Here is a 144,179-nt window from a genome sequence, read left to right on the forward strand (position 1 = left end):
TTTTAAAATGTGTGATAGCAGCCTAACAGTAAAAAGGAAATGTGACTCCTATTTTCCTCAAATGAGTTCTTTAATATGTGAAGCTCCAGGAAATGTTAACAAAATTTATTCCTAATTAATTAGAAAAAAAGAGAGAATGAATAATGGAAATTCATTTTCTTTTAAGTGTATCACTTGAATATTAGTTGTCAATCTAAGAATTGTTTTGAACATATGATAAATCTGAAAGAACTGGGACAAAATGTGTTAACTAATGTCAAATGATTCAGAATCAAATAGAGGCTATACACTATTTTTCTTCTGGGAGAAAAAGATGTGTAACTTTTTGTGGTAAAATTATGATATAAATAAACTTCATCTGACCTCTAATTGGTATTTTTAAAATCTGTTCCCCTTTTCTTTTTAGCCCCAATCCCAATGCCTCAAGCTATAGAAAAGCCAATTAAACAATTTAAGAAGGTAGTTATGTTTGGATATTTGTCTTTAAAAAGTATTCTAGTGGGGGCCCACCTGGTGGCTGAGTGGTTAAAGTTCCATGCACTCTGCTTCAGCAGCTCTGGTTTGCAACTTTGGATCCTGGGCTCAGACCTATGCCACTCATCAGCCATGCTGTGGAGGCATCTCATGTATAAAATAGAGGAAGATTGGCACAGATGTTAGCTAGGGACTAGCTTCCCCAAAGAAAAAAAGAAAAAGATTGGCAGTGGATGTTAGCTCAGGGCGAATCTTCCTCACACACAAACAGTATTCTGGGGGGGCCAGTGGCATAGAGGTTAAGTTCACACACTCCACTTTGGTGGCCCAGGGTTTGCAGATCCCAGGCGTGGACCTACACCCTGCTCCTCGAGCCATGCTGTGGTGGTGTCCCATGTGCAAGGTAGAGGAAGATTGGCAACAGATGTTAGCTCAGTGTTAATCTTCCTCACCAAAAAAGAAAGTATTCTAGGAACTACCCAAATGATGCCTTTAATGCAAGATTTTAGTAGATAGGTGAACTCCTTTTATTCTAAAGGCTTTATGCCTAAAATCCTTTTAACTTTATTTAGCTCTTAAAATAACTAGAAAAAATTTGAACATCTGATAATCTTCACGTGTTGGCCTTCCAATTTGAGGTCATCTGGCACAGGCTAACTCTAAATAGGTTAGCTATTTATCGATCTAAATAGGTTTATCTGTTACCTGTAGATTGCAACATCTCTACGGTACTGGTACCAGACTTCTGAGCTTCTACTGTGACTTAGGTCTGACCTTTATCAGGCAATTAGTTAAAATAATCAACAGAGATGCCTGAAGAATTGACAACTGGGAAGAGTGGTCTGTAAACTTCTTCAATCTGGAGCTGGGGAAGCTGAGAACTCCTTGATGACCAGCGGTTCTTCAGTTCCAGATGATTTCTTCCTCTACCTTTGGAGCCTTCACCACCCCATCAACAGCTTCCTGGGCTCTCCATCCTCTTTATATCTTCATATCTAAAACTTAGCCTGTGGTGTTTCTACCATTTGGAATCTGCCCTCCACCTTCCCTTTGACCTCCCTATGTCACGTTCTGACATTATCTCTCGTTTTTCAAAGACTGCATTTTTCAGCCTAATCGAAGTAAGCCTTTCCAAGTTTGAATGCTGAAAGTAGTCTCATCGACTTCAACTCTTCCCAGTTTCTGCTAAATGCTCATCCATTTGTGGCAAACTGTGAAGGGGAGCAGAATTTGCCACCCCAAAATATACCTCTTTGGCATATTGATTATCTGGGGCTGGTAAATTTTAAGAAATGGCAGACACAGGAGAAGATCTGAAAACCCGAGGAGAAGTCACCCTTTTGTAAGAGACATTTACATTAATAAGGGAAATCTTCCTCTCTAAGAGTGTCTCTTTCTCTACCTGGAAGAAAAGGATGACTAACTCTTTAGAAACTCTTGTCAGTGGAGGAGGAAAGGACTTAAATCTCTATAACAACCATATTCTTCTTTATTATGCTTTTCCTGGTACCCTCCTATAACTGGCCTCCCCCTACCAACATCTTCTTTTGTCTTCAGCTGGAGATGGTATCTAAGCTGGTGCCTTGGGCCATTTCAGGGAGTTAACTCCATTTTCCTGGTTATCTCCTATGCATATAACAGGAGGTATACATGTTATTAAACTTCTTTTTTTTTTCTCTTCAAAGCCCCCCAGTACATAGTTGTTTATCCTAGCTGTAGGCTCTTCTAGTTCTTCTATGTGGGACGCCTCCTCAGCATGGCTTCACAAGCAGTTGCTAGGTCTGCACCTGGGATCTGAACCAATGAACCCCTGGCTGCTGAAGCAGAGCGTGCAAACTTAACCACTTGGCCACAGGGCCGGGCCCTATTATTAAACTTCTGTTTGTTTTTCTCTGGTTAATCTGTCTTTTATTACAGGGGCAGGGGAAGGGTGGAGAAGGGAGGGGTCACAACCAAGAACATTGAATTGTAGAGGGAAAATTAATTTTCCTCAGCTACAACCGTAAACTTCTAGAAGAAAAGGACTCTTACTCATCGTTGTATATCCTCTTCTTCCAACTCTTACAATCCATAAATGTTCAATACATATTTATGCAATGGAATTGCAATATTAAGTATTTTAAATTTCTGATGTTTTTCCATGTTCCCATTTGTAACATTTTTCAGCCACATCTCTACTTTAATTTAAATTATTTAAAACTCACTTATTATCACTGATCTTAATATTTGATGTGAAGCTTTAATGACTTCAGTTTTCTCAGCCTTTTCTCTAGTTGTTCTTTTCCTCCCTGACTGGGAAAATCAACTTTAAAAAGTTATTTAAGAAGAGCGCCCTGGGATCATGTGCATTCATCAGCTGAGTGCTTAGGATAATTGTGGGTTTATTCCATTCCTGTAAATGAGTCGCTGGTTTGGAACTGTAACTCTGATTCATCTGAACAAACAATGATGTCAATCTCTTTATAATCTCAATTGATTTTTCTGTTCAATTAAAGTCCATTTTCTAGACATACAGATAGTTATGTGCATGCACACACCCATATGCTGTCTTATACCCAAAATGCATATAACCCAGACCTTGATGACTTAGGTAAATGTAATCCAAACGTCCAATTTCCCAATCTACATGTAACCATGCTTTGACAATAGCCTCTGTAAATTCCCAGCTCATTTCCCTTTGGCTCTTACTGTCTCTGCTCTTACATCTTTGTAAGTAATTGACTTGGAAAAATTGATGATGGATTTCTGTAGTCAAAGCATATTTTGCAGCTTAAACTCCAATTGTAGCACAAACTGACATGCCTGGGCTCTCACAAGCCTGGGATTCACATGTTAGTAAGTTGCCATATTCAACTAAGCATGCTCCACATTGTAGTTACTGCTGAGCTCCCTTATAATCTTTCTTCTCAAATCTAAGAAAGTATTGAGATGTCTGCAAAATCACTACCTACTATGTGCAATGCTCAGGTAATTGACCTTATAAGCCTACTTTTTAAGTCCAAAATGAAGCATTACAAAAAAAAAGTTCCTAACAATTTTCTCTTACTTTTCTTAGTTTTACAAATTTATATGATTATCTAGAGTGAAAAAATGAGATGAATTTTCATCGAAAGAAAAGTGTCCCCTCTTTTTTTTTAATGTTACCAAATTTAAGAAAATTTCTGTAGCACCTGTAATACCCAGAAAAGAGCAGATGCTGTTGAGTTCTCCTTTACCAGGAGCTGATTCAGTGAAACACTTTTTATTCCTTTATCTTAAGAAGATATTAGATGTTGAATTTGAAACATAATGGTTCATATTATTAGTACTCCTCAGTCTTATTATTTTTTCAATTTAGATTCTTTCTCTAGTGATCCTGATACGTCTCATGGCTTTGAATCATATCTGTTCCTAATAACCTCCCAATTCACATCTCTCACTAACCAAGTTGTACATCCAATTGCATCCTCAGCAGCTCTACTTGGAAGGGTCATTAAGCAAACTTACTGTCCAAAATAAAACTTTTGATTCCCCCAAACATCTTCCCAGGAATATCCTCCTCCTCAAGTGTTCTCCATTTCAGTTATTGGAACCATCATTCACTGAGTTGCACGGATCGAAAAACTAGAAGTCGTTTACAATTTGTTTTCTACCCCCTCACCACTTTCAAGTAGTCAAAACCTCCTGGGGTGCAGGCCTGCCACCAAAATATATTCCGAAGTACTTTTCCTTACTCCATTATCACCATCCAAGTCCAAGCCATCATCGCTCCCCTGAGCTGCAGCAAGAGCCACTTGAATAGTGTCCCAACCAACAGTCTTGGTTCGTTTCAATGAAGTCAGCACACAGTAGCCAGAGAAGTTTTTTCAAAAATGTAAATTCATGAGCTGGCCTTGCGGCTGAGTGGGTAAGGTCACGTGCTCTGCTTCGGTGGCCCAGGTTTTCACCAGTTCAGATCCTGGGCACAGACCTAGCACTGCTCATCAAGCCATGCTGAGGCAGCGTTCCACATGACACAACTAGAAAGACCTACAACTAGAATATACAACTATGTACTGGGGCGGAGAGGACCTTTGGGAAAAAGAAGAAAAGAAAATTGGCAATAGATGTTAGCTCAGGGCCAATCGTAAAATAAATAAATAAAGATGTAACTTTATTCTTGTTACTATCTGCTTAAAATCCTCTAAAAGTTTCCTATTATGCTTAGAACAAATTCCTGACCTTGGCCTATATTATCCTGAATGGGCCTCTGCCTCCCTCTCTACTGCCATATCCTACCATTCTCCCCTCTGTCTGTGTATTTCATGCACACAGGCCTTCTGGCTTTCCCTCAAACAGGCCAGCCTTTCTCCTCAGAGATCTTCAATGAACACTGCAGTTAGGTTACTGTTCAGCAGCTGCTCATTCTCTGCTTCATCCCAGAGTGGGCAGGATATTTCCCCACTCTTTGACCATGACTTTGGCCATGAGGCTTGCTTTAGCCAGTGGGAAGTTACCAGACAGAAGGAAACAGGACTTGATATGTGTTTTGCAGCATGGGGCCTGCCCTCACGCTCTTCTGCCACTTCCAGAATAAGGATTTTTTCTGGATGGTTCCAAAATGAGGAGAAACATGAATCCAAGCTGAGCTAGTTGTCTTGCAAGCCTGAAGCTTGAAGCAGAGCTTTCTGAGCTTAAAGCAGGATCAGCCTGGCGAACTCATAGACATGAACAGGCCTGTGTGATTTGTTTTAAGTAACTGAGTTTCAGGGCCGTCTGTTACACAGCATTTTGGTGGTAATAGTTGACTGATACAGCTATCTATTTAAAACCCATCCCACTGTTACCCCATTCAATCTCTATGGTCTTTATTTGCCCATTTATTTTTTGTCTTTTGTAAGTAAAAGCAGGAATCTCTCTCCTTTTTTTTGGTTTTGTTTCTTATATTCTCAGAACACAAAATAATGCTTCTCCATAGTAGGCACTCAGTGAATATTGTTAATTGGATAAGTTAATGAGGTGTCTGAGCACCCCTCCCTGATGGTTTTAGGGTAGCTATCTATCTCTCCCTCACTTCTTACAGGGACTTTTTCATTCTCTAAGTTGTGAACAATAAAACCCAGGAGGCAAACGCTTTTGGAGAGAGTCCTTGCCAAATGGTATGAGAGAATGCTTCCCTTCAAGGGAGTTGTGAATATTCTTTTTTATTATTTTATTCACTTATGTTTTGGTGAGGAATATTGTCCTTGAGCTAACATCTGCTACCAATCTTCCTCTTTTTGCTTGAGGATGATGAGCCCTGCTAACATCTGTGCCAGTCTTCTTCCGCTTTGCATGTGGGAGACCACCACAGCATGGCTTGATGAGTGGTGCATAGGTCCACATCCCTGGGATCTGAACCCTCAAACCCAGAGCCCCCCAAACAGAGCATGCAAACTTAACCACTATGTCACCTGGCTGGCCCCATGAATATTATTTTCAATTGCAATTGACATTCTGTAAGTTAACATTAAGGAAAAGTGGGAGTATGATGATCCTAAAGCCATGTGTTGGTGTTTCTAATTTGGTGAGCCAGTTTATGCAGAAAGAATAGGTACAGGCAAGTCTTCAGAGGCAGAGGATTGAGTGACAATATTGCATTCAGAGTCTAGAAATAGCTGCTGTAACCAATACCACAGGCCTCAGAGTAATCGAAAGATTAAACCTGAAATTCATTTATTGGAAACCTACTCTACGACAGGCACTGTGCAGGTTAATTTGATTTCATATAACATAGCATACGGTGAAGCAGGGTTCACAGGATGATATTATTCCCATTGTGTAGATTAAAAAAAATAAATAAAAAGAGCTGTAGAGAGTTTAAATAAGGATAAGGGGACTTATGAAGTAGAGCTTGGATAGGACTGAACAATGCTTTCCTTTCTCAAGCAACAACTAATCTTTGTCATACTATACTGGATCCGAGTACCAGGCAAAGAAAATCTTGTATTAACTTGTTGAAGAAAATGTTATGCTAACTAAAGGCAGGCTAATACTTTTAACCTAAAAGGACAATTAGTAAAAAGTCAGATTGAATTCTATTTTCAAATTGATTCTAATTCATCAGTTTAACCTTGTTTTTCTCCCTTTCCAGGCTTAGGTGTGTTACACATATTAAACAAAGACACTGTTTATCTCAGAATCCTCCTTCTTATTGTAAGGACTGTGTAGAACCCGAATGGGCTCTGCATGTGTTGAATTGCTTTAACTGGGTGGAAGATTAGAAAGTATGAAAGAAGAATCAGGGAGAAAGTGACGTTACAGCCTGAGGTGAGTGGAAATGAGTGGCCTGGGAAGGAAAACATTTCCCACTTTGTACTCTAGGTGGAGGCACTAGTATGTATAGAAAGACAAAACCAGACAAGCGCCCTTGGGGTACTAGGCCATATTTTAATATCATCCTAATTCACTAAGCCAATGAATGTTAGAAGTGTGTGGGCTGTATGGAACAACTAGCCTGATACTTGAATTTTATGGAGAGGGAAACACAGTAAGTGTTTGTAAGTGGGTTGCAAATTTCCTCCACCTTCCAACTCTCGATCACATTGGTTCCAGCTGCTCAGTCTAACCCCACTCCTCAACCCAGAGGAAGGTTGTTTGCCAACATCAGTCCGGTTATTTTGGAAATTAATGTATCTTCTGTGAGGTTCTCTATTATCAGTACAGCATCTGCACGACAAGTTAGAAAACATCTAAAGAATATTAGTCATGATAAAATGGAATTTCCTTTTGAACAGGCCTCTCATTTTGTCTTTTTCTGTTACATAATATCTTGCTTTTGGCATTGTCAGTTTCCTTTGCTATCTTTCAGTAAACACAAACCCTTTAGCTCCTAAAGCAGAAATTCTCTACTCCTATGATCTCTTGTCCCTCCTTCGCAGTATAATATCATCACCTTTTTTCTACATCCTCTCTGGCTCTGAAGTCAGGTGAACATGGTCATAAATTAGGGATCCATATTGAAATGCCTACAAGGGCCAGGCAGGTAACGTGTCCTGTTTAAGCCCTATTTAATGGGACCTTTGGCTTGCTACTGAGCTTTAGATGATTTTCCTTCATGTGGAAACATAGACCCAAGATGGCAGATCTTTCCATTTTTCAGCATTTTCCAGAAATTCAGATTTTTATGAAAATGTCATAATCTTTAAATGCAAATATTTAGTTCAATCTTCTTTTTTACAACACTCAGCAGACAATTTAAATGTCTATGTACTGAAGTCAGCCTCAACATCCATCATTTTGCTAGTCCCTGGTTTAAATCTTACTCCTATAAATTTCTACCTTTGTGGCTTTAGATTTTAGCTCTCTGGGCCTCTTTCATCATCTGTAAAATAAAAATAATAATTACTGTCTAAAATATGGTCATGCGGATTGTATTTGTTTTTACCCGGTACACATATATCACAGTGTGAATGTAACAGGCACTCAATAAATGTTAGCTTGCGCATCCAATCGTAAGCTACACACATTCCTTCCTTTTATTCTTATTTTCCCTGTCTTCTTTCTTTCTACTTCACATTTATATGCCTTAATCTTTTTAAATCATTCCAGTATTTATTCACAAAATCTTAAATTAGACTCCATCTCAGAGATTCTATGTGAAACTTATCCTTCTTTCTCTCCAAAGTTGAACATTCTTTTGCCTCTCTGCTTTCCAATTTTGAAGTGTTTTAGTGATGGTCAGTATATAACTCTTGTCCCTCTGTGGCTTGTTTTTTAATTGGGGTATAATTTACATATGGTGAAAGGCATAGATCTTAGGCATACAGATTGATGAGTTTTGACAAATACTTGACTTTTCACAGTTCAAAACCTGATAAAGACGAAGATCATTTCCTTCCCGCCTGGAAATTTTCTCATGCACATTCCCAGTGAATTCCTCTGACATCACAGGCAAACACTTAATTTTGCCTATCCTTGATTTTCATATGAATGGAACCAAACACTGTACTTTTTGTAAGTGTCTGGAATCAAACACTGTACTTTTTATGAGTGTCTATTATTGCTCAAGATTTTTTTTTTGTTTTGTATTTTTATGGGGGTTTTTTTTGGTGAGGAATGTTGGCCCTGAGCTAAGATCTGTTGCCAATCTTCCTCTTTTTGCTTGAGGAAGATTGGCCTTGAGCTAACGTCTGTGGCAATCTTCCTTTACTTTGTACATGGGATGCTGCCACAGCATAGCTTCATGAGCAGTGTGTAGGTCCATGCCCAGGATCCAAACACGCGAACCCAGGGCCACCAAAGCAGAGTGCCTGAACTTAACCACTACACCACTGGGCTGGTCCCAATATAATGTTTTTGAGATTGATTGATGCTATTGCACATATCAGCAGTTTGTACCTCTTTACTACTGTGGATTATTCTACTGTAGAAATATACTAGAATTTGTTTATACATTCTCTTGTGAGATGGACATTGTTTTTTTCCAGTTTAGAACTATTTTGAATATAATTCTTATCAACATTCACACATATGTGTTTTCCTAGACATATATTTTCATTGCTCCTTTATAAATACCAGGAACGGAAGCGCTGGGTTATAGAGTAGGTGCATGTTTCACTTAAAAAGAAATTGTTAGTTTTTTACGTGGTTGTACCATTTTAAAATCCCAGCAGCAAAGTCCTTGCTAACATATGATGTTGCCATTCTTTTGAATTTTAGCCATTATATTGGGTGTAAAGTGGTATCTGATTTTAATTTGCTTTTCTTTGATGACTCATGATGCTGAACTCTTTCATGTGCAGTCGACATTCTTATATTTTTCTTTGGGCAGTGTTTGTTCAGGCCTTTACTCATTGTTTAATTAGGTTGTTTGTCTTTTTATTACTGCATTATAATGTTTTTTTTAGCAGATATATGTATTGCAAATGTTTTCTTCCAGTTTGCAACTTGCCTATTTTTGTAAGAATGTCTTTCAATGAGCACAAGTTCTACAGGTTTGATGAAATCTAATTTATTCCCTTTGTCCTTTCTAGTTAGTGTTCTTAATATCCTGAGAAATCTTTGCTTACGCCAATGTCCTGAAAATGTTCCTCCATGTTTGCCTTTAGAAGCTTTAGAATCTTGGGTTTTAAAGTTAGATCTATAAAACATCTCTGATTACTTTTCGTAAATGCTGTAAAGATCAAGATTCAAATTTTTCTTTTGCTCTTCGGTTGCTCCAGCATCATTTGTTGACTAGACTTTTGTTTCCCCGTTGAAATTCTTGGGGACTTCCTTTGAAAAACCATCGATCATGTATGTATTAGATCTATTCTCTTTCATTGATCTAGTTCTCTGTCCTTATGTAAATGTCACACTGTCTTGGTTACTGTGGCCTTACAGTAGTTTTGAAATCAAGTGCATATTTCTCAACTTTATCTTCTTCCGAACCATTTTTGCAGCTTTGCATTTCGTATAAGTTTTTAAATTGTGTTCTTTGTTTATATTTTTAAAAAGTCTTATTTTGGTTGGGATTGCATTAAATCTAGAGACCAAACTGAGAATAATTTATATCTTCAGAATATTGAGCTTTCAATGTTGCATATTGTCTATTTGTTTAGATCCTTTTAAATTTAACTTTTCTCAGTAATATTTTGTAGTTTTCAGGCTAGGGGGTCTATTTCATTAAATTTTATGTTCTAATTATTTATTCTTAGCATATAGACACCAGATAGACTTTTGGATATTATGATTGTATCCTGAAAACTTGCTAAATTCACTTATTAGATCTACTAGCTTTTTTGTATATTCCTTTCGTTTTTCTACCTAAACAATCATTCTATCTGCCAGTAAAGACACTTTTTGTGTTCCTTCTAAACTTTATGTCCTTTGCTTCTTTCTGTCGTTGTTGTTTTTCCTAACTGAATTTGCTAGGACCTCCAGTACAATGTTGAAACAAAGCGGCAAGAGCAGAAATCCTTACCCTATTCCTGATTTTAAGGAGGAGGACTTCAGTATTTCACAATTAAGTTTTATGCTAACTGTAGGTTTTCCCAGCTTTGCCTAGTTTGCTGAGAGTTTTTGTCATTATTGCGCATTTAATTTTTTCAAATACTTTTCCCGCATCTATTAAGATATCATATGAAAATATGTCCAGCACTAATTATCAGGGAAATGCAAATCAAAACTACAATGGGATATCACCTCATCCTGGTCAGAATGGCTATAATTAACAAGACATGAATTAACAAGTGTTAGAGAGGATATGAAGAAAAGGGAACTCTCACACACTGCTGATGGGAGTGCAAACTGGTGCAGCCACTATGGAAAGCCATTTGGATATTCCTCAAAAAAATAAGAATAGAACTACCATATGATCCAGTTATTCCACTGCTGGGTATTTATCCAAAGAACTTGAAAACACAAACGTGTGAAGATACATGCACCCTTATGTTCATTGCAGCATTATCCACAATAGCCAAGACTTGGAAGCAACCTAGGTCCCCATCAAAGGACGAATGGATAAAGAAGACGTGGTATATAGACACAATGGAATACTACTCAGCCATAAAAAATGATGACATCTTGCCATTTGCAACAACATGGATGGAACTCGAGGGTTTTAAAGCTAAGCAAAATAAGTCAGAGGGATAAAGGCAAATACTGTATGATCTCACTCATAAATAGAAGATAAAAATAACAACAAACAAACACATAGAGACAGAGACTGGATTGGTAATTACCAGAGGGAAAGTGGGGAGAGAGGAGAGTGAAAGGGGTGATTAGGCACATGTTTGTGCTGATGGACTGTAATTGGTCTTTGGGTGGTGAACATGATATAGTCTGCACAGAAACTGAAATACGAAGAGGTATGCCCAACGTTTATATGATGTTATAAACCGATGTTACCACAATAAAATATATATATATATAAAGATATCATATAAATTTTATCCTTTCTATTAATGTGATGAATTATTTGTACTGATCTTTTAAAATAATAAATCATTTTGTCACTGAGATGAACCTCACTATATCTTGTCTTATTATCCTTTATATACATTGTTGGATGTACTTTGCTCCTACTTTGTTAAGGACATTTTCATGTCTTTTCATGAGAGATAGTGGTCTGTAGTATTCTCTTCTTGGAATATATTTAATTAATTTTGGTATCAGGATTATTCTGGCCTCATAAAATGAGGTGGGAAGTGATCTTTCCTCTTGTATATTCTGCAAAGTTTGTAAGATTGGTGTTATTGTTTTAACTTTGGTTAGAATCTACCAGTGAAACACCTCAGCTTGAGGGGAAAGTTTAAATTTATGAACTTTTTAAAATAAATCTGATCTTATTTATATGTTCTATTTCTTTTATCTAATCTATTGTTTATCTAAATATAATCACGGAGGATGACAGAAAGGTCATCCTGTGCTTTTTTGTAAGTCCTTTCACGTAGGTCTACAAGATGCTGATGGGGGTACCACAAACTATTTAAGACATGGATAATCAACAGTTTAAATAAATATAAATGTTAAGGTTAACACATCCCAATAATTGTCTTTCATGGTGATCCTGCTAAGAAACTGTCTGTTATGTTCTGACAATATGATCACAATACCAGTTTGAGATGTTGCCTCAGTAAGTGTCCCACTGTTTTTATCCTAGGTTATCTGGATTATTCTTGTTTTAGTGATTAATTTCTTTCAATGAATTTTGCTATATTATCTAAGTTATCAAATTTTTTTATATACATTTGGTCATAATATTTATCTCTTTTTTTTTCTTAAGATTGGCACCTGAGTTAACAACTATTGCCAATCTTTTTTTTTTTTCCTGTTTTTTCTCCCAAAATCCCCCCAGTACATAGTTGCATATTTTTCAGTTGTGGGTCCTTCTAGTCGTGGCATGTGGGATGCTGCCTCAACGTGGCCTGATAAGTGGTGCCATGTCTGCACCCAGGATCCGAACCAGCAAAACCCAGGGCCACTGAAGCAGAGCGCATGAACTTAACCACTTGGCCACTGGGCAGGCACCAATATTTATCTCTTTATTGTCTGAGGGATCTATAGCAACATTCTATTCTTCCATTGTTAATATTGTCTGTGTTTTTGTTTTTTTCTTGATTAATTTTGCTAGAGATTTTTCAGTTTTATTTGTCTTTTCCAAAAACCAATTTTTGGCTTTGTTGATTTTTTCCCATCATTTGTTGGTTATTTTATTGATTTTCAATCTTATCATTATTATTTCCTTTTTGGTTTAAATTATTCTTCCTTCTCTATTATCTTTAGGTTAGGCTTAGAACATGGATTTCAAACGTTGTCTCTTCTCTAATACAAACATTTAAATCTATACATTTCCATGAAATCATGGTTTTAGCTGTTTTACACTCACTTTGATAAGTTGTATTTTCATCACTATTCATTTAAAAATATGTCCTAATTTCCCTGTGAACTTTAATTTGATCTACAGAGTGCTGGATCCCACCCCCAGAGTTTCTGATTCACTAGAGCGGGTTGCGGTCAGAGAATTGCCATTTCCACCAAGTTCCCCCATGATGCTAACACTGCTGTTCTGAGGACCAGAGTCAAGGGACCACTGCTCTCAGGCATGATTCTTACTCTTCAGGTGTGGCCTTTCTGAGGTTTCTTCACTCTAGCAGTTTGGAAATCCAATTTCTTCCAACACCTGCCTACTTCCAGAATCTCTGTTCTGTTCTCACCTTCGTAACAATTACTCTGTGCTAGGCCTGTGGAGTCAAGCCTTGCACTGCTCTGTTTTGTGTTTAGCAAAACATCTGAAGGGACCACTATGCAGATTTCTGAGGCTCCTTCTGTGCGACTCCCTCCTCTCTGCTACCCTGTGCCACAGAATACAGCAGCCTCAGAAGTTCTAAAATAGGATCATTATTTTCTTGCCCAGCAAGTCTGCCGCCTTCTTTTTTGGGTTCTTCTTCCCTATGCAGCAGTCTGAGAAAAGGCCAGGCAGAACACCAGAGTAAATGTGGGACTCAGCTCACGAGTTATCCTTCTTTCAGGAATTATAGATATAGGCTGTGTTTTTCCCAAAGCCTGGAAAGAGTTATTTTATATATTTCATGCTATTTTGTTGATTTTTATGGCAGGAAGATAAAGCTCATCTCCATAACTCTGCAGTAAATCATTATTGCAACTCCTTACCCTCAAATGAATGAATGTTGTTCTTGCACATAGCTAGTCGCTTTTCCTTTCTTTCAATTCTCATTTTCCACTCTCTATTTCCTGCTCCAATTGTGAAAGACATAGCAAAATATTTCATATTTAGAAGTCAATTAAATGGGACTATCAATGGACCAGAAAAAACTCAATGTAACACTGATTGAAATGAGGTAAATGACAACAAACAACCTGATATCAGGGAACCTGTTTTTCAAGCATTCATTGACTTTTAATTAATTCACTCAATTTATATTTATTGACCACTTACTTTTTGTCAAGCACTGAGCTGAAGATTGGGGAGGAAACAATGAACAAGAGACACCTAAGTCTTTTTTTATGGTTTGGAGAGAGAAAGTCTGAAAGAAAAATCTCATGGTGAAAGAAAGAACATTCCAACTGCATAGATGCCAACAGTTCTCTTGGGTTGGCATCTATCTTGGTGAATTTACCACAGCTTAGGGTTCAGAAAACTGATCATGTCTTAGATATAATCAAGTCCTAGGCAACTAATTCATGATAACTGAACTTACCAGAGAGCAAAGTACTTTAATCAGAATAGCAATTTCTTAATTTATCCTAAGATCTTTAACTTCCACAGGGTCTGCTCTCACACTTTCAGACCGAGACATTCTTTCATTGTACACAAGTCTATTACAATCAGGAATCGTTTTGTGAAAATGAAATCAGCACAAAACTGTTAAATGATAAGAATGGTTTCTGGCACCTTGCTCTGGTAATCTGATATTTTATCTCCACTGTAATACTAGCTAATATTTATTAAGCCATTACTTTCTCACAGCATTTCCATGTGGCACATATAACTATAATTCCTGTTTTACCAATAGAGACACTGAGGCACAGAGAGTGTGAGTAACTAGTAGAGCTGGGATTCAAACACATGGAGTCTAGCTCAAGAGCCCAAGTTCTCAACTGCTCATCTATAAGGCTATGCACAGCCCAATAGATCAAGATCCGACACCGTGATTCTGGGCATGGTCAGCACTTGCACTGAGATTCCTGGAACACATCACTTCTTTCTACTTTTCTGTTTCAGTGCTTGGTGAAAATCCCTTTGACTAAGACATTATTTCTTTAGATATGATGAAGAATTCAATCATGTTTCAGTGAAATTTTTCAGGTGGCTTTGTATAACTCTCCTTAACCTATTATTCTTAATTTATAGAGAGAGCTCAACCTCGATCACTGTGGATAGTATCTGCATTCAGAAATATTATATTTGACTTCAGCATTTTAAAAATTCAATTTGTTGCCATGTGTTAAATATGGCAAGATTTCACATTTTACAAAATTCAGATTTTCATAGGTTATCTTTAAAAAATCAGAAAATTTAGAAATAATAGACCCATGTTCCACATAGCGGCAATCTGCTAGAGCTATCCAGGCTTCTATCTGTATTCATTAGCATCACTTGCTTAATATCTTCAGACTTTTTCATTAGCAACTCTTGATATGTAGTTTCACTTGAAGGAAAATACTTACTGAAATCATTTCATCAAATTGTATATGGATCTAACTTACTACTTTTAATATTCATAGAGTTGTCTATAATTGGAGTTCACTATTTAAATATTCTCCTGTCAAAATACATTCAAAGTATCTCTTTTTATGAGAGGCAGCATATTGTAATTGTTAATATCATGGCTTTGAATCTCTGTTCTGCTGCTTAGGAGCTTCGTGACCTCAAGGAAGTTGTTTACTTCTCTATATTCTGGTTTCATTCTATATAAAATGGTGACTAAAAAATGAGGTTATCTCATAGACTTTTATAAGATTAAGGAAAGTGCCTGACATAAAACAAGTAGTTGTTAGGCAGTTTTTCACTATTGCATACAATGATACAAAAGTACACCTTTTGGGACATTTACAAATACTCCTTTAGGTTAGATTTTTAGAAGTAGAACCACTGAGTCAAAGATATGTGTGCATTAAATTTATATATAGAGAGAGATAGATATGTGTGTATATATATATATATATATATATATATATATATATATATATGTTTGGTGAGAAAGATTGGCCCTGAGTTAACATCTATTGCCAATCTTCCTCTTCTTGCTAGAGGCAGATTGTCACTGAGCTAACATCTGTGGTAGTCTTCCTCTGTTTTGTATGTGGGACTCTCACAGCGTGACTTGATAAGCGGTATGTAGGTCCGTGCATAGGATTTGAAACTGCCTACCCTGGGCCACCAAAGGCCACTTATACCAAAGACCACTTAACCACTACACCACCAGGCTGGCCCCCTAGAATGTTTCAATTAAATATACATCAATAGTGTGTGCCCTATTAAATACTGAGAATTATTGTTTTAAAAATTCGGCCAATCTAACATTCAAGAAGTGACTTGACTATTTTTATTTTCATATCTAGTGAGACTCATTGTAACAGTTATTCAACTCTGTGTGATATTGTGATTTATAATAAGAAACATATGTATTTGGTCTTTGCCCCCATTTCTGGCACAAAGGTCTAAAACTCTTCGAATTTCCTAAATGAGAGAGTGATAAAGGTGTCTTTTGTTATACTAATGAGGTGGCTCTTGACCCTCACCTAAGGATGGGGCTGGTTACCAGGAGAATCAACTATGTGATTAGAGGATTGGAACTTTCAGTCCCCGGGCTCCCACCACCTCCAGGGAGGGGAGACGGGCTGGATATTGAGTTCAATCGCCAATGGCTAAGGATTGAATCAATCAATCCTATGTAATGAAGCCTCCATAGAACCCCAAAAGGAAGACTTCACAGAGCTGGGTTGGTGAGCACGTGGAAACATGGGGAGTGTAGCATGTTCTTAGAGAGTAGGGAAGCTCTCCACCCTTTCCTCATACCCTGCCCTAAGCATCTCTTTCATCTGGCTATTCCTAAGTTATGTTCTTTCACAATAAATGAATGATCTAGTAAGTAAAACATTTATCTGAGTTCTGTGAGCCATACTCGCAAATTAATTGAACCCAAGGAAGAGGTTGTGGGAACCTCTGATTTATATAGCCTGCTAGTCAGAAGCACAGGTGACAACCTCGGCTTACCACTGGAGGCTGAAGTTGGAGGGGGGCAGTCTTGTAGGACTGAACCCTTAACCTGTGGAATCTGACTTTAGGTAGACAAGTGTCAGAATTGAGTCAAATTGTTAGGACATCCAGCTGGTGTCTAAAGCATTGCGTGTGGTGTGGAGGAAAACCCTCCTCCTCTACATGCTGGAATTATGATCAGGATATAAATACTTTGTGTAACAATTTACCCCAAAACTTAGCAACTAAAAACATTGATTAATTCAGGCTGTTTATAAGAGGAAAGAATCTGGGAGCAACTTTGCTAGGGGGCTCTGTCTCAAGGTCTCACATGAGGTTTTGATATTGGGTCAACACAAGGTTGACACAAGGGAAGCCATATTATAGAAAAGAAGCCATACTGTAACTTTGAATGACCTGATTGACTAACCCAGCTGGCTGTGCACCCTCCAGGAAATATACATGCTCTGTAGATTTTATGGCCCCTTCCAGTTGTGATAAGTTGATAACTTTGTTCTTTTGAGTTCCTTAGAGATGTGATCACCTCCGGGCAGAGAGTCTATACTGATAGCCGTCACCAATGACAATGAAAGATCTGGGAATAAGGCATTGCTCCCATCTCTGATGCATATCCAGTAAAACAAAACATTATCAGGAACTAGGGTCGGATGTCTGCCACCACCCAGAGATCAGATGGATGCCCGCACCGGGGACCAGCTGCCTCTCCTACCTGAAGACCAGCCCCCTATATAACTGACCTGTGGTCCTTGTTCTGTAAGATGGTACTTTTGGACATCAGTCAGTCATCTTCCCCTTGCTAGCAAGCTGTAATAAGACTCTTTCTCTCCTAACACCTTGCCTCTTGACTAGTGGCATGTCTTGAAGAGGGCAAATAATCTCAGTCTTGGGTGGTAACAGTTTCTGTCAAGCTGTCAGCCAGGGCTGAAATCTCTGAAGGGGCTGGGGGGTCTGCTTCTAAGCTCCTTCATGTGGCCATTGACAGGAAGCTTGAGTTCCTCACCATTTGGGACTCTCCATAGGGCTGCTGACAACATGACTTCTCCCAGAGCAAGGTAGAAGCTACAGTCTTCTATACCCTAATATGGAAAATTATGCACCATCACTTCCACAATTATTTGTTAGAAGCATGTCACTAAGTCTAACCTAATACTGTTTGTTAGAAATCTGTCACTAAGACCTGTCTACACTCAAGAAGAGGGGAATTAACTTCCATCTATTGAAGGGAGGAGCATTAAAGAATCTGTGGACAGTTTTTAACACCTCAACACTGAGCTTCTTTAATCCTTCTGTGATTTGCCTGTTCACAAGCATGAACATTTTTTAAATTGTAGTTTTTAGGGCTCTGCTATATATGAAAACCTACAAGATCTAAGACACTAAATCGGAGTAGTAATATAGTTACATGTTTTTATATTTCTCCCATCAATCACTTGAGTAATGCCTATATTTATCAAGAAACCTAATATCACCACTCCTCTGTCCTTTGCTTCCCTCCTTCTTACATATAGAAACAAAGTAGTCCTGTTAACAGAGAGCACCAGGAAGGAAACTTTGAAAATGTGAATGGCTTACCTGCAGTTCTAGCTTTTTAGCTGCCCTTGTTTCTATTGCTGTCACAAGATTTCAATCTCAAAAACTGGATCTGCAGGGTCAGATCTGTGCCCACTGCCCTAACAAGCTCAGATCGCAGCAAGTGCAGAAAAGGCAACTTTGAAGGCCCCACATCTCTTCCTAACCTACACTAACAAACTTAGCTAGAATTTGAAAATCTATGGTGGCCATGTCTTGCAAGTTTTCCAGAAGGAGTCCTCTCTCACAGGCTACAAATTTTTCTGTAGAACCTTAGTGAGAAAGATGCAACCTGCGAACTTCCTCAAAGTTGGATTGGAATCACCCTTAACATCCCTGGTATCCTTTCAGCCCAGAATGGCACTTTTATTCATTGGGAAACATGGCACTCAAAGGGAAGGTGTTGACCGAGACCCCTGAACTTCCCAGGAGGCTCCCAGATCCAAGTGCAAACTCATCTACCTCTTCTCCCAGAACACAAAGGAATATTAAAGGAGGTAGCTTCTTTTCAACAGGCAAAAGGGACTGTGGTGTTCTTCCCCAAGGAAAATTACTCCAGGTTCATCTGCTTCCTATTATTGGTGTATTTGTCTGCTCAGGCTGTCATAACAGAATACCACAGACTGGGTGGTTTAAGCAACAGAAATCCATTTTCTCAGCATTCCGGATGCTGGAAGTCCATAACAAAGGTGCTGGCAGATTTGCTTTCTGGTGAGGACTCTCATCCTGGCTTGTAAATGCAGCCTTCTCCTCTGTGTCCACATGACCTGTCCTCTGTGCCTGCAGAGAGAGCTCTGGCGTCTTTGTGTCTTCTTATGAGAATACCAGCCCTATGGGATTAGGGCCCCACCTTTATGACGTCATTTAACCTCATTTAGATAACTTCCTAAACGCACTATGTCCCAATGCAATCACACTGGGGATTAGAGCTTTAACATATTAATTTTAGGGAGACACAATTCAGTCCATAAAAATTGGCATTAGTGCTGTGATATATATGAGGTTAATATGTTCTCCATATTGTAAGGAAAGATGGCTGGCAGTGTGGTGAATTAAAATCACATTCATAAAATCTTTAACAAGTTTACACAAGGAAATAGTCCCAAATCTACTTAATAAAATATCTACTAAATATCAATTAAGCAAAAATTTCCAAAGGCCAGGTAGGTGATTGTATTATAATTCTAAACCATTATTGTTGTTAACATCTATGAAATGGAAATAATAGCATCTACTTCTCAGAGTGATGATTTTCCTCAACTCTCCTTAATAGATTTAATCACTTCCCTCTGTATCACCACTGTACTTTACACACAGTTTAATTCAAGAAATGACACTATATTGTAATTATTTTTTCCATTCAACTCAAGCTCTTTGAAAGCCAGAACTGTACCTTGTCATCTTCTAATAGTAGGTTTTAATTCAACATTTTGCATTCTCTAGATGTCCAACAAACATTTATTGTATCAAAGAACTAATTAGCTTCAAGTCAATGTGTTTGTTAAATGTGAACCAAACATAAATAATAAGGAATATTGATTAGCAAATTTATTAAGATGATGTTTCCATCTTTTTAACAACACTGATAATAAAACTGTTTTCATTCTTTGTAAAAAATCATTTGTTATTACATAATATTCTCATCAAACTACCACAGATTAATTTGAATCACTCTTATAATGCATTTCAAAGGAGAAAACCAGATTTAAGTCTTTTATTTTGGGTGTCAATATTTGAGACAAACCCCAGGGTCTTAAATCAATAAATGACTGTCCTTTGTAACATTTTTTAAATACCTTGAATTGAAGAATATTCTAATTATTTCCCTCTGTACAAATGATGATTCCTTTTTAATATTTCCTGATAAAATCTATAACCTAGTTAGACCTAGTTGAAGACCAGTCACCAACTCTAATTCCTTACAAGTAGTAATTCTAGTAATCTCATGTGTGAGTAGTTGAGGAGATGGGGAGAGAAGTGATTGTCCTAATTCTGTCTAGGAAAATCCATTCCAGCATGATCATTTTAGCCTGAATCATACATACCCCAAGTGGCAGGGACTGCAGGCAGATGGAGCTAACATTTATTGACTACGTATTCGGTACTTGGAATATCATATATGTTACCTATTGTAATTTTCACAACAATCATATTAGGTATGGATTCTATCCATTTGAGGTTACTTAGGAAATCAAGGTTCAGAGAGATTAAATAATTCAATGTCCCAATGTCACACAAATAGTAAATAACAGAGGCCAAATTCAAATTCACACATGTCTGATTCCAGAACTCACGCTCGAGGTCAACAAGAATAATATTATTTGGCAGTAGTTCTGTTAGAGCATTGGTTCCTTTTCTAAGAGAAGGGAATGTTGACTGATACATTGTTTTATTTACATCTGTCATAAGATAGGAATATAGCCAACAGCTTCGCTTTTACTCAATCTCTCTCCTTTGGAAATATGTACCGTGTTCCTGAATTCTGTTTTTCCCCCACTTAGTTCATACACAGAAAGCACCTTGTCTCTGTAATCTTCCACGTAGCTATACATTAGAAAACTATTTACCAAATGTCAAATTGTGTATGATTTAATTGTCCTCAACTCCACATCCTTCTATATTTCCCCCTGTGCCTACAGGGTTAGAAGCCTGTCAACTACATTTCTGAGATTTCAAGCTAGTGGCTTAAGTGCAAACTTTCTCTTACGTTCTAACACTGGGAAATATGGGCAGAAGTTTGGAAAGTGGGAAGAGCCGAGAGATTGGCAAATATTGGCTCAGCACTGTTGGAGTGCGCAGTTCAGGGTTTTTGCCAGGAGCAGCCTTGCAGTTCTAAGAGGCGTAGAAGGTCGAGAAAGCTTCTCCAGCAGCTGAGAAGTCATTTCTGGCTCAAGGGTTCCAGCACAAGTACGGTAGCAGCTTTCTTTTATTCAGCTGTTTCTCCATTCTTTCCAACACCTTTGTAACCAATTTTCTGCATCAAAACTCACTTGGCTTGAACTACCGAAGGTGATGTTTAATATCTTGGCTGGAAACATATGGTATAACCTTTGCTTTCCCTATCCATTCCATATTTGTCAAAGGAGAGTTCTGAATTGTAAAATTATTAGTCTTTGACACCTTAAAACTGGAAGGGTAAATTTCTAGTAATAAGCACATCACATATCTCTATCAGACTTTATTCAAGAAAAATTCTGTTAATGCTTCATGAGTTCCTGAAAATTCCTGTCCCTGGATTAAAACTATTTTCTTTTTTTAAAACTTATTTTCTTTTTTATAAACTATGAAACAGAGGTGGTCATTTAAGCCTGTGAGATTTGAACCCAAGTCATTTAAATGCTTGCAAATAGATTGAGCACATGCAGTTATATAATTTAAAAAGAATACTGAATTGGGAGAATCGTGTTTCAAGCCAAATACTGTGTGAAGTTGGCAATTAACTTATTCTCTTCTGTACTCAGAGACTTTAGCAGTAAAATGAGTCTTTGCATGAATGAATTCTAAGTTCTGTTTTAGTCCCTAGATTTTTATCTTCTTCTATTTTCTGTTTTGAAAGCTTTATCTGAGTTGTTAACATAGTTGACAAGATACATTCTTGGTTCTACTCCATGCTAACACATGGCCTTGAGCATGTGCATTTATCTCGGAGTCTCATCTTCTCCATTTATATGATGAGAGATTTGAAAGGATATCTATGTTTCTTACCTACTCTAAAACCATCTTGATTCCAGTCTGTGCTTTGTTTTGAGTAATAGTTAAATCATTACATAACTCTAAACCTCGGTTTTCTTATTTATAGAATTAAAATAATATTTTCTTTGCTACTGACCATATTGGAATTAAATGAGATATGAGGCATAAAAATACTTTATATAAAGCACTACAACATAATACTATGATTTTATTATTTAGTATAGCAGGGGACTGTATATTTGAGTGTGTTTATATATTCGTATTATACATTTAATTTTATTAAAGTGTCTGTGTTTCACAACACTGTCTTTAAAGTTGGGCAATTTCTAGTAGTAGCCATCCTTATATAGATTTGTCACTTTATCTCATTAGAGTTAGTAAAAGCCATGGCTACTAAGTGAAGAAATTTGGCCTTTTATCTAGGACACAGGTACCTGACCAACACCCACTCAGCCAGCTATTCAAATACTGTTTAGTTAATTAAAAGCTTGAAGCCACCTATTGAAGCTGGATGACTAATTAGACATGTGATTATATGAGTCCTAGAAAAGCTTAGGAGTGCATTCTAAACTTTTTTTTGGAGAATCAAAAGAACATTACCACTATAGAATCCTAGAGCTGAAATGGAATCGCTGCTTCTGGCTTTCCAACCATTCAAGATAGTTATTCCTTCGAGGTTCAAAACCTCTTGGAGAGATTATTTCACAGTGCATGACACCTACATCCATTATTTAAAGGATTCTGTCAGAAAAGTCACATGAATTCCAATTTTTAGACATGGTTTCTATTACCGTGAGCAAACAAGGCAGGAAAGGACTTCAGAAGATAGATACTCATTGGAGTAATAATAATAATTGCTTTGGAATTCAGTTTAACCACGTATGTCTACTAACTTTTTTTTTTTAAAGCTTTTATTTTTTTTCCTTTTTCTCCCCAAAGCCCCCCGGTACATAGTTGTATATTCTTCATTGTGGGTCCTTCTAGTTGTGGCATGTGGGACGCCGCCTCAGCGTGATTTGATGAGCAGTGCCATGTCCACACCCAGGATTCAAACCAACAAAACACTGGGCCGCCTGCAGCGGAGCACGCGAACTTAACCACTCGGCCACGGGCCGGCCCCTCTACTAACTTTTTTGAGGTTTTCCACCTTGTACTATAAACAGCCCTGTTCTGCATGGTCCTCCTTTGCTGCATCTTGATTGTCCAAAGATTCTCGACCAAGTTCTGACCCCACGTTCTGGCCAGTTTTAATTATTTCTGAGTTCTTCTCTGTCGTCGAAATAGGTTCTGCATCTTACTATTTTTCCTTTAACTGAAAATGAGGTTTTGAGTAAATCAGATAAACTGATTGATTACAACAAGCCATGTAGCATGATTTTTCTTCACAGATTGCCATATACACAGTGACAAACTGGCTCAGAGTCAAGGACCTGTGTGTAATCCAAGACCCGGAACCTCAGTGCTGCCGTTCTTTTCATGTAGGCCCTGCAGAAAACTGGCTCGTACCAGTCCAGATGTGCACCAGTAGGCTAATTTAAATTAAAAGTAATTTAATTTAAAAGTAAATTTCCGGTAATAAGATTACAACACGTTTGTAGAAGACCATTTTTTTGGTAAAGAATAAATCCTTTTATATTTATATTTAATGGGAAATGAGAATACATGATTGTTATTTTCTTCATTTTGCAGATTAGAAAACTGAGTCTCAGACAGGTTAAGTAATTTATCCAAGATCTAGGAAGTGGCTGAGCTGTGGCATGGATCTCTGAGTATGAGCTTCAAAACTCTGCTCTTAATCCCATGCTTTATCTGCCACCCTTAGAGAAGTCACACGTGCTAAAGCTAAAAGTCAGAAAAGTTCATATAATAAAAAGCCTTGAGCGTGGTTACCAGAGACAAGGGGCAGGGAATTGGAGAAAGGAGGTCAAAGGTACAAACTTCCAGTTACAGGATAAATAAGTACTAGGGATGTAATGTACAGCATGGCGACTATGGTTAGCACTGCTACATGATACATATGAAAGTTAAGAGAGTAAACCCCTAAGAGTTCCTACCACAAGAAAAGATGATTTTTTCTTTGTTTGCTTTCTCTTTTTACTGTGTCTGTCTGACATGACGGGGGCTAACTAAATTTCTTGTGGTAATCATTTCACAATATATCTAAGTCAAACCATGAAGCTGGACGCCTTCAACTTGTGCAATGATGCATGTCAATTATATCTCAATAAACCTGGGAAAAATTCAACAGAAAGAAAAAAAAAGACTTCCTAATATGAAGAGGGGCTGGGGCTGTGAATGAACCAGACCAAGAATTGATACATTTATTTGCTTGGTTATCCCTCCTTCAAAAACAGGGTTTCCTATCAGACTACATGTTTTAACTCTATTTAGATTTTGATATTGGCTTCCCTGTAGTTAAATAATCTTTATTCTCTTGAGGAGAATATTCATTCATTCTTTCATTATCATCTTCCATGTTGATTTTTCATGTTAATCTAAATATGTAAGGGAATCCACCTTCTCTATCCATTTTGGCAGAGCTTCATACTCAGAGATGAATGTAAGAACATTCTGATTTTCTACCATAAAAACATTTTACACATTTTATCTTTTCAGGAAGGCAGGGATTGTATAGATAAGTAACCATCTTTCTTCTATAAAGATTTCCTGTTGGTTCAGAAAAGGACTGAAGCATGCCCAGAATTTTTCAAAGTATAATTTTCAAAAACCTGAAATGTTTGAATCTCATACAAATACATGGTGGGCAAGTGTCGAAGATTGCCCTAAATTAATGAGAGATCCAGCAGAACTGTAAAGCTGGTCCAAAAGAGAATAGGAAAGACTGTTATATATTGAGAGAATTCAAAAAAGGTTGAAATGAAATGAAGTTAGGTATAAAATTGGTTGACGTTCTACAGGCCAATAAAACTAGAACCTTTTGAGTTATCTTCCTACTAGATAAAAATCATTTTTATCACTTCTGAACAAAAATCATTTCCAACTTACCTATTTTGATTTTTTTTTTTTACAATTTGACATCTAATTTCAGAGACTGGGCCTAATCAGTTGAAAAAAAAAAAGCATTCTTTCGGAGAATTTGATAATCTTTGGGAGGAACTGTTAGACAATGCTCCATTAATTATATCATTGAAAGGACATGTAGTCATCAGTTTGCCTTATTTTCAAGTTAAGTTAATTTTTGATACTACTCTCTACCCTGTAAAAAAAAATAGTACTTTCTCTAATATTATGTGTCAGCACTTGGTTTGCAAAATTTCATTTAGTTCTCATATGAGTATCAATAGGCATAAGCCTTTTTATGAACCTTGATTATTTCCTTGGGAAAATCCTTATGAGTATAAACTTGAATAAAAGAGTTTGAAAGATTTTGAAAGTTGTTGATGTGCATAGCCGAATTCATTTTCGCAAGAAACGTGCCAATCTGGACTACTCATGTGCAGTAGTATACTCTGACCATCACACTGACTGAGTTGAGCATCATTATTTTAAAAATCAGGCAATTTGGTAGATGCAAAAGAAAGTCTCATTTACCTACGCAAAATCTGGTTACTAATGAAATTGATTTTTTAAAATATGATTTTGTTATTTTCTTTCAAAATTGCTACTTGCTTATTTTTCTATTTGGATATTAGTGCCTACGTTTTTGATTGCTTTCAGCTTTTAACATCTGAGGGACATCACCCTTTGTGTTTATTCTTATACATCAAAGAGCTTGCCATGATATTTTATGTGAGGAATAATAACAACCTAAATGAGACTCATTTGTGCCAACTCGAAACTCGACATAAGGTTATGCTAATAAAGATGTAATGTCGTTTCCTCTTGTCCCATTGAAACTCTTTTATTGGAAAACGTTTTATATGAAAACTGCATATACAAATAATGTTAAAAAGGGTGTTGGACTGAAACTACAGGAAACACAGGGATATTGGTAAATGCAAAATTCTTTGCAAATTGACTGCAGCCATTATATTAATAAGTAAATAGTATAGCTTTAGGGGGTTATATTTTGAACAATATTTAAAATAACTGGGCAATCTTCCATAATAGTTTCAATCACTTTTTGTGGTGTGCTTGTGAAATAAAATTAAGAACTGAAACTGAAGTATACCCAAGATTATGTTGCATGGAAAGTATGTATGTTGCGTATATATCATATAAAACATAAAACAAAATATGTTATTATCACTTTTGATGTCTTAAAGGTTTTCTCTGGTACCACAGACATAGATTCATTTAAAAGATGGGTATATTTTAAAATTATCTTATCTTGCAGGAATAGAAAAAGGGTAACTGCTAAAGCTCTGGCTGTTGTTTTCCAATTTGTAACAATTTGGGATACATATATATATATGACTTATAGATAATATTTAATTTGAGCTCTCTAGAATCCTGAATAAATCATAATGCATAAATCAGCTCATATAAAAATTATAGAACCCTTTGAGATCACTTTTTTGTTTGCTGTTGTTGAGGGTGGGGGCTGGCCACCCAAAGTGTGAGCCCTTCAGGATCTTTGCCAAGGTCCAGAGATCCACTAGCCTCAAGTGAGATTCAGAGAGAACCTACAGTCCTGTGATGTCTTTTTCCTCTCTCCCTCCCTCCCTCTGCTGCCAAAGCGAACGATTAGAAGCCCGGCAGGGAGTAGGGGGGCAGGGAAGGGGTGCGCAAGCGAGACGGGAGTGGGGTGGGGGCGGGGCGAAACCGTAGAAAAAGTCCTGGGAAAATTCTAAGGGCCCTCGCCTTTGGACAGTACTTTTCCTTGGCGTCGCGGACTCAGGGGAGCTGAGACCGCCAGGCACCCGGGCACCCGGGCACCCGCCCCCGCGCCCCCTCGCCAGCTCCATCCTGGCGGCCCAGGTCGCAGGTTCGAGCTCCCGGGGGATGCCACCGCACGGCTTCGGGCTCCACCAAGTCCTCTAGGCGTGTCCTCTCTTTCGTTACTAATTGAGGGGCAGGAGCAAACAGTTGGCTCTTCCTTCAAACTCCCAGGGCCCCAAAGGCCCAGTAAACGCCAAAGATGGGGCAGGGGTCGTTGTCAAGGCCGTGCGAGTTAGACCCCAAACCCGGGCTGGTTCCTATGCCAATGCTGTGATCTGTCAGCCCTGGAGCCTTTGGTCCTTCAGATCCCTCAGCATTGGGAAGATGAACTTGAAGAGGGTGGAGGAGTGGAGTTGGGGAAGCTCTTAGCATCATGAACTTTGGGGCTCAGATTCCCAAGTGGTCTGCCAGTCCACCTCCATCCGCTCTCCAGCTTCACTCTTCAACGTATGTGCAGCACTGAGCCCTGGGGCAGAAAGGTTTGCGTCGAATCTGTAGACAGAGATCTTGGCCCTCATTCCGGCTTGCCAAGATCAAGTTACTTTTCACAGGCTGGAGCTGGCTGGGAGGTGGGGGTATTTAGTTTCTATCCTTTCGTGTGTGTTCACCTTGTGGGGTTGGGTGTGGAAAGCGGGGGACGGGGGGGTTTCCAGATCTCGTGAAATTTCCATTCCACGGGTATTACCATGCCTGTGGGGTTGGCAGTTCTTAAAGTTTATCAAGTCTGCAAATAACTACAGAACACAATAGAGTCCCCCTCCCTTCCTCTGTCCCTTTTTTTTTCTTTTCCTGCTTCCAAAAGCCTTCTTCGAGGCTACAGCTGGGCAGGTCTCCAAAGGTGTAGCAGCCACAACAATCCCGCAGTTCAAAGTTAAGCAGCAGTTGCACAACTCGGAGCAACACTCTTAGCCGGCTGCTAATGAGTTGAAAGCCAGGCACGTCTGAGGAGGTGATGAGGAAGCTTCCAGTCGTCCCCACTTCACTGTAGAAATCCAGATATCCCCACCCCCCACGCCCAGATAACTTTGAGATACAGTGTTTGCTGTTCGCTTGCCTGGCAGACCATGGCTCCCTTTGGAAGAAATTTGCTAAAGACTCGGCATAAAAACAGGTAAGGTCCTGCGTGTGTGTACTTGGAAGCTTATGTGTGAAAGTGTGTTTTCTTGCAGTTAGATTCTAAGGAGAATTGTTCTTGGAGTACAAAGCCCCAGGGAGTTAGGTCTGGTGTTTATACTCAACGGCTAGACTGTTGTTTCAGAAGAGATGATTGCAGGGACCGGGGCAAGGGTCCCTGAAAATAAAGAATGATGATCTTGACCCCTTTTTTCCTTCGGTCAGTCCTGGTTCCTCAACTAACATCACAAGCATCTCCCTTTGGGTTGCCTTGCATATTTGAGAGTAGTGGGATAGCAAGTTTCATTTTGCTTCAGACAGAATTTTAGTATACTATAGGGAGAGTGGAAATTTTGATGAAGGTATAGCTAGAGTTTATTAACCACTAATTAGAACGAAAAACACAGTGGCTGATACAATCCGGAAACAATGCTTTGGCTCCCCTTAGAGAGGGGCATTCCTGAAACCTGGAAAGTTCCCAAAGTGAAAGCATTCTGTAGAGAAGCTTTTTATGCGCTGAACCTTTCAAAAATCTTTAAGAACTTTAGGTGGTTTTAGGCACTGAAAGAGAATTCAAGCAGCTGTCTTCCTTAATCCTTGTTATTGCTATTTTACTTTGATTTGATTTGTTTTGCTCTTTCAAGCCTGCAGTGCCCAAGTTGTAAGTAAAATGTCTTTGTCACACACACACGTACACACACATATTTTTCTTGAGCCAGTGTGTGTGTTTCAGTTCTATTAAATATTTTAACACCTCAAATGTTAACTTTTATGCCAAAAAATGAGAGGATAATTTTAAACACGGGCTTACTTTTTAAAATATATTTATTTTGGCATAGAGGCTTTTCCACAACTCTTCTTTCAATCATGCCTGTTTGTACTTGTCGTAATTTACTTGGTGTAATTTTAAAAGCATACAATTACATGGTAGGAAATGATACAATTGCAGTAGTGTCTGCACGACAATATAGAGTAATACAGTTTTCAGGTAAATCCCCACACATTTTGTGCATGAATGTTGTCTTGAAATTTCTATTTTTAACTCATTCCAAAGGTTTTAATGATTTAGTTGACTAAGTTTGCTTGAAAAACTAAAACAGTAATCATCAATACTATAAAACATTCTAAACCAGTTTTACCTGCTAATAAGTCGATGATATATCACAATTATGGTATTTCTGATAATTAATGAAACTATATGTTAAAATAAAGAAATATGTCTAGGTATTCTTTAAAAGTATGTTAGTAAAGATTATCTGAAATAGGTTTGTATTTTAGTGGTGTCAGTACGTTAAAAAATATTCCAGAAGACTCCCCTTGCCAAAAGAAAATCCTTACTACTTTTTAAATGACTATTCAGTAGCATTATTTTTGAAGTATTTTTGCTTAAGTGCTGGTCAAAATGTATAAAAAGTTTCTTTGGGAAAGTTCATGGTTTTATAAAACAAATTATATTTCTGGCATACTGATCTTTCTGAGTGCTACCCCAGTTTAGGGTTGTTGGGTGTGCGTATGTTTGCTTTTTGTTTTTTATAATTGTTAACTCGGGAATTCTGTCATTGTATGCCAAATAGCAGAGCAATAAAACTTTGCACGCGCCCCTTGCGTTTCCCTCTGGGAAGCACATGTTCACTTTCCTTCCCTGAGTTTTGCCACTGCACCATCTACTCTACCCAGACAACTCTTTTTCCTTCAAGGAGGTGAGTATATGAACATTTTGTAATATGGCATTTTCCATGCAAAGTTATGAAAAAGTGGAAAGAAAGAACAACGAGAAATGGGGAGTTTAATAGTATTACATTTCTCTGGGAAAATGGAATGGTGTTCCCAAAGGTGATGCTTTCTTATGAGCGTGTTTGAAGGTGGTCACAGTGAGGATGTGTGTAAGTTGCTCTAAAAACTGAGTGCTTCCCTTTACATATTTGTATTTTTCCAGTGCTTAAAATTTTAAGCCACATTGGTGGGCAGGGATGTTGAAATATGGACATTTCACACTAAGCAGTAAATAAGCTCCGTGGTGTATTGACATAGAATTAATGTATATTTATTTCCTTCAGTGTTTAGTATTGCTGTAGATGAGGTATTTTTGCTTTGTTCTGTTTTGTTTTTTTCACCTTCTCAAAGGTGAAACTGCAGGTGAAACTTAGTTACATGATTAAGTTTATCCATTTCGTTTACCAGGTTCCATAGTGATCTAAACTACCCTGCTTGGATGTGTAGAAACCAGATGTTTCCTTAAATGACAAGTGATTCATCCTGTGATAGAAGACGTGATTGGCGATAAGACAGTTATCTGATAACAGCCAATGCATTCCTCAAATATATAGTATAAAATTCCCTGTAGATTGTAAAGAAGAATTTGAGCAATATGTTTGTATACCTTGTGATAGATAATTTATGCGCTAAAAGAACTACTCGAACGTAATTTTGTCTTGGTCAGTAGGAAAAAATGTGGACGGCTGGAAGGAATATTAGGAATTTGAGATCATAAATTTTGAGAAAGTTTGTGTATTGAACTTTTCTGCATCCTATTTGCTTTCTGTCTTTTCATTTTTGTTCACGCTTCGAGTGATATTTCATCAGCCAGGATTGAACCTCCTGAGATCTGTAAATATCCTCATAATACATGGATATTTCAAAATTTTAGAGATAAAGAGGGCACAAATGAACTTCAAACTATGAGATGCAAAGACAGAAAACACAACTGTAGGGGCCGGCACGGTGGCGCAGTGGTTAAGGACGCACCTTCTGCTTTGGCGGCCTGGGGTTCACCGGTTCCGATCCCGGGTGCGGGACATGGCACCGCTTGGCACGCCATGGTGTGGTAGGTGTCCCACATATAACGTGGAGGAAGATGGGCACGGATATTAGCTCAGGGCCAGTCTTCCTCAGAAAAAAGAGGAGGATTGGCAGCAGTTAGCTCAGGGCTAATCTTCCTCAAAAAAAAAAAAAAAGAGAAAACACAGCTGTAAAGCTTGGAAAGGGCAGGGCCATGTCTGTCTAGTTATCATTGTGTTCTCATGCCTAGGATGGTACCTGGCATCTGATGGACCTGAAATATAGTTGTTAATATAATTTTAAGTTTGTAAACCAAAATTGTAATTTGCACTCAAACTAAAATCATGGTAATTATTTTATTCTTTATTCATCATCTGATGTCAGTTTGTATTATATAAAAGTGGAAACTTTATAAAGGATTGGTTAACATTTGATATAATCCAAAACCCAAGGAGATAGACAAATAATTGTACGGTTTTGGACACCAAGCTAATCCTACTCTACCAGATCATCTTTTTCTAAATTTTAAGAAATAATTAATTTAAAAATTTTGGAAACAATCTTCAGGAAATTTGAGAATAACATGTGATCACAAAATGATGGTATTTGTAGTCACAAACATTTTATGCTTTTCAATTCTAACTTTCGTATAAATAAAAGAGATAGAGCCAATCTAAAATCTTTGTGCTTACAATCAGAATGATCTTTTAAATTTTCTAATTGTAGTAACATTCAATAGGAAAAGTACAGTTTTCAGAAGACATTTTGGTCTCAGGAGATGGATTGTTTACTTTGGTTCCAGAATAATAGTGTTCTGTGACTGATTCTCAAAGACTGATGAATATCTTCTTACGCAGCTTTTTGTTCAACATGAAGAATGAAAATGTTAGAGAATCTAGGTATTTTCGTTTCAATAAACAATTCAAGTCGCTGAAAACGGTTTCTAAAAGTCACTAGGTAGCTACTGTTTCTCATATAATGGGCAAAGAAGCACACAGTGAGGCATGAATTCACTTGATGCTCACATGGACATTCAATGATTGAATTTAGGTTATTAACATATTCAAATACATACCCATATAGGTTCCATGTGAATGTGGTCATCTTTATGTTGGATTGTATTTTCAAGATAATGATTGTTTTCAAAGCTAATGCTTCTGAATAGCAATCAGCAACATTTAAAAGCCAGAAAAGGGGAATGTCACTATAAATTATAGCTTTTTGGGATACTTGGTTGTGAGTTATGACTCCTTGATGTTTTAATTAATGAAATTTGGGGCAGAGAATTGGTTGGACCTTTTACCAATCCTTGCCAGAAGCAGAAAATTGCTATAGTAATGCAGTAGCCCATGTATTTGTTGGAAATATAAACTTAGTTCATTTAGGTGATTTGTAAGAGAAAAGATAATTAACAATGAATATGAAAGGATCTAATCTCGTTAATAAGGCCTGTATTATTATTGTTAAGTACTATTCAGCCAGAGCTTGGCTTTCCCTATACTTACAGATACATGTCTATCCATCACACATTGTGACAACGTTGTCATAATATCAACTTGAAATTAAAAGCCTTCAAAGTATAATTTTGTAATAAATATATAAGTAAATAATACAGCTCTGTTGTTTATAATTGATGTATAAAATTTACATTAAAATTTGCTTTTGAATTAATTAGAACATATCTTGCCGTGTTTATTAAAACCAGGTGCTTTTTATTGCTCCCATAAGTACGTCATGCCATGAATGCTTCATCTGAAGGAAGAATTGTTTTGTGGTTAGCGTAAAAGTTGCTGGCAAGATGGATGTTTTCTCTTTGTAATTAGAAGTATGATGATTTATGAATTCTGCAGAATAGGAAATTATCATGTAGTATTTTGTCTAACTTCCAATAAATATTTAAAATGTTCCTGAAATTGGATTGAAAAATGCCAGATATTTGAGTATGTACATTTTCTTAGTTCCCAGGGGCTCCTGAGATTTCCCCTGATGATACCTGGGAACTTAAGTAGTTATTAGTTGGCAGCAGACAGCCCATTAGGAACAATGACTGGAATGTTCTCTTCCTGGCAAGAGTATCTCAAGACCAGTGACAGCAGTGAAATTGAGCTCTAGTTTAAATCTTGAATTGTTACTCAAACAATTATTAGCTAACTTCAAACCCACTCCATAAGATCTTTTATTATGTACTGCACTAATTCATGAAACTTGTCAAGATGAAAAGTTCTTAAATAGATTTTTTTTTTTAAGTTTTTAAGGGTTTGTAGCTGGTTAACTATTTACATGACATCTTTATTAGCTGGACTGCATAACCTAGAAACTTTTGATGTTATTTGATTGGTATGTAGTTCCAAGAGATCTGATAATAGCACTAAGTAATTTACAAAAGTGTGACTCTCTTCTTTTGATTTTAGTTCTGAAAATGGAAGAAAGTTGAAATAGGGGCATGAGTTTACCTCTTTCAGGTGTATGTGGGTACCAGCCTTGACAAGGAATCTCTTTGTCTCTAGCATATTGGCTTTCTAAAGCAAGGCAACATGTTCTCTGTGTCGTGTATATGCGAAGAGAAAAAGTTTAGCCTACTTCCGTGTTCTAATGTTCTTTAATGGATATCTGCTTAAGAGTTTTTAAAGACATCCTTTTGACAAAACACACAGCACATACAATATTGATTTCTTAAGAGTCAATTATTTACTTTTTTTAAATAGATTGTGATGCCATTCTTGTGGAGCCTCTTGTAATACTACACCTTCTAGAGAAAGTTTGCAAATTTGTTGACTATAATTGAAAGCAATTACTAATGTAAATGGTCACCCAAGGGCAAAGTGATTGCTTTATGTGAATGGAATAGAGCCTTGGGAAGATATTCAACACCACCAGTGATAAGCAAGATATTTCAAGAATAAGAATGATTGATGGGGATTAAATATGCTGACAAACAAGGAAAATTATCCTCAAAGGTTTCTATCTGCAGGCTAGAATGCCCTCTGACTTAAGATATCTATAAAAAATTCTCAGTGGGGGGCTGGCCCCGTGGCCGAGTGGTTAAGTTCGCGCGCTCCGCTGCAGGCAGCCCAGTGTTTCGTTAGTTCGAATCCTGGGCGCGGACATGGCACTGCTCGTCAGACCACGCTGAGGCAGCGTCCCACATGCCACAACTAGAAGAACCCACAACGAAGAATATACAACTATGTACCGGGGGGCTTTGGGGAGAAAAAGGAAATAATAAAAATCTTTAAAAAAAAAAATTAAAAAAAAAATTTCTCATTGGGTATAGGCTCAGTGAGAGTAGGGACCTTACCTATCTGGTTCCTTTCTAGATAACCAGTGAGTAGGTGTTCAATAAATATTTGTTGATTTAATAAACGAATTCAATATATGCTCTCCAAATACAGATGGTCCCCATACAGCACTTGAATCAGAGTAATGGATCAGTACATTTGTGATGAATGGATGCATGGGTAACTTAAAGAATGAATCCATAAATTCACTGTTGACCTCTCGTCATCTCTGCACCTAGGCTCAACTCCTCCTTGCTTTCAAATGGTGAAGGGCCGTATTTGTCAAATAGATCCTTTAGGAGACCTTTCTGGGCTTGTGTAGAAAACAAACCAAGGAGGAGGGTAGCTCCTTCTTCTCTAGGGATGCTCTTCACTCCCTTCACTCTCCTTGAACACAACAAGCTATGTATATGAGTGAGGTTTGTCAGATGATGGTGGATGGCTGCTCTAGACCTCACTGCTGAAGGTGGAACATTTCCTCCTTCTTTTGAGATGAGGGAAATATGATTGGGAAATGTTTGCTTTCTCACATGAAAGGAGGATTTATGTCCTTTGTATAAGATAATTACTGTTTATGAGACAAAGGGAAAATGCCAGAAATAGGCAGAAAAAATATCTTTGTTAAGAAATTCCAGCTCTGTAGTCACACAGACTTGAGGTCATATCTCAGATATGCCATTGCTAGTTGTGTGCTGTAGGACAAACACTTAATCTTCCTAGTACAACAACTATATTAATAGCATGCAAGAGCAAATCCAAGTATAATAATTGAAGGGAGATGCTCTTTATACAAGAATACAAATAAAAATATTACTAAGGTCATTCTGGGACCTTGGAAGGTAACTGTGCAAATGAAGCAGCTCTTATGGTCAAGCTTCATTAGCTTCAGGGTAAATCCACCTCTGCTGAGACTTCTTAGAACACTTATGATGTGCCAAGCACTGTTCTAAGTGATTTATATAATGCTTAAAATAATGCTTTGGGGAAGGTACCATTGTTTTCCCTATTTTATGTATGGGGTCATTAAGACACAGTGCAGTGCAACAGTTCATAAGTGGCAGAGACAGGATTCGAATCAAGGCTCTTAACCATTACTCTGTAGGGCCTATTTAGGATTTAGGGTTCATCTCATCTCTAAAATAGAGTTAATCCTAAACCATTTGGATTGAGTCTGATCGTACGTCAAAGACTTAGCGTAGTGCTGGGTCATCATAAAAGCTCGATAACTATTCACTCCCTGTTCAGGCCTGTTGGATTAAAAATGCTATGAAGTGTATCTAAGTTTTTAATACTTAAACGTGCTGGGATATTTGGGGCTTCAGAATCTCAACCTCGACTCTCTAGAGCTTCTCTATCTCCTCTGATCATTTTTCCTCCTTAGACACAAAGAGGTAGATTACAAACTACTGCTATCATTGGAAATGAGTCCATAAATGTTATACAAAACTATCTTGGGATCTCGATGAAATGTGAATTTTGACAGCTTTCAGGTTCAATCTTCACTCTTCTTTTGAGCCAAATTAAGAGACCATTACGTTAATTTGCAACGTATAACACAGCATGGTTTAAGGGATATTTCCTTATTTGTCTTTGGGGAGTTTTGGTAAGATGAAAACATACATAATTTAAATATTTTAGTCTTATGTTTGTCTAATAAAATGAGAGGTTGAATTAGATACTTAAGGCCTCTTTCATGTCTAAATTTCTATGATTCCTGCTTGTTTCCTTTAAGGATAACTTTAAGAAATGGAATTACAAGAGAGATTATTTTAAAAGTTTTATTTTACCTAAAACATGATGCATTGGTTGCCATATAACCTCCACCGTGAAAAGTAGCATTAGGGTAAAAGTCAAATGTGTTTATTTCCACTTATAAAAAGATGTGATTAGTTTATAAATTATAATGTCTAAGAATTGTCGCATGTTACTATTTGCTAAGCACAATTTTAAGTTTAGTACTACAATGTATGAATGGTATGAGTAGCTATCTTTTTCTTTTATTTCTTTAGGACTGGTAAAAACTGTATTTGGTACTATACCAGGCATGCAAAGACACAACCTCATTCCTGAGAGATTAAACTCCTAATTGAGAAAATAGCACTATGGTTAAATATCTCACAACATGGACTTATTTTTAATCACTCCACCATGGAAAACTATCTTTGACAGGGTAGGTAAAATCATAATCTTTATAATACAATTAAGAAAATAAGAATATATTTCTTGGAGTTGAGGAAGGCTGTTTCTCTGTAGAGTAGGTGCTCAACAAATGTTTTTGACTGACTTTAAGTACAAGTATATAAGAGAGGAGTAAATGCAGGTAATAGGAGGAAGGGCCTGGCCACCCACTTCCAAAAAATTGACCATGAAAACCCCATGAATAACAGCAGAGCATTGTCTAGTATCGCACAGGAAGGTGAGAGGATAGCACGAGAAGATCTGACAGGGTTCTACTCTGCTGTACACAGGGTCGCTAGGAGTCAGGATCCACTTGACAACACTAACAACAACAAATGGAGGTAAAGGAAAATAAAAGGAGCATCATGATAATTAGATAGCATTTATTAAACTCCCACAGGTAGGTGACAGGCTTGGACAAGAGAAGGGAACACAATAAGATGTACAAAAAGATGTAGGAGGGGGCTGAATCACACGAAGCTGAGACTGACTCAGGTAGGATAATCAAAAGAGAAGAATCCGGGAAGCAGGCAGAAATATGGTCAGTTGGCGAGAATCCATAATCTTGATTGGGTTGCTAGAAAATGGTATTTTACAGTTGAGGAAGTGTACAGAAAAATTTTAAGGATATGTTTATATAACAGTATTAGACTTACAGTCAACTGTAGTTGACCGCTATTTCTTCTAACAATCATACTAAATTGGTCGCTTTATCAGTTCATAGAATTTAGTTATTCTATTATTTTTGTTATTATTTATTCTATTATTATTTTATTATCTGTTATCTATTATTTTGTGGATCCTTTTCATTGTAATTCCATTAATACTAATAGCAGTCCAACTTTAGCAAATTTTCACGCTTACTAATAATGGCATATAATTGATTGGAGTTTTGTGTCTGGGGCTTACTGGTCTATGGCACAGTGTATGCTTGTTCTCAAACAATGGCTAGGACATTTTATAGCCACTTCCAATACCTTTAATTGCTCTAATGTTCCTCATTTACTCAGGCCTTTTCAATCCTCTGGAATTCCTGCAGTTACGGTTAACTGAGGAAACGTAAGATCCAGTAGCAGGGCATTCGTTGGGGAAACCACAGTCTTACATAGTAGAGCCTGAGGATGCCTATTTTTAGCTCTGCACATAAGACATTACATTTGCCTGGAAGCTATGAGAAACGCTGTTGAAAAACCACAGATGTTTCCATAGGGTAGACATATAATAACTACAATCCCATATGAAGAAGAGAGCTGTGCACAATTAGAAAAAGCACTTAGGAAGCTATAGTGGACCTTTGAGATTTCATCTTTTCTTAATAGTGCAGGAAGCTAGGCACTTTACAGCAGTGGACCACAAAGTATTAGCTTTGGTTTCTTGACTGCCTGTTATTCTACTCTAGTAGTGAAAGTCAAAGAGTTTCTTCCTGGAACGTTTAGTAATAGGCATGAAACGTAGACTAAGTTAATTTTTTAAAAAAAATGTTGATCATTTTTGTGGTTGTACTTTTAGTTAGGAGAACTTACTGTAATCACAGTTTAGAGGGTTAAGTAAAATGCAGCTTGTGCTATATAATATTTTATGTAGTCTGAGCATACTATCATATCGCTTTTTTATCTACCTTAGCATCTAAAACAAAATATTCCTGAACTATTGCACACTGTCAGATTTGGCATCTACTCGTATATATTTGCCTTGTTGTGACTACAGATGATGGCTATTTGATGATTTTTAAAAATCCAGAAATATTAAATGAACCCTGAACTTTGGGGGACATTATGAAAGATCAAAGGTGGATTTTGCTTTTAAGGAACTTGCTGATTAGTAGACACATAGACATACATAAATACAAGGCAAGCTTTTTGTGTGTGTGTGTGTGTGAGGAAGATTGGCTCTGAGCTAACATCTACTGCCAATATTCCTCTTTTTGCTTGAGGAAGATTGGCCCTGAGCTAACATCTACTGCCAATATTCCTCTTTTTGCTTGAGGAAGATTGTTCCTGAGCTAACATCTGTGCCAATTTTCCTTTATTTTATATGTAGGACACTGCCACAGCATGGCTTGATGAGTGGTGTGTAGGTCTGTGCCCGAGATCCAAAACCGTGAACCCTGGGCTGTCAAAGCAGAGTGGGCAAACTTAACCACTACAGCACCAGGCTGACCCCAAAGGCAAGCATTTTAAAATATTATAATAAAATCCCTGTATTCAACAATAAATATTTATTTACCGTAATATGTGCCATGTGTTATTCTATATTCTGGGTATAAAATAGTGAGAAAGATAGTCAAGGTCTCTACTCTCATTGAGCTTATAGTGCAGTGGTGGACAGGCAGACAATAAACAAACAGTAAATGCACATGAAATTTCAGATAGTGATTGCTGTTATAATAGTCACTATGGAGATAGAATTTATAGGAATTCAAAATGGCGTGGATGGGGGCGGTAGAAAGGATCAGGATGGAAAAACAGAATCAATGATAACTGCAATTTTGGGTCTGAGTAACTGGGAATACAGTTGTGTCATCACAAAGAACAGAACAAATGGCAAAGGTAATCATGGGGTGGGAAGAACATCGGGGTGAAGAGTGAAAAATTCAGAGTGTCGTCTGAGTGTTTCCAAACAGTCCACCTGCAAACACCTGGTGTTTGGACACACTGCGCCTGAGATGGGGCTGTGAAAGCAGCCTTTCTTCTGGCCTACTCTGACACCTCCTGATGTGTGTATGGGCCTGACTAATATGGAGCACACTGCACCTGGAATGGGCAAAACACTCTGGCTTTCCAGTCAGGGCCTTCAAGCTGACTAATCCTGTGTTAAACCCACTCGATCTCCATGAAGCATTTCACAGCCATCCTTTTATTGATCCTTTAATCATTACCTTTGGTTGAAATTACTTCCAAACGTGGCCATTACCTCCACAGGATCGTAAGTTTCTTCTGTTTAAAGACTGTTATTTTCACCTGCTAGAGAGCCATACGTAGAATTGTGTAGATACTGGAGTTCAAAGAATGTTTTAGTATTTAAACAAACATAAAGTCTGGATTTTTAGTGCAGATAAATCATCTAGGTCAGGAGTTGGCAAACTTTTTATGTAAAAGGTCGCACAATAAGTATTTTAGGTTTTTCGGGCCGTAATGTCACTGTCTCAACTTGTAAACTCTGTCAATTTAGAATGAAAACACTCATAGACAATACATAGTTAAATGGGCATGACTGCAATCCAACAAAACGTTATTTAGAAAAGCAGATAGTGGGACAGTTATAACCATTAGGCCCTAGGTGACTGAAAAATTCCCTTCATTTATCTCTTACTCCATTAAAACCCCACCCCACTGCCTCCCACCACACGCTCCAAAAGATAAAACAAACATTAACATATACTGTGTTAGGTGCTTAGGCTTCAAAGATGAAAGACTCACTCTAGGACCTGACTGTCAAACTAGCAAAATAGCAAGCATTGTGCAAGGTAGAAAATGCTGTTACTGAATGTCACTGGGTTCTGTAGGAGCATCAGGAATGGGCATTCATTTCCATCTAAGGTGGTGGAAGTGGGGTTATTCAGAAAAGGTAAGGGAATTTTCCTAGAGGAAGCAACATTTGAAGCAGAGTAAAAGTTCTCTCAGATGGAGAACAGTGAAAAAGGGTGTTTCAGGCCAACCAAATAGGTTATGGAAAAGCCCAGAGTGAAAACAAAAATATGACTGGTATAGTTCAATACAGGCTAGCAACCCATAGGGGGATATATGTGACAGCCAGGTTGCCCTCATATTGCTGACCTGTGATCAGCAAGAAGTTAGGAATAGTTAGCTCAATGTGCATATTAAATATGCTTGGCTATAAGTTGGAGAAATTGGATCAGGGAAGGAATCTTAGGAGCAAGAAGGAAAAAGAGAAAGAATAGGAGAGAGGGGAAGAGAGAGAGAGACAGAGACAGAGAGAGAGGAGAGGGGGTGAAAGGGAGAGGAAGAGAGTTAAGAGATTTAAAATGATGTACTTGGAAACCATTTAAAAATTTTAATCAAGAAAGGTATACAACTAGATTTGCAGTTTATAGAGGGCAGTCTGGCAATATTATGGAACACAAATATGAAGTGGGCAACAGTTTATAATAATACAATATGTGATAGCTCACTACAGTGATCTGTTGTAAAACTGAAGGTTTTCTGAATCCTAGTAGTGGCGATATATAGGAGGGCACATATTTGAGACATTTGGGAGAAATAATAAAACAGGCATAGTGACTGGTCATTAAAGGGAGATGAGACAGAGAAAAGAACCTAGAAAGACTGCCAGTTTTGAAGCTTGAGAGAAAGGATGGCAGGGTAGTAAGATAGGAAATCAGGAGATGGAATAGTTTGGTATATGAGAGGAAAGGATGATGAATTAGTTTTGATGGGCCAAATTTGAGGTGTTTATGGGTTATACAAATACAAATATCAAGTAAACATGCAAAAAAGGAAGTTGGAAACATGGTCTAGAGCTCACGGGCAAAATAATTATTTTTGGCAACTGTCATCCTGTAATTGGTTAATAAAGTTGTGGACAGTGCTACAGTCATCCTTGAGATGTGTGTAGTGAGACGTGAAATGAACCATAGAAGCATGGGGGATGCCATATGTGTCAGTTATCACTTAGTGCATAATAAAGCATCCTAAAATTAGTGGCTGAAGACAATTTATTATTTGTCATGATTCTGTGAGTAAACTGGAGTCTTTCTTCTGCTGGTTTCACCTGGGCTTTCTCATGAGCAGTGCATTGGCTAAGGGCTAGGTTCAAACCGGCCGACTGAAATAGCTGGGTCCCTCTTCCCATGTGGTCTTCGATCTTAGGCTTTTTCATCAAATAGCAGTCTTAGGACAGCATTCTGGGAGGAAGAAAGCAGAAGCTGCAGGACTTCTTGAAGCCTGGACTCTAGAACTTGCACATATGGTTTTCAGCACATTTTGTTGGCCATAGCAAGTCCCAAGATCTATTCAAGGGGGAGGAAATAAACTCCATCTCTTGATGGAAGGAGCTGCAAAGAATTTGTGGCCATCCTTGCATGACACCAACATTTACTGAATATGCAGAAGAAGCAAAGCCCTTGCTGGAACTGAGAAGAAGCTGGAAAGGTAAAGGAAGAACCATAGAGAGTGGAGTCAGAGAAATCAAAGAACAAATTGCTGCAAGAATGGGAGGGAAAGGTGGCAAAGCATAATGTTACAGTGAGGTCAAATCAGGTCAGTTCTGAACATGGAAAATGGCTATTGGGTTTGGCAGTTAGCAGATCTCTGATAAACCTAAGAAGAAATATGTCTGTTGGGGGTGGGTGGGGGTGGAAGTCACTTTGTGGTGGGCTGTAGTTACTGGAAAGTGATGAACTAGATAAAGTGACTGGATTGCTGTTTGAGTTTGTGAAGGAAAGATAGTTGAGGTGAATATGTGGTCAAATGATGGTTGTTACAGTGTGACGGGATATCAAGGAAGGACCAGAGGAAAAGGTCATCTTGTGTTTTCAGCTATCCTCCAGATAATTCAAATTCTTACATATTTCTAGTGGCATTCAAATATGCCAGGAAAACTCGGAATACATTTAGAGCTGGAAGAGTAGGTGGCTGAGGGCAAATACAAACTGAATATCACCATCATTAGAAAACATCTTTTGTCTCAGAAGGCAAAACCAATTATGGGCTTAGCTGTCAAAAGGAAAATGGATGCTAATAGTTGACAGAGCTACAGCTGTCACTAAACTAAATATTCAGGCTGGGTAACTTTCTTTTAATAAATATGCTTTGTTGTTAAGAAATATTTCTCTCCAAAGTACAAGTCAATAAAGAAAGTTTAGGTATTTGCCAGGCACAGGTAACACTGGGAAGTAAACACTAGAATTTCCAATGAGATTAGATATTTTCTCAGCATTTCATCTGGTAAATACTACATGTTAAATATTTACATTTTGATTATAATCAATTTCCGGAATCTGAACTATGAGTTTAGTTTACTTACCCCCAGTAGTCTCCAATACACATTCTTTTCACATTCCCTTCCCTTCTCTCTGCTTATGGGAATTATGTATTATAGCTACCTTGTAATTATGGGATGTCTAGGGTTTTTCTCATCCTGCCCGATTGGCTTATGTTATTACTTCCTGGAAAATTAAACTGGCATTAGTCGAGAATAAACCTATGATTTTATATATATATAATGATTTATTTATATACATATATATGGATTTATTTATGTATATGTATATATATATACACATATATCAAAATTTAATTTTCAGGGTAATTTTTATTAATTTTTGACTGTTCCAGTTTTTCAGAGTTTGATTGTGGGCCAGATCTTCCTCATCATTTGCCTGCTTCATTAATTTTAATTTTGCTTAAACACTGTGTGTGTGTGTATGTGTGTGTTTTAAAGAAAGACAATCAAAATTGTCATTTAATATTGCTTTTTCTATTTCATGTATAGTGTAGGGAAGGAAAAAGTTTTCCTCAACCCTCTTAAAGTCCCTGGGTGGGTCTGAAAATTAACAGGGGAAAAGCATTCAAGTTTATTTGATATGAGTTTTACATGACACTGGAGCCTTCCTAAGGAAATGAAGACCCAAAGAAACGGTTAAACTGGAGTATTTTTATGCTGGGTTTGGTGAAGAGTGGACGGTCATGGAGAAGTATGGTAGGTCAAAGAACTTGAAGGAAGTGTAGTAAACTGGGAGAAATTCAGCAGGGCCTCTTTGGCTTCTTCTCATCCCTTTGTCTTCAGAGATAAGGATGCATCTCTCACGTGAGGGTGTTAGGACCTGTTTCAGGGAAGAGGCCTTGTGGAGACGTCAGAGTGAACTTACTGCTTCTCCTATCTTTTCAAAGTCCTTCAGCTTAAAATACACAATATAGAAATGTCAATGCAAATAATCCATAATCAATATTTAAGTCAAAGTTGGGGTGAGTTTATTATGAACCAGATCTGAGGACCATTTAGCCCAGGAGAGTCCTTTTATGAAGGAATAGAGCATTCCAAAGAAGTGGGGGTATACAGAGCAGTTATATACCATCAAAGAGTGTGTATCATACATGGTTGGAATGTCCCTTTTACAATAGTCATGAGATTCTCTCGCAGGCACAGCAATTCACATAGCAGTGGATGAACACAGCAGGTGGCAGGTCTGTGGTCTCAAGCTGGCTGGTTGCAAGGTGAATGCAGCAGGCTAGCAATCAATTCCTAGCCTAGGAAGAGATGCTTATCCTTAAGGAAATGATGATGTGGGGGAAGTTACATCTTTATCTTAAAGGATATCGTTCTGGTCTCTGGGGCATAATAAATGCTTAAGGCAGATATATAGTTCATGCTCAAGTCAGGCCCTTTTGGAAAAACAAGGTCAGGCCCAATTAGTTTTACCAAATGGCCTCCTCTTATACTCCAGTATATCCTATTGCTTGTCATTTATTTGTCACCAAGGTGCCATATTTGGGGGCATCATGTCGTGAATCCCATCAATCAAATATATGCTTTACTTCAAATGCCTTCATTTTTCCTGAGGTGATTAATTTTTAAATACAAAAAATAGCCAAAACAAATGACAATCTAATCTAACTACCTACCTAATCTATCTAACTACCAGGACCACATGTAATCATGTTAAGTCACAATTTAAAAGGGTCTTCCTTACAGAAAAGATTCAAATCAGCATCCTGTCCCAAATTATATCTCTTGAGGCTCTTTTACTCAAACTGACTTTCTAAAAGGGGTTATGGGAATTGAGAATGAATTGAAGAGGTTGAGGTCAACTTCTGTCTTTTTATTGTTTGTTAAATATTACTTAACTTGATTATTTTTTGTTTTTATTTTTGGAAATTTTATAGCACGTTTGTACAGAGTGTATCTCATGATTTCCAGTAATTTTTAAGATGGTCTTAAATTTTTAAAATCTCTCTCTCTAAACGTATCTTTCTTCCTTCCTAGCTATATGACAAATCCTTGAACATAAAGATCATCTTATCTCCCATCTCATTTTATCCTCAGCTTTTAGTCACATTTGCTAAACTACAGTTCCGTTAACAAAATGAATCTTGAAGCAAGTTATAAAAATTCATATACCATAATTCAAAATGAACAATTTATTTGGAGTATAACCAACTTAGAATGAATTCAATTGATGTACGTAGAATTTTTTTTTAATCATACATTTAAGCTTGTATTATTACCCAATTTTGTCTCTAAATTTCTGCTTGTGTTTGGGTCATTCTCTTCTCTTATTATAAAGCCACCCAATCATATATACAAAATATAAATTTTTCTCTTACATGATAATGATGAAGCTAAGTAATTTACTAGCTAAACTAATTGTAGTTGTATTGTGATAATTCTGATTATTGTGAAAAAACACTATTAAATTTGGAAGTAAGATCTTGTACTTCAAAAATAGCTGTGACATGTAATTTACACCTTCATATCCATACTAACTATTTTTGGAATCCTCAGCATTTTAAATTTCTTAATTGGTATAAAGATAGGTTTATAAACTCAAATATCAGTTTAGAACCTTTATATGGAACTTATTTTAGTAAATTTGCTCTTTATCTTCACCTACTTTATTGTTTAATGAATTATATGCTTTATTCAAAGTAATGTGAGTTTCTATAAGGAATTCTCGTATTTGATCCTGAGGAAAATACACTGAAATCAAATTTTTTTTATTATCATTGTGTTATAGCTTCCATTCCTAATCATCATTTCTGAATCTTGTATTGTTGTGTTATTCTATCTCCAAGTATTCTTTACTGACATATTTTTAATTTGAGTGCCACATATAGTGAGCTCTACGTTGCAGGGCTAAATAGACTGGACCCCATTTCCTGTGAGACTTAGTAACTTATTGGGTAAGACACTTTGAAAAAGGACTGCCTCTGAAGGATTTCCAAAACTTCACATTCATTTATCTTTTCCATGAAAAATTTAATTATTATGAGGCATTAAGATCAGTTTCCTGCTGGATCAGAATCTCTGTGAAGGAACTAATTTACTTTTCTGTATTGTTATTTTGTATTACATTTATCAGAATACGGGACACCTAAATGAATAACATATGTTGTCGTAATTCTGATTGTGTTCCTTGCTATGGCTTTGAACTGCTTAATTATAGCAGGGTAACATAAACGTCTGTCTTTTGAAGAGTGTAAATATAAATTGAGCATTAATCAAAAATTGAAAGGGAATTAATTATATTATATGTTAAGAAAATATCAGGGAGATAATCCTCATCTCCCTATGAAATAAGAAGTTTGACTGAAAAGCATTTACTTACTTTGAACTTCAAGGAAAAAAAACATATTGTGTCAATATCTTAGCTTAGTCAAAAGACTGATAAAATGTAGGATATTAGTAAATCTTGCTTTGTGGTCAGTAATCAGAAAGCAAAAATAACCAGATTTTTTAATATAGTATCTTATGCCAATTTATTTGAATAATGGTGACTTTGGGACAGTATTAGATTTCAGAGTGTCTTTTAAATAACCAAAGCAAGATAATGTTATATTCAGTGTACTTTTATTGCTAAGCTATTTTTAGAAGCTGTCTCTGACTTATCTAGGTGTATCTTACGTGTCTACAATACCCCCAGCCTTAACTAAGTGATAGCACATTTTTTTCTCATTTCCCACAGTTGTCTCTGGGAATTTCCCTTTCATCTTATAAAGACTGCAAATATTATGTTGGGTTCCTCTTCTGCCAAACTTCTGGGTCCTAGGAACCTCCTTTCCTAATCCTGGTCTTCGTTTGCCCCCTCTGTCTGGGCAGAATAGACTGCAAAGAAGGAATAAGAGAGAAAGACAATGAAAACCCCTTCGGCTGATTCCCACTCCCCACCACGGCCCTGGCACTGCGCTGGTCTCCCCGACCTTTCCCATCGTGTCATTTCATCCACACATCTTTTCACCACATGGTCCACTCCTCATATTTGGCAGCCAAATGATTAAACACTATTTCTTAATAAATGAAGATTTACTAGTCTGTAAATGTAAGTTCCTAAACTAAAGTGGACCCTATTCTCAGTGTTTATGTTTCTATAGCATCTAAATGCTAATATTAATATTCCTTATGACCAGCTGTGGTACTAACAATTGGGCAGTATTAATAATAACAGGCATAAAGATTGGCTACGGGATGAAAAGCAGCAAAAAAAATTCCATTGGTATTCCATTAAATAGAATATCAACTTTCATCATTTATTTTAGACTACCTGAGATTGGAAACATCTCTCTTTGTTATTTTTGCTTTCATATATTTTACTACTATATTTTTACATATTACTATTATATTTCTATATATTATTTCTCTAGAAGATGTAAGAAAAAAGCGTCAAGGCAAAGCAGTGATGAAAGTGTATTTTATTGTAAATCTGGAACGGGATTCCTCAATAGCACCACCATTGACCTTTTCGGCTAGATCATTCTTTGCTATGAGAACACTGTTGTGCATATTGTAGGATGTTTATCTTCCTGGCCTCTACCCACCAGATGCCAGGAGCACCCCCCAACCATAATATGAAAACCAGAAATGTCTCCACACATTGTCAGTTGTCTGCTGGGTGGGGCAGAATCTCCCCTGGTAGAGAACCACTGGCTCAGAAGGAGAGAATCTTCCATTTAAAGAGGAAGTGATGGTAGTAGAAAGGAGCCAGAGCATAGTCTGTGCAGTGGGCCAGGACTCAGATATGCTCCCAAAGCCTCACAATTACTTATCCTCCAAACTGAGGATCCTTCCGTCACAATCTCCAGGCACAGGTGCCACCAATAGCTTGGAACCAAAAAAGTTGTACCACTTGATTTCTAAGTATGGAGTATGGTTCTGCAGAGAGTCAGGCAATAAAAGCATTTCACTTCGAATCACTCCTACACATGGCGGCTAGATTGTGTCAGTATCTACTTTCCAGACTAGCTTAGGAAATAATTCTAACATAGATTCTATGGAAAAATGCATTCAGAGGTCCACATATTTTCTGTAGATACCTATAGATTGCAGTCTAGTGTTCATATACTGGGTTTTAGAAGCATGTGTGATAATGCAATTATTCTTTTTTTACCTTTTATTATAGTATGTTTATATTCTAGTCAGTAAATAAAAAGAACAATGTTTCACTATTGCATTAGACCAATGATTGATTCAAACCAGAATTCCGATGCCAAGAGAAACCCCCATGTGGCAAATGGAGGGAGGGGCCCTGCTGCCCAGCCTGAAAAATATCTTAATGATTACCCGTAACTTGGAGCTACTCAGGTTCTTGCCATTAGTACATTTCCCAAATCCTTTAAAATATAACATACATAGTTACATTTTCTGTATTAGTCATAAAAAAGGGAAAACAGTAAAACACAAATAAGAAAATCAAAATTACATAATTGCATCATTTAGAGCAAACATCTTTTATGATTTGTGTCCCTCCAGGTTATTTCTTTCCATGTATTTTTCCAGAATATGTCTTTTCTAAAAAATACCATAATGCGCTTTCTAAGTCAGTTAACTTTCATTTGGCAATATACCGTAGTTATTACCATAGCATTCAGTGTCTTTCTACAACACTATTTTAATAGTTGCATAGTATTCCATCATATGAGCTTGCCATTATTTACTTAAGCAGTTCAGAATTATTGAACATTTAGATTCTTTCAATTATTTTGTATTTTTAATGCTGAAAAAAATCCGTATAATGCATTTTTCAGCATATCTGTCAATATTTTCTTATGATAATGTCTAGAATTTTGTGCACTATTTATTATTTCTTAAATGAAGTCTTGTGCTAAGTTTCCTAAGTATGTGCTATCAGAATTAATTACATGTTATTTGATGTACATATATGTGTGTGTATGTGAGTATTTAATAGAGCGTCTTTTCTTCTTGGTATTTAAGAGGTGTAGTCCCTGAAATAGTTATGACAGAGAGATTTCGACCATATGTACTTTTGCTTTGATGGTTTTGAGTGTTTTTTCAGATTTATTTATTTTTTATTGAGGTCACATTGGTTTATAATGTTATGTAAATTTCATGTGCACATCATATTTCAATTTCTGTGAGGACTACATCGTGTCCACCACTCAAAGTCTAAAAGCCATCCACCAGCATGCACATATGCCCTCTAACCCTTTCACCCTCTCCCCTCCCTTTTTCCCCTCTGGTAACCACCAGTCTGTTCTCCGTGTCTATATATTTGTTTTGTTGTTGTTGTTGTCGTTTTATCTTCCACATGAGTGAAATCATACAGTATTTGACTTTCCCTCTCTGACTTATTTTGCTTAGCATAATGCCCTCAAGGTTCGTCTGTGTCATCACGAATGGCAAGATTTCATCTTTTTATGGTTGAGTAGTATTCCACTGTGTCTATATGAATATACCACATCTTCTTTTTTCTTCTTTAGTTTTGTTTTGTTTTTTTTTATTGCAGTAACATTGGTTTATAACATTGTATAACTTTCAGGTATACATCATAATCTATTTCAAATTCTGTGTAGATTTCATCATGTTCACCACCTAAAGACTAATTACAATCGGTCCCCACACACGTGTGCCTAATCACCCCTTTCGGCCCCTCCTCCCCACCCCCTTCCCTTCTGGTAACCACTAATACAGTCTCTGTTGCTATGTCCTTGTTTGCTGTTGTTTTTATCTTCTACTTATGAGTGAGATCATACGGTATTTGGCTTTCTCCCTCTGATTTATTTCACTTAGCGTGTTACTCTCAAGGTCCATCCATGTTGTCACAAATGGCAGAATTCCGTCATTTCTTATGGCTGAGTAGTATTCCATTGTGTATATATACAACGTCTTCTTTATCCATTCGTCCCTTGATGACCACCTAGCTTGCTTCCAATTCTTGGCTATTGTGAATAATGCTGCGATGAACACAGGGGTGCATTCATCTTTATGCATTTGTGTTTTCAAGTTCTTTGGATAAATACCCAAAAGTAGAATAGCTGGATCGTATGGTAGATCTATTCTTAATTTTCTGAGGAAACTCCATACTGTTTTCCATAGTGGCTACATCAGTTTGCACTCCCACCAGCAGTGGATGAGGGTTCCCTTCTCTCCACATCCTCTCCAACACTTGTTATTTCTTGTCTTGTTAATTATAGCCATTCTGATGGGAGTGAGGTGGTATCTCATTGTAGTTTTGATTTGCCTTTCCCTAATAATTAGTGATGTTGAACATCTTTTCATGTGTCTGTTGGCCATCTGTATATCTTCTTTGGAAAAATATCTGTTCATATACTCTGGCCATTTTTTGATTGGGTTGTTTTTCCATTGTTGAGTTGCATGAGTTCTTTACATATTTTGGATATTAACCTGTTGTTGGATATATGATTTGCAGATATTTTCTCCCAGTTGGTGGGTTGTCTTTTTGTTTTGTTCATGGTTTCCTTTGCCTTACAGAAACTTTTTAGTCTGATGTAATCCCATCTGTTTACTTTTTCTTTTGTTTCCCTTGCATGAGTAGTCATGGTATTTGAAAAGATGCTGCTAAGACCAATGTCAGATACTGTACTGTGTATACTTTCTTCTAAGAGTTTTATGGTTTCGGGTCTTACATTAAAGTCTTTTGTCCATTTTGAGTTAATTTTTTTGTATGGTGCAAGATAATGGTCTACTTTCATTGTTTTTCATGTGGCTGTCATATTTTCTGAACACCACTAATTGAAGAGACTTTCCTTTCTGCATTGCATGTTCTTGACTACTTTGTCGAAGATTAACTGTCCATAGATGTATGGTTTGTTTCTGGGCTTTCAATTCTGTTCCATTGATCTATGTGTCTCTTTCTGTGCTAGTACTAGGCTGTTTTGATTAGTATAGCTTTGTAGTATATTTTGAAGTCAGATGTTGCAATGCCTCCAGCTTTGTTCTTTTTTCTCAGGATTGGTTTTGCTGTTTGAGGTCTTTTGTTGTTCCATATAAATTTTAAGATTCTTTTTCTATTTCCATGAAGAATGTCATTGAGATTTTGATTGGGATTGCATTGAATCTGTATATTGCTTTATGTAATATAGACCCTTAACTATGTTTATTCTTCCAATCCATGAGCATAGAATATCTTTCCACTTCTTTATGCCTTCTTCAATTTCTTTCAATAATGTCTTATAATTTTCAGTGTATAGGTCTTTCACCTCCTTGGTTAAACTTATTTGTAGATATTTTATTCTTTTTGTTGAGATTGTAACTGGGGTTGTATGCTTAACTTCTCTTTCTGCCAGTTTGTTATTAGTGTATAGAAATGCAACACATTTTTGTACGTTTATTTTGCACCCTGCAACTTTGCTGTAGTTCTTGGTTATTTCTAATAGTTTTCTGATGGATTCTTTAGGGTTTTCTATATATAGAATCATGTCATCGGCAAACAACGAGAGTTTCATTTCTTCATTTCCAGTTTGGATTTCTTTTATTTCTTTTTCTTGACTAATTGCTATGGCCAAAACCTTCAGTACTATGTTGAATAGGAGGGGAGAAAGTAGGCACCCTTGTCTTGTTTCTGTTCTCAGAAGAATAGATTTTAGCTTTTCACCATTAAGTAAGATGTTGGCTGTGGGTTTGTCATATATGGCCTTTATTATATTGAGGTACTTTCCAGCTCTTAGTTTCATTGATCCTTTCCACTGTTTTTTTTAGTTTCTATTTCATTTATTTCTGTTCTAATTTTTATTGTTTCTCTCCTTCTGCTGACTTTGGACTTTGTTCTTCTCTTTCTAGCTCTGTTAGGTCTAGTTTAAAATTATTTGAGATTTTTCTTGTTTATTGAGGTAGACCTGTATTGCTATGAATTTCCTTCTTAGAACCACTATTGCTGCATCCCATAAGAGTTGATATGCTGTATTTTCATTTTCATTTGTACCCAGGTATTTTTTAATTTCTCTTTTGCTTTCTTCATTGATCCAGTGGTTGTTCAGTAGCATGTGGTTTAGTCTCCAGACATTTGTGACATTCCCACCCTTTTTCTTGTAGTTGATTCCAGTTTCACAGCATTGTGGTTGGAAAGGATGCTTGATTTGATTTCAATCTTCTTAAATTTATTGAGGCTTGCCTTATTTCCCAAAATATGGTCTATCTTTGAGAATGTCCCATGTGCACTTGAGAAGAATGTGTATTCTGCTGTTCTTAGATGGAATGCTCTCTATATGTCTATTAAGTCCAGCTGATCAAGTGTTTCATTTAAATCCACTATTTTTGGACTTTCCATCTGGATGATCTATCCATTGATGTAAGTGAGGCGTTGAGGCCCCCAACTATTATTGTGTTGCTGTTAATTTCTCCCTTTACATCTGTTAATAGTTGTTTTATATGCTTTGCTGCTCCCGTTTTAGGTGAATATATATTCATAAGTGTTAAGTCCTCTTGGTGGAAAGTCCCTTTTATCATTATATACTGCCCTTCATTGTTTCTCACTGTCTTTTTTATCTTGAAGTCTGCTTTTGCTGATATAAATATGGCAATATCTGCTTTCTTTGTTTTGCCATTAGCTTGGAGTATGGCCTTCCATCCCTTAACTCTAAGCCTATGTTTGTCTTTGGAGCTGAGATGTGTTTCCTGGAGGCAGCAGATTGTTGGGTCTCGTTTTTTAATCCATCCAGCCACTCTTTGTCTTTTGATTGGAGAATTCAATCTATTTAAATTTAGAGTGATTATTGATATATGAGGGCCTAATACTGCCATTTTGTCTCTTGTTTTCTGGTTGTTCTATGTTCCCATTGTTTCTCTTCCTTTGTATTTTTGACTGACACTTCATTTTGGTGGTTTTCTGTGTAGGTTTGCTCATTTTTTATGAATTGTGGCTCTGTTTTGATTATTTGTTTAGTGGTTACTGTGAGGTTTATGTAAAAGATCTTGTAGATGAAATAGTCAATTTTCTGGTAGCCTCTTAGCTCTATTAGCCTAATCAAGTTCTGTCCCTTTCCTCTTCCCCTTGTGAGTTTGTGACTAAGCTGAAGCTTTTATAGTTACTTTTGATGCTTTCTTTCCCTTTATCTTTCAAGTTATAATTAAGTATTTGCTTCCTTGTTCTGAAAGAGAACTGCAGTTTTCTGATTTTGTCTGTCTCTCCCCTTGCTCAAAGCTTTATAGACCTTTGCCTTTTTCTTTCAACTATGAGGGCATCCTTAATTATTTCTCGTAGGGCCGGTCCTAGTGGCAATGAACTCCCTCAACTTTTTTTAAATCTGGGAAAGCTTTTATTTCTCCATCACATCTGAAGGATAGTATTGCTGGATAGAGTATTCTTGACTGAAAGTTTTTGTCTTTCAGTATTTCTAATATATCATTCCATTCTCTTCTACTTGTTAGGTTTTTGCTGAGAAATCTGCTGAAAGCCTGATACAGGTTCCTTTGTAGATTTCTTCTGCTTTGCTGCCCTTAAGATTTTTTTCTGTGTCATTGACTTTTGCAAATTTTACTATTATATGCCTTGGAGAAGGTCTTTTTGCATCAGTGTAATTAGGAGTTCTATTGGCTTCACATACTTGTAAGTCCAGTTCTTTCCTCCCGGTTTAGTAAGTTTTCAGCTACTGTTTATTTGAACAAGCTCTCTGCTCCTTTCTCCTTCTATTCTCCCTCTTGAATACCTATAACCTTTATGTTGCTTTTCTAAATTGAGTCAGATATTTCTTGAAGAATTCCTTCATTTTTCAAAAACCTTCATTCTCTCTCCTCCTCCACCTGATGCATTTCTATATTTCTATCCTTTAAATCACTACTTCTGTCCCCCATAACATCAATTCTATTTTTTTAAGGATTCTAGATTATTTTTTTTATTTTGTTAATTGTGTTCTTCATATCCAGAGTTTCTGTTTCTTTTTTTTTTTTATGGTTTCAATCTCTTTGGTGAAGTATTCCTTCTTCTCATTAATTTTATTCCTGAGCTCGTTGAACTGTCTCAGTTTTCTTGTAACTCATTGAGTTTCTTTATGACAGCTATTTTGAATTCTCTGTCATTTAGTTTGTAAATTTCTGTGACTTCAGGGTTGTTTTCTGGAGAACTATCATTTTCCTTCTGGTCTGACTTGCTGCTGTAGTTTCTCGTGGTGTTTGATGAATTAATCTTTTACCTGGGAATTTGTGGTAGTATCAGATTGCAGATTCCACTTACTACTGGTGGGTAGAAGCAGAAGCTGTGTTTCTGGTCCCACTCCATCTGCTGGAAGTTGTGAGGGTACTATGGGTGCTTGCACCAGCCAGGAAAGCTTTCACCCAATGCATAGATCTTCTGCAGCCTCTTCTTATAGACACATCAGTTGCTGTGCTTGGTGGATGCGGCTTCCTCATGGTGTCAAACCTGGGCCATTCCCTGGGGCTTCAGTGGCACTGTGGGCTGTCCCACTGGCCAGGAAATTGATCATATGTGGGCTCAGGGCTGCAACTGTCTGTTTCGACAGTTCACCAAGGGAGATTCCCACTTGTGGAGTTGCTACATTACTATGGGCACTTGTGCTGGCTGGGAAAACATTCGTCTGGGTGCATAGATCTGCTGCCACCTCTTCTTATGGTCGTGCCAGTTGCTGTGCTTCATGGTGGGGCTTCCTCAGAGGGTCAAAGCCTGGGTTACCCCTTAGGACTGCAGTGGCATGGTGAGCTCTACCTCTGGCTGGGAAAGTGCTCACACAAGGGCCCAGGGCTGCCACCGCCTCTTCCTATGGTCATGCCAAGGCATATTCCCACTTTTGGAGCCTCGGTGGTACTATGGACACTTGTGCCGACCAGGAAAGTGTTCCAGCATGTGCATAGGGCTGCTGGGGAGGGGCACGGGAGTGCTCACCTATCTCTACTGCTTCATAGGGGCCCAGTCCATCCACTTTCAGATGTATAGCTGTGTCGGTCCTCCAGGCATTCTGTTCTGCTGTGTAGGTATCCTCCATTGGTCAATGAATGTCCATTTAGCTGTTGTTCAAGGGGTGAGAGAGAAACAGAGCAACTCACTCCACCATGTTGCTGACATCACCTGAAGTTTTTATTTATTCATTGCTTTTGCCTCCTTAAAGTGGACACTTTAAAGTAAATAACCTTACTACATGTGCTGATGTAGATAATTGATTCAAATCTTCCTGGCCATATAAGCTATTCAAGAAACTTCATGGATAATAACATATTAGGAATGCTAAGTACCATAGTTTGAAGCCATGACCTGACTAGATTCTTGCATATAAAATTTCATATCTGCTTGCAAATTGTATGAGTAAACAATTATTGAATTAACCTAAAATTCCAAATTAAAACTAGTGTGAATTAAATGTGAATATGGTAGTTAATTTATTCTTATAAATGTACAACTTTTGAGTAAATACTTTTACTCTATAATGTAACACAGAAGTTACAAATTTTGAATCCTATCGTCCAAGAAATCCCCATTTTATAGCCAATTGAATTATACATAATCTATACTTGCCAACAGCCATGGTATTCCTGGATAGCTCCCATGTGGATGTCCACCTGTTGGTTACTAGTTCCTAGAGGATCTAGATAGAACCACTCTTGCAACCTCCCTCCATGTTAACCTGACCATCTGCCATCAATCTCTTTGTCACTGCTCCATTAATATCACAGATTCAGATACATACAACTCTCTCAATACTTAGCTTTATACTGGATGTTTAAATGAAAGAATGATAGGGTTGAAGGAAGGCAAATTTATGCTTCACCTAAAAGCATTCAAACCAGAAGTTTGATTGATTATACTAGGCGGAACATTAATTTTCAGGGAAAAATGCACTGAGCTTCAAGCAGTTAATTTAAAAATGACTTTTAAAATTCAATCAGTTGATAAATTGGGAAATATTTGCTAGCGGGCAGTCATAATGGCTATTGTAATTTATTTTCAGGGATAAATTGGAGGTTAACATCTAAAGCTAGAGTTGTAAGGAACACTTCTTCTTCTAGCTTTGTGACTTTAGGCAAGTTACTCACCCTCTCTTTGTCTCAGTTCCCTCGTTTGTAAAATGAGCATGATATTGGTAACTACAACACATGTGAGTTTTTAAAATCAAGGATGCTGCAAACCAAGAAACATCTAAAATAAAAATAACTTTGTTAGATTGAAAATAGTAAATATCAACAAACATATTTCCAATACACAGGAAAAAATTTTAATTTGTGTTATAAAGTAACATTGAATGAACAAGGGCAATATATGGTGAGCTGAAAAGAAAAAGAAAAGAAGTAATGTTAATCAGATTGACAATGAGGTGTTATAAATGGATCTAAAACACTGTAATAAAAATAGAAAGTGGCAATGAATTATTGAGCTATGAGGTTTTATAAATTAAAACCCTATAATTTTTCAGTTTTTCTGTGCTTATAGTATGTTCTCTGGGTAGTTGAAGATCCAGTAAAATTTTTATCCCTTCCCCCCAACAAACATAAACAAAAGCAAAGCAAAACAAAACAGACAGCACTCTTAGGCTTGCAATGGACGTATTTATTATTATTTTGCTGCATTAGAATTGGAGATATGTGTCTCAGCTACTAGATTTGAATTATTAGGTAAGAAGTTTGTTACATTAGGTAAGAAGTTTATTACATTGTGTTACACAACAGACAAATTTATCTAGTCTAAGTTTATATTTTTAACCTTTTGTTGAATATGTGTTTGTAGATGTCCTTACTTATGCTAGATGGTGTTTCCAAAGGTAGGGAAGGGAACATTTTATTTAGTCTCAGTTCTAGTGTTTATATGGATCTGTGACCAAATGAAAACAATTATTTCTAAAAAGTATTCACTATTTAAGATTCTTAAGTTGATTTAATTTTGATGAATATTTATTTTTCATCCTTTTTCTATCTTTTCTTTGAATATTCTTTTTGTTGTTTAAATGAACTGATGCTGGGGTCATCACTCTAGCATTTGGGGACCACTAATGTAATAAGAAATTTAGCACTAGAACTGACACTAAAGTGTTCCCCTAGCACTGCTTCCCACGATGAGCCAGGGATATCGTGTTATAAATTGTACGTGACTTTTTATCATCCACATTTCCATGACAGTGTCAACCATGGAGGAGGTGCTCAGCAGGTATTTGTTGAATGACTCAATAGAAACTCAATAAGAGCCTTACAAATAAATACAATGCTCAAAATCCTAAGCTTGCTACAAAGTAGAATTTAAATGTGATGAAGTTTATGCTAGATATGGAAGATTTATTGGTTAAGTTCAGTAATGGATGGTCATTACTTTTAAGCTTGTTCAGTCAAGTGCCAGAATTTTTTAAAATTATCTGTTTTAAATGATGGTTGTAATTCCCCCAAATATTTAGAAAGAAGTGACCCAAGAAAATACAAGGATGTTTAGGCCAGACTTAAAAAGAAAAAGATTGGGGCCGGCTCCATGACCGTGTGGTTAAGTTCGCATGCTCCGCTTCTGTGGCCCAGTGTTTCACCAGTTCGGATCCTGGGCATGGACATGGCACTGCTCATCAGGCCATGCTGAGGTGGTATCCCACATGCCACAGATAGAAGGACCCATAAGTAAAATATGCAACTATGTACTTGGGGGATTTGGGGACAAAATCAGGAAAAAAAAAAGCACAAGATTGGCAACAGTTAGCTGAGGTGCCAATTTTTTAAAAAAATTTTAAAAAAAGGAAAAGAAAAAGATTTAAGGGGCTGGCCCCATGGTCAAGTGGTTAAGTTCGCATACTCTGCTTTGGCAGCACAGGGTTTCACTGGTTCGGATCCTGGACGCAGACCTAGCACCATTTATCAAGCCATGCTGAAGCGCCATCCCACATAGCAGAACTAGAAGGGCGCCCTGCAGCTAGAATATACAGCTATGTACTGGGGGGTTTGGGAAGAAGAAGAAGGATAAAAAAGGAAGATTGGCAATAGATGTTAGCTCAGGGCCAATCTTTAAAAAAAGCAAAATGGTTTGGAACCAGTCATATTGTGAGGTTATTAATAGAGGCATTAATTTTCTCATATGTGATGATTTTTTTTAGCGTTTAACCCTAAACACTAAAAAATAAATTAAAGTAAACATGTCCTTAGTTTTAACGTAGTAGCTGTTGGCTTTATCTCATAAGGTTGATAATTATGACAATTACTCAATTTTGTTATTGTTACCATTATTTATTAAAAAAACATATTGAAATTAGTTGTAATTTAACATACAGTAAGTGCATAGAGTATGGTTTCCTCATTTTCAACTTACCCAAGTTAATAAGTATACTACACAGTGTAAAAAAGTTTATATTAATTTTGAGTATTTTATATACACGATGAAAACATCATGATGAGGGTTAATTTGGAGGTAATTTGTGCTGTATAGACAGTAGTTAGTATCAGTTACTTTGAGAACTTGTTTTTTTTAGAATATATTTGTGTATTATTTCTCTACTAATTGGAATATGAAAATAATTTTGTTACCCTAAATTCTAACCTTCTTTATTGCTGCTTAGAATTATCAAATTATGAACTGTAAGTATTGTCAAATATCATATGTATTTAAAAATATCACAGTATTCAATACTGTCATTAAATGTAAAATATTTTATAACAGAACAAGCATAAGTCAATATGACTTTTTGAATAATCACTTATAAAATTTTACTTAGTACAGTTGAATATTTAAATTTTATTGGGTGCTGTTTGTTAGGAACTAGGGCTAATCTTTTATGTTATTTGGTGTCGCTGATTTATTCTTTCACCTTTAGTAGTCACTTTATGACCTCAAGAGAGTCAATAATAATATTATGAGTATAATAAATGTTATGTTAATTGCTATTGCTACTGAAACACAAACACTATAAATTCTAAGTGTTAAAAGATCGTAGAAGCTGGGGAAAATTTCTTCGGTATGTTTCTCTTGTTTTCATATGCTTTGAGTGTGCTATGTAAATGAAATGATAAATGACTTTAACTTAACTTCCACATCAAGCCAATTACTACTCAAAAATCTTATGTCTAAATCATAATCATAAATCATACTGGATTACTATTCATTTCATGTCATTTGTTTCTTCACCTTCTTTTATAGAGATATTATGAAAGACACAATCAATGTGATTTATAGTCATGATGGTAAATATGATCGTAAAATTTCTTCAGTAGATGTGGCCTGGAAATCATGGAACTTCCTTGTTTCTTTTATGACCTGTGTCTTTTTTTCTTCCAGAAAAATTGTTGGATTTTTTTTCTCTGTCCCACTGTACGACAAAGGAAATTACTATCAAGTCCTTACTTGAAAACTATATACCAACTCTGACCACTTCGTAACATCTCTGCTGCCAAAACTCCAGTTCAGGCGGTCCTCGTCTTCCTGAGACCTCATCCGCAAAGGCTTCCTGCCTCTACTCTTACCTTTTTTATAGTCTGTTCCATAAACAGAAGCCAGATATATTTAAAGCATAAATTAGATCATATCCCTCCTCTGCTTGAAACTTTCCCATGGCTTCCTAGTAAACCTAGCACAAAATCCAAATATCTTATCATGGCCTGCAGGGCTCATCGCCTATCATTTAACCTCTCCCTCCAGCCAACACAAACCTGCAACTCCGCTGTCCTCAGCCTCCAGCCATGTTCACGTTCTTTCTGTCCCTTGAACCTAATTCATGACCTTTGAACCTCTGTTCACTCTTCTTGGAATTCTTCCCTTATGTCTCTGACTGCCTCTTTCTCATATTTTTGTCCCTATTCAAATGTCACCTTCTTAGAGAAGTCTCTCCTAAGCACTCTAAATGAAAAAGACCTCTCCTTCTTCCAAGTCATTCTCTATTTCTTCATCTAGTTTAATTTTCTTCCCAGGAATTACCACTGTCTGATATTGTATTGATTACACATTTGTGTCTGTGTCCCTGTCTCTTTATTGCTGTATCTTTAGAATCTTCAGGCATATCTGGCACATGGTTGGCATACAATAAACATTTGTTGAATGAAACGATCACTATTTTCAATAATGGACTATTTTCAACTCTACGACTCCAAGATCACCCTACCATTTCTGCTTATGCTTCCATGGTCCTTCTCTAGTCCTAAGACTCCAGCAAAAATAGTCTTATGCTATCTCCTTTTATTCATCTCTGCTTTGATTATTGTCTTAACTCTAGCAGTTCTCATTGTAGTTACATTATGACTGCCTTCTAAAGGTAAACTTAAATAGCCTCAGTTGTCTTTGATGACAATTTACTCTTCTGGAGCCCACAAGGAAATAAAAGGAAATTAAGATATTTTTCATGGTTTTAAAAGTTTTTTCTTGCAGTAAAACTTCTGATTCTTATGTGGTCTCAACCTCAAGATGCATCTCTTATTAAGGGTAAAATCTAGAAAGGGTATTAAAGTTAAACCATCTTTCTGAGTTTACACAGGTGATGACAGAAATATAATGTACTTTGTTTTTCTTTCAGATCTCCAACTAAAGACATGGATTCAGAAGAGAAGGAAATTGTGGTTTGGGTTTGCCAGGAAGAGAAGATTGTCTGTGGCTTAACTAAACGCACCACCTCTGCTGATGTCATCCAGGCTTTACTTGAGGAACATGAGACCGCATTTGGAGAGAAACGATTTCTTCTGGGGAAGCCCAGTGACTACTGCATCATAGAAAAGTGGAGAGGCTCAGAACGGGTCCTTCCTCCACTAACTAGAATCCTGAAGCTTTGGAAAGCATGGGGAGATGAGCAGCCCAACATGCAATTTGTTTTGGTCAAAGCAGATGCTTTTCTTCCAGTTCCCTTGTGGCGGACAGCTGAAGCCAAATTAGTGCAAAACACGGAAAAGCTATGGGAGCTCAGCCCAGCAAATTACATGAAGACATTACCACCAGAAAAGCAAAAGAGAATCGTCAGAAAAACTTTCCGGAAACTGGCTAAAATTAAGCAGGACACAGTTTCCCAGGATCGAGATAGTATGGAGACATTGGTTCATCTGATTATTTCCCAGGATCATACTATTCATCAGCAAGTCAAGAGAATGAAAGAGCTGGATCTGGAAATTGAAAAGTGTGAAGCGAAGTTCCACCTTGATCGGGTAGAAAATGATGGAGAAAATTATGTCCAGGATGCTTATTTAATGCCCAGTTTCAGTGAAGTTGAACAAAAGCTGGGCTTGCAGTATGATGAAAACCAGATCTTGGAGGACCTGGGTGCAAGTGATGGAATTGTACAGCTGGAAGAACGACTAACATATTACAGAATGCTCATTGACAAGCTCTCTGCTGAAATAGAGAAAGAGGTAAGAAGTGTTTGCACTGAGATAAATGAAGACGCAGAAGGGGCAGCTGCAAGTGAACTTGAAAGCCTTAATTTAGAAAGTGTTAAGTGTGATTTGGAGAAAAGCATGAAAGCAGGTTTGAAAATCCACTCTCACTTGAGTGGCATCCAGAAAGAGATTAAATACAGTGACTCATTGCTTCAGATGAAAGCAAAAGAATATGAACTCCTGGCCAAGGAATTCAGTTCACTTCATATGAACAACAAAGATGGATGCCAGCTAAAGGAAAACAGAGGGAAGGAATCTGAGGTCCCCAACAGCAGTGGGGAGGTTCGTCCCTTTACTCAAAGAGTATTTAATGTGTATACAAATGACACAGACTCGGACACTGGCATCAGCTCTAACCACAGTCAGGACTCAGAAACAACTGTAGCAGACATGGTGCTTTTGTCAACATAATTGGAATGGCTTCTTTCTGACCTACCTTAATGTTGTTCATGTTTGTTTAATTTAACAGGAAACTTTATTTTAAATATTACAGTCTGAAAAAAATGTAAATTATGTTAAAGGAATTAATAAAAACTAGAGAAATTTCTAAGTTTTTTTTGATTTAAGATTTCCAATGTGACCTAATTATTACAAGTCCAAAGGATGAACTGTTTATTAGGACTGCAGCACAAATTAGCTTGCAAGCGTATAACAGAGAAATAATTTGATGGGAATTAGAATCTCATAGTTTCGAGAAATGGTTTAGACAAACTTAAAACTCATTCTTAATATTAGACAGTCAATGTATTGAAACGATACACACAAACAAGTAAAATTAAAATGTGCTGTAATATATTTTTTCTACAATGTGTCATTGGAACTTTTAAATCAGTAAAGTACATGGCAGCTGCTATAATGTAAAGTATTAATTCAATTCTTGGTTATTCTGATTGGTATTTAGAATGTGCATCATCTCTCTTACTTCTTGAACCCTTCTACCTGTTTAGGCCTGGATGGCAGGAGGTATGAGACATGTAGAAATACCAGCAGTGGATCAGGTGCGGGTGTGGATGAGGAAGGGCCAAGTGCAACCAAGGACAGAAAGTTTTCTAAAGAAGCCTAAAATTATTAAGAGATATGTATGTGCTTTCTCTATCTGACAGTGCCCATCTTCTGATCAAACCAACGGGCTCTGCAGGTTCATTTTTTGAGTAAGGTATAGTATGGGTTACTGAGAAAATCACAGGGTCATAGTTCTGTTTGTTTACGCCCTATCCACAAAAGTTGAAGGGATGAAACTTGGGGTCCTTTGTGTGAGTAAAATAGAGTTCTATATGCCGTAAGTATTAGCATTTTGTCTTGGAACTTACAGAGAGGCACTCATGTGAACAAAACCCTTTTATTCTGCTACGTTATAATTCAGATTGTCTTAATAGTACATTATCTAAGGTGCAAACTGAAAGAAGTACTAGCTCTACTCCCTACCCCACACTGGAGCATGATAGTAAATATCCAACAAACCGTATGGATTACTTAGATCCCACGTTAACTGATAATCATTACAGTGCCAGACTATGCTTGGTTTTACTTGGTTTTTACTTAAGAATTTCTTTCTTCCTCCCTCTCTGTCTTCTCCCCTTCCCTCCCTTGCTTGCATCTTGCCAGTGAACATGTGATATAATCACATTGAAGACAATTAATTTTATCATTTTATTGTACTGTTAAATGAATACTGCTGAAGTTTTATTTTTTCTTTACCTGACACCTTTCCTGTATGTCAGTGCACATGTAAGTAGAAATATTTTACTTAGTTTTAAGATGTGAATGTCAGTTAAGATTCCTAGTATTTCTTACTTCTTCTCTTTCATTCTTATGCTTACTGTAGTGCATGTTTTAACTGCATTTCTATTTTTTTATTCCTCCATTTCCCAGACTTTCACCAATCTTTGGGAAGATATTTAGAATTTTCTTAGTATTTCACTTTTGGGAAGCATCTATGTTATTATTTCTTGCACCAAGATATTGCTGATGGCCTTATTTGAAGTTGGCTGGTAAGAAAAATAGGAATTTCCACTCCAGGGAAAGTGCAGTGATGAACAGTAAGTAATAAAACAAGCATGGGTTTAATTTTTAAAAACTAAGGAATTATATACTCATCTGAGAAAGGGAAGTTTAAATGCTTAATATTCCATTAAATCATTCAGCAAAATGGTAAGCTATTGACGTGTTCTTTGTTCATATTGGGGATTAAATTCAGAACATCATCATCAATGATAAACCAATTGTAATGTTTTCCTGAAGCGAAAGTAATCTCTTTAGATTACTCTTTAGTGAGAAAATAACGAAAAGAACATAACTGCTATATAATTTGATTAATTATCTGAATTCAAAAGAAGTTCTGATAAGAAATAGGACAGGACAGATAATTTCATTTTAGAAACTTTGAATTAACTCCTGCTTTTATACAGTAAAGCACAGTGATGCATTCTAAGGGCCAATTCTTCTATATTTTAACAGTAAATAATGTTAATAACTTATCAGAAAGCAGGACCATTGATTTTTAAGTTCACTTTAGAATTTCTATTTGTTCTTTAGTTATATAAAATGCATTTGTGCTTTCGATTCATTACCATCTTAAATCATCAGTTACCATGGTGAACCTCTAGTTTAGAATAATACATTAATACAAATAACAATAGTAAAATACAGTGCCCTCATCTCTGGATACCGAGCTATTCTTTATTAAATTAAGTGGGAATTCAAATTATAAATACAGAAATTGATAGAAGCTTTAATGTTTATTATCTTTAGAACCTTTAAAATAGTGTGTGTAAATTCTTGAGTAACCTAACAGGTCAGCTGTGAAATTGCTGTATGCAGCTAGAATAGCAAACCAAATAGCTGACTGCTCTTCCTCCTCTAACAAGACTTCGATTTTCACAAACTGTGCCTTGTTCATCCTCCCTCTTGGAATGTCTCTTTTCCCTCCATCTGCCTTACACTGAAATCCTACCCATTTTCACTCTTTCTAATGTGTTATCTCTTCTATGAAACATTGATTGTTCCATTCAACCAGTTGTAATAGCTTGTCTCTGAATCCACAAATATTTTAGGTGTACTTTTCATAGGGGAGCATTTATATTCTGGCTTAGCTTATTTTTATTTATGTACTTATCTAACTTCATTCCTCCAATGTATATTTGATTGTCTTATTAATTTGTCATCTGTCTTGTTAACCTTACTCCCTCTAATCAATCTTGTTGTCCTTACTCAATTTTTAAATTGAATTGCTAAATTTTAAAAGATTGCAAACTTTTAAAAAATATGTTTCTGTACATGGTAAATGATGCTTGTGTATTTTATACATACATGTGCATTTTAGCAGACTTAAAACATTAACAGTAATTCTACTTATAAATTCTTTGGGGAAGCACTAAATCTGTGTTATGATGAAGAATTTTTAATGTATCAATTTTTTATTTTATTTTTATTTCACAGAGTTACTGATTTAAAGCAATGCAAATGTTGTCTTTTGAAAAGCAATTCAATAGTTAAATTATGGTGTTTTCCTCTGCATTGTATGCTTGTAAGAAAAACATATTTTATAGAGTTGGGTTTTAAGTGGTAGACACACAAGATAACTTTGGAATATTCTAAAGGAAATATCTATTTTATTTTCTCTGTTTTAATTCAAAAAAATAAGTAAATGGCTCTTCATTAGTGCGTAGAAGCTATTCTAATCCATTAAAATTTTATTTTTATATTTATTTAAATATCTACTTTATATGACAAAATATGTTTCTGTGGCTGCATTTTATAATTTTTCAAGGTAGGATTATTGTTTTATTTAAAATGTATTTTTCTAGTGAGAAAAGGAATACCTTTAAATTCAGATATAGATTTTTTAAAAATATTAGCCTATTTCTTTTTATGCTACCTGATTGGTTTAATAAACCTGATGTGAGAAACGTAAAGTATATATAACTTGTTCAAGTGTAACTGGAGTCTGAACAATAAAAGGAGTAGTTGTACCCTTTCATATGATATTATTTGTCTTTCTGGGTGTGTTGCTTGACTATATTAAAAATAAATTTTATATCAGTTGAAATTAATTCACACAATTTAAGATCAGGTATTATTTCATGATACTATAAATATATAGCAAATAAAATCTAACAAAACTTTTTATTGTGTTTCATAAATATTTCTTTCAATTTGTCGTGAATGTCCTAACTTTTCAATAATTAAAGGAGCGAATAGTAGCTCATTTATTCTTCATCCCATCTCTTTTTTTTGTTTGCTAAGGAAGATTTGCCCACAGCTAACATCTGTAGCCAATCTTCCCCTTTTTGTTTAAGGAAGATTTACCCTGAGCTGATATCTTTGCCGATCTCCCTCTATTTTTTATGTGGGTCGCCACCACAATGTGGCTGCTGACGAGTGGTATAGGTCTGTACCTGGGAACTGGGCCTGGGCCACCAAAGTGGAGTTCAAGTGTAACTGATTCAGAATATGCCAAATTTAACACAAGGCCAAGGAGCCAGCCCCAGAATGTCCTCACTCTTATACTGGATGGCTGGTTTTATGGCCTAGTATCTTGCTTTCTAGAAGGAAATTCATTTTACTGTAAAAATATCCAACTGTAAATCTTCCTTGCTATTATCCAGTTCTCACTACCCTTATTTTCTCAAAATAAGCCTTTAACTTTTACTGTCTTTATTAACTAAATCATTTGAAAAGTAAGGAAATTCATTTGCTTGTTCTATAAATGACAAAATGACTCTATTAGACAATTATGCATTCTGTCCAGTAACAACACATAGAAATGTTAACACTATTTTCTTAGCCATATGTACATATATACCTGTATATACCTAGGTTATATCTGAAACAACTCATAAATGACACCTAACAGTGGATATTTCTGAGGAGTATCTCTGGATAGTTAGGCCATAGGGTAGAAGGGAGACTTACTTTTTGTGGTGCACATGTTTTGAATAATTTGAGTTATAGTAACAGTAATAATTTGAATATCATGTGTCTTTTTTACTCAACGTTCACATCACAATGTATATGTAATGTATATATGGCCCTGTATTATTCATATAGAGATTCATTATTCTGTTTGATGGCAGCAGGTAGTTCCACTGTGTCAATTACCATAATTTTTTTCACCAGTCTGCTCCCAATGGTCTTTTGGTGCTTTCCAATCATTTATTACAATAAACAACATTACCCTCTCAATGTACTTCTATGAGGCTACATTGACAGATGTAGAAATGCTATGTCAAATGATGACAAATGGATTTTCAAATTTTAATACACATTGCTAATCATTCTTTATGGAAATTAACCTTTTACAACCTGAGTTAGAAATATACTCCCTCCTCCCACAGTGTATGCTGTTTGTCTTTTTAATTTGTTTATTTTAATGTAAAAAATTTTTAAAAATTTCTTTGAATTTAAATTTATGTATTTCTCTCATTAATAACTCATGAGGGATTTTTTTTGTCATTTTTTAAAAGGTCCTCCCTCTACATGCTAACTAATTTTAAAAGTAAAATTCCCTCATGCCTTGTTTATACTGCATTTGTTTTATGTTTTACTTTTAAACATTTGAACTATCTGGAATTCATTTTGTTACAATGGTAGGGAGACAATATTTTTTTTTGATAGTTACCAGTTACTTACCAATATCACTTACCAAATAATTTTGTCCCACTATTTTTAAGTGACACCTTTTTTTGTGAACCAAACTCTGGTATGTATTTGGAATCTATTTCTGGACTTTCTATGCCATTCTGTTGATTTGGCAGTTCATTTTACCCCTGAGAACTCTTTCTCTGACCAAAAATATTAAGATCAAAGAAATCTGAATGTGAAGAAGTCAAATATTTCTACTCATTTGTGTAGGACAGAGACTATGAAGTATAGCTAGTAATATTTGTGGTTACCATGACCATAAGATAGAAAAAAGTAGGATGTCTAATAATACTGGATTGTTGGCCAAATTAGTACATTATAAGGCTACAAAACTAATGCTGATATTACAAAAATGCTTAACCTGCATTGTTTCTCAACAGTAGCTCTACTGGCATTTGGGCCGCAGAATTTTGGTTTGCCAGACCCTCTTATTAATTGCAGAACTTTTAACACCCCTGGATCCCTCCCACTAAATGTCAGTAGTGTTCCTCAACGTTGGGACTAACATAAATGCCCTTCCCAGCCCCCTCTCCCTGTCTCTCGTATTTCTAAGCATCCCCCAGAGGCCAATATTGTCTTTGGTTGCAAACAATGTAGTAATATTGGAGTTCAATTATTATTAAAAGAAAATGGCATTTATCTTTTAAAAATAAAATTAACAGAAGAAGCAATGATATAGGTGTGTTATATTGACTACAAATGCACAGAACGTTCCACTAAAAACAAAGGAGGTAAACATAAGGGTGGGGCACAATTTAGGATTATTTTTATAATGGTTGACACCATCTCCTTTTACCAGGAATTTAGCCAGCGCAACCTGATTTCAAGGATTATACAGCTTTACTATTGTGCTCCCAGAGGTACTGGTGCTTCAGGAAGTGCTACTCAAATCATCAATTGTTGAAATTGCTATCTCATCACAAGTATTCTGTAATTTCTGCTACGATGAAATTAAAGTTCAAAAAAATATCAGTCGAGGAAAGCATATTCCCCTTGAGTTTTGTTCCATTCTTATCTATAAAGATGGTTAATAATAGGCTAAAACACTAATTCTTCTTCTGAGGAAAGAAAATGTTGTTTATGAAAGTTACTGCTTGTGACTCCAGACGATGGCCAGACAGAAAAGCAAAAAGAGAGAGAGGGAGAGATTAAAGACCTGGCTGTAGCTGTTCCCAAGTACATCCTTAATGACTGTGATTTGTATTGGGGTTCCAAGTATTTTGTTCTTATACTGCTTGACATTGTTAGAATTTGTGCTGGTACCATGTACTGGTCCCACCATCAGATTACTGAAGAACTTCCCGGTTTGAAAATAAAGTAAATGAAATGACCTTACCTCGTGGGCACCTAGATTTACTTATGGAGATTTTTATAATTCATTGGAAAGTAATTTGGAAATATTGCTATCTATCACCAACCCTCGATTATTCACACCTTTCAATCAGCACTCCTATTGTTCATAATAAACGACAAGAAAGTATTCCAAAATTTGTAAAAACACATATGCATTTAGCTATCCATCCTAACTTTATGTATAATAGCTAATTAAAACACCAATAACGGAGGAATTGTTAGTTAAGTTCTGAGGTATTATTTGGGTACGAAATTTGTAAATACTGATACCTGTAAGACCACGCCATAGTGAAATCTAGTTTAAAAGAAAGGAATTAGAAAATGTATATAGACCGACTATGTTTAAAAAGACCCATGCATACCAAAAAGCAAATTCATATGAAAATGGAAATGCATAATTTTTTGCTAAGAGTTTTTGTATTAAAGTGATAATTTGGGGCGTGATATGTTTCTTTTCACCATAAATACATTTAAAATATAGACTATTTTCACTGTAAACACATTAGCAATGTTTCCTGTGTCTGACATCCCTCTGACCCTCCTACATGTTTGCTGAAGCTCTTTAGGCTTTCCGTGCACACCAAACAGCTAGAGGGTGATGACTAATGACAAGACCTACTAACTGGGAGCTGGAAGCCTGAATGCTGAATGCTGTAAGCAAACCATTTGAATCCCAGGGTGTCATATTCCTAACTATAAAATAGTTTTTTAAAAAAGAAAAATTTTAAAAATTAGATAATCTTTATAGTCCTTGGTTTGGTTAAATTCTGCAAGGTAACTCGTTCAGTGGATTTGGTACAAGCCTACCAAATATTAGATATTTGCTTATAGTTCTTGGCTCTATTCTGTTTATTTTACCTCTGGAGGAGCCTGTACAGCGTTAAAGTAGCCCACTATCTGACAAAGAGGGAGTTAAAACTCAACACTCTGCCTTTCCCAACATTTTCACTCTTATCTCATTTCTTTCCAAATGAGTTAGGGTGGGCCTTGGTAGACAAAAGAGTCATGGTTATGTTAGCTAAACAATATATGGTCAGGAAAAAAGAGCATCATTTGTGTTTCCAGAACAGAAAACTATGCTGGAAATAGAGGTGGAGAGGAAAGTAACCTGTATTATTTATTTTTATATTGCTCTGGTGTCTAACAGAGATTAGCGCCTAGTATTTGCCAAAATATGTTAATAAAATTAGATGTGTGACTAAAGGGCCAGCACAGTGCCTGGAACATGAGAGTTGTTCTGTAAATGTTAACTACTATTATTGTAAGTAACAACAGAAAAGTGAAATTTCTATCCTTGAGTAAAATATGCTTACATACTATATTCAAAATAAACTACCTCTTTCCCTTCCTGTAAATGAATTCTTTCCTCATTATAATTTAACTATCTTGGAAAGTATATATCATAACTGCCCATCACTCAGCAGAAATACACCAGCGCTCACATAGATACACGTTCAAGATAAGGTTTTTCCATTCCAAATCCTGTTTTTAAAGTTTTTTCTTTCCTCTCTAAGAAGCATTTGTTATACCCTAGACAAGAGAATAGAAAAAAAGTTTTCTACCTTTTCAGAACTGAAACTAAGATTTTAAAATGCTTGTTAGCATTACCTTTGTGTACGTGAAATTTTCTTGAGTCACTCTCCTCTAGTTAGTGCAAGTGTTTGACATAGGTGTTTTTCCGCTTTTCAATTGTAGATCATTGACCAAAAAACTAAATTACCTTAAAGAGAAAAAGCCCAAAGATGACTAGGAAGGATGCTTTCTCAGCAGCCACCCACACCACCCACTCCTGAGGTCATCTTCCAATAAAATGCCCAAATGTCAAATACTGAGGGGAACAGCAGTTGCGCTGGGGATGGGGAGTGGTGATGCTAACTGGGATTTAGAATTCAAAAGTAGGACCAACTAGGGAAGAAAATGTCCTGGGTTGGAGATTTAACTTTTAGACCATTCTGCACCATGACTCTGTAGTAGTTCCCAAACCTGTCTCCACAACAGAAGCACAAAGAGTGCTCATTAAAAATGCAGATTCCTGAACTTCACCCTGGAGAATTTGATTGAGGAAATCTGGATTGTGGCCCCAACTTTTGTGTTTTTAAATAGCTACCCAAGTGATTCTAAAGCAATGGCATTCAAGTGTGGTTTATTAATTCTAGCAGAGCTGGTGAGTATCTCCAGACTTTACCAGGCTAAAATAAAAAGAGGTGAAAAGCAAGAGTTCTCAAGATGACTGGGAGGTCAATGGCTTTGAAAAGACAATAAAAGTTTCCAGAGTCCGAAGCCAAAGGCAATCTAGAAACAGAAACTTATTAAAAGGCAGCTCCACACACTGCAGGTGTCCAGGGAGGAGCTTCAATGTCTCATTTCTAGATAGTGCTTAATCTGAGGTGAAAATATTAGAAGAAATTAGGCTATTGTGGGGATTACTGATGTCATATGAGTACTGCAAACATTCTTGACGTGTTTTATACTCTTTTCCTGAAGTATGACCTTAAGAAGCCTTGCATATTAAGAATAATAATCTGTCCAAAAGTGTTGTGTTTTCTTAGCTAAAATTAAATGTGATTTCTTCTGCAAAATAACTAAGACATTTCTCAGTCAAGAAGCCAGGTAGATTCAGTTCAAATTTAGGTTCCAGCCCTTGTTACCTGTATGATTTTACTCAAATTACTCAACTGTTCTGTGCCTGAATTTCCTCAACTGGAAAATTGAGATAATAATATCTGACTTTTTGGAATGCTTGAAAGGTAAGAGATATAACACGGAAAATACCTAGCATCACACTTGGCATAGAGTGTGCTTTTAATATTATGGTAACTTTTATTACTACAATATTTTTCTTGATTTTATTACTTTTTAGTATGTTAGTAAAAGAATCATACATCATTCCATTTATGTCAAAATAATTTAAATGCTCACCAGCTTTCTTTTTTTTTCTTTTTTGAGAAAGATTAGCCCTGAGCTAAGGTCTGTGCCCATCTTCCTCTATTTTATAAGTGGGATGCCTGCCACAGCATGGCTTGATTTGATGATAAGCAATGTATAGGCCCATGCCCGGGATCCAAACCTGCAAATCCTGGGCCACTGAAGTGGAGCATGTGAACTTAACTGCTACGCCACCAGGCCAGCACCTAAGTGTAACCAGTTTTAACAGTAGGCTATGTTGTAGCTTTTGCTGTTTTTGGGAATCATTTACAGTGTTTATCTGTTCATCCCATTACCATTTCAGTAAGGTATTTATATAATTTACACTACATAATAAAAATTCACTTAAAATATTTTACTGCAATCCAGCAATGAAATAAAAAATTTCTGTGTGGAATAAAGAGGACAGAAATAGAGCTATGAACTGAAATATAATACACATTTTATAAGCAATGTGTGCATTCTTGCTTGTAGGATGACCACATGTTTATACCTAAGGCAACAACCAAAAGTTTTATAAAACCTAATAAGTCAAGATAAAGTTACACTGTATTTGGTCATTGAGACACATTATGAAGGGATTGCCTATTGCAGAGCAGACAGTGCAATTAAAGGTGGTAGAAATTGCCAAGTATCTCAGAATAAAGCACAGAATTGTCAAAGCTAAGAGATGTTGGTATGAATAATTTATGTGTCATGAAGACTATCTCTCAGATACCAAATGATAATTTGTTAAAAACATCTGATTAGGGGCAAGCTCTCTGACCTGGTGGTTGATTTTGATGCACTCTGCTTTGGCGGCCCAGGTTTGCAAGTTCAAATCCCAGGTGTGGACATACGTCACTCATCAGCCATGTTGTGACAGCACTCCACATATAAAATAGTGGAAGACTGGCACAGGTGTTAGGTCAGGGCTAATCTTCCTCAGCAAAAAAAAACAAAAACAAAAACAAAAAACTGATTTTCAGGAAAAATTAATTGCTAGCAATATTTAATTTAAGTTAAGAAATTGTTATAGCAGAAAAAAAGGTGCAGTTTGTTTATATAGTGTGCTTTTTATCAAGATAAAGAGATCAAGTTCATAAATATTTGTTATGAAAAACAGCTTTTTATATACATATGAACTACTCATAACAGCCAACACTCCAAAGTGATCTAGAATGATTGAGACATTCTTAATGGGAAGACTAGACCTAAACTCCTGTTATAACAGAAAAAGAAAGTGATATAATAAATATACTTGATAGTCAGTCAATAGCTGGCTAAAAATTCTATAGCATCTAAGGTTTCTTCTACTCCTCAAAAACTGTTATTGAGCATTATTACAAGCATAGCACATTTTATTTGACAACACGTATTTGATAACAGATAACAGCAAGAATGACATAGTCAAGATCCTAATTTCCAAAAGAAGCAAAGGATCTTTGACTATCTTCCTTTACTCTACTTCACTTGTCGAGTTAGAGAGGAGGCAATTTGTGCCTGAACGCTGGCGTGTAAGGAATTACATGATGGTTTTGATACAATTGGAAAGAGATCAGATCTGACTTTTATCTGGATGTTACAATTTTTAAAAGATTGTCTTAGCAATCAATATGGTGGAGATACAAGTGATAAAAATACCATGGGAAAAAAATTACATGACTATTACCTTATAAACAAAATATCAATTACAATGATTGAGAATGAAGAATTCCCAAATTACTATGAAAAGATACAATTATCTACTTATTTTGAACTTAAAATATTTCAAACTTTTCATATATACACAAACAAACAAATAAGCAACTTTCCATATCTGATGGTATTGGAGTATGTGATATGAATTAAATGCATAAAGCCTGATGCAGTGATGTGTCATTTTGTGTGGGCCTCTGTCACCATGGAAGCTCAGCTGAAACTGGCTCTGTGAGTCTGTGTCTCCACCTTACTTTACTTAATACCATCATTAGCTGGGATCATGGGTGGTCACCACTTTGTGCTTTACCCCAACATCTTGAAATCATAATTAGAGCCCATGCTTAGTATTCATCATTCCTTGTAGATACAAATTAAATGAAGCTTGAAGAGTGTATGCTCTCTCCATGCTAAATGAGTAATGAGTTTTCACGCATTGTGCCAGGGGAATTTTTCTACATGGGCAGAACAAGAGCCCACAAGTCAGGGAAAGAAAAAAAAAGATTGGCTATACCTTTCCCAGGCAATCTGTGCTCAGTTGGCAAATATATGAATCACCCTGGCTGCTCCTTTGTCCTCATGTTGCCTGCCTTTTGAAGGAGTTAATAGTTAACAAACTTCTCTAAAACTGTTACCCAGGCATTGGTTATCCAGAATGAAATCCTCAGAATCTCATAGACTCCCCACTCTACCAAATCCTCATATTCAATGTCTTGAAGTCCCATTACTGTCTGCTATCCACGTATTTCTCAAAAATCCGATCTTTCTTTTAGAGTACTCTTACTGCTGTTGGGGTCAGAGACAAGTTTAAAAGTTCATGTCGTCCAAATCTCTCATATTAAAAAAGAGTAAATAGAGTCCCAGACAGCTGAAGTTTTATAGATAATTAATGACGGAATTGCTAAGATTCAGGCTTTAACTTCCCAGTAGAGTGCTCTTTTCTCTCTCTCTCCACATGTTGTCTCTAGGAAAGTGGGTTCCTCACAGTCTCTGCGTTACTGTAAGACTTGCTGCCCCAATGCTAATATTCTAAGGATATTTACCTTAGGGCCTTTTCTTTCTTTGGGAAAAAACAACAGAACTGGTATAAAAGTATCATGGAAGAGCTGAAGCCTGGGATCAAATCCTTCTGTAACTCACACTAAAGATCCATTAAAGCAACAAAGCAACGGGTGCAGCCTCTTGTTTATCTTTTCATCTTTAGCCACTAGACAAATGCCTAGAACTGCTAAGTATTTCATGAATATTGGTTGAATTCAAATTACATCAGTTGTTTGACAACAAATTGCACAATTAGAAGCCACGTCCCCTCTCATTATCTCAACCAACAGTTTACATTTCCTGTGTATCTGCTACAGAAAAATCAGCAGCAGTTTCCAAATGACAGTAGAGGGATTGTTTCCGGATGCCATAAATATTGGGCAGTCTTTAAGGAGACATTATTCCTTGCTTAGCATTGATTTAAACATGTTTCATTGTTGTCTGCTGCCTTATTACATGAATATATTTTACAGAACACCTGGTAGAAATGTCTCCATCTAACTACAGCTTCCTTAGGTAAGCCTTTATCCTACCACGGTCTTTCTTCAGTGGGTGTGTTTATTTACTCCAAGCTTGGGATGGAAGTGAGAGAGGAGACCTCTTCTCTGCTGGAACCACACTAAGTAAATCCTCTCGTTGACTCAACAAATGTTTGCTCCTAGAGGCTCTCACTTTTGTCAGTTCTTTCATCCTTGACAGAAGAATGACACAGGGACATTCCAGAAGTTCTCTGTGAATAACTGAGCTACCCTCTGGAGCTTCAGTCATTGTGAGGAGTCAGCCTGCCTGTTGCTCTCACCCTACATTTTCTGCTACTCCCAGGGAGCAGCACGGGAGAGTTTACTCAAGGTGACAAATCTCCCAACACATCTGTCTACATAGGCTCTTCCGGGAACCCATTATCATGGATAATTGGGAGTTTACTGTAATAAAGATATCTGGAGTTTTAGTCTGAAACTTAATGAACACAATGCTGGGGATGCGTGAAGAAGCTGAACTTGGATAGGCCTGAACTTCAGGTAGCATATTCCGCAAGAGAGATGGAGGAGGAAGTGTAGATTATATCATGTATAGTGAATAATACATAAACGTAAAATAATGACTAATAAGAAATTAAAAGATTAAATCAAATATAATAAATCTGGGAAGAAACACATCTACACAATACTTACAGTATATACAATGATGATCTTACTTTATACATGGTAGTTCTTTGAAATTTTACTCAAAATATTTCCATTTATAATATTATCCTACCACCATACCTCACATAGAAGAGAATTAAAAAAGAATTTATATAGGTGCCGCCCGGTGGCACAGTGGTTAACTGTGCGCATTTCACTTCGGCAGCCCAGGGTTCACTGGTTCAGATCCCGGGTGCAGACATGGCACTGCTTGGCAAGCCATGCTGTGGTAGGCGCCCCACGTATAAAGTAGAGGGAGATGGGCATGGATGTTAGCTCAGGGCCAGTCTTCCTCAGCAAAAGGGGGAGGATTGGCAGCAGATGTTAGTTCAGGGCTAATCTTTCTCAAAAAAAAAAAAAAGAATTTACCTACATTTTAGAGATGCTGAAATTAGGGCACATCAGAGTATTTCCCTTCCTGCATTACCATATGATTGATGTTGTAGTTTTCTGGCTGTCTTATATCATCATCTCATCCTAAACTGTATTTAAATTTTGTTTTTTATTTCTTTTCTTTTTTTGTGAGGAAGATTGGCCCTGAGCTAATATCTGTGCCAATCTTCCTCTATTTTATGTGGGATGCCTCCACAGCGTGGCTTGATGAGTGGTGCTTGGTCCACCCCCAGGACCTGAACCTGAAACTCTGGGCTACTGAAGCAGAGCACACAATGCCACCAGGCCAGACACCTTGTTTTTCAAAAATGAGATTTTAATTCTTTTTTTCTTTCTTTCTCTCTTTCTTTCTTCCTTTCCCTTTCTCTCTCTCTTTCTTTCCTTTCTGTTTTCTTTTTAAAAACCAAAAGTTAGGTGGCTTTTTTTCATCTACATATTAGGAGCTCCCATGAAATCATTACAATTTAAACTTGCAAGATTTTGCTTTGTACTTCAATAGAAGATTTCATAATTTATTTAGTAAAATCCATTCAACAAATATTTGATGATCCTAACAATGAATATAATACACATTAAATATTGTGGTAGATACAAAAGAAGTATGATTCAAGACTAGCGTGCAGTCTCTAAGAGCTCACTGAGGAGGCAAGACATACAATCATAAAAGATATGAGTGATGATTATAATAAAAAGCAGCATGACAGAAGTTTTAAAAAGGCCTATATGGAAGGGAAAATCAGTTAGGAAAGGAACCTAACATTTTTGAAGATCTATATCTAACTAGGCACTTTGCCATCATTATCTCATTTCAATTTTACAACTCTGAGAAATAGATATATCATCTCAACCATACAGATTAAAAAAAAACTGAGGCCAAAGTAGGATAAGCAAATTTCCCATGATAACAGAGTCAGATGTTAGAGTAAATGAATGATGTCAAGGATCTTATTTTGGACCATGAGAGACTTGGAAAGTTATCAGTAGAGAGAAAAATAAGCAAAGAAATAAGATTAATGAATGAGCACAAGATCTAAGGAGTCTAGTCTGGCTAAAGAAAACAGACTTGGGAAAAGTGATAAATAAATGTTGCATTTGCTTGTATTTGATTTGAATAGGCAGTAAGTTTGCAATAACATGATCTAAACTTTTTTGTGACAATTATTCTGGAAGGGTATACTGAATAGATGCTATTGGAAAAGTCTAGGCAGGAGGCAATGAGGCACTAAAGGGTGGCGGCAGTTGGATTACAGAGGAAAAGATAAGAGAGACGCTCAGCAATATTATCTGTAGAAAAGGCTTTGAAAATTTGGATTATGATTGAGGAAGGAGACAAAAAATACATAAAATTACCCTTTGAGACTTAGTCCAATCAAGAACAGATAAAAGAGTAAAGATTCTGATTTTTGGGTTTTGAGACATTGCTAGATTTGAAAAATTAGTTGCTAATAACTACAAGAAAATCCGCAGAGCACAGGTCTTAAGCCTTGGCTGTTCATTATAATGACTTTAACAAGAGTTCCAGAGCCAGCCCTGGTGGCCTAGCAGTTAAAGTTCCACAGTTCCATGTGCTCTGCTTCAGTGGCCCAGGTTTGGTTCCTGGGCATAGAACCACAGCACTTGTGTGTCAGTAGCCACGTTGTGGTGGCAGCTCACATAGAAGAACTAGGAAGACTTACAACTAGAATGTACAACTATGTACTGGGCCCTTGGAGAGAAAAGAAAAAGAAGATGAAGCTTGGCAACAGATGTTAGCTCAGAGTGAATCTTTCTTAGCAAAAAACAAAAGAGAAGAGTTACAACTGGTTACAACTGGAACAAAGCCAAAGCAGGGAAAGAAGAAAGAAGGCATTGAAATGCAGACTGCAATGCCTAGTAATTGGGAGTTTGTTCAATCAAGTAAAGAAGTCAGAGAAGTAGATGGAGTAGGTGATAAAAGAAACATTTCAGAGTTGAAGATTAAGCAGAAGAAATTGATGTCGAAATACCTTGGGGACTAAAGAGTCAGAGGAGGGACGGTCACTGAATTTAAAGAGTTTAGAAGCACATGAGGTTATCAAGTTAGAAAATTTGCAGCAGGCTCATAGTCTAGTCTACATTGACCACTAAGTAGAAGCTACTAAAAGAAATGACGTGCTAAGCATTCAAGGAAAATAGTTTCTGATATTTTTATGCAAGCATTGGTCAGGAATTGTTCATTGAAATACTAGTCAGGTCTTTTAAGTCAAAGGAATGGAGGAGTTCCTTGGCTAGAAATTTTGGGATATATTGTATCCTACTTTCTGTAATTGGATATTTACAGCCAACATTAGCATGTTAAAAGATTCAAGAATATCTGTGTTAAGAACAAAGTACACAATAACAAACGACAATAGCAACAAATAACTTGCTTCACTCAAGGTAACAAGTATGCCCAAACTTATTTGGTTACTGAATTCCTTTTTTTCTGTTACACCTAAGAAGATCCACAAAAATAGCATTTTATGAAACATTCTGGGAAACATTGGCTAATAGGTTAGTGTTTGTTTCAAGATGCTCATAGATGTAGAGTAATAGAGGATCCTACAGTAATAAGAATTCATAAAAAGAACATTAATAGGTCATTGACCATACATTTTTTTCTATGCAACTGCAGATACAAACACATGCAAAATATGCACCAAATATGCATATGCATGTATTGATTTATGTAAATATAATATATAAGGAAAAAAACTAGAAGAACATACATAAGAATAGTAATGAATGTGTCCCGTGTAGAAATTGGTTTCCGTTTTTTTCATTTGGCGCAATTATATATTCTACATTTTCTACAGTGAGCATGTATTATATCTGCAATACAAAAAAAATCAACTTGGCCAAATGTTCCACTGCTCACAAGAGAACTTTAGTCCTGGCTCTAAAAGGCTGACTCGTGTTCTCATAGCAAATTACAAGTAGACAACTGAAACACGAATATATACCTGATCCAGCTGCAGGTCCACAACTGGGTCAAGAAGTAATCTAGTTGGTGTTATATATAATAGTGTATTGTCTTGAGTCTGGACATACACTGAAAAATATGATTACAGTTGAGTTTGGAAAAGGTAAAATCTCACATGCAAAGGTTTTCAGTGGGTTTTAAAAACAATGTGAGAAACAAATATTCCTTTCAAGTGAACAATAATCCAAATGTAGGTTAACATTTCTTAAAATAATAACTGGAAATCAGTATCCTGCTAGTTTGAACAGTGTAAAATTACTGCTATTAAATCATTTTTCACTTAAGAAATTTGCAATTTCATTTGGCTCAAACTAACACTTCAACACGCATGAAATCAGGATGTTAACCATTTGTAATAGGATGTATCTGCCGAATTTAGGGCTAGTTCCTGTGTAGAAAATAACTTGAAAAAAGAAAACAAGTGTTTCTGTTGTTCAGGATTGAAAAATCCTTTTGCTGTTCTTTCTTATTTCCTTATATCTGATGGTAAGGACACATAAGTAAGCTCCAGGTTATAGTTATACACGGAGACATATATACTAAGTGATGGGGGAAAAGAAATACAGTAGTTTTCTTTCAGGAATCTAATCTAATGAAGGGTTTAGGCCAAGTTACAATAAACATTTAATTACAGAGAGATGTAATGCAACTCACCAATAGGAGAAAAGGATACAGTAATCCCTTTCTTTCTCAGATGAAACTATGTTAAAATAATAAGGCTCCTTCTGTTTTCAGTCCTCACTTGCTGAAAACTGAGCACACTTTGTTAGATCTCATGATTCTCTTCTTAGTTAAAATACTGACCCTGAATTTGTTTCATGGAGCTTTAGAGACAGAAGCCTACCACAACATGGTTTGTCAAGCAGTGCCATATCGGTACCCAGGATCCGAACCGGTGAACCCCAGATCACCAAAGCGGAACGTGCACACTTAACCGCTATGCCACCTGGCTGGCCCCTGATTGGTTCTTTTTTATATTTTCCAGTTCTTTGCTGATGAGCTCACTGTGTTCACCCAGTCTTCTCCCAATATCTGTGAGCATCCTTATGATATTTTGTTTGAACTCTTTGTCAAGTAGGTCGCTTATTTCTGTTTCATTTAGTCCTTTTTCTGTGGTTTTGTCCTCTTCCCTTGCTTGGAAAGTATTTCTTCATGTCCTCGTTATGCCTCTTTCTCAGTGCTTATTTCCACATATTAGGTGAGTCGGCTATGTCTCCTGATCTTGGAGAGGTGGCCTTATGTATGAGATGCCTTATGAGGCCCAGCAGTGTGCTTTCCTCTCATCATCAGTCCAAATGATCCAGGAATGACCCCTTTGTGGGCTATTTGTGTCCTTCTTCTGTGGCAGAGTTGCTCCCACTGCAGGTACCCAAGGAGTCTAGTATTTCCTTCCCTGGCCAGCTGTTTGTAAATCCGGTTTGGGGAGCCTCAGCACTGTTGGCTACAAAGTCTATCAGCACACTCCTATTGCAATTTTCCTCTTAATTGGGTTGGTATCCAGTGTAGTTAGTTTCTAGGCTCAGGGACTTACAGTTGCATAGGCCTCAGGCCTGCAAAGCTGTTGTCAGTTCTCTTAGGAGTGCAGTCAGTGGGACTGGCCCTAGGCACTCAATTGTTTCAGGCTTTGGAAAGTGGGGCTGATCCTTTTTATGGCTATTCATGAAGCACAGGTCTTCTGCCTCTGATAAGCCTCACCCCCCACAGGACCACAGCATCATCAACACAATCCTGCTCAGTGTACACTTTCCAAACCCCCTGGAGCATACCCCGACACCATACTGCAGAGGCCCCCCCACTTCTCCACCAATGCTCCCCACAGTTCACCTGGTCCACCCATAAGACTGCCCCACAGAAACAGACACCCTTGCCTGCCTGTAGAGTATCAAGGCACCCAGTCAATGCCAGCTGAAAAGTAGCCTGAAGGCTTGCTGTTGGGTGGGGACAGTTCCTAGGGCAGACTGCCTGACCTGGCTGAACTGGATTAAATCTGTGCTCTAGTAGGCTTGGCAGACCCCCAGGCTAACAGGCCGAGGGAAGAACTCAATGGCGCCCACCCGGCTCTGTGTCAGCGCGCCTGGACCAGGTCAGAACAATGGCATCCACCAATGTCTCAGTCTCCGGAGAGGTCTCTCCTCTCACCGAGATGCCCCCAGAACCCACAAGGTGAGTCTTGTTTCACCAGAAGACTGTCGGCCTTCTCTCTGGTGATTTTAGGTTGCTGCAATGAGTAAGTTTGTGCATGGGCCCTTTAAGACCTGGGTCTTTTCGGCTTTCAGCAGATGGCTTTTCTGGGGGTGTCCTTGCTGCAATTAATAGCCAGCAAAGCCAGACAGTAAGACCCCCGTCTCAGTTGGGCTGAGTCTGAATGATGCTTATAGAAGTATCGGCCCTGCTCCAGACCTCACTTCACCAGGGATGGCTGTGTACCTTAGGGTGGCTCTCACCTGGCTGGCTGAGAATCTCCACTGTTACCTAAGGTGACTTTTTTCCTCTCCAGCAGGAATTCCTGCCTCTTCCACCTTAGTCAGGACAGTCTCTCATTGTGGGGGTTCTTTTTATCTAGTTTTCAATTTTCTAGCCAGGGTAATTTTTCCAAAAATAGTTGTGACCTGGTTGTGCTTGTGGGAGGAGGTGAGTTCAGAGTCTGCTTATGCTGCCATCTTGACCAGATCCCCCTGTCCTTCTTATTTATTTCTAATAAAGGAAAAATCTTTAAAAAGTCTTGATGGATGATGCACCCAATATATACTTAGAACAAATGCCAAAAGCTTAAGAATCAATTATGTATCCTGGAGTGTTATGTTTCCAGACTCACTCTCTTCTTTACTGTTGATTCTCTCTCTGTTGGGCAAATATAAATATATCATAGAGAAAGAAATCTATTCTTTATAGTTACTAGAATTTCAATTCCTGGGAAATTCATTGTTAAAAGCAGAAACAATAAATATAAAGTAAGATATAAGTGAATGAAAGCAATGACACTAATGGAGATGACTAAGTAATTTTATCCAATTTAACTCATTTAATTATTTTTGCTTGGATATTTCTTTTTTACTATTTTCTTTTTGTCCTTTTCCCAGTGTAAAGTTGAGGAGATTTTCACATACCAACTACATGATTTTGGTAAAGTTTCATCATTTTGGGGCCTATATCTTTCATCTGCAGAATGATAATGTTAGGTTATATTATCACTGTAGTCAAATATTACAATTAACAATTTTATTATGAGAAAAAAATCAAAAATTTAATTTAACAACATTATTTCAAAGATCATAATTGTGTATGTTTAAATTTGCTTTATTGTAAAAGCTTTCTAAGTTAGTCATCTGTTAACATATTTATGAAACAATTATGTATTATTTATTGTGTTAATACTTTGCAGAATCAGACATGAAGCATCACCCTCTCCATTTTCCTCCCAAAGTTTTGGTCTTATTTGAGGAATAAAATAAACAAATATAAAACTATAGAAAATGAGTTCCTGCAGGAGGCTCTCTTCCAACGGACTCCACCATAGCATCGCCAGACACCAAGGACAGGAATGTGCACTCACCAGCGGAGCGACGGTGGAAACAGGTGACAACACCGCTACCCAAGCCCCCCGCGATCGCACCTAGGCCCAGGGGGAAATCCTCAGGGCCCCACACCCACCGGCAGGGAAGGCTTCTGCTCGCCATTAGCAGGGAGACCCCGCCCAGAAACCAGAACAAAGAGAAGCTCCTGGCGGTCCCGGCATGGCACCATACCGCAAGCTGCCACTGAGCTCACGGTCTCTGGTGCACGGCTTGGTACAGGGGGCACCCTGACTTCCCGTAGAAGTGCTTGGGGACACATTTGGAGCTCCAGTGCCTGGCCCTGCGGCGCGGGGGAAGGTTTCATGTTCCCGCACCTCCCTGGCAGGGAAAGCCTCTGCTCACCATTAGCAGAGAGGCCACACCCAGAAGCCAGGAAAAATGGAGGCTCCTGGTGGGCACATCCCCTGGCGCGGCTCCAGACTGCAAGCTGCCACTGGGCTCACAGTCCCTGGCGCAGAGCTTGGTGCAGGGGGTGCCTGGACTTCCCATAGACATGCTTGAGGACACGCTTGGAGCTCCAGCGCCTGGCTCTGTGGCAAGGGGGAAGGCTCCGGGGTCCCGCATCTCCCCAGCAGGGAAAGCCTCTGCTCGCCATTAACAGGGAGGCCACGCCCAGAATCCAGGAAAAAGGAAAGCTCCTGGTGGGCAGATCCCCCGGGGCGACTCCAGGCCACAAGCTGCTGCTGGGCTCACAGTCTCCTGCACACAGGTTGGTGCAGGGGTGCCCGGACTTCCCGTGGATGCGCCCGGGGACTGGGTGGAGCTCCAACACCTGGCTCTCCTGCCCGGGGGGTTGCTCCAGGGTCCCACACACCCCAGCAGGGAGGGCCTCTGCTTGCCATTGGCAGGGAGGCCCCACACAGCATTCAGAACACCAGGAAGCTCCCTAGAGCAGAATTCCCCACAAGGCAGCAGCTTACAAGCCACCGCCAGGCCTACGGACACTGGCTGTGTCCCAGATGAGGCAAGGGGCTCCCAGAGATCCCATGAGAGTAAAGTGTGGCAGAGTAGAGCTCTGGTGAAACGCCTACATAGCACGGGGGAACTCCAGGTTCTTACAGCAGCCTCAGTGAAAGCCTCTGCACAGCACTAGTGGAGAGGTCCCAACTGGCAATCACAAGGCGGGAAGGCCCTGGGGTGAAAGCAGCACAGCTACGTGAGCTAATGACAGACTGCAGAAGATACCCATAGCTCTGCTGGGACTTATAGTGGACAAGTGTGATCTGCTGGGCTCTGTTAGTGACAAATCGGATATTATAGGTGATCCTGCTCCTGGCTGATGGGAAAGCCCACAACACTGCTGCAGACCACAAGGAGGGAGCACGTCTAGGTGGGCTGCAGCAGTAGGCACCAGCAGCCTGAGGCCCCCTTGTGATAGCCCCCACAACCAACAAGGGACCCCACAGGACCACTGTGACTACGAGGAGGGGTCCAGACCCAGTCAGTAACAGCTGACAGGGTTCCTGGTTGGGGCAGTCTAAACAGCTGCCCCCCCCCCACACACACACCAGTCACAACAAGTGGAAGCAGCGACTAAACTCTATCTCTATGCGGAGGCACAAACCCACACCATCAAGCAGTATGAAAAAATATATTAAATCTCCAGAACAGAAGGAAAATGATAAGCATCCAGAAAACAACCCCAAAGACAATGAAATCTACAACCTAAATGACGATGATTTCAAAACTGCCATTATGAAAACACTCAATGACCTAAAAGAGAATTCAGATAGACAACTCAATGAGTTCAGGAGCTATGTCACAAAAGAGCTTGACACCATAAAGAAGAACCAATTAGAAATACTGGAGATGAAGAACACTATGGAGGAGATTAAGAAAAATCTGGACTCTCTGAACAGTGGGGTCGATAATATGGAGGACAGAATTAGCAATTTGGAGGATAGGAATATAGAAATGCTGCAGGCAGAGGAGGAGAGAGAATTAAGACTAAAAAGAAATGAAGAAACTCTCCAAGAATTATCTGACTCAATTAGGAGATGCAACATAAGGATTATAGGTATACCAGAGGGAGAAGAGAAGAAGAAGGGGGCAGAAGGCCTGTACAAAGAAATAATAGCTGAGAACTTTCCAAACTTGGGAAGAGAGATGGAACTTCATGTCACAGAAGCCAATAGATCTCCAAGCTTTATTAATGCAAGAAGACCAACCCCAAGACATATAGTAGTGAAACTAGCAAAAGTCAACAACAAAGAGAAAATACTCAGGGCAGCCAGGCAGAAGAAAACAACTTACAAAGGAAACCCCATAAGACTATCAGCAGATTTCTCAGGAGAGACCTTACAGGCTAGAAGAGATTGGAATGAAATATTCAAGACTCTGAAGGATAAAAACTTGCAGCCAAGAATACTCTACCCAGCAACAATATCCTTCAAATAGGATGGAGAAATAAAAACTTTCCCAGATAAACAAAAGTTAAGGGAGTTCCTCACCACAAAACCTCCTCTCCAAGAATTGCTCAGGAAGAAACTCATTCCTGAAAAATCAAAAAAAGGAAAGGGGTTACAAAATCCAGAACAAAGGAGATAAGCAGAAGGAATAATACAAAGTAACAGCTCTCCATCAGGACAAAATGCAAAAGAACCGGAAAGCAAGTGATAAAATTGCAACAGTAGGCCCCCACGTTTCAATAATCACACTAAACGTGAATGGATTGAACTCTCCAATCAAATGGCACAGAGTGGCAGGATGGATCAAACAACAAGATCCAACAATATGCTGCCTCCAGGAAACACACCTCAGCCCCAAAGACAAACACAGACTCAGAGTGAAGGGGTGGAAGACAATACTCCAAGCCAATAATGAACAAAAGAAAGCAGGTGTTGCCATACCTATATCAGACAAAGTAGACTTCAAAGCAAAACAGGTAACAAAAGACAAAGAGGGGCAGTATATAATGATAAAAGGGACGCTCCACCAAGATGACATAACAGTCATAAATATATACGCACCTAACACAGGAGCACCAAAATTCGTGAAGAAACTCTTAACAAAACTAAAAGGAGACATCAACAGTAATACAATAATAGTAGGGGACCTCAACACCCCATTAACACCAATGGACAGATCATCCAGAAAGAAAATCAACAAGTAAATTATAGAATTAAATGAAAAATTAGATCAGATGGACCTAATAGATATATATAGGACACTTCATCCAAAACCAGCAGGTTACACATTCTTCTCAAGCACGCATGGAACATTCTCAAGGATAGACCATATCTTGGGAAACAAAGCAAGCATCAATAAGTTCAAGAGGGTTGAAATAATATCAAGCATCTTTTCTGATCACAATGCTATGAAACTAGAAATCAACTACAAGAATAAAGCTGGGAAAGGGCCAAAAATGTGGAGACTAAACAACATGCTACTGAACAAACAATGGATTATTGAAGAAATTAAAGAAGAAATCAAATATTATGGGGAGACAAATGAAAATGAAAACACACCGTACCAAATTATTTGGGACGCAGCAAAGGCAGTCCTAAGAGGAAAATTCATTGCAATACAGGCTCACCTCAATAAGCAAGAAAAATCTTACATAAACAACCTCAAATGACACCTAACGGACTTAGAAAAAGAAGAACAAACAAAGCCCAAAGTCAGTAGAAGGAGGGAAATAATAAGAATTAGAGCAGAAATAAATGAAATTGAAACAAAAAAGACAGTAGAAAGGATCAATGAAACAAAGAGTTGGTTCTTCGAAAAAATTAACAAAATCGACAAACCCTTAGCCAGACTCACTGAAAAAAAAAGAGAGAAGTCTCAAATAAATAAAATTAAAAACGACAGAGGAGAAATCACAACAGATACCAAAGAAATACAAAGGATCATAACAGAATACTATGAAAAACTATATGCCAACAAATTGAACAACCTAGAAGAAAGGGATAAATTCCTAGACTCGTACAACCTACCCAAACTGAATCAGGAAGAAATAAAGAATCTGAATAGACCAATCACAAGTAAAGAAATAGAAACAGTAATCAAAAACCTCCCCCAAAATAAGAGTCCATGACCATACGGCTTCTCTGGAGAATTCTACCAAACATTCAAAGAAGATTTAATACCTATCCTTCTCAAACTGTTCCAGAAAATAGAGGAAGATGCAGCACTCCCTAATACATTCTATGAAGCCAACATCACCCTGATCCCCAAACCTGACAAGGACAACACAAAGAAGGAAAACTACAGGCCAATATCACTGATGAACATAGATGAAAAAATACTCAACAAAATTTTGGCAAACCGAATACAGCAAAATATCAAAAAGATTATACACCGTGATCAAGTGGGATTTATACCAGGGACACAGGGATGGTTCAACATCCTCAAGTCAATCAACGTGATTCACTACATTAACAATATGAGAAACAAAAACCACAGGATCATCTCAATAGATGCAGAGAAAGCATTCGACAAGATCCAACATCCATTTATGATAAAAACCCTCAATAAAATAGGTATAGAAGGAAAGTACCTCAACATAATAAAGGCCATATATGACAAACCCACAGCCAACATCATACTCAATGGACAAAAACTGAAAGACATCCCTCTCAGAACAGGAACAAGACAAGGGTGCCCACTTTCACCACTCCTATTCAACATAGTACTGGAGGTGTTGGCCAGAGGTATTCAGCAGGAAAAAGAAATAAAAGGAATCCAAATAGGCAACAAAGAAGTAAAACTCTCACTGTTTGCAGACAACATGATCTTATATATAGAAAACCCCAAAGAATCCATACAAAAACTATTAGAAACAATCAGCAACTACAGAAAAGTTGCAGGGTATAAAATCAACATACATAAATCAGTAGCATTTCTATATGCTAACAATGAACTAACAGAAAAAGATCTCAAGAACTCAATCCCATTCACGATTGCAACAAAAAGAATAAAATACCTTGGGATAAATTTAACCAAGGAAGTGAAAGATCTATAGAACAAAAACTACAGGACCTTCTTGAAAGAAATTGATGATGACATAAAGAGATGGAAAGACATTCCATGCACATGGATTGGAAGAATAAACATAGTTAAAATGTCCATACTACCTAAAGCAATCTACAGATTCAACGCTATCCCAATCAGAATTCCAATGTCATTCTTTACAGAAATTGAACAAACAATCCTAAAATTCATATGGGGCAACAATAGACCCCGAATTGCCAAAGCAATCCTGAGAAAGAAGAACAAAGCTGGAGGCATCACAATCCCTGACTTCAAAACATACTACAAAGCTACAGTAATCAAAACAGCATGGTACTGGTACAAAAACAGATGCACAGATCAATGGAACAGAATTGAAAACCCAGAAATAAAACCACACATCTATGGACAGCTAATCTTTGACAAAGGAGCTGAGGGCATACAATGGAGGAAAGAAAGTCTCTTCAACAAATGGTGCTGGGAAAACTGGACAGCCACATGTAAAAGAATGAAAATCAACCATTCTTTTTCACCATTTACTAAAATAAACTCAAAATGGATCAAAGACCTAAAGATTAGGCCTGAAACAATAAGTCTGCTAGAAGAGAATATCGGCAGCACACTCTTTGACATCAGCTTCAAAAGAATTTTTTCGGACACCATAACCCCTCACATGAGGGAAACAATAGAAAGAATAAACAAATGGGACTTCATCAGGCTAAAGAGCTTCTTCAAGTCAAGGGAAAACAGGATTGAAACAAAAAAACAGCTCACTAATTGGGAAAAAATATTCACAAGTTATTTATCCGGCAAAGGGTTAATCTCCATAATACACAAAGAACTCACACAACTCAACAATAAAAAAATCAAATAACCCAATTACAAAATGGGCAGAGGACATGAACAGACATTTCTCCAAAGAGGATATACGGATGGCCAATAGACACATGAAAAGGTGCTCATCATCACTAATCATCAGGGAAATGCAAATCTAAACTACACTAAGATAGCACCTTACACCTGTTAGAATGGCAAAAATATCCAAAACCAAGAGTGACAAATGTAGGAGAGGCTGTGGAGAAAAGGGAACCCTCCTACACTGTTGGTGGGAATGCAAACTGGTGCAGCCACTATGGAAAACAGTATGGAGATTCCTCAAAAAGTTAAGAATAGAAATACCTTATGACCCAGCCATCCCACTACTGGGTATATATCCTAAGAACCTGAAATCAGCAATTTCAGAAGCTCTATGCACCCCGGTCTTCATTGCAGCATTATTCACAATAGCCAAGTCATGGAACCAACCTAAGTGCCCAGCGTCTGATGATTGGATAAAGAAGTCGTGGTATATATATATACAATGGAATACTACTCAGCCATAAGAAGGACAAAGTTGTCCCATTCACAACAACATGGATAGACCTTGAGAGTATTATGTTGAGTGAAATAAGCCAGACAGAGAAAGACGAACTTGGTATGACTCCACTCATAGGTGGTAGTTAACATATGGACAAAGAGAACTGATCGGTGGTTGCCAGGGGAAAGGGGGGTGGGGGGAGGGCATTAGGGGTGAAGTGGTGTAACTACAACATGACTAATAATAATGTACAACTATAATTTCACAAGGATGTTAACTTTTATAACCTTAATAATAATAATAAAAAAACTGTAGAAAATGAGAGTGCTCTGATAGCGTGTGGTCCAGGGTGGGTACTTTTATTAGTTAGGACTCTGTGGTTGTGAGTGACAGAAACCCAACTAACAAAAACAAAAAGGTATGTTGGATAGATAAAAAAAAGAAACTCTCCCAAATTAAGGGAGTTCTACAGCAACCCTGGCACGTCTGTGAACCTCGGGGTTTAGAAGAAGAATTCATCTCTACCAGTGCTATCTTCTACCTGTCTCTACTCTCTCCTTGCATCATTCTTTATCCTACAGACAGGCTTTTTCATGTGATGGAGAACATGGCTACTAGCTGACCTAGGCTCACATGTTTTCTGTTCTCTGTGCCAGGAAGAACAGAGTTTCCTTCTTAATACAGTAAGAACAATATCAGAAAGGGATGTTGATTGCACAGCTAAATCCGTCCTAGACCAACAACTGTGTCAGTGGAGTGGGGATATAGTGATTGGCCAATCGGGTTCCACCTATCCTCTTACTTCTTGTGCGAGGTAAGGAAAGGGATCTGAGCAGAAAATAACAACAAAACAATAATTACCCCAGGGCTAACCCAGAATATGCAAATTCAGAGGAGGAAATGTTTGAATCTCATATTAAGGAAGGAAGAGGAGGAGGAGGAAAAGGATATTAAGGGCAGGGAAACATGAGAACACATTAGCAGTGCCGGAGTACAGAGAGATAGTTGTGTAGGGCTGCAGGGGTTAGTAAGAAATAGAGTTGGAAATGTGGGATTGCGTCACATTATACAGGGCCTTCACATTTCATGCCAAGGTTTTCAAATTGCCTGACTTTGATGGAAGATGATTGAGAAAGGAGGCCAGGAGGCAATCCAGGGAAAGCTGATGAGAGCTTGAAGTGAAGTAGAGCTCACGGAGAAAAAGGAGCTAAAGAGGAGATGAAGAGGGATTTTGAAGTGTAATAATTGGGATTTTTGCAAAGGAGGGGGCAAGAGAGAAGGTAAACTCGAGGATGAAGCCCCAGATTGACATTCACATTGAGAGAATGGAACCACTGACACTGAGAGATAGAACGTCAGAGGAACAAACATAACTGACAGGAAAACATACTTTTCGATGACTTCGGAATATGAAATTTTCTTAGGCATTTGGAGTACAAGTCTTGACTTGTGATTTCAACTTGCATAGCATGGCAGGTTCTAGTACTAATGTCTTTCATTTTTCTAAAGTTCACATATTTCATTATTTTTTACCGAATTTATCCTTGATTGGTTGATATAATGGGATTCCAGATGGGAGTATTTCAGTCTCAGAGTTTTACCATTCAAAGCCTGAGAACAGGGGAAAGGGTATGAAATGCATATCAGAAGACTTACTAGTTGATTCTAATATGGGATTAACTGTGATGATTAGTCGTGTGACCTATGAAAGAGCAATTAATCATTTTTAAATTGAGTTATTTTACCTGTAAAGTGATAACTAAAATTACCTTTAAAATTCAAACATTTTGTGAGTATTTGCTGGGAGCAGACTGAGAACTGAAAACTGTAAACCAAAACTACATTGAAAGTGGATCCATAGAGTACTCTAAAAATAACCTGGGAAAGAGAAAATAAGCAAGGAAGTAAAAGTCTGACCCTTAACTGCTGTCTCCTTGCATGGTCCTGGAAGGCTGGACTTTTTCCTTTTTTTTTTGCTAAAGAAGATTGTCCCTGAGCTAACATCTGTTGCCAATCTTCCTCTTTCTGCTTGAGGAAGATTGTCATTGAGCTAACATCTGTGCCAATCCTCCTCTATTTTGTATGTAGGGCACCACCACAGCATGGCTTGATGAGCAGTGCATAGGTCCATGCCTGGGTTTCAAACATGTGAATCCAGACCACCAAAGTAGAGCATGTGAACTTTACCACTACACTGCTGGCTCGCCCCTGGAAGGCTCGATTTTGATGGAAATCCCCAAGCTTACTGAGTCCACTTCCTCGGGATCCTCAGATTAGTCATTAGTCACCCAAATTCTTTGTCTCTTCTCTGGGCTTATTCTTGAAACTTTATTTATGGCTGTCCTCCATAGAAAGATTCCCTGGGCAAATAGAATAGGGATCAGCAATAATACGAACTCACACACAGTTCACATTATGAACCAGGCACTATTTTAAAGTGTTTTGCACATGTCCAAACATTTACTCATCACAGCAATGCTATGAGGTAGCTTTTTATTTCTTCTGTCTTTTAAAACACACTTCTCTAAGGTAAATGTTTTAAGTGATTTGTCCAGTCCTAAAGATAGTGAACGGTAGAGTCAAGCATTGAATCCAGGTAGCGGTCTCTAGAATCTGTATGTCTAACCACTATGGAATTCTACCTCTCAACAGGCAAGAGTTTAGTGCCACTGGGTTTCTGCAGGATGAGAAAGGCTGTGCACTAAGGTGGCCAGAGGCTTTGATACACTTTAAAGTTTTATTTCTGGATGAGGCACTTAATGTTACTCACTTCCTGCATTTATTTCTGGGAGGCTCTCAGCCAGGAGAGAAGATACAGTTAAATTTACTCTTATAAGGAATTGACTATTTGGTCACAAGCTGCCTACTCCAGGTAATTTTTACTGTACATTTTTGATTTAATCCAATGGCAGGCAGTTGTGTTTGAGTAAACGTAATTATTGGAATTATGGAAATAGCTTCCTATGCATAAGAGGCACAACGACACTACTCATTGTAATAATGTTTGTTTAAAATGTGTGTTTAAAATGTGTGTCGACAATGAAATGTTGACAAGGTGAAACATTTTTGCTTCCCAGATTAGTCCAATGCTGTGGGAGAAATGAGGTAACTGATATATTTTAGTTTTTTGTTAGTTTCATAACAAAGAGATTCTCTCTTGTGGCGACTATGTTTATTATTTATACATTCTGTTTTTAAAACCAGTCTGACCCAAAGATAAGTAGTTCTAATGAATACACTGTGCATAGACAGGCACCTCCTGGTTTCTTTGCTTTTCCTTCCATGCTGTTTTCTGGTGATGATTGGGAATCTATAAATGTTGTTCAAACCTGTTTTGTCACCATGGTAATACATTTAAATACCCAACAGATTGGACATATTTTAATTACATTGGAGAAAACTGAAAATTCTGCTTACTTTTGTGGGAAAGCTAAAAAGTACCAGAAATCAAATCTGCATACTTTACTACATGGTATAGTGAACATTTCTTGATGTGGTCTGTCTCTAAACTTACTTCTTTGAGGAATATTTAAATTTCCATTTCTTATGGTTGTGGTGAGGCTGTCAATCATATCCCAAACAGTCCCAGATTTAGGAGAAGGCATATGATTTAGGCTCTCATTTAGGCCTTCAGACGGACTCATTGTCCAGTCCACAGTGATTCTTTTCAAAGACGGCACATAATTTAAACTAGACTGGGACATTCTTTACTTGCTAGGAGAGCTAAAATTCACTCTCTTGCTTCTGGATTCCTAGTGCAAGGAATATGTTAATTAAGTATTGGCATTGCCCATTTTCCCCACCAAACGGAGGAAGCCTGTCTGTATTAACCAAGAATGTGGCCAAAACACAGAGAACAACAGCACAGGTAGGTAGAAAGAGTTGTAGCGTTAATATGTGAGCCCTAGATCCACTCTTATGCCTCTGTCACCTCCACACCCATCCTTCTCGGTGATTGTGAAATTGGCTTTTTTTTATTCTTCTACTTCGAGTTAGGTTTCTGTCAAATCAATGTTTAATACACGCGAGATTAGGTGGACTTAACTCTCCACTATTACTTCAGTATTTAATTCTTTAGAAGAACATTTGCTAATATGAATAATATTAATACCAATAGGAAAATGTCTTTCATAATGTGCATAGGTGAAAGTCAATGGAATCAGACATGTACTGAGATAGCTTTACACAAAAACTAGAATCAGAATAAAAGCATTTAATGTGTATATATACACAGCTAAACGATTCTTATGATTGCCTCATCTGTTCATAAAATATTTATTTCAGGGGTTGGCCTGGTGGTGTAGTGGTTAATTTAGCACGCTCCACTTTGTGCCCTGGGCTTGCAGGTTTGGGTCCCGGCTGTGGACCTATACACTGCTCATCAAGCCATGCTGTGGCAGCATCCTGTATAGAAAATAGACGATGATTGGCAACAGTTGGTAGTTCAGGGATAATCTTCCTCAAGCAAAAAGAGGAAGATTGGAAATAGACATTAGCTCAGGGCCTATCTTCCTTACCAAAAATATATATATATTTCAGTCTTTCTATTATTTTTAAATTATTGACTAATATTGCAGTCAGTCCGTTTGGGCACTCTTAAGAGAATAACCTTTAATGATTGGTTACACTGGATTATTTTGGAAGGGATGATGATTGCATTCTTTATGTCTCTTTGGTATATCTGTCTCTCCAAAGCTCATATCCTTAGTAGAGACCTTTTTTCAAGTCTATTACATGGTGTGTATTTATTTAGATTGACTTGCAAAATACAAACTTTAACCAGAGCGCATGTATTGTATGTCATTTATCAATGACCTATGGGATTGCTGTCTTTGGAGTGCTAATTTAGGAGTTCATCCCATTTCACGCTATGCAATTTGCCTTGAGCAATCCATGGAACAAACAAAAGCTATTACAAAATTATTTCTTCACTATTAACATACCATATTGATTTAAGGAGAGCTGACTCTATGCATCAGTCAAGGGCATCTTGCAAAACCAGGTTGTGTGGAGGCTGCCAAACAATGGAGCTTGTCTATGTAGGATTTTATAGGGCATCATTCTGTAGTGTGCTTTGAGGGTTGACTCAGCTCTGACTTTCTATCTTCTTATAAGTGAATCAATATTTTCCATTGTGATGATCTCAGCAACCCATGATCTGTATCCTACAGAACATAGTAAATCATTTATATGACTCACTTTGTTCTAGAGCCATTCCACAGCTTTCCTCTCTGTGGCCCACCCCGTCCTTCAAAAATGCCTGGACTCTGTGTTTGGAGAAGGATGAGTAAAACAATATTAATGTAACCAAGAACTTTTTACTAGGAACTAGTTACCATATTAAAAAAAAATTTTCTATTTTTATTTTATTAAGAAGGATTCTATTTCAAATCTTCAGACTCCAGTTTATGTTTTCATTTCTTTTGTTTTTAAATTTTGAATGAAATTGAAAACCAGGCAGGCCTAGAATTTGATTGATTTCGCCGAGTCTTTCTCTTGCCTTCTTTGCTTCCTTTCTTTTTTCTTTCTTTCTTTCTCTCTCTTTCTCTCTCCCTCACTCCCTCCCTCTGTCCCTCCCTCCCTCATCCTCTACCCTCCCCTTTCTTCCTTTCTTTTTCTTCTCTTTCTCTCTTCAACACCCTCTCTTAGCTATGTGAACCAAAACTCAAATTCCTAAGGGGTCGAAGGTGAGGAAAGATGGGTAATTTCATAGGCAGTGATGTTCTAGGAAAAACAAAGCAAAACAAAAGCCTGATTTGTAGCATTTGCCAATTTCTGTGGTGTAAAACATACCCACCTGGGCCAATGTCAAGCTACCAATTGAACGTGGAATTGGGAATGGACGCTAACAGTTTAGCCGACACGAGCCTCCTCCAGCACATCACTGAATGTGAGCAAGGAGGGGTGGAACCACTTAGTAATTTATGACGACTAAGCCCCTTTGCTTCCTTTCAGGTAGACTACATTCTATTCAATGGAAGGCTAAGAGAGGTATTTTCTAAAATCAGTACCAAAATCAAAGGGAGGATATGGACAGAAAAGGAGTCTGTTTCACCAGGAATTCTGAAGACTCGATGCTCGCATACTCTCAAACTTGAAAAGGTTTCAGTATGTCGCCATCTTGAAATATGTCTGAAAATTTACCTTAAGTAATAGATCTAGAGTTTATTCCCAAAAGTATATAATAGTTTCCAGAGTGACTGTAACTTATGGATCAACGAAGATAGAAAAACAATTATTAAGTTCATTTAATCGTTATTTTTAGAAACAGCAAGTTTGCAAATGGCAAGAGTCAGACAGTCTCACATATAAGCACAGAGAAAGAAAAGGAGATGGATAATATTGGGAGGAAGTAAAAGAATAAAATTATAAGAAATTGAAGCATAAAGTACAAATAAATTAAATCACCAATTATCTTTGAACTCCACTAATCATAATGGAAAATGTCCTCAATGAACTTTACCAGAATGTACCAGTATTTCTCAAAAAATAGTCTGTGAACCATCTGTATCAGAATGAACTATGATGACAATTTAAAATATAAAATTCTAGAGTCTTCTCTGCCCCACCGAATAAGTCTCCCCTTTCAAAGACTTGAACTCTACATCTGATAAACTTTCTAAATGACTGGTAAGCATTCTGAATTTTGAAAACTGCTGCAATCATTATAAAGTGTTGTAACCCATTTCTGTGAAAAAGCAATACAGTGATAGATGTATTATTTTCTTACGAAAAGAATCCTGCTTTTATTTGGTCAAAACACATAGTTAAGGGGCTGGCCCCGTGGCCGAGTGGTTGGGTTCGTGGGCTCCACTTCAGCGGCCTAGGGTTTCCCCGATTCAAGTCCTGGGCGCCGGCACGGCATTGCTCATCAGACCATACTGAGGTGGTGTCCCACATGCCACAGCTAGAGAGGCCTACAACTAAAAATACACAACTATGTATGGGGGTGCTTTGGGGAGAAAAAGGAAAAATAAAATCTTTAAAAAAACACACACACACATAGTTAAAAATACTTGTACTGGGGGTGGCCGTGTTCTGGCCAAAGTTGTAAGTGGAGGTCCCTTGGTAGGACAGACTGAACTGCCCCATCTTTTACCCTGTTTTGCTACCTGAAATGTGCTCAACTTCTCCAGGAGTGAAGCAGTGTCCAAAATTAATGCTAAGGATAGCAGCTCAGGAAGCCAGTCTGAATCTTGGTCCTTGATGATTTCCTTAAGCAGCTGTACTGACCTCAATTACCTACTTCCTGACTCTTGTTACTCAAAAAAAATAAATCCTATTTGTTTCACACATGGTGGATAGCTCTGATACACAAACGAACAAAATCCCAACTGATACAGGCACCAACGTAATACTAAAATGCTAGAGACAATCATAGCAAAGGACTGAATTCGGTAAAAAGTATGGGAACATCACTTAATATCAACATTTCTATGTGAAATAAAAGTTTCTAGATAATCCAATTTTACTTATTTTTCTTTTAGTTCATTAATTCTTTAGAAGTTAGCCTATTGCAGGTTATTTTATTTTCATTATCTCCTTTGTAGAACTTGCATTCCAGAACGCAAAAATGATAAATGTCTGATAATCTTCTCCATTTAACTAAGAATCTTTTCAACAATTTACAATATAATGTAACTTTTGTCTTCTTGTCTAAATATGATACTCTTGGTATGAAGTCATTCCAAATCACAAAAGATAAAGTATATTTTCAAAAAAGAAGAGAAAAATCTAACTTTACAAAGAAGAAAAACAACTTTCTAAAGGGAAATTTTAAGACTGTGTGAAAAAAATAATATTCATAAATTATGAAGCTCATAAAGAACTAATTGTGGCAGGAGAAAACGCCTTGGGTTTCCGATATAATCTCTTAAGTTATTAACAGCCTATGTAATTTAATTTCAGACTTTTGAATATAATGCCACATATGGAAGCTAAAAAATACTCAGTGTAAAATTCATTGAAATCCAATATATTTATTTTTCAAAATCACTTCACAATGTTCTTTTGTATTTGAAAGATACTCTCCTTAATTTTTCTGATACAACTTGAAATGAACACAGTAGCTGAGAGTGCTGGGAAGGAACTCAAAGAAACAGACATGATAAATACCTCCCACAGAGTGGGATGGATCCACCCAAAGCTCTAGGCAGGAAGAGACCCATGCCAGCAAAAAGACTACAGTGGCGTCTCAATCAAAAATTCAGAATCAAAAAGCATTATAATAGGATATAGAGTAGACAATATTTTTTTTCTGGTGAGAGGATATTTTGTAGATGTAAATATAAACAACCTGACTCTCCTCTGGAAGTTTGGAAGGACGGAAAATTCCCAGCCCCGTTCTCCTCGGAGGCAGGCCTCAGGCATCTGCTTATATGCAGTGTCCTCCTCTACTGAGTGAGGAAAAGTTTATCCGTTTCTTTGGATTTTGTGTTCAGAAGGTGATGTTGAAGAAAGGGAAAATTCCTGTTCCATTATTAGAATGAAATAACCATAAGATGAACATTTCTCTTGCTAATACTAAGCTTTTCTTTGGACTTTTTCTTTTCTAGTGACTTATTAGGGTAGCACGTTTAACCTCTTATTGAAATCCTAATTGCCGTGCTCTAGTGTGGAAAGCAGCAAGAACCCCACTCTAAACAGCACCAAAAAGGGAGAAAGCTTTGTTCTATCACATATAGTTGCTCTTTCAAAAAAAAAAAGAAGAAGAAGAGAGAAGCTTTTCAAAGAGAGATACAGAGAAATGACAGAACTTTTTCATTATCTTTACCAGTAACTCCTGGGAGAAGAACAGAGAGACTACAAGACTAGTGTTCTGTTAGAGGAGAATGCTTTGTGCTCCATCCTCCTATTTCCATGTGGAATGACTTCCCTAGAGTTCACTCTTTGCCTTTCAATCTTACTTAGGGAAGAAGAGCAACTAATCTGAGTGCAGAACCTAAAAGGAGCTGAGCCTGAGGCCCCACACCTTAACTTTGGGTCTGCTTGCCTTGTCTATTCTTCTCCCTTTGGATAGGTCTGTATTTTGCAACTGCTTGTGTCTCAGTGTGTAAGTCCGCTTTCCCACTTCCATGCAACTGACTGCTTTTAACTAAGCACCGTAAGAGAACCTCAATTTCTGGTAACTATTTTAATATTCCTTATTGTCTAAGTTCATTTTTGACTGAGTTTGCCATCTCATACCCAAGCCCGTTCATTAGTTGAAATACTTGAATCCCGAATTCAAAGTTTCTCGTAGTTAGACCACTAGTAATTGTTGTAAGATAAGCTTGATGGTTCCAGCGGTCCATCAAAACGTCTGTGAATTGCTTCTCCTATGTTCTTGCATAGAAACCTTGAGTCTCAGGCTCTGTTCACAAAGGATAAATTATGTTTATATACTGCCTTTTAATTATTCGTGAATTAAACTTCTTATTTTGTGCCCTCCTTTAGGCTTATGCCTGCTAATCCGACCTGAAAATAACTGACCCCTAAATTTACAGTCAGACTCGTGAGTCATTGTATTTTCCTTCTTTACTTCCTTTCTCTTTCTTTCTTTCTCTTTTCTTAAGATTTTTCCAGTGGATTTAATCCAATCTAATAGCTTCAACTACTATATCTTACCAAATTGATTTCATCACCCTCCCTCTCATTGCTCCACCTATTATTTCCTACTGCCTATTAGTCATTGTCACCTGAAATTAATACAGTGGCCCAAGGTTTTACAATCTAAATCCACTCTCATTATTTTCACCTGTAAACCTGTTATTCCTCCTCTCTGTTTCTCCCAACTTGTTGACTTTCGCCCCTTCTCAATCTCGAAACATAACGGAAACTTACTAAAGCTGTAAACCGTAGTCATTCTTAACTCACTATTCTGCTCTTACTCCTAATGCCATGTTCTTGGCCCAGGATCTTGTCAAATATAAAATCAAATGAAAATACTTTTCTCTTGGTACTAATTTATAAGTATATTGTTATTGAAGACTGTCAAGGCAGATCTCAACTAAGTGTCAGTACTGGACCTAGATTCATATAAAAAAAAAATACATGATGACATTAACTCATTTATTCTAGCTTGAGAAATCATAAAAAATACTTAAGGAATGTTAAGCTTTGTGTAATAAAGGCACATGGAGAGCAAAACAGTTAAACAGTACAGAGCAGTGGGAGAGGAATTAATATATGAACCTGAGAATAAAGTTAGGAAGCTCTATTAGGAAGCCCTTTAGTGAAATTTTCTTGACAAAGGTGGCTTCCTCAAAGGAACTAGTACATTTTTTTCTACGACATTAATGACTATATGTGCTATCATTTCTGGTAGACAGAAGTACTTACTTTTTTTTTTTCAGATGAAAGGATGAATTGCTTATGCTTTGCCTCCTTTCTATAAACTTCTCGTACCAGTTTGATACACTCTATTAACTGGAAACTTACTCTCCATAAATTTTAGTAATTTTTAACAGATTTCTACTATATGCAGTTTTTATATTTCTTACAAAAGAGCAACTTTTCATTAAGGGTACAATAATTATGAGACAAAGTATCTGATACATTTTAGAGTAGCTTTATAAAATATTGTGCTTTCAAAAAAATGTCCTGTTCAAAATGGGCACAAAGCAATAGGTTTACTTTTATAATAATTCTCATAAATTGTTGGATGGGCCTGGAAAATCATTAGAAATAACTATGAGATTTGAAAAGTGAATAAAGTGGTTAACAAGAAAAATGGATAATGTTCTGGGAATCAAATTACAGTGGCAGAGAACACAACCAACTATAAAAGGGGTAGTTAGCCGATATGTTGAAACAAAGCACCGAAAGAATGAGGAGTGGGTGTTAATGACAGAGAAAGGTAGGGCGGGAGAAGTAATGAGGAATAAGGCATCCTTCAATTCTTTGAAAAAATGTGAGAGGCTTATAGGTCATATTAGGATGCAGTTTTTATTTTTACAATAGCATAAATTAGAGGACTTTGCATGTTTCTTCATTTTGTCTGGAATAGCTTGTAAACTTAAGCATAAATAAGATAAAGTAAAAAAAAACTGGAGCATATAATGATAGAATTTTAAAATTTAAACTTAAGAAGACAATATAAATGAGTGAAGTAGATAGAAATGAAAGTGATTTACAATAAGCAATTTATGTTAAAGGCTAATAAAATCAAAGAACTTAAATTTTTGTTATGAATGACATATATGCTATGTATTAAATGTCACAAGTAATGTTGAAGATTCCTTAAATATTGTTATATACAGTTTTAATTGTAGAGACAGTATTGTGTTCAAGTTGTTCTTTACTGTTAGAATATCAAATAGTCTGAGTGGCCCGGGGTTGGCAGGTTCAGATCCTGGGCGTGGACATATGCACTGCTCATTAAGCCATGCTGAGGAAGCCTCCCACATACAAAATAGAGGAAGATTGGCAATAGATGTCAGCTCAGGGCCAGTCTTCCTCACCAAACATTAAATAAATAAATACATTTCAATAATGATTTCTTGCCTTTTAAAAATATTTCCAAGAGCAAAAGAAGTTTTTCAAAATTTAATTTTCCAATCTGTAATTAAGATACTTTTACAAAATCTGAAAGACTTATGATACATGTGAGCAAATGATAAACATGAAAAAGTGTTCTAATTTAGTAAAGGTGGGCATTAAGAGCTATAACTTTCTGAGATGACATATAAAATGTTTGGATTTTATTTTAATTTTGCAAAGAATGAAAGCACCACTTTAAATCAGTCAGGCATTTCAGACAGCATCATTATCATAAGACATGTAATAATGAAGAATGATAGCTCTTTTATCATCTCGGTAATGAGAAAGTGATTCAGTTTTATTAAGAAGGTAATTATGTAATTTAGCAATTTAAATTTTAAGTGCTCTTGAAAATAATAGGATAAAATTAATTTTCATTCACAAGACAAATGTACTATAGTAATTTGATAAATTCAAAAATCTCTAAGAAAACACTTCATAATACAATTGTCTTTTCCAAATTAACATTTTTGAATGCTTACAAAAGAAATATGATGAATAAATGTATTACTACCATCTTCTGTAATTATTTTCTGGAAAATGAAATTAGAGCATCTTCTTTGTGGATTTCTTAATATCCAGGAATATTCACTTATTTTTTTGAGGAAGATTAGCCCTGAGCTAACTACTGCCAATCTTCCTCTTTTTGCTGAGGAAGACTGGCCCTGAGCTAACATCCGTGCCCATCTTCCTCTACTTTATATGTGGGACGCCTACCACAGCATGGCTTGCCAAGTGGTGCCGTATCCGCACCAGGATCTGAACCAGTGAACTCCAGGCCGCTGAAGCAGAATGTGGGCATTTAACTACTGTGCCACTGGGCTGGCCCTATCCAGGAATATTTAAAGTGCTATATAAACACTAAGTAAAATATTACAAATGAATAACTTTTTTTACTCCAATGGGATTTATTATTGTTTGAATGTAAAATCAAATATTTTTTCTATTACACCTTTTATATATACAGTGATCATGTTTATTGGACCATGATTCATCTAACAATATAAAAAATAAAAAGAAAACCTAGGAGTCAGCCCCATGGCCGAGTGGTTAAGTTCATGAGCTCCAGCTTCAGCAGCCCAGGGTGTGTTTCACCGGTTGGGATCCTGGGTGCGGACATGGCACCGCTCTTCAAGCCATGCTGAGGCAGTGTCCCACATAGCACAACCAGAAGGATCTACAACTGGCGTATACAACTATGTACTGGGGGACTTTGGGGAGAAGAAAAAAAAATAAGATTGGCAACAGATGTTAGCTCAGGTGCCAATCTTTAAAAAAAAGAAAAAACATTTTTTCACAACTTCAATTACACTGATAGACATCTTGCTTAAGAGTTTGCATATTGCTGTAAGGCGAAGAGAGACATTTACTACCTACTTATGCATCTCTCACCTGTCCTTCCTTTACCTCAATACCCTCAGCTGAAGGGTGGTGTTAAAATATTCAGATTGACATTTGACAATGTTCATAAGGAGAAAGAAATAAAAAGGTTCTGGTACACAGTAATAGTATATGTCATCATAAACAAAAGACTCCCATTTTTTCATGTTAATGATTTTGTGCTACCATGTTAAAGAAACAAAAATTAGAAATAAATGGAAGAAATGTGGCAAATCTTACACGTTCCTTGACCATAATGCAAAAGGAATGCAGCTCTGAAGAGACTTTTTCCTCCAAAACTAAGAAGGAAGACACTTTCAAAAAATATCTTTTCTTATAAGATAAGTAAAATGGAGGATATTAAGACATTAAAAAATGTCTAAAAGAAACATGAAATATCAAAGAGGAATTGTTTATAAGATATGAATTGATTGATTAGAGAAAAAAATGAAGAAAAATATCTTAAGATTCCAAAGGATAAAAGTAGTATACAGCAGTAATGTGATGTGGATTTCTTGGCATCAATTATTTGACACAAATAATTGATGATTAAGTAGGCAACAATTTGCTTCTCAGTAGCTCTGGATAATTCTTTATATACACAAATGGAAATGTAGGAGCTGAAATTTAGCGGTAAAATTTTGTTGTATGTCATCATCCAGATGTCACAATATGAGCATATTAATTTTTAAGTCATCATTGAATTGAAAACACAAAACGTAAAAATTCTTCTCAAGAACTTGAAGCACCTGAGAGAAATTTTAAAAACACTGCTTTATATCGCAATTAAGAAACAAAAACATTTAAGCAGACACTGCATCAAAGAACATAGGTGAAAACATAAACACATGAAAAGATGTGCAATATCATTATTAGGGAAATGCAAACTAAAATTACAATGAGATTCCATTGCACACTCATGAGAATAGCTAAATTCAAAAGAAAATCATGCACAACTGACCATATCTATTATTGTCAAGATGCAAAAGTGTTGGAACTCTCATATACTGCAGGTAGGATGTAAAATAGAAAATGGTTTGGCAGTTTTTTGAAAAGTTAAGCATTCACTTGCTGTGTGATACAGACTGTCTACTCCTAGATATACCCAAGAGAAGTGAAAGCATATGTCTGTACAAAAACTTGTGTATGAATGTTCATATCAACTTTATTTGTAATGTTCCTAAACTGGAAGCAATCCAAGTTTGATCAACAGATGAATGGATAAATTATTGTATAGCTACACAATGAATGAACTATTGACACAAACTATATTACTTATGAGCATCATAATAACTGTGCTAAGCGAAAGGCACAGTAAGAAAAGAGTGTATTCTGTATAATTCCATTTATGTAGTATTCCAGAAAGTACAAACTAATCTATACTGACAGAAAGGAGATCAATAGTTTCCTGGTGACCACAGCAGGAGAGTAGATCCCCTAGTTCTTTGTATCTATAAGTTCTTTTTTTTTTAGATTTCACATATAAGTGAGATCATGCAGTATTTATTTGCATGTCTCTGTCTGGCTATTTCACTTAGCATAATGCCCTCAAGTTCCATGCATGTTCTCACAAATAGCAGAATTTCCTTCTTTTTTGTGGCTTAATAATATTCCATTGTGTATATATACCACATTCTTTATTCATTTATTTGTCTATGGACATTTAGGTTGTTTCCATTTCTTGGCTACTGTAAATAATGCTGCAATGAACATGAGGGTGCAGATGTCTTTTCAAGATAATGATTTCATTTCCTTAGGATAAATACCCAGAATTGTGTTTCCTAGAGCACATCGTACTCTATGGCTGAACCAATTTACATATATTCCTACCAACAGTGCCCAAGAGTTTCCTTTTTTCCACATCCTCACCAATATTTATTATGTCTTGTCTTTTTGATGATAGTCATTCTAATAGGTGGGAGGCAATATTTTATTCTGGTTTTGATTTACATTTCCCTGATGATTAGCGGTGTTGAGCACCTTTTCATGTACCTGTCAGCCATTTGTATATCTTCTTTGGATATGGCCCATCTTTTTTTTTATTGAATAAATTTGACATTTAACATGGTATAAGTTTAAGATGTACAATGTGTTACTTTGATGCATTTATATATTGTAATAGGATGGCCAATGTAGCCATATTTATCACATTGCATAATTATAGTGCAATATTATTGTCTATATTCATTATACTGTTAGATTCCTAAGGCTTATTTGCAACTTTAATTTTTTTTTGTGCTGGCCCTGGTGGTGTAGTGATTAAGATTAGCTGCTATCACTGCCTGGCCCGGGTTTGTTTCTTGGTCAGGGAACTACAATACTTGTCTTTCAGTTGTCATCCTGTGGGGGCTGTGTGTTGCTGCGATGCTGAAAGCAATGCCACTGGTATTTCAAATACTAGCTGGGTCACCCATGCTGGACAGGTTTCAGCGGAGCTTCCAGACTAAGACAGACTAGGAAGAAGGACCTGGCCACCCACTTCTGAAAAAGGCCATGAAAACTCTGTGAATAGCAGTGGAGCATGTCTGATACAGCGCCAGAAATGGAGAGGATGGCACAAAAAGACTGGGCAGGGTTCCACTCTGCTGGGAGTCAGAATCCACTCTACAGCACTAACAACAACAAGTTTGTACACTTAAATACCATCACTCTTATTCACCTCTCCATACCCCCACCATTTTGCTCTCTGTTTTACAGGTTTAACATTTTCAGATTCTATATATGTGAGATTATACAGTACTTATCTTTCTCCATCTGACTTACCTTGCTTAGCATAATGTGCTCAAGGTCCATCCACATTGTTGCAAACCTTTGCCTATTTTTCTTTTTTCTTTTTGATGCAGAAGATTCACACTGATATAACCTCTATTGCCAATCTTCCTCTTGTTGCTTGAGGAAGATTCTCTCTGGACTGACATCCATTGCCAATCTTCCTTTTTGCTTGAGGAAGATTTGCCCTGAGACAACATCTGAGCAAATCCTCCTCTATTGTGTACGTGGGTTGCTGCCATGGCATGGCTGCCTGCAAATGGTATAGGTCAGCACCTGGGAACCCATCCCAGGCCGCCGAAGCAGAGTGCAGCAAACTTAACCACTAGGCCATGGTTCCAGCCACTCTGCCTGTTTTTTAATCAGATTGGTTTTCCACTACTGAGTTGTGTGAGTTCTTCATATATTTTGTATATTAACCCTTTATCAGATATATAATTTACAAATATTTTCTCCTATTTCATAGGTTGCCTTTTCATTTTGTTGATGGTTTCCTTTGCTATGCAGAAGGTTTTTAGTTTGAGATAGTCCTGCTTGTTTATTTTTGCTTTTGTTGCCTCTGCTTTTGGTGTCAAACGCAAAAAATAACTGCCAAGATCAACGTCAGGAGATTACCCTCTATGTTTTCTTCTAGGAGTTTTTTGATTTCAGGTCTTACATTTAAGTCTTTACTCCATTTCGAGTTGATTTTTGTGTATTGTGTAAGAGAGGGTCCAGTTTCATTCATTTGCATGATGGCTCTCCAGTGTTTAATTAATTAAACAAGAAGGCCATTAGACTAAGCTGGCTCTAATGCCTTGGTTGCAAACCAAATTATAAACCTGTAAATGCCTCGAGGTTACAAAATTGAAACCTGAGGATGACTAATCACAAGCAGCCAATAGGCTTTAAGCTGTAGCCAATCAGTAGTTTTCTTGCTTCCCTTCCACCTCTTTCCTAGAGAAGTCTCTCCTTGAGCTCCTGCCAGTGGAGCACTCCTAACCACTTCTAGTTTGATGCTGCCCAATTCGAGTAGATTTTTGCCCAAATAAACTCTTAAAAATGTTCACAAGCCTCAGTTTATCTTTCAACACCAATTTTCCAAACATTATTTATTAAAGAAACTATCTTCCCCATTGTATATTCTTGGCTCCCTTGTTGTAAATCAATTGGCCATATATACATGGGTTTATTTCCGGGCTCTCTATTCTGTTCCATTGACTTATATATCTTTTTTATGCCAATATCATACTATTTTGATTACTGTAGTTTTGTAATATAGTTTGAAACCAGGAAGTGTGATGTCTCCAGCTTTGTTTTTCTTTTTCAAGATTGCTTTGGCTGTTCAGGGTTTTCTGTGGTTCCATACAAATTTTAGGATTATTTTTTCTATTTCCGTGAAAAATGCCATTGGAATATAGTAGAGATGGCACTGAATCTTTAGATTGCTTTGGGTAATATTGACATTCTAACAGATTTAATTCTTCTAATCCATGAGCACTGAATGTCTTTCCATTTATCTGTGTATTATCCAATTTCTATCATCAGTGTCTTACAGTTTTCAGTGCACAGATCTTTCACCTCCTTCATTAAATTTATCCCTCAGTATTTTATTCTTTTTGATGCAATTGTAAATGGGATTTTTTCTTAATTTCTCTTTCTGATAGTTAGTTGTTAGTGTATAGAAATGCAACTGATTTTTGTGTATTGCTTTTTGTATCCAGCAACTTTACTGAATTCATTTATTAGTTCTAATAGTTTTTTGGTGCAGTCTTTAAGGTTTTCTATATGTACTATCATGTCATCTGCGCATAGAGACCATTTCCCTTCTTCCTTTCTGATATGGATGCCCTTTATTTCTTTTTCTTGCCTCTAGTTAGGACTTCCAGTCATAGATTGAATGAATGTGGTGAGCGTGGGCATCCTTGCCTTGTTCCTGGTCTTAGAGGAACAGCTTTTAGCTTTTCACTGTTGAGTGTGGTGTTAGCTGTGGGTCAAATAATATTTTTAACAATTTTTCAATAAGATTTAAATAAAGTCTTCATTTGCACATTTAATGTTAGAGGAAAACTACTTTGAGTAAAAGTTCTTTTATAGTGAGGTGTTCCAATTACAAAAGGCATGGAAAATACTTTGTGAAATATCTTTGGTGAAGTAATGAATGCATATGGTGGCACATCCCAACAGAAAGTGAAGGCATTGTTTTGGTGTGTTCTAGGAAGTGTGTGTTTGCTTGGTTTACCCAAAGTGAGTACTAAAAAGGTGACTGTAAATGCTTTTTCATTTGTAAAAGAGAAAAAGGAAAAGATCCATACTATGTAATTTATTGACCATTAACTTAAGCAGGTGTAAAATATGCAAATATTAGTGCTATGCTGTGAAGGCAGGTGATAAAAATAACTGGTATAAAATATGAATGTCCATAGAACACTGGAAGTTAGGTTACTCTAGTCATGCCTCATTGGTAGTCATGCCATGAGTCTGTTCAGAGTCATGCACCCCATTTTTAAATGACTAATCTCCTCTGGGAAAGAATTCTCTTAAACATATGGTATATATGCTTATTTTCCTCCTAATTCTCTTATTGCTCTTCTAGTTACTATTTTCCTCTGATTGTCTGAAGTTTCATGTTATTCAATGTTCTGCTGTGCCAATCTTATTCTTCTTTTTCTAGAATCTTAATTTTTATGAACTCAGAATTTCAGTATGCTAAGGGGATGATTTTCAAATATATAATTTTAGCCTTGGGCTAGGGCTAAATTTGTTAGATAATTTCATAAGGTAATTTGATGTATAGATAGAGAAAGAGATATATGTATATATAATATGTAGAGAGATATATATTGATATGTACCCATGTGTGTATATATACACACTTATTTTATTGTGTGTATATATATATATGTATATATAATTTTTTTATACAGATTGAGCAAATGTTCCCTCCTCATTAGAATTTTTGTAGAGTTTCTAGCTACTTTATCTATTAAAATTTATTTTATCTTCCGGGGAAATAACAGCGTATATATATATATTTTTTTTGAATTTGACATCTTTATTGAGGAATAATTAACAAGCAATAAATGGCACATATTTAAAGTGTACATTTGATAAGTTTTGGCACATGTATACACCCCTGGAACCATCAGCACAGTCAAGATAAGGCTCATATTCATACTTCTGCACAAGTTTCTATTTGTCCCATTGTAATTCGTCCATCCTGGTCCTGCCCACAGCTTCTCCCCACCCCCTTATCAGGCAACCTATGATATACTTGCTGTCACTATTGATTAATTTCAATTGTCTAGAGTTTTATATAGATGAAATAAAAATGAAGTCATATGATATACACTTTTTTTGGTCTGGTTTCTTTCAATCAGTATAAATATTTTGGAATTCAGTCACAGTTTTTGGTGTATCAACAGTGTATTTTTTTGCTGAGGAGTATTCATTGTATGAATATCATACAATGTATTTATTGCTTCACCTGTTGAAGGACATTTGGTTCTTTTCAGGCTTTGACTCTTATGGATAAAGCTACCATCAGAGTATAAGTTTTATACAAACACCTATTTTCATCTGAGAGTGTAGAAGCATATTTAACTTTTTCGGAGTTTCCACTTTACGCATAGTATAAGAACCTTCAAATAGTGTACTTCTATTTCTCTGCCTCCCGGGCTTTGTCTATTGATTCACATGTGGTATGAAAACCCACTCGACATTGTAGTAAAAGTCAGGGGGCCGGGTTAAAAGATTACTTTATTGACTTTACCATAGGTGTAACTTAGAACTCTAGCTGAATTTATTTCTGTTGAATTTGCTACAGCTATACTCTCCAAACTGAATCATGTCAAAGTTATAACTCAAAAGGAGAAATGCGTGTGTGTGCATGTGTGTGTGGGTCCGTGGCGGTGGGCCCCCTGGCAAACTCAACAGAAACAACTACTGCATTCAGATCACGTCGCTTCAGTCATGCCTGAGCAACCAAGGTCATTGATAAGATCCTTAGAGTTGTTTTCAATTTTATTGTTTTTGTTTATTTTTCTAAAATCTGAAGTATAAAATGGCAGGTGCACCTAGCACTACATTGTAGCTTCAATTAATAGTGAACTGAGAAAGCATCCAGCGATTGTTCAGCAACTCATAAGTGTCCTTTTTCAGAATTAAAACAACAGAACAAAAAGCCTTTGATAAATACTTATCAGGCAATGGTTTTCAAGACCCCCCTGAAAGACCTACTCTATGTTAGATCCTGTGCTAGGAGTTTCTAACATGTGTTGATTCTATTTAATCCTTAAAATAAACTATAAAAGTAAGCAGTATTATTCCCATCTTTGAAGAAGAAGAAACTGAAGTACTGAGAGAGAAAATTTAACTTGTGATATCTTCTAAACCACATTGCACGTCGAGATGTAACCTATATACACTGGACAGAAAGAGTCCAGAGGTTTTATCGCTCCAGTGGGGGTCAAAGGTTCGACTACTTTTTAGTTTTGTTAGCGGATGTTTAAAGGGAGGAAGCCAGGAAGCACCATTAAGAGAATGTTTATGTCGCATTCTGGGATGGCAGGGGGGTCTTGTTGTGACCATCCGCTCACTGGGCAGGCCTCTACATACAGAGTTTCCTACAGGAAGTAAATAAAACCACCCAAGAACATAGAGTCAGGAGCCAGAAATAAAATTTAAAAAGCAGATTTGAAGTGATGATCTAGCCCTAGGAAATGATGGTAGCACAAATATGGCTGAACAGAAAAATAGAAAGCTATTTGCAGGGAAAAAAAGAGCTATGGTAATAAAAATAACAGGTCCTGGAGGGCTCAGTCAACATGACATCCTGCAAGAGAGGAAAAGAACTAAGTGTAGTAATGCATTTAAGGAGTAGGACTGAGGAAGAAAGCAGCAAGGTCAAATTCTTGACTCAGTGGATGTTGATTAAGACACAAAGGGAATCTATAACACTTCTGCAATTTACTGAAGAAAACAGCAGATTAAAGAAATGTATTTGATAAATACATAGCCTTCTCGGATTAGTGAGCTATTACCACTGAGAAGCAATCTAACAGCTTATAAGTAAAACCACTCCAATCATTTATGTGCATAATTACTTCCATTGTAATTTATTCATAAATTTACTTTTTTTCAGACACATAATTCTCATACTTTCAAAAAGTCTTTTGTAGAAGAGCATTTTCTGAATCCAAGAGAGAACATCCTCATCCATTTGCATTGGGATGAGTTTGCTTGTCCCCGACTACCTGCCCATTAGAGCTCATGAAAGGGAAGCTGCATTGTGAATGCAGGTGCCAACGTAAACAGATTTCGCAGAGCAAGCTCCAGTGTGGACGTGTAAATGTAAAAGGGAACACATTGTGCTTTTCAAAGCACTTTCCAACTGTGTTCCCCTAAATCTCTCACATTTTAGTCAACAGTTCATGCTTTAGCTACTCCATTTGATAGAGATACATTATAAATCAAAATTAATCAAGTTCTAAGTAGTTTTTCAAGCTCTCTTACCCAGAAACTCACTCTACCAAATTGATAGCCCTTGATTAATTTAATTACACACTGTAACTTTCTTAAAACTACAATTTTAAGGCATTCACAAAATGTAGAAACCCTCTTTAAATGCAAAGAAATAAATTATAAAAGGGAAATAGTTCAAGAATTAATGGCATTATGCTACATAATATTCTATGAATAATTCTGTAATCCAATGAAAACAGTTGTGTGGGTGAGTCAGAACAGAATCTGAAAGAAAGGTTTTAATCAATTTTATCTGCCTCAACGTATTTGAAAAAGGTAGGTCAAAATATCTACCTGTGAACTTAAAATAGGTAGGTATTACTTTCACAATAAGTAAACAGAGAACTCTACAATGCATAATAGGGGTAAAATGTGCTGCATATATGGTGTAACAAAATTTTAAAAAACACACAGGGCTATTCTTTTATTTTCAAATGTGTGCATTTTATAGAGCATAATCATAAAATATTAATAATTAGATGTTCCTCTGGATTGTCTCTTATTATAGATAATGGTACTTTCTTTTGCAGTTCATAGGATATTTCAAATAAAACATCTAAATTATAGACATGATAGATGCAAAAAAATTATAATAGGACATAATAATATTGAACAAAAACTAATCTGATCATGCAACTCCAAGGAGATTATTACTTTTAACAAGAAGATAGTTTGTGCTTTTTTGGTTTTTTTGGAGGAAAACTGGCTCTGAGCTAACATGTGTGCAAATCTTCCTCTACTCTGTATGTGGGACGCTGCCACAGTATGGCTTGATGAGTGGTGCGTAGGTCCATGCTCAGGGATCTGAACCCATAAACTCCCGGCCACCAAAGTGGGGCGTGCAAACTGAACCTCTATGCCACTGGGCAGACCCCTGCTTTTGTTATTTTAATAGCTACTCGTATAACTTTAAATGTTACCCTTCTATTTATTGTTTCAACTTTTTGTATCTATTGGCTGCCCACTATGAAAACCGAGCAATGGGTACACTTTCACCACCCTTCCCACCACAACTTCAGGAGATAGTTATTTATTTATATATTTTTGGTGAGGAAGATTGGCCCTGATCTAACAGCTGTGCCAGTCTTCCTCTATTTTGTATGTGGGACACCACCGCAGCATGGCCTGATGAGTGGCATGGAGGTGTGTGCCTGGGATCCAAACCTGTGAACCCTGGGGCTGCCAAAGCAGAGCACAGGAACTTAACCACTACACCAAAAGGCTCGCCCCCAAGATATGGTGATTTTTATATTTTGTTTTCTGGTGGTAGTGTTTGTGATTTTAAATACTGTACTTATACCCTATTCTATGATGAATCAATTTTAATTAGTATGTGTTAACTTCCTAATATAAAATATGATGCTATTATTACCATTGATACCATTGCTTTGCTAATACTCCATTCTTCTTTTAATATCCCACTTTCCTTATTTTAAACTTTTTAAGGTTATTGTTCCAAACCAACAACCAATACTCTTGATTCTCCTGATGCCAACTGGGTGTTCAGGAATTCACTTCAGTTCTGACACTAAATGCCCAGAGTTAGTGCAGACCCCAAAATTTAAGAGCTTAGTCCCGTGTTCTGCTCCCCACTTCAGATGCCAGTCATACTTCTGACTGACGTAATAAATCCACTATAAATTGGGGTTTCCCAGAACTCCTTCCTAAGGTTTGATAGTTTGCTGGAAGACTCTCAGAACTCACAAAGACAATTTTCACTACATTTACTGGTCTATTATAAAGGATACAGATGAACAGCCAGATGAAGAGGTACATGGGGCAAGGCCTGGAAGGTCTCGAGTACAGGACCTTTTTTCCCTGCGGAGTTGGAGTGCACCCCGCTGCCAGTAAGTGAATGTTTTCACTAATTTGGAAGCTCATCAAATATCATTGTTCAAGAGTTTTTATAGAGCTTAATCTCTAGCCCCTCTCACTCTCTTCCTGGAGTTTGGTACGTGGGGCTGAAACCTCCAGCTCTGTAATCACGTGGTCTTTCTGGTGAGCAGCACCATGCCCAGGCTTCCTAGGAACCCCATTCTAAGTCTCCTCTTCAGCGTAAACTCAAGCGTGATCAAGTGGGGCTCCTTATGAATAACACAAAATGCTCCCACCGCTCAGGAAATTCCAAGTGTTTTAGGAGCTCTGTGCCACAAACCAGGTTTCTAGTCTAAAGACCAAACTATATTTTATTTGGTAATTTTACTAAGTATTAATGGCTTGATTTGATTAAAGAACTCAAATGCAATAAACAGCATTTAAAATTTATTTATAAAATGATTCCTTATGAAACAAATAGTGAGACTGAAGATTAAATAAAGGAACTGTTACCTTAATGGAATTTCCTGCAGTAATGACAATCTTCCAAGTGGCACGATCTACAGGGTCTCTTAATTATTTCAGATTTTATTTGCTATGTTTGTGCTGTACTCAAATGCTACTTCTTATATCCCGTACTCTGTTTCCTGGATTTCTTGTTGCTTGTCACACAACCTAGAGTCATGTTTTCATATAGTTTGCTTTGGTAATAAATTGTGTATGCATATTTCAAAACATGCTTATTTTTCTTCACATTTTATTGATAATGCAATCATGTATAAAACTCTAGGATCACTTGATTTTTTTCCTCCAGAACTATGGCCTTATCTTTCAATTACATACAACTATCTAGATATTGATACTTTCCCTGAGGAAAATCTGATTCTCATTCATTTATTCATTCACTTGGAAAACATTTATTGAGTTCCCACTATGTGTTAGAAACTATTCTAGATGCTGGATATTCACCAGTGATCAAACAGTGAAAAACTTCTACCTGGGAAGTTTTATTAAAACTACTGACTTCTGGGAGCCAGCCCTGTGGCCTAATGGTTAAGTTTGGTGTGCTCCAATACAGCAGTCCAGGTTCAATTGCCAGACATGGATCTATACCACTTGTCAGCTGCCATGCTGTGGAGGTGACCTGCATACAAAATGGGGAAGATTGGCACAGATGTCAGCTCAGGGCAAATCTCCCTCAGCAAAAATAAGTAAATAAATGAATAGATAAATAAAAATACTGACTTCTGGGTCCTGTGAAGACCAATTGAATCAGAAATATTTGGAGAGTGCAGCCTGAGAATTAGTACTTTGTAAAGGCTCTTCATCTAATCCTAATGTGGCACTGTGGTTGAGAACCACTGCTAGAAGGAGCCGGAGCCACATGGCTCTATCATGTATAGCTTATAAATAGCATTCTATTTTCATGGCAGTAAAGAGGATGTCTTGTTTTGAGGGTGACAAAATATACTCAGAGACTGAGATTGTCTTTGCCAACAACTTATCTAACACAAGTTCACTACAGGAATTATAAAATTTCCCAAGCCAATAGTATGCAGGATAATATCTCTTAATAAGCCTATAAGGAAATAACATACTCCAAACCAATGGTAAATTAATCCCACTATTGCTCCAAACAAGGGGAGATGAAAGAAATAAAGCCCAAATTTAGTTGAGGTGTACCTTTCCTACAAGGTTAGTTCTCAGGAGAGACAGCTTGGCCAACCAAGAGCTGACATCCAGCTGCCAGTGAAAATAAAAGTCCCTTGTTACTAGAGCACATTTCTAAGGAATGACAGCATCAGTGTTCATGTGCAGGATGATCTTCTTTACGAGGCCTTTACATGGCTTTCACCACTGCCAGTAAAAGAGTGGCCTCCTTTTCTTGGCAGGAGCTAATGTCCCAAGTGTCTCCAGAAAGCTATCTAGGTCAGCAAAGAGTTGCCTTGCCCAGACTGAAAACTCTTGGTAAGCCCTCACAAACTCTTGGTATTTAAAGGCTAAATATCCTGTAGCCATAGTGGCTTCTCCACGTGTTGCTATCATAAGCAGTGGCTATCATCAGCTGAGCTGTTGAATGCTTATCAACAACCACAGAGGGCAGATCATGACATCCTAACACAGCTAACTTTACTCCTAGATTAAAACAACTTTATTTAAGCCATAAACAAGTGGGAAAAAAACTTCACTTAAGTAATAAACAAGTAGGTTTGAAATCAACTAAACCGATACACAAAAGAGGAGAAGGACAATTGTTCAGAACAGAGTTCTTTAATGAACACTTTAATGATTTACTATTTCTGCAATTGGTGTTTGTTGATACTGAACTTATCTGGAGCATATCTGGAACTCCTTTGGGTGAAATGCCCTGCTTACTCCTGGTGTATTCAACGGCAAGTTTCTCTGTTCTAAGTATTTATCCAATCCTACTAGCTATTGTGGATGACAATAACGAAATGGAGTACTATGAATCAAGGCTTCTAAAATGGAGTTGTGAAGCCATTAAGAAAGAGGGGCTTGTGCATGTACACCACATCCACCACTAGATGTTAACTGAACTTTTAAACTTTGCCTGACACAGGACGGCACATCTTGGAGCATCCTCTCATTCCAAGAACAGGCAATCTGCCTACATGTAACTCAAGGACCAATCATATACTGGCAAGTCAGCTCCCTCCTTGCCAGAACCCATCACTGACTGTTCAACAGAATCTGTGTAAGCCTGTTTCCTTTGCCTTTATAAATCCCTGTCTCCTTTGTCTACTTTGGAGCATATTTGAGTTTCTACTTGAATCTGTGTCTCGCAAATCACAATTGTTGAGACCTGTAATAAACTTTTTTCTCCCTTTGCAGTTTATGCCACTTATTAATTGACATTATATGGTTTCAGAAGTGGGATCTAGTGTGATTGACCTCTGATTCCAGTGCCACTACTACAAGCAAGGTGCCTGAAAAGAGTATTTTGCATTCTGCTTCCTCCTGATGGCTCTGAGTCTTGGTGGTAAGTCATCCTGGGCCCAAACCACCCATCCTCAGTTGAGGTTAGTATTCTTTATTTGGGTGTCCTTTGATACTGGTCTGGCTGTTCTTTCATTGTCAGCTTTCTTAAGGAACTTCCTTTTGTTTCATTGGTTTGTTGGGCCTTTGTTTTTTTTGTAAATACTTATAAAAGAGAAGTCCATTTTCTAAGGGGAATGCTGAAGGGCAGCCTGCCTTCTGGGACTTCTGCTGGTGTTAGGTTTAAAGAATTTGGACCTTCTGCATGGAGATTTTTGTCCCTCTGGACTCACATGACTCAGGATGATTTAAGACTTTAATGGCCTAAATGGAGCTCCTTTGAAATTTCTAAGTTAGTTTACTTGTGTGCTCAAGTGGGGGAAAATAAAAGAGTCATCATATCAAATAAATTGAATGTGAAACTCATTTCAATTGGTACCTCGAGGCCTCTAAATGAAACATCAAAACAATTTCTGTTAATTCTAAACTCACTGGGGCCAATTCAGACCTCCCTCAAAGGCTTGCAAAGCTGGAAAAGTCAGCTGACACTACTGTCACTGCCTTTGCTCCTCCTCCACCCACATTCAATTCCTAAGGCTAAAGTTTTAAATTGCAATTACCCAAAAACTCCTAGGGAATAGAAAAGCTTGCATTTTTTCCTCCATCCTTTGAAGCTGTAAGTTTTACCATGTCTTTAGAATGTAAACACCTTAGCAGATAACAGCCCACACTAGCTTGAGAATAAACCTGGCTGGCTCAATCAGTAAAGCCTGAAGGTAAAAATTAAAAAAGAGACAGAGAGAAGTGTTTGGTTTTGAAGACAGGCTGCTAGGGAGGGTCTCTCATCCAAAGTCTAATTCATAGCCTCTTTGTCTCAAGCAAAAATAAATATCAAAAGTCTTTCACTTGAACTTGTTACATCTGCTAGAGATACAATTATTTATAAATTGGTAAGTTTTGTATTGCACCTGATTCAGAGCTGAAATTTTTTAAATAAATAAACAAATAAATATTCTACCTCTGGATGGTGTTATCAAAACTTATTTCTAAAGAGTTCTATTTAACTTGAAGTAAGCTTTTATATAAATTATTTCTAAATATAATAAAAACTGAACCAAATGTTTTTAAGTGAATACAATATAAAGTAATCTTTGGTAAATAAAAGTTTGATTAATTTTGTTGGTTTAATTAAAATAGGCATGCCCTTAGAGTTATCTGCATTGGATATAATGCAACTTTTATACTGGGTTATTAATTAAATACACTCATGTTATCTTTGTTATATGATTTGTCAGCAAAAATAATAACTTAAGATAATGGGTAACTGCTTTAATGCCTCACAAAATTTTCATGAATAATCTAAGTATGATTGTTAAGAACAAATGAGTTACCTACATGTTGTAGGGAAGCCAGGCAATTCCTCTACCCTCTAGGTCCTTCTGGCTGGTCTAAGAATTAAATTGACATGAAATATAATAGTAGGAGAAAATCAAAGTTTAATAACAGGTATACATGGGAGAAACCCAGCAAAACTGAGGAACTCACCAGAATGGCTGAAGCCACCACCTTAAATACCATCTTTAGCTAAAGACAAAGGAGGATGTTGGAGGTAGTGGTTTGGGACTTCAAAGGGGAGGAAAAGAATTTACATGGTGATGGAAATGCAAATGTTTGATAAAAAAGTGTTTGCTGGGCCATCTATAAACAATGTGACCCAAGAGGCAGAACTTTGATAAAAATGGTCTTGTTACTGCATTTCCATCTATCATAACTATTTTGCATTATACCATAGTTATTTTACGGCATTAGCTCCTTCCTAGAATAGACTTCTATGTTAAATTCTTTCAGGCAGTTAGGAGGAAGGTCAAAGTATCTTTCAGCGTCTTTTGTCTTTAAAAATAATCCAGCCAAAGAGACACCTTTTGAGGTGGCCAATTTTGATCCCCAGCAATGTTATGCAATAAAAATTTTAGGTGCAATAATTATGTCTTACATGTGCTTAAAAAACAACTTCAAAACTTTTTGGTAACCTGAAACTTTGGAGTTTTGCTAAGTTAAATTAAATTATGGAGAATTCATTGAATATCTGGATCATCTCCAGATGAGATAAAATAATAAGACATTAATTACTGAACATAGGTTTATCTACTTTTGGCTTCTCACCACAGAACAACTAAAAAATGTTTGGATCTATTAGTGAACATGTTTTGCGCCACTTTAAAAAGATTATGCTATTGAGTAAACGTATGTTTTCAGTAAAAGAAGGTTTAAAAAATACGGATATTTTTGTTAGGAAAGTAAATTTGTTCTAAAGTAAAACTGGTTATGGGTGAGAAGAAAGGAAAAATTCTAAATGTAGAAAGAAACTTATAGAAACTTTATGGAAGAAGACCTCTGAGAAAAGAGTTTTATGCATGGTCAAGCTGGCTAAGATTAAAATGAATTTGTTTAAAAATGAATTTTAATACAAATTTAATGTGAAATTTTTTTTCTCTATTAAAGGATGAAGTCTTCTCAGTTTATTGATCTGCTCTCAATAAAAAATTATAAACAGAGTTTCCTTACCTTCAGTGTAATCTGCCTGGGAAACAAAGATTCCATGTTTTGTCTTTATCAGGTCTTTGACTGCTTTAGAAAAGCTGAGTCTTTTCTGCTAAAAGAGTTAAGGTTTTGTAGCTCTGTAACTTTCTCTATTTGTCTTTGAGATCTTTTTGTCACTTTGCTTGAATAGATAATTAAATATTGTTTCAGAATGATCTGTGGTCCTATTTAGGCAATTGTTTTAAAAAATTTCTTTGATATTTTTGACAAAATTTCCAAAATCAGATTCAAAATGAAGTCTTTTTGACCTCTAGCTAACTTTGGGATTTTTCAGAGAATCCCTGAAACATCTCAAAAGATTTGTTCTCTCTCCTTAGATCACTCCTTATAAAAAGAGGGATGCTAAAGTAACCGGGCTCATCTGCTATGTTAAATTACATGGGAAATGTTGTTAAATAAGAAATAACATTAAGCCTTCTTTATATCCTTGTAAGTATGTAAGAGTTCCAGAAGTTATGTGAAATTCCTGAAAATCTAATATGTCCTGGTATAAGATGTTGTCTGTCACCAAAATTGAGGCTCACACTAAATATTAGGAAAGCTTCTTAGCTGACTTTCATGCAAAGGCAGCAGCAACAGAAACAATAAAGGTTATGACACACATAAATGAAGTCCATTCTACTTCAACAAGAAAAATGTTGACCGCTCATTGCCAACTTTTGCCATCCTGATGTCCTTGTAACACACAATAGTCTGCTTCTGAATCAGAGGAACTAAGATTGGCAAACAATGGCTGTAAGTTAAAGGAACAGTCTGGGCTATGGGAAATCCAAGACAGCAGCCTGGTTCTTCTTGGCTCCCTGGAAAACCTCATTTTTTGTTTCTACATTCCTTCATCTACCATAGTGCATTGAGAACAACTATTTCTGTCTCGAGAGGACTCAGAACTCCTTCTTCTGGGTCCTTTGAGCACCTGGAGCTGGATTTCATTCAATTACTGCTTAGCATGGGTTATCATTATGTTCTAGTTACTGTGTGTTTGTTTTCCAGATGAGTTAAAGCCCTCCCTTACCACAGAGCTGATGCCCTCACAATGGCAAGGAAACTGTTAGAAAATGTATTTCCCTCTTGAGGTCTACCTTCCACAGTCTCCAGTGATGAAGGCATCCACTTCACTGGGCAACTCACACAAACCTGAACAAAAAGCTTTCAAACTTGTTGGAATTATCATTATTCCTATCATTATCAATCAAAGGCAAATCTGAGAAAACCAATGGAAAAACAGGATTCAAGCAGAAGAAATATTAAATTACATGGGACTACATGAACTTAAGAAGATGCTTTACTGTTTTGTCTTTCCAAATTTGTAGAAATCTTTTCTCCTAAGCTATCAACAATTTGTTAAGACATACTTTGTGAATAAAGATGAAACATTTGCTTTTTATACCTACCCGACCCCTCCAGAATTCAGAAACTGTCAGTCTGTATTCTTATTTTCACTTGTATAAATAGTCAGGCCAAGTTTTTAATATAAAAAAATTAGTTTTATTGTGGTTATCTTTAGTAAAAAAAAAAAAGAGAGAGTAATTGTAGAGAGAAAAACTGTGCTTGCACCTTTGTAGATACTAGATTCTACTCCTGTCAATTGTCTTTGAGGTTTGTTATATACCCATTGGCTGGGCTCCCCTGGCCTAAGGTATTGCTTTTGGTCTTGCCGATTGTTTGCAGTATCCTCTTTGGAAAACATAAACTCCACATGAGACAGTCAGCAACAGATCAATGTCTATTGGTATCCAACCTTCTGCCGATCCCTTGTCTTATACCATTGCTAGTATGACAGCTACTGTAAGTCTCTAATGTGTTATGCTCAAGCCTATCATCAACAGATTAAAGAACCTTTCCCAGATTCTGATTTAAAAGATCTTATTGGTCACAGTCTAAAGCCTGGTGACAGGGTATTCTGGACACATCATCAGAGGAAGACACCTCTCAAGCCCCACGGCAAGGACCATAACAAGTGCACGTGACTGCTGCCACTGCTGCATACCTATAAGGCATTGCATACTATGTACCCCTTTTTGGGTACACCTTTGTGTGTGATTATTACAGGGAACCATGGGCTTATGAACGTCTAGACAGCTGACGTATGACAGGAATAGACCTTTTAGGATATCACAATATTCCATTTCAAGCTCTTGTTAGAGAAAAAACCCAACCAGAATCATTGGTCTAAGCAACACTTGGCAACTCCCCTTTTATATCCCATCTACTCTCCATTGATTAACATTGCCAACGACCTTGTCCCTTGGATTGACGTTGTCCATGACGACCTGTTCATAAAAATTTTATCCCTAACCATAGCTAAACTGGCAAATTCTACCGCTCAAGCCTTGGCTCAACAATAGCAATCTCTGGATTCTCTAATGAGGGTTGTATAAGATAATTAAATGGCATTTGATTATGTCTTTACACAGAAGTGTGACATCTGTGCCATAGCTGACTCTTCCTGCTGCACCTAGATTAACTCTTCTGGTGAAGTTGAGTTAGACCTCAAAAAATTTATGAAAATAGCACAAGACCTCTCCAGTCCAACGTCTTTTAATGACACCCTCTGGTTCTCTACTGTATTTTCAGCTGACTTCTTTCAAGTATAGGTGCTTGCAGGAGATCAGGGCTACAAATATTGTTTATGATTATTATTGGAGATTTGCTATGTGTACTTGTATTTGAAATTCATATGCTACTACTCACTCAGATCTGCTCCATGTTATACTAATGACTATTGACCTGATTTGTGCAATCTTCGCTGCCTTCAAACTGCTAATGATTTGCATTTCTCAGTGCTGCATATCTTTCTCTACTACTAGAGTAATAATGTCTCAGTGACTTGAGATGATTGACCAATCTTGCAACTCCAGTCAACAGATCAATGTCTATTGGTATAAAGTCTTCCGGACTTGATACTTTTTCCAGATAGGGACTATGCCTAAGACTCATTTCCTGACCAACTCCTCATTGCTCAGTTGTAGCCAAAGCCTCTGACTATGTCACTCTTACTGATGATTGAGCACCTTACTTTCCCCCCTACGTAGGGCAAAACTTCCCCAGAATGAGCCTTCCAGGCGATGAAGCATATATATATATATACCTATGAAAGAGTTGATCTGCAATGCTCTCTCCTGAAAGATCTTGGTCAAAAGGGTAAAATGTGTTGATAATAACAATATGGAATAACATGAACGAAAGTTTCTAAAATGGAGCTAGGAGGCTAGTAAGAAAGTTGGGCTTATGCACATACACCATGTCCACCACTGGACCTTAACTGAAATTTTGAACTTTGCCTGACACTGGAGGTCACATCTTGGAGCATCTCCTCATTCCAAGAACAGACAATCTGCCTAGATACAACTCAAGGACCAATCATATATTGGCAAGTCAGCTCGCTCCTTGCGAGAACCCGTCATTGACTGTTCAACACAACCTTTGTAAGCATGTGTCTTTTACCTTATAAAGTTCTGTCTCCTTTGTCTACCTTGGAGCACATTTGAGTTTGTATTTGAATCTTTCTCTCTCAAATTGCAGTTCTTGAGACTCCAAATAATCTTTTTGCTTCTTTTGCAGTTTATGCCTCTTATTCGTTGACACTATTTTTTTGGAATTTTTCAAAATTTTTGTTCTGTTGATGGCACATTTTCTGTTCTTCAGTATTATAGTGGCCTCAAATTTTGTTGAATGGAACTTTTCCATTGATTATTCTGCAGCGACTAGTTCACTATTTTAACATGTTCAATAAATATTTGATGAATCAAGTTAATCAGTACTCCTCTACCCTAGAGTTAAAAGAAAATTTTGAAATGTATAGAAAGAATTTTAATCAAAGTTCCTCCAAGTAAAGTTTCCATGCTATCCTCTTGCTTCTCAAGAGATTTATACGAGTTATATCCTTCTCTAAAAAGTGACTTACACTCAGGAGAAGAATACCAGTTATGTAAGTCTTCTAGGATCTTGAGTTTTTTTAAAAATCCTCTGTGGGAATGATTAAGAACTCACAGGTCACCAAAATCCCCGTGTATCCAGAGGGGTAGCAAGAGATGCAAAGAGTATTCTACTTGCTTCATTAAGTTGTAGGAATATTTCATTACAACCAAGCAGTTGAATGTTTCCTTCTTTCCCCTGTCTTGTGAACGTGCATTTCCACCGTCTGAAATTTTCCACATTCATAGCAAAAATTATGCTCATCCCTTTCGTTTGATTTTCATACAATAGAAATTCAAATGGTCTGTCAGCCTGACTGATCTGCTGATTATTTCTGCTAGCTGCTTTTCAATTTGCTATGCTCATTCAAAAATCTGAATCTGTTTTTCATCCATTTCAATGTTAATATGCACTCTTGTGGCTCCTACTTTGAAGTCAATGGGAAAACCTTTGTGTGGAAGAGATGTCTTTGGGGGATAAAATAATTCAAATCCTTTCTCAGTTAAACATATATAAATTCGGCACAGGCCAGAAATTTGAGTTATAGTCTGCCCTTTCTCTTCTTTTATAAAGAGAAAAAAAATCCTTCAAAACTAATTGTTAACATTTTTGGACAATGCTGTGAACATAGTGTGAATATCTTGGTGTTGTATTTAAAAATGAAAACTGACATTATTTTGCTACACAAAATGCTAATTTGAAACCATTATCTATCTCCCAGCTAGAATTAAGAGTTTACCTTTTTCCCCATTTCCTCTCTCAATTATCATCATTAGTATTTTGGTTAAGTGGTTAGACACACTTTCAATAGGAAACATTAATGGGAAGAAGTAGACACTATTTTATTCTGCTGCCGGTCTAATTCACTGCAATTATCAGAAATATTAAGCTATCACTGTGGCAAGTTTAAGCTTAATTTACTCAATGACTAACAGAAATGACTATGATAATCATGTCACTAAAATAAAATCGGAAACAAAAGATGTAGAAGATACAAATATAATCATGCATAAGACTAATGTTAATTATCATTTACACTTAGCTAGGTAGCATCGTTCCTTTAAGGTTGATTTGGAATAAAATTCACTTTTATGTCTATCATTAATATTTAGTATATTATTATTTTCATACTGGCTCAGAACACTGCCTTTGCAAAGAGACATTAAGTGAGAAAGAAATCTGGAATATTTAAAGCCAAAAGAATTCTAACTGAAAAGGAAATCTGCTCATTCTGCTAAGTTCTAACTCTCCTCTGAGCATTTTTGTATGTCAAGCACACCATCTGTGCTCAATTACTTGTTATTTTGTAATGTCAACATCTGCTTATAAGAAAATATATGCTTGCATATATTAAAGACTTGCTTTCTATACAAGAATGTGAAAGTTCTTTCTGTCAATCCACATGCAATTCATTCTTCCTTCTTCTTTCTATTCTCTCTTCACCAATGAAAGTTAAAATACCAGAACATCAGAAAAGCAAAGATACCAACAAATTTATATAACACACATGAAGCAAGGATACAAGGAATTAAATTTATGTAATCTTACGTGTTCCATTGTATATAGATTGAAATTTTAGGTAAGTGATCCGGGAATGTCACAGATAATTGAATACAAAATTATATTCACAATTCAGTTATATACAGAACTCAGTAAAATCACTTATTTGAATGGTAGAGACGGCTCACATAATATTTTCTCTGCTGAGTTGCCTTTACTTCTATCATTCCATCAAGGAAATGCTGAATCTCATAACAGGTATCAAATCAAATGTTACCTCAACTAAGAATAATTTCCCGAATTCACCTACCTACTTTAATCCGCTTCTACGACACAACACAATATGTAGTTACATTTTTATTAAGTTTATTTGAAATTATTTTTTATTTTTGTCAATATTATAAATGCACATAGTTGAGAAATCAAATACACCTAAAACTTTTAATGGAAACTAAGAGCACGCTCTTCAAATCTCACTCAACCTAGACCTTCTTTCCAGAAACAACCATTTTCAAACATATCATTTATTTTTTCCAGATATTTTAAAAAATAATATTCTTAAAGTTTTATTTCCTAATTTATCAAATTTAGACACCACCTATTAATTTCCTGTTTATAGTAATTGATGGTTTGGCCTTCTTATTTCAAGTACCTTTCTGTACCATCCAATAACCCAATATAGCTACCTCATAAGTATGTATTAAATTTAATAGTGCTTATTTTGTTTTGATATATAAATATGACATTATCAATCCAAGCATTGTATTGTATTTATTTTTAAATTCATACAAAATAATATTTTTTCTTGGCATTAATAATTGCATTTTTTCATTTATTTAGTTTTCTATATATATCCACTGCTATTTTTCTTTACTAAATACACCAACAGATCTGCCAAAGCATGAGAATACTTATCTCAAGTGATCCCCTACATAGACAATGTATAATTGCACTATTGTGTTTTTCACGTTGCTCTTTCTGATGCTCAGCTGTCATTTTGGAGCTTTTCTGCTTTCATGTAGCAATGGAGACATGGATCCGGATGGATCGCCTATCCTTCAGATTCTTTCTTGGATTACTCCCTGTTTTGTTGAAGATCACCTTTCAATAGTTTCCTAATTGCTTAAGAATTTAAAACTGAGAGTCCTCTCTCATGTCAGGAAAAAAATGTCACAGACTTGGAAGTGGACAGAAAGATTACCAAGTGTCCTTTGAGTGGGGTTCTGGACAACACCCAGCACACCCTTTAGGGACTGCAGGATCCATAGGAGTGTGCTCCTTTGATAATCTTCCCATTGACTAAACTATTTTATAACTGTATAGGGATAGAAGTCAAGGTGTAGAAAACTGATAGTCAACCAAATAATCTTTTTCATAGTAATGCAAATGAGTTTTGTCTAGTAGCTGGAAATATCATTGATTTCGCCTGGAGAAAAGATGATCTCAAACATTACTTCATGTTGCTCTGTAGGTATTAACAATGTTCATAAGTGCAAATTAATTTTAGCATTCCTATTAAATATATATTCAAATTCTCCTTTGAGCTGGTTTTAACGTCAACTAATGGATGAAATAAAATATTGGTCTTATTTTATATATTCATAAAAGTCATATTTTCATCTTTTGAACAAATTTTAACCCATTTTTGAAAATGTCTTTTTTATAGACTTCTACTAAATTGGCAGGGTAGAGAATTTTGGATTGCAGATGATTTCCGTTCGGTATTTTGAAGGCAGCATTTCACTGATCTCCAGCAGATCAGAAACCTTATATCTTTCCCTTCACCTGCCTTTGTATGTTACCGTTTTTATTCTCTTTCTCTCTCTGGAGCTTTTAAAGTCTTCTCTTTTTCCTCAGGATACAATTTCAGAATGTACTGGGTACTCAGTAGTGTCTTTTAGCCTAGAAATTCAGGTTTTCATAGACAATATTCCTTTGTTACTTTGAGGTAGCCTGTAGTAGTGGTTATAAGTCTAAGCATTAACATTAGACTGTTAGTTTTAAAGAAATTCTGTGAGTGTATTCATAATTTACAAGAATTCTTTACTTTAATCTGATTTTCCCTTTTCATGGTATAGTCCTTTTATGATAGGAATACATTATCTACAGTTATGACTAGCACAAAAAGGAACAGATACGAAGACGGCGTCAAGAGAGTTCATAATTTGCAGGACGTCAAAGAATGCTCATTTTGACTAAGAAATAGGGATGAAGGGATAAGATGTGACCAGATAGCAAATGATTTATCTTCCCTCTTATGTTACTGTCACCTAGGCTTTCTCATTGAGAAAACCTATCGTGTTTTATTTTATTAACATAAATTCCTCCTCATCATCTGGTTTTCCTTTCTTAATATGAAACATTCATTTTTCTCCTCTCCAAACTCAGATTTATTCCTAGTACTTAGCCTTAGAATAAATAAATTTTTCTCCAAAAAATGTTTTCTATTTGGAAACAAACTTTTACCACTCCCTGCCTCGCCTACCCTAGTGTGCTAGTCTCTGACATTTACTGACTAATCTAGGAATTTAGTTTCCTGCGTCACTAATGGTGTGATAATGCAAGCTACTTTAACTCCCTGGATTCATTTTCAGCATTTGTGAAGTGAGGTTAGTAATTCTCAACTTACAACATTGTAGGCAGCATATGTGATATAATGGGCATTGCATTAACACATGATCAGAATCACCATGGGTTCTGCACACTGTACAGTAAAAGATGGGGACCATCAATTGGATTTCCAGAAACATCGCTTTAATGAAAAGACACAGTCTAGAAAGCAGTTGCATTTTGAAACAGATTTAGAAAATGATGGTTCCATTAGCACAGGGTGCTCAAACTACGTAAGTCATTCCTGTCCCTTGAAATATCTCACACCAGTCCAACATGGAAAGGCTGTCAGGCCCTTAGAAATTATCCTGTATAACCTCTTCTTTTATTAGTTATACTCTTATATTCTATACCATGCAATTTAGCAGCTAATTACATATTGTTTGCATTTTTCTCTAGGTTTAATTATATATCAATCTCATTTTTTCAATTCCTTAAAGACAAGATCCTAATTTTTATTTTTCTATCCCTCAAAGTGCTTTGCAGAATATTAGCTGAGCACATCCATTTAAACTAGTATTAAACTAGCTGTCTTAGTCCATTCAGGCTGCTGTAACAGAGTACCATAGACTGGGTAGCTAATGGACACCAGAAATGTGAGACAATAAGTTTCACTTGTTTAAAGCCACTCAGTTTTTGGTACTTTGTTAAGGGAGTCCTAGGGCTCCCTGTGTTTCTAGTCTGTCAAAATAGCTTTCTGTAAAAATTTAAAAAATTAAATTTAAATATTGTTAAAAACTCATCTCAGATATTAAACACAATGATTTAATTATTTATTATCTCGTATTCTAATGGAAGTATATATATTTGTGTAATTTTAAAGATTTCAAACATCATGGGATAGGCCCACTAAGCATTTGATTCTTCACTAACTCTTCTTTTCTTAATCCCTCTGGTTATTCTACCCCAGGTCGAAGAGCTGACCCCAGTTAAAGCCCACAGCCCCTGTGCTTGGCAACAAGGGGAAATAGAAAGAAATAAGAAATATGAGTAGATATAAAGTAGTGGGAGATATTATATTGCTATTGAGACACTCTAGTGATAAACTTAGTGAATATATAGCAACGAAACTCATATAAGCACACAAATATTATAAGTCTGTTTATGGTAAGAACTACACGAATGATGCAAACTACTAGAGACTTTACAACAGAAAGATACAGCAATCATTTCTGGCAATAATCAAGGGAACCTTTATGAAAGAGATGGCATTTGATCTGTATATTACCAAATGGGTGTAGTTTTTCTAAATAGAGGTAGGAAAATAATATATCCCAGGTGAGTAAACATTTGGCGGAAGGATATTTTGACGTATTCAAAGAAAAGGGGAAAGCAATTTGGGAGGAAACAAGGGTGTGATGGATAATTTAATGTGTCAATGTGACTTGACCACACTGCCAGGTATTTGGTCAAAAATTATTCTAGGATGTTTCTGTGAGGGTATTTTTGGGCAAAGCTAACATTTACATCAGTTGACTTTGAGTAAAGCAGATTCCCTCCTTAATGTGGGTGGGCCTCACCTAAACAGTTGAAGATCTGAATAGAACAAAAGACTGACTTCCACTGAGCAAGAAGGAATTCTGCCAGCAGATGGCCTTCAGACTCGGGCTGCAATGTCAGCTCTTCCCAGGTGCTTTGGACTGAATTATGTCTCCTCAAAATTTATATGTTGAAGCTCTAACCCTCAATGAGATTGTATTTGGAAATAGATCTTTTAGGATGTAATTAAGGTTAAAAGAGAACATAAAGGTGGGACCCTAATATGATAAGATTGGTGGCCTTACAGAAGAGGAATGGAGAGCAACTTCTCTCTTTCTCTCTCTCTCTGACTTATGAGGATATAGAAAAACATGGCCATATGCAAGCTAGGAAGAGGGCCCTCTCTAGAAACTGAACCCTGCCATAACTTGATCTTGGATTTCTCAGCCTCCAGAACTAGGAGAAAACAAATTTCTGTTGTTTAAGCCAACCAGTCTACGGTATTTTGTTATGGCATCTTGAGCTGACTAATACACTATGTCTCCAGCTTTGTGGCCTTTGGACTTGAACTAACTCCAGCTCTTCCCTGGGTCTCCATCCTGCTGGCTGAGCTTGCAGATTTTGCATTTGCCAGACTCCATAATCATGTGAGTCAATTCCTTAAAATAAATCTCTCTCTATATATATAGATAGATAGATAGAATATATATATTCTATTGGTTCTATTTCTCTGGAAAACCATGACTAATACAATGGGATACATAAAGAAGTAGGAAGAGATAATTAAAAGACTATCACAAATACCTTTAGCATCAAGTTAAGGAGCTCAGCATTCAATCTAGGAGCTCTGAAAATCATTTCCAATAATTCAGATTTGCACACAATCTTTACCAGCATAAGCAGGTCATTCATTCCCAAATATCTTATATGAAGGATATTTATGATTTTATGATGTTTCACATGCTTTTGCCTCTGTCTAGGTTTTATTTTTCTTATTTCTCGTTCTTTCACCTGATCATCAAATCCCCTTCAAATGGCAGGTTCTTTCTGTGACTTTTGCTGAACTCTTTGGAACAATCTTTCACTTCTTATTTTGCTTCATTATACAACCTTTTGTTCTGTCTCTCTCTCTCTCTCTCTTTCTCTCTCTCTCTCTTATCTCTCTAGCTACCTCTCATCAAATTTATTACATTAGCACAGTACCAAGTTTTTTCTTGTTTCTTTTATTTTAGAGAATGACTCAAACATCCAATGATTCTTGAGCTGGAATAGTGACAAGCTCTAATTCAAACTTTAAGACAAAATTCAGTTCATGTTTCTAACATAATTACAGTTATTTGACTTTGGTGTGTAGGATGAGTTGAAAACAGAAGAGAGGAGAGGCAGGAAGGTGAGTTAGGAATTCAAGAGATCAATCCAGATAAGAGTTAATGAAAGTCTAAACTAACTGGTGGCAAAGGAAATGACAAAAGTAAGAGGAATGTTCTGAAGCCAGAGTAAAGGCCTCTGTGACAAATTGATTATGGGAGGAAAGGGAAGAGCAGGAGTTGAGTCAAGAATTAACTTTGATGCTTAAGTGACTTCATGGCTTTATAAATGCTATTCCTTCTGACAGAGAAGCTCTTTCTTTTCCAATACCCCTTTTTGCTGACAAACTAGCAAACTTCAAAACGAAATTCAATGGCCCTCTCTTCTAAGATCATGCAGATTGAGTTTAGAGGCATCTTCTGACCCTTCAGATTAATTTCCTGTTGATGTATATGTACTTCCTTAACACGCTTTTCGTACCATAACCGGAGAATTTACCTTCAGGGTTACATGTCTGATTAATCATCAAATTCTCCCCTTAGGGCAAGTATCAAGCTTCATCTGGTTTTTGTATTCTCCGTAAAAGCTGAGCTCCAGGCATTAAATAATGAAATAAGATAAGACAGACTAGCATGTGAAAATTATTGAATGTATGAGAGAATGATGGTATCGTTAACATAAAAGAAGTAATTTAGTAGTAAGAGCTAATTTGATAGAAAGTCTGACTTTGGTTTTATTTTGTGGAGTTTGATGTGATGACAAGATATGTGGTACAAATGTCCAGTGATGACATTGAATTTAAAAAAAATCCACATTCACATAGCATTAAAAAAGGTCTGGCATTGCAGATGGATATAGTTTCTGGAGACAATATTTTAAGAATCAACTCTGTTGAAATGACAGTTGAAACAGATGGAGAGAATATGATCACAACAGATAAATAGGAAGAGAAAGTGGATGGTCAAGAATACAGCCTTGAATCAGTACATACACTGAGAGTGTCAGGGATAGAAAAGTTCTAGCTAGAGTAGGGAAGTTTGGAGAATGACCAGAAAATCAGAATCAATACCACCAAGGAAGTCTGGAGGAAAAAGTATTTCAGAGACTGAGAGAATAGTTAAAGATGTTAATACTACAGTGTGTGTGTATATATGTGTGTGTGTGTGTGTGTGTGTATCTCACATCTTCTTTATCCATGGGCACTTGGGCTGCTTCCAAGTCTTGGCTATTGTGAATAATTCTGCGATGAACATGGAGGTGCACGTATCTTTTCAAATCAGTGTTTTCATGTTCTTTGGATAAATACCCAGAAGTGGAGTAGCTGGATCATATGGCATTTCTATTTTGTAATTTTTTGAGAAGTCTCTATACTGTTTTCCATAGTGCTGCACCAGTTTGCATTCACACCAGTGGTGTATAAGGGTTCCCTTTTCTCCACAGCCTCTCCAACAGTTGCTATTTCTTGTTTTTTGAATAATAGCCATTCTGACAGGTGTGAAGTAATATCTCATTGTAGTTTTGACTTGCATACAATGGAATACTACTCAGCCTTAAAAAAAAGATGAAACAGTGCCATTTGCAGCAACATGGATGGACTTTGAGGGTGTTATGCCAAGCAAAATAAGTCAGACAGAGAAAGACAAATATTCCATGATTTCACTCATATGTGGAAGACAAACAAACATAGAATGGAGAATAGATTGGTGGCTATCAGAGGGGAATAGGGTGGAGGGAGGGTCAAAGCGGTAAAGGGACAGGTGTATGGTGACAGATGGAAACTAGACTTTTGGTGGTGAACACAATGCAGTCTGTCCAGAAGCCGAAATATAATGTTGTACATCTGAAATGTACACAATGCGGTCAACCAATATGACCTCAATAAAATTTTTAAATATGGTAATACTGCAGAAGTAACTGAAAAGAAAACCAACCCTGGATTTATAATTTAAGGGTTAGTGGTAATCTTTGAAAGGACTGCTTTTTTTGTAGAGTAACAATATTGTACTTTTTATTTTGGTGAACATTTAAAATAAAATTACTTCTTATTTAAAAAATTGTATAATCACATAACAGAAAATATAGAATGCAGGAAAATAGAAAAATCTTCTTAATGCCATAACTTGTGTAATCCCCTTTCTTGCATGTGGGCAGGACTAGCAACTTTTTTTTAACAATAGAGTATAGCAAAAGAGAGGGACTGTCACCCCCATGATTCAGTTTTATTGCATAGGAAAGGTAATGAGATGTCACTCTTGTGATTACTTATGTTACATAATATTCCATCTTAGCAGACTGGAGCTAGAGACTGTCCTTGCAGCAATGTTGGAAAAGTTCACAAGGCAGGAAACTGCGAGTGGTCTCTAAAAACCATCTGCAGCCTCTAGTATCTGAAAGAATACTCCAAGCAATAGCCAGCAAAAAAACCAAAACTCTCAATCGTACAGAAGCAAGGAAATAAATCCTGCCATCAGGTTGAATGAGCTTGAAAGTGGTTTCTTCCCCAGTTGAGCCACAAGATATGAATGCAGCCCCACTGACACCTTGATTGCAGCCTTGTGATACCTGGAGCAGAGGGTCTAGCTAAGCTGTGCTGGACTCCCAACCCATAGAAACTGTAAGGTAATAAATGTGTATTGTTTTAAGCTACTAACTTCATGGTACTTTGCTACATAGCAATAAAAAAACTCTTAGATTTTGGTACTTGGAAGTAGGAGCTGCTGTAACAAATATTAAAAATGTGACAGTCATTTTGGAACTGGGGCAGTGTGTGGAGGCCAGAAGAATGTTGAGGAGCATCATAGAGAAAGTCTCAATTCCTTTGAATATACTGTTTATTTATTTTTATTTCTATTGAGGTAATGTTGGTTTATAGCAGTATATAAATTTCAGGTGTGCATCATTATATTTCAACTTCTGTGCAGACTACATCATATTCACCATCAAAAGTCTAGTTGCCTTCTATCATCATACACATGCGCCTTTTCACCCTTTTCACTCTCTCACATCCCTCTTCCCTTACTATTAGTAGAAATCTGAATTTAGACAATGTTGCTATTTACTGCTGAAATGGAAGTGAGGAATATGTTATTGGAAACTGGAGGATGAGGGATCCGTGATAATGTCGTGGCAGAAAGTTTAGCAAAACTGTCTCTTGCGTTTATATGGAAAGAAGTAATTCTAAGTGATAACCTTGCTTACATAGCTATGAAAATTTCCAAGCAAAATGTTGAAGGTGACTCATGGTTTTTTCTTGGTGCTTATAATAAATTTGAGAGGAGAGAGAGAAATTAAAGGAAGAACTGGTAAACAAAACAAACCAAGACTTGATGATTTTAAAAATTATCAGCCTCTCCAGTTGGCAAAGGTTATTATAAGTTGAAAATGGCTACCAAAAACATAGTATATTGGAGATGGCCCTGTAGCCAAGTGGTTAAAGTTCCACACTCTCCACTTTGGTGGCCTGGGTTAGTGGGTTCGCATCCGGAGCACAGACCTGCTCCACTCGTCTGCCATGCTGTGGAGGCATACCACATACAAAGTAGAGGAAGATTGGCACAGATGTTAGCTCAGGGCTAGTCTTCCTCACCAAAAAAACCCAACAACATAGTATATAGGAAAAGCTTAGTATATGATTATATAACTTTTTCTCAAAACTTCAGAGAAATCAAAAGGTCAGAATGCTCTGTCACACAAATGGTCCATTTAAGAGATTAGGGTATGCCCTACAGATTATCTCAATCAAACCTACTGTCCCTAGGAATCTTAAGGATGTTGTCTCTTAGCCACCTCAGCAGGAACCAAAGATATACATGTATCTTTCCTATTCTTCAAAAAACTTTAAGTTTATTTAGCTATAATTCTTCACTAAGCCAAGGTGTCAGCTCTGCTACTAGAAAATGCATGTCTCTTTCATCTGTTATGCACCACTCTTAAACATATGGAAGAGACTTTAATTGATAAGTGAGTGTATATTTTTTGAATCAGTACGTTTTAAAATGTGTAAAAACATCTAACTATGTTTTCCTTTGTGCAATATTGAGTTTCTGGGTTTTTTTAACTGTTGAATGCTTAGCAAATAAACTTCAGCTCGGTGTATTTTTTCACTTCATTGTAGTAGGTAATTCAAATATTTGTGATATTGCTACAGGTGTGTATACTACAGTTATAATAGTCTATATTTTTTAACATATTATATTTACTAACACCTCATGTTTTTGAAAAGCTATGATATAATCTTGACTATTTTTGTAAATGTACTCTGTTGGGTTTTCAACATCAACAGAATAATTAAAAACGCTTGATATTTTCTAAGTCAATTTAAAGCACTTTTACTTCCCTTCTATGTTATTATTTAATAAAATTATTTAACATAGATATAAAAATTTCCTTAATAATTATTTTCTAATGATTAATCTACTATTTTTGCAAACCATGGAGTCAATATTCATCATGACAGAGGTAATCCTATATGTTTACTAAGCCTAATTTCATTTTTTTCCTGGAAACAGAGGAAGGCTATATTCATGTGACTGAGCTTTGGCTAACAGATTGTGGATAGAATTGATGTACACCACCTCTAGACATAGCTCCTGAAATATTTCATGCCATCTTTACTCTGTCTCTTCCCTCCTCTGCCAACCAGACACGGAGGATCCCAATCTAATCCAATGGAGGATTCAATATCCCTATGGAATGGTGGAGTCATTAGACAAAAGGAGCCTGGGTCCTTGAATAGCTATGTAAAGCAGAGCCCCAATAATCACATGAGTGAGCTGCAAACTGTGTTTTTTTAAGTCACTGGGAATTGCAATTGTTATTATAAAAGTTAGGATAAATTTTGGAAATATATATTATAGGTAGAGATAAATAAAAATATTATGTACCTTATAGTGGATGTATATCTGGTAGATACCCTAGAACAATAGTTAACTTTTTCCTATACTATTATTTATTATAGAATTTCCTAAATATAATGGAATTGCCCATGTTAGAAATCATTTTATGGGAAAAAAAGAATTTTCTAAGAAAAACTTTGTTTCTAAATCTTGTCTTTTGTGGGTCAGTACAGATTAACCTTAGTGAAAGGGGGTATCCATCATATTTCTCTTGTTCTCTCAGCTGTGACACTATCCTAAGAGTGTCCTCATGCTGCAGGTTGTCAATTCCAAGCTTTTTAGAGGGATGTCCTACCCTATTATAGTGACTGAGACATTGTTCCCCACTTTGGGAGTTTCATGACTCTCTTGCTCCGATCCAGGCAGTTCTGCCCTGGATTCCAAGCATTTTAACTATTTTTTTAATTCTAACTGCTTTAGATATTTTAAACATTTTTCTTTTAATTACTGATGAATAATGTGCAAAATAAATCTAAAGCAAGATCTTGTAGATAGCAATTACTTTTTATATTATTGTTTGCAGATAATTTTTATACTCATATTTTAACAGATGCTTTTACTGCCTTAAACTAAAATGATGCTTAAATTATTATAAGAGAAGTTCAGATATTTTCTTAAGTTTAGAGGGTGAGGCATTTTGAGGAACATTTCTCTCAGATTCTGCATAGATAATTTCCTATGTTATAAGGTATAAATCTTACCTTGGTGTCAATCAGCCATTGCTTCAGCATGCAACATGTGGAACAGGATGTTGAATTAGAAATATTGAGTCACACACCAAGTTACGAGAGATCCCAGATATCAGATTACAAGTCTGAACAAGAAGAACATTTCCAAAGAGAAGGTTAAGAATTCTCTTCATTATTTTTGATCTTTCTCTCATGTCATAGGTGTCAATCAAAGGGCCAGTACATTGGAAATTGGGAGATAGTCTGAGAGGAGAAATTCTTTGGAGATATTTGTTCTGTGATGACTATTTCCTTCCACTGAGGGACTGGTAGTGGAAGTGCTTCTCTCTTTACATCAAGTCAAAAAAGCAGAGTTTCAATATTAGAGTGCTTGATAAATATCTCTTGCAATTAGCAAAACACAGTAGAGTGCTGTCTAACACATGAGTGGAAAAATCCAGAAGGCAAAAATGAACTGTAGCATTTTGGTAGGGTTTACTTACAGCATGGTGGGGGAAAAGAATGCAGGAGTGTTTTCCATTGACCAAATATGAACTGTGTGAGGGACCTGGCTCTTAAACATTTTAATTTCTGCCCAAAAACACCATTTGGAGAGGTAATGGGATCCTCGCAGTAAGACTCTTTGTGATGTTGATATGGGCATCCATCAGGAAGAAAATTCATCACCACCTCACAGAAAGTACACTAAGATATTTCCAGTGGCAGGAACAATGAAGGATTCAAGAAAATGAATCATAACCTAAAACAATTGTTGAGTCACTTATACAGAGTATTTAGGGCTGATGAAGCAACATTTAAAACTTTTTTGTTGTCTAATTTACAGATGCATTTTTCTAGGCATGGAAAGAAGATGGAAGAATAGGAGTGAATTTCAAACACTTCCAAGTGAGTAAAAAATGAATGTGCTTGTACAGAAAGTAAGAGGTAGAAAAAGTGCTACTGGTAAAGCAAAGAGTTAAGGAATATCTAATAAAAGTATATACAATTACATTAATTTGCTATTTAGTTTAATTTGTTACTTTAAACAAAATGAAGAATAAGTGAGAGGGGAAAAAGAAAATTTTCCCATGAAACCTATCGTGTTAGAACGTCGACCACACTCAGAAATTGTTAAGCCATCTTACAAACACTGTAAGTGCAGTAAGAACTTTTATCCTCACATTTTTCAGCTGTCCTCTTGCTTTATCTCCAGAAAAGTCAGAAATTGAACTGAACCAGACAGAAGAGGAAGGATGGACGCTTAAACTAAGGAAAAATAAAAGAAGCGCCTACTCTACATTCTGTTTCCAATAGCAGAAACTCCTTCTGGGTGAGAGGGACGTTTTAACTTTAACGCAAGGTCAAAGTTTGCATTGGGATGTGGGACTGGGCACTTTCAATTGCTGAACTGAGGCCGCGTAAATGAGTTCAAGTAACTTAGGACTTTTTGTTATTTAAGATTAACCTGAGGGGCTGGCCCTGTGGCTGAGCAGTTGAGTTCACGCGCTCCGCTGCAGGCGGACCAGTGTTTCGTTGGTTCGAATCCTGGGCGCGGACATGGCACTGCTCATCAAGCCACGCTGAGGCAGCGTCCCGCATGCCACAACTAGAAGGACGCACAACGAAGAATATACAACTATGTATTGGGGGGCTCTGGGGAAAAAATAAATAAATAAATAAAATCTTAAAAAGAAAACAAAAAACAAAGATTAACCTGAAAATCATAGAAATATCCTACTGTTTATCCAGCGCAAGGGAAAAAAGCTCCCTGATAATATAGACTCAAAAGGACTGTGAGATTTAAAAATAAATTGTTTTTTATAATTCACCCAATGAGTACTATGAGTTTATCATGTGTGTGTGTCTATCTAACAATACATTATGTTACAACTACATACATTAATTTTGTATTGGCAGTTTTCTATAGTATGAATTCACAGACTGTACAATTAAATTATGGAAAGGGAAGCTATAAGTATCATGGAATTAACAAATCTTCTTTAATTTAAAATAATCTTTCAAAATACCATATTCTTTGCTTCTGATTGAAAGCTAACTCATAATAACATCTATTATCCAACTGATATTTGAAGCTTCATTATGTTAGATCATTAAATATAAGTATTAATCTAAAACATTTGTGTTAATTCTTTTCATAAACTCTTATCAAATTAGTGAAAGAGACCAATGGAAGGAAAAACATCTGAATGACGTTGGATTAACTTTAGCATTTGTAGAAGCATCTGAAGTTTCAGTTGAACTATTAGAAGTAAATTTTAAGAGGTATGAAAGGAGGAGCAATAACTTCTGCTCATACAGTCAAATCTGCTTAGTTATGTTAGTGTACATGAAGTTAGAAATTAAAGTGAGAGAGGAAATACATGCCAGCTCTTCCTACTGCCAAAAAAAAAAATATTGAGAGGAAGGTGTTTGTCAGTACCAACTGCATTATTATATAAAATCTTTTAGTTCAAAGACTGATTCTGAAACACTTTTCCCAACATTGCAGTGCTTTGTTCTACAATGCTTTGTTCATAATTTCACTAAAGTTGCACAGCTGTCACAAAGTCACAGCCTGTGAACTGTAGTAACATGTGCTGAGTACATTGTCATCTTCCTCCCGTTAGCAATCATGATGGCTGATATTTTTTCACAAGTAACATTCATTTATTCAATACTTTAAAAATTCACAGTACTATCTAGGAAGATTTACATGATACCAATAATTCTAGTGCCTGAGGATTTGATTTTTTCATAATTCATCTTAAAACGTTAACTACTATACATACATAAACACACATACATGTGTGTATATGCATACATACACATATATACATACATAACACACACACATATATATTTGCCAAATGTTTAGCTCTGGCTAAAAACTCTCTAAGTTTTAGATATTATGTATGTCTGGTCTAACTACCTACTAGATATTTGGGCCTCGACTTTCTACTTAATCCTCAAACTTAGTTTATTCAGAATTGAATACTTCATCATTTCTGAGTATTCTTTACCACCGTAATTCCCCAGTCTAAGAAGGTGCAGACATCCCATAAACCATCAGTTACCTCAGATGCCATTATCTTGTTCATCACTGACATCTAATCAGACTCCCATCTACATATTTCTTATATTCATCTTTTCTTCATTGCAATATCATTTTTCTTATAGATTACTGAAATCACCTCCTAAAAGTTCTCCATGCTCCCATTCTTTCCACGCCATCTAAGTCAGATCATGTCACCAAAGGTCGGCTAATACTTAAAATTGGTGAGAATAAGAACTTTGATAGGCCTAAGTTATCTTGACCAATAAGGGCTAAGATACAACTAAATGGATGCCACTCCTGATGTCTATTTCCCTATTAAAGCAGGGACAAATTTCAGTAGCCAGTGCATGAAGAAAAACATACCAGTTTGAAAGTTAAGATTAGTAGTTGGGATAGATAATAACAGCAAAAAATAATAGGCATAATTGAGTAAATGTGAGGAATTATAACAATGAAGGTGACCAAATGTTCTATACCTCTATGAATTATTAAGTCTAAAGAAATGCATGAAAAGAGCAAGAAGTAGCAGGATAGACATGCTGATAATGACTTTATAAGCTACAACAAATCATTTCCAAAATTGTTGAGCTGAAATAATTATACACATATACATTTTAATATGATCTCTCTTCCTTTTGTCTCTAAATCTTCAAATCTTCTCTACAGTAAAAGGCATAAATTGTTATTCTAAAACGTATACTATTCCATTTAATTCCAATAACAATTCTATAAGAAATGTATTATTTACATTTCAGAGGTTATAAAACCGAGTCCCAAGATCACACAAACTGTAAGCAAGGTATAAAGTAGGGTTTGAGTCATAGTTCCTTTTGAGAACTTCATCAAGTCACTTGAGTGTTACAACAGATCAGCGGTTCTCGGCCAGAGCAATTTTACTCTCCAGAGAACATTTGGCAATGTCTGGAGATAACTTGGCTTGTATCAGAGTAGGGATATCAGGTTGTAACTCAGAGAAGGGAGACTTGCTTCTCACATCTAGTGGGTAGAGGCCAGAGATGTTGCTAAACATCCTACAATGCACAGGACAGCCCTCCACAACAAAGAATTATCAGACCCATAAGGTCATCAGCAGCTAAGCTTGAGAAACCCTGGAACACATAGTTGTAATGTTACCTTGTTACTACAATAAGAAATATAGAGTAGCAAAGAGTACCATAGGCCTTATAACTGGAGGGATGCATAGAAAGAAACAGGAAAAGAAAGTATATTACTGAATTAGTAATAAGTTAAAGATGAAGTTCAATAAAAGTTTACCTATGCCTTGTCTAGGATAAAAGTTTTGCTATGCAAATGAGTAGATCAAACAGAATCATATGAAAAATTTCTGCTTTCTCAAGATAGCCAATGTGATCTCAATCATTTTAGAAAAAACATTTACAAATAAAATGTAACTTGGGCTGGTATTTTGCCTTTTGAAATATAAGTACTATATTTCCTCAACTCATAGACACTATCAATTGTAAGACACATTACCCATTTCCTGGAAGTTCAATGAGAAAAATAAAGCATTACGTTAAATTTAAACACTTAAAAAGACAACTACTGCCAAGTCTTTGTTTCCAAATAACTACAGACCATTTTAATCTTTAATATCACAAAATTTAAATCTCTTCCTTATTCAGTTTAAATGGGCTTCTAATCAGTGCTACAAGGGCATGACTATTGCTTTGATGGTAGTTCATGCTCATGAGCTTGATATTATTTGCGTCTTGAACTGACTGTCATCCTTCAGCATATCAAAGAATTCCAGTTTCATGTGCATTTCCTCTTTAGTAACACCCCCCCCCCCATCTCCCCATCTTTTTTTTTTTCCTTTCAGTGCTGGAAGTTAAGCAGTTTATCTTGAAAAATCATCTGGAAGTTTTTAACAGATACTTCTTCAATGCCTGAGTGATAGCTTTTAGTGACACATGAATGAATCTTAAATCTTTCCAAGCTTTGTAAATTCCTTGATGGTCTGAAAGGGCTTGGCTGTTTCTACTCCCTAAACTGACCAGCTTGGCTTGTGACAGAATCATTGGGATACACAATAATTTTTGTTTTAAAAATGCAACATAGTATAACCTTTGGAATAAATTTCAGAGATAATCAGGAATTTAAACATAATTCAAATTAAACTTTGCCACTTCTGCAAATAATTCAGTTGAGGGCAATCAGATGAATATACGTCTTCAGTATTGTTCTCTTCTAATTCATCTGTACACACACACGCAGACACATATATATACACACAGTGGCTATGACAGCAAGCCAATAGTCAACATTGACTTCCTAGCCTATAATAGGCAAGTGCTGTTGTACCCTGATTCCAATATCAAAGCTATTTAAAATTTTAAAATAATTAATCCAGAAATTGAATAAATAAGGTTGTTGATCTTTTCATTAAATTAAAATAATTTTAAAAGCAAAATTTTGGTGATTTAAATAATTTCTCACATGTTCTTCAAAATAGACTTCATAGTTTAAACCAAAGATATAATTTGTATTCATCATTAGTTAACTTATTTTATTCCAAAATGACGTGTATTTCTACTGTAAGAGAAGCACATGACATTTAAAAAATAAAATAAACCATCAAAATCATCTTGCTTCAAATGACATAAATAATGTCAATAATGAATCAATAACTACATTTAGATAAAAATTAAAACATATTAAAGTCATTCTTCTGATTCAAACAGTTTTCTTTGGGAAAATTAAAACTAGTGTTAGAATCATGTTAGCAAATTGACACAGGACTTGCCCATTTCTCAAATGTTCTCTCTGCTAGTTTTCATAATATTGTTAGAAGTAATCTGATAAGTCTTTTTCCAAATTTTTTAGGTCTTTTTTTTATTGCTAAACCTCAAGATTGCTTTCCTTGGTTGCCATTAGTAACACTTACAGTTACTATAGCATCAACCTAATAATAACATATTTTCAAGAGATCCTGACAAATGGAAGAGTGACTAATTATTTAAAGTTATTTAAATTATACTTTACAATGTTCTTAATGATTATGCTTTTGGTATATCTGTTATTGACATATTTAGCATATGGAAAGAGATGTGAAACTATTACGTGAGCTGTAAAATCTATACATACGTTCTTTGAAGACAAACGTATAGACGTCTAGGAATATATAAATAATTGAATTATTTTAGTACTATATAATCCTTACTGTGGATAATGGTTGACATTGTAAAAAAAATAGTCTCTAATTCTAGGCCAAATAAATTTAGAAAATTAGATTCATATAAATATCTCAAAAGGAAAAGCTTCTGCCTTACCTTATCTGTTTTATAAACACATTTATTTAAACTTTATCTTAAGACAAATTGTCACCACAAATTTTCTATTAGTCATAATTTACCATCTTGCCTTATTTTATTTCCTTTTTGTAGTTCCTTATAATAAGGCAGAACATACAAAAGTGAGAATTATTTGGGGACAGAAAACATAATATTATTAGGAAACACCTTTCACATTATTGAAGAAGCCCTTCTGAACTACCCTGAGTAATTTGATGACTGACGATTTCAATTATCTTTAGCCCATTCATGTGTTCTTAATGAATTAAGCACTCTTTATATCAGACCCACACAAAAAGTGTGGGTGGGAGAGAGATGGCCTATGTCTTCATGTGGTAAGCAAATAAGAAGGCTATGCTAATGAGCTACCCTATCTTCTTTAATCAGTACTCACAGAGAGGAAGACCAAACTATCTGAACACTATGTCTCTCTTGATAGATGAGGCTTATGATAAATGTTGTGGTACTGCCTCTTCCTGGACTATCACAATGAGAACTTGGTCCCAGAGTAGATTTGTATGTTAGGCGTCATCCAGATACAAGAGATGTAATGTCACCTATAGCAGTATACATCTTTGTGTAAGACTCAGACCAAAATTTAGGGTACCTTTTAGAGATATATAATGTATTTCTGCCTGGTAGGAGATTACGTCTTGTCCAAAATTATCCTCTCTCCTCCCTCCTACTTCCATGGACTCAGCTATGTGACTTGCTTTGTTCAATAGAATTTTAGTAGAAGAGCTTCAAGCAAATGTTTGACAAGAACTTGCATCATTGATGTCTCTCTTTTGTGACATACTATCACAACGAGAAAAATATGCCTGGCCAGCCAACTATTGCAGAAGAATGAAGAAAGACAACTGCAGCAAAGCCCAACATACATCAGGTTATCTCCAGACGCAAGAATGCGATCAGCTGGGATCTGCACAGCCTCTCAGCTGAGTCCAGCCAAATCTGCTTACCTTTGGTTGACCTCCAGATTGTGAGAAAATAAAATATTGTTTAACCCATTGAGTTTTGGGGTCATTTGTTTAGTAGCATTTCATGTATGAATGTGTGTGGTGTATATAAGTGTGTGTGTGTGTGTGTGTGTGAGAGAGAGAGAGAGAGAGAGAGACCATACTAACTGACTTATGGTTGGGAGTGATTTGAGAACTTACAGAACAAAAAACAGAGGGGAATATAGCATAATTTATATGTTAAGGACCATAAAACCATTAAATATGTTTAATCTCAGGTGCTGTGGTTAAAGGAACATGGTAGAAAGGACAAGATATGCTTGAGAGGAGGAAGCAAGAATCAATCAATGAGAACAGAGTTCTGAGTAATGTAGGACAATCTTAGAGACAATGCTTAATTTGAAAAGAATTTTTACATTTAAGAGTAACCTGCAATGTCACCTCAGCATCACTGGAGAAGATCACTGTAACAGTCGTGATTCCAAGGGAAATCTTTTTGGATGTATTTATATGGTGTGGCTATATGTTAAGGCAGAAAGAACATGTATTTGGAACTAGACAGAAAAATTCAAATTGAAGCCATTCCAATTTTCTACCTATGCAGCCTTCTGAATATCAGTATTCTCATCCATAAAATAAAAATAATAATTCCTTAGTATATTCATTGTCAAGGTTAATAAGATATGCATAAGACCTTTCTCAATAAACAGTAAACATTGCTATTATTATTCCTGAGACTTTGCTTAGTCCATCGAGAATCTTTAATGAGTGATAGGCGTGATTATTATTGTTGTTGATGTAGAAAAGAAAATGTAGTATTTCATGGATCTATGAAATAGAAATTAGGAAAGAAATAGCTATAGCAATAACAATGCTGCACATGTAAATTATGTATTTGAGTTTGAAGGATGACTGATGCAGAAATCAAATTGAATGATGGCAAGACTTTTTCACAACAGTATGCTTGCTCTAACACCAAACAAAAATAAGCATGGTATAAAAAGAAAAAGAAATGAACGTGAAACAAGAGCGATAAAACAACAAGATAATGAACAGAATTACTCAGCCTCTCATTTTAAACAACTTTAGATTGTTTTCTCCAATAACACAGGGAAGTAGGAATGATAGAACCACACTTTCGTTAACATTCACTTATTAACTGTATTATATACATTATGTATATGAACATATATGTATTGTATACATATATTAATTGTATATATTAACTATTGATCCAGATACATATGGTTCACAGTCACATGTGGACAAGTCCTTATTTAAAATTGTTATTACTAAAAACTTTCAAATTAAAAGAACATCTCATTTATATGCATAGACATTTAATATGAACAATATATTAATTATATCTGCCATTTATTTAGAATTCATTATAAGCTAAGAACTGAGCTAAGAGTTTTACACACATTATTTAATTTATTTCTCATAAACTTTACATTTTATATAGGGAGAAAGTGAGGTTTCCAGACAGTAAGTAACTGTTTTGTGTCACAGAACAATTAAGTACAAGAAGCAGGAGTTGAATTTAGATTTGTATTTTTCTGAAATCTGTGCTCTTAAGTACCAGAATTTGTGATGAAGAGATTTACCCAAGTGAAGAGATTTAAACATCAACAGTGCCTGTTCCATTCTTTGTCTTGTGCCTCCTGAATTTATTGTACAAATTCACTTAAAAAGCTGTAAATAAGGATAATGCATCTATGTTCAGAGAAATTTGAACAAATAAAGGATCTTATATAACGATGTGTCCTGGGACAATCACGAACTCTGTGTCTCTCAGCAGTACCCTTATGCCACTTATTGTGTGCTCTTTGTTGGAACGCTTTGCCCTCTTTTTTATGACACTTATCTTTTCAAAAATTTCTTTCAATTAATGTATGTTCTCTCTTTCACTGAGGCCAACTTACTCTGATTACAGAGATATAGCCCTCTCTTTCGGAATGTTTCACAGGCCTGAAATTATTTCTCCTTTTGCTCAAACCTATTAATGATGGTTTAATGTGTCTGAGATGGATGGTGTGAAAACTTTTACAGATCACTGTACAATTCTCTCTGTTCAAAAGAAAAGGAGACAAAAAATGAACTAACTGTAATTTCTTTGTGGTAAGACCAACTCAAAATTAGTCTATTCACTTAATGAAAGCACTGGTAAAAATTGTCAAAATCAGCTCTTTTAGAGCTCTGAAAGTTTATCAAAAGCTTGCAATAATTCAGGAGTATTTATTCAAGATAAATGGCTAAATCTAGGTGAGTACAGCAAACTATGTGGTGTTTGTAAGTTTTTGTATTCCCATTCCCTTCTCCCCAGCTCTGTAGTAGCCTTGGAAACCACAGCTGCACAATCACAGTGAAAGGAAGCAGCCTAGCATCAATTAGAGAGGACAGAATAGGACTGGAGTTTCTCCAAAGCTCCAGTTCCAGAGAATTGTCATTATTTGACCTGTCTGCAGCTCCCTGGAAAACTGCATTTATAGGGTAGGTCTCCCTTTGACCTAATTCAGACCTCACCCAGGATAAACAATCTTTCCCTTTGGGCGTTCATGGAAAACAATTAATAGCAATTGTTTAACATTGCAGCTGTCAGCAGCAGCAATAACAGATGGAACAAACAAGTTGATCAGGAGACTTAAAAGGAAAATCTGATGGATGAGATGTCCATAGTGGGTTTCAAATAGTGAAAATATATTCCTGGGAATCTAGAAGGCACGTATGTACATGGGGCTGTGCAGGTGCCCAGGAAAGTCTTGAGAAGGCTAAGCTCTCACCTCCGGATGACTATGAGATGCTGGGGAAACAGGGAGAGAAGATTAAGTTACAGTTCTAAATTGACTGCTTGAGTGGTGAATGCATGCCCCAACTTAAACTCAGCTCGTTGGCAAAGCCTAGGAGACATATTGGTACAAGGCATTTAAGGAAATCTCTGTCCTATCATTAGCTGATAACTAAATAACCAAGTAGAGACTTCAGTGGCTACATATGGCAATGAATACTGACTTTAAAATAAATAATACAAAGAATCTGATTCCTAGAGTTGCCACACTGTATTATTTAAAATGTTCAGTTTTCTACAAAATTTATAAAATGCAAAGAAACATGAAAGTTAGGTGCATATACAGGAACAAAAAAGCAATCAACATAAACCGTCCCTGAGACCTTGAGTAAGCACATTTTTGTATTCATTACACCAAGACTTCAAAACAGCTATTTTAAATATAGTCAAAGATCCAAAAGAAACCATGTCTGAAGAATTAAAAGAAAGTTCAAGAACAACATCTCACCAAATAGAGACTATCAATAAAGAAACAAAAATTACTTTTTAAAAATAGTAGAAATCCAGGAGTTGAAAAGTACAATAACTAAATTAAAAGTGCACCAGAGGGACTCAATAGGAGATTTAAGCTGGAGGAAGAAAATATCCGTGAACCAGAAAATAGATCAAGTGAGATTATCCAGCCTGAGGAACAGAAGGCAGAACAATGAAGAAAAATGAACTGAAGCTCAGAGACCTGTGGATATCAACATGCATGTGAGTTTCAGGAGAAAAAAGAGAAGGGCAGAAAGAGTATTTGAAGATTCAATAGCCAAAAGCATCTCAAATTTTATGAAAAACGTTAATTTACACATCCAAGAATCTTAACAAGTACCAATGAGGATAAACACAAAGACATCAACACATAAATATATCAAAATCCAACTGTTGAAAGACAAAGACAAAGAGAAGGTCCTGTAAGCAGCCAGGGAGAAGTGACTCATCACATAAAAGAGATGCTCAGTAAGATTAATAGATGGTTTCTCATAAGAAAGGTAGAATTCGGAAGGCAGTAGGATAACATATTCAAAGGGTTGAAAGAAAAAGGCTGTTAATCAAGACTTTTATATTTAGCAAAATTACTCGTCAAAAATGAAGGGGAAATTAAGACATTCTCAGATTGAGAAAAAAAGATAATTTGTCACTAGTAGACCTTACCTATAAGAAGTACTAAAGGGAGTCCTTTAGGCTGAAAGGAAAGGAAACATTATATACTTCAAACCGACGTGAAGAAATAAAGAGCACTAGTAAACAAGTAACCACATAGGAAAATGCAAAAGACAGTGTAAATGTATTTTTGCTCCTAACTCTTTTACTCTCCTATCTTGGTTTTAAAAACAGCTGCATAAAATATTAATTAAAAACCTATATTCATGGGCATGCAATGTATAAAGATGTAATTTGTATGACAAGAACACAAAGGAACAAGGAAGGAATGGAGCTATATAGGAACAAAGTTTTTGTATACCACTGAAATTAATTGGTTTTCATCCAAATTAGATTGTTATAAATCATGATTTTAATTGTATTCCCCAGAGCAAGCACTAAGAAAATAACACCAAAAAGTGTAATAAAAGAAATGTTAAGGGAATTAAAGTTGTACATTTGAAAATATCTATTTATCAAAAAAGAAGATAATAAGGAGAAATAGAGAAACAACAACAACAACAAAAGATGCAAGCAAGTGGAAAACAAACAGCAAATACAGGAT

The 144,179-nt window shown here is 36.6% G+C and overlaps 1 protein-coding gene across 3 annotated transcripts; it reads left to right on the forward strand.

Moving 5' to 3' along the window:
* The first annotated feature begins 27,571 nt into the window (after positions 1-27,571).
* RASSF9 (Ras association domain family member 9) lies at positions 27,572-64,405 on the forward strand. Of its 3 annotated transcripts, XM_046646644.1 has the most exons (3): positions 27,572-27,851; positions 35,919-36,079; positions 59,430-64,405. In XM_046646644.1, the coding sequence occupies exon 3, from the start codon at positions 59,446-59,448 to the stop codon at positions 60,688-60,690; it is 1,245 nt and encodes a 414-aa protein (XP_046502600.1). In that variant the 5' UTR covers positions 27,572-27,851; positions 35,919-36,079; positions 59,430-59,445; the 3' UTR covers positions 60,691-64,405. The 3 variants fall into 3 exon arrangements, with proteins under 3 accessions (XP_046502600.1, XP_046502599.1, XP_046502598.1); XM_046646643.1 differs by lacking the exon at positions 35,919-36,079; XM_046646642.1 differs by lacking the exons at positions 27,572-27,851; positions 35,919-36,079 and adding an exon at positions 29,094-29,553.
* The last annotated feature ends 79,774 nt before the right edge of the window (positions 64,406-144,179 follow it).

Source organism: Equus quagga, chromosome 19 (genome assembly GCF_021613505.1).
Source record: "Equus quagga isolate Etosha38 chromosome 19, UCLA_HA_Equagga_1.0, whole genome shotgun sequence".
NCBI lineage: Eukaryota > Metazoa > Chordata > Mammalia > Perissodactyla > Equidae > Equus > Equus quagga.

Coding starts and splice junctions, on each gene's coding strand:
- RASSF9 (XM_046646642.1), top strand. CDS start 29,417: ATGCCAAATAGCAGAGCAATAAAACTTTGCACGCGCCCCTTGCGTTTC. Junction 29,554..59,429: donor ACTCTTTTTCCTTCAAGGAG/GTGAGTATATGA, acceptor TTTTTCTTTCAG/ATCTCCAACTAAAGACATGG.